The sequence below is a fragment of the Pelodiscus sinensis genome, chromosome 1 (genome assembly GCF_049634645.1).
Source record: "Pelodiscus sinensis isolate JC-2024 chromosome 1, ASM4963464v1, whole genome shotgun sequence".
NCBI lineage: Eukaryota > Metazoa > Chordata > Testudines > Trionychidae > Pelodiscus > Pelodiscus sinensis.
The window spans coordinates 85,797,153-85,909,751 of record NC_134711.1 but is presented as its reverse complement, the minus strand read 5'-3'; the positions used below and the strand labels follow the sequence as shown (position 1 = coordinate 85,909,751).

Sequence of the window (112,599 nt, the reverse complement as noted above, 5' to 3'; positions counted from 1 at the left end):
AACAAAGAAAAGAATATCTCCTGAATCTAAGCAATGCTTCTATCTTTCTTAACGTGAGTATTATATATTTGTTAACTCCATAAATTGTTTAACGGTAACTCAGGAGGGTATATCTGTAGGAGAAGTTATTATTTCTTGTTTTTTTTTTTTCAACTATACTGTTTTTCTACTTTTTCTTTGTATATTATATTGTCTTAAAAGAATCAAAAATAGTGAATTGATTTAAATGGAAAATTAATTATAAAGTAAATAGAAAAAAATGAATAATCTTTGTTTGACCCTAAAAAGAAGTATTCCTCTGTCTGTGGTTTCAAATCCTTTAAAGAACCAAACCCGGTTACCGAAACCACCAAGAGAAGTTAAGTACATTCCAGTTCCAGTCCGGGAATACAGACAAGCCTTCTGTTCAGATGTCAATGTGCACATTCTACAAGTATTGAACCATTTGTGCAAGTAAGACTCCAACCCAAGTGTGGCCCTACTCAGCTCAGCATGAGGTTTGTATCGCCCACTTCAGGACACACAAGGAGCAACATAGAAGAAATTCCAAAACTGAGCCATTTTCCACATTCAGGAATCTTTTAATGATTGTTCAGTTCAGTGAGTGACTGGTGCTCTCGCACTGGAGCCAGTCTCCGTGTCCATGAAATGCCCATCTCCCTGGAAGAATCGTGCACTGGCACTAACCAATATGCTTAAACAGGTTTTGTATGCAAGGACAGAGACAGCTCCATTTAAAACTTTTTAAGGCATAGCGTAATTAGTCAGGCATTGGCTGTAAGAGGAGAGGAGGGGGTAAGCGCCCACCTCCATTAATGCTTTGCCTTGGGGCCTCAGTTAGGGCTCAGGGGATTCTCCTTTAGATTCTCCCATTTAACAGACAGGTCTACAGCCCAGCAAAGCTGAAGTCTGCACATCATCATGCTTTGGAAACACGGCTTAGGCCAGGTCTACACTAGACCTGGAAGGTCAGCTTAAAGTACACAATTCCAGCTACATAGAATACATAGCTGTAGTCAGCTTCCAGCACCCACACAGCAGCAGGCCAAGAGGAGCAAATGCTCCAGTAGGCTTCCCTTACTCCTCGGGACTGCGAGGAATACAGGCGCCAGCTGGAGCTTCCCTCACTGTTTGACTTACAGGTCTAAATCAAACCCGCTAAATCAAACGCCAGAATATCTATCTCCAGTAGGGTGAGTGCAGACATTCTCTTAGTGTCTCATAATCATGGAGATACGGAAAACATTGGCACTGTCTTGTTTATCAATTTTTCTAGCATGATTGAGATGCTAACATAGAGGTGATTCCTTGGTGCAAAGCAAAGTCACATTAGTTAGATAGGCAAGGAGAAGTCTCTGGAGACATTCCATCAAGACAATGAAAATTAAAAATCAGAGTTCTGCAAAATCTCACATAGAAGCCCCTTCCTGCAGCTCATACCAGTGTCTGATCAGTGTGCAGTTCTCATAAGGCTTTCCAAGCACCTTTCCCTAGATGATCTATTCAATCCTTTATTGTTTTGGTTTCCTTTGAGAAGCATGGGGATAGATACTTGCCTCCTGATCACAGGTGATTGTCCTCCCTTGCTTACTGTACATTAGAATGTAAAATGGGACAAAGACTCCTCCCCTTATGCTTGAGTTAGGGGGTGCCCTAATAAAACTACATAAGTGTGCAAATCACTAACTCAAGTTTATCAGGCCTAAGCAGGGTTTCAACCTATTACCCTGCTGTGGGAAAATACCATGACTCTATATTATATTTGGTCAGGGAAGGGATACTCTTCAATGGATATCTCATTATTGCAGACCACATCTCAGAGGGACAAAGTCACAAGCAATGTCAGCACCAGACATACTGATGGACATATTGCCAGTGAATGATGGTTTCCATTTTTACTTCCAGAAATACCAGTTTCTATATTGTGCATACATTCAGTCTTCAAGGATGGCTAGTGTCCCAGTGGAGATGAGGGAGAGAACACAAACACAGGTGAAAACTCAAATAGAAAGCAATTCTGTACCAGAAGCAAGAACCCAGCCAAGGAATGTAAAAAAAAACTAGCTCCAGAACAGGATGATTAATCTAGGCACCCCTCTGCCTTGCCTAGGCAGTGAAAATCCACTTCCACCAGTGGGGAAAGTAAAGTCCCAAGGTAGCATTTGGCTTCTGATTACCACCAATCACAGGTGATATGATTCTCTAGAAATCAGTCATGAAATATACAAAATTTTACTTTTATATCCACTTCTTGTTTTTTGACTTGCTTTGTTTTTGTTGCTGCGGATTGTTTTCTCCTTCCTCCACCCTCTCTGTCCCCTTCCCACTCCCTCTCCCGCTCCCGGCTTACTTTTGAAGTTGCATCATTGTGACCTAAAAGAGTAATTTTTTTAAAGGGGGGGAGGGAGTAGAAAGAGTTGGGGACCTTATTGTGATATAACAAATATTATATAAAGAGAACCCAAGGAAAGTTGCTTGCTTGCTAGTTTTTGCGCTTTTGTTGTTGTTTTAAACCTTACTTGTTTTCTACCTTTAAAAATCTTTTTTTTTCATTTTAAAATAATGTAATATTTACAGATAATCAAAATAGTGATTTATTATTTATATAATTCCTAAGAGTTTACAGTATAAACAAAAAGTAAATATAACCACACGTGGTTAATGGTATCTCAGAATTTAAAAAAAGATGTTTGTAATATAATTTATTAGCATCACATTTTTTTTGTGCATTTTCTACTTTTTAATCTCAGCCCTTTTTTCCATGTATCAACAAAAAATGTTCACAGGATTTGTCTCAATCCTTGATTGAAGGGGCAAAAGTGTTGGCTTTTCAATAAATTATGAGGGTTTTTTATATTTCTTATTCTTATGTATCACCAAACAATGCCTTCTTCAGACATTTATTATAGATCTTTAAATTCCCTTTCAAAACAAGTCAGCAGAGTTGTTGAATCGAGTCCGACTTAAGTTGCCTAGGTGACTCGACTAGAGACTCGACTCAGATTCATTGTTTGTGACTTGAGACTCGACTTGAGACCTGCAAATTTTGTTAAATCGACTTAGTGAAAAAATTGTCCGAAAATGCTGATATTGATGGCTTGTACAAAAGTGACTTGACATTTTTTAAATTAAGACTCGAGACTTGACTTGGATTTGACAATGACAGCTTGAAGACAATACTGCAAGTCAGTAAACAAAAAGCTTTGCGGTAAATGGTATTTATGTATATGGTAATTAAGCACATGTATTTTCAGGATGTAGTTCCAGAAAATCCTAATAAACTTTGTAAGTATAAATAAAAAAAGAAAGGTGATTGAAACAGTAAACACAGTTTGTATATAAGATTCTTCACTCCATATTATATTGATAACATCACTTAAGGATTTTAGAGCAGGATTTTCCTCAAAACCATTGAGATGTGGCCTAACTGTTTCAACTGCATTAACTGGTAAAATCCTAGTTTATTTACTTCAGTTGGAACTGAGTTAGGTTATATCTGAGTTATTTTGACAAGTCCAACTTCCCCTTTCAATAATTGCATGATGAAACTGAATTACTAAAGGACTGCGTCTCGACTGGCAAGTTTTTCCGCAAAAGCATCTGCTTTTGCGGAAAAACTTGCCAGCTGTCTACACTGGCCGCTTTGAATTTGCGCAAGAACACTGACAATCTAATGTAAGATTGTCAGTGTTCTTCCGCAAATACAATGACTCTCCCATTCGGGAAAAAGCCCTCTTGAGCAAATGCTTTTGCACAAGAGGGCCAGTGTAGAGAACTGAGAACCGTTTTGTGCAAAAAAGCCCCGATGGCGAAAATGGCGATCAGGGCTTTCTTGCGCAAAACCGCGTCTAGATTGGCACGGACGCTTTTCTGCAAAAAGTGCTTTTGCGCAAAAGTGTCCGTGCCAATCTAGATGCTCTTTTCCACAAATGCCTTTAACGGAAAAACTTTTCCGTTAAAAGCATTTGCGGAAAATCATGCCAGTCTAGACGTAGCCAGGATGTATGCAATGAACATTTACTGTGGTTAAGAAAAAAGGTCAGTTTTCTAGAAAAGGTCAGTTTTCTAGGGTACAAGAAAGGAAATCACTGCATATTCTGTTTACAAAATTAAAACAAATGAATCCAACAGTGGGTTTTACTTAAAATTTATACAATTTATAATGCAGAGAAAATAGATCAAATAGACTAAACTATTGCTATAACTCTTGACTGAAAATGTAAGGGCTCTGATCTTTCGATCTGAAAGTGTAGGATAACAGGATTCAAGTATGGCTCAGTGATGACTTATTAGAAAATATATATTATCAAATCAACTCCCTACAATTCCATAATAAAAAAGTAGATGTCTACTTTGAAAAAAACTTTGATTAATGTATTAAATCGTTACATTTTCTTATCTTTAATAATATTACTATTCAGTATTGAATGTACCTACATTTATTATCATAACTACCCTGGTTAGATATCAAAAAGCAAATTTTCATCTTGATTAGTAATAGCTAGTGGTGTTGAATCTTTGTTTTATGTGACACACACAGTTCATGTAAAACAAAAGGAACTACCAAGTGTGATCTTACTAAGCCAGTATCCTGAAAGCACACATATGGGACGTATTTAATTTTAGTCACAAGAAGTCAATAGGAAAGAAGGGTGAGAGGTTAAGATCTGGTACCATTGAAGTCAAGGTCAATAAACTCATTAACTTCAATAAAGCTAGTTATTCCCTTGCTCACTAGTCCTGAAATGAGGTACACAGAGGCAGACCTCTGTGGCCCACATTATGACATCATTATGTCATTTTAATCTTCACCTATTATTCTTAAAAAGGATTTCCATATTTATTGCGTCTCAAATACTTTCACATAGAATTTGTGCAGCGTACAATTTTAACTCAGCAGCCACCACTGTAAATTCATCACTAATTCTGAAAAACTGTTATATAGTTTTGTTTTCTCTTCTCAATGATCATCAACTATAATGAATATTCCACAACTGAAATTACTTTCTTAATTGTGCTATCTCCAATTTATTATTACAGTTCAAATTTGTGTAATGTCATGAATCTACAAAGGGGATAATTGAAGCCACAGGTTTCATTTTTCATCATAAAAGATGATAGGGATGATGAACAAAGGAAAGAACTCAAGGTGGATTTTGGATCTCACTGGGAAGTGTTTTAGGTGAGAATGGGGGAAGAAAGATGGAAACAATTTCAAAAAGTAATCTGTAAACTGGATTAATTTAACCTCAGGTTTATAGATAGATAAATATGGAACTTTAATACTTTTCACAAAAGTGCTATTTAAAGTACATTTAATTTGTGTTTAAACTAATTTCTTTTTACTTTAATCTCTCTTTCAGAAATAGATCACAAAGATTCACAGGGCTCAGGCTTTGTGTCCTCCATAATATAAGCAGTTATAAACCATTATTGAATTTTAAACTAAAAGCTAGAACCATTTTTTAAGACTGTCCCTACAGTGAAACATTTGCAACTATTAGTTCTGACTATTGGTGTGTAAATTGTTTTTGATTGGTTGGAAAATATAACAGCCAATGGTGACATGGTATCTGAAGCAGACCAATTATGAAGTAGTATGTGTTGGTGCTATCATGTCTCTCTCTTGTATCAAATAGGAATTCGGATTGAAAAAGCTACTCATTTGCATACATTCCCTATAAATAAAAGTGTAGCTACAGTCTATAAGCTATGGTCCTTGAGCTACCACAAGCTACTAACATGCCAGAGCCAGCAAAATCTGCACCTGTTCCCAAAAAGGGCTCTAAGAAAGCTGTGACCAAGACTCAGAAAAAAGGGGATAAGAAAAGGAAAAAGAGCAGGAAGGAAAGCTACTCTATCTATGTGTATAAAGTGCTGAAACAAGTTCATCCAGACACCGGTATTTCTTCCAAGGCCATGGGCATCATGAACTCCTTTGTAAATGACATTTTCGAGCGCATTGCGGGGGAAGCCTCTCGCTTGGCTCATTATAATAAGCGCTCAACCATCACTTCCCGTGAGATCCAGACTGCAGTGCGTCTGCTTCTGCCGGGGGAGCTGGCCAAACATGCAGTGTCTGAGGGCACTAAGGCTGTCACCAAGTATACTAGTTCTAAGTAACTTAAACTTTTTCAGCCATAACCCAAAGGCTCTTTTCAGAGCCACCCATCCTCTCAATGAAGGAGCTTTATTACTAGTTTCTTTCTCTTTGCGGAACAATTCGTGTATAGAAAGCAGGATTTTGTTTTCAAAAGCACACTAAATACAGCTTTACTAAAAATAAAACTTTATTTACTCTTTCAGTTACTACTTTCCTGAGTGTTAGGGGGTAGCTGAGTTAGTCTGTACAGGATAAACAAAAATCAAATAGTCTGGTAGCACATTAAAGACTAACAAAACATGTAGATGGTATCATGAGCTTTTATGGGCACAACCCACTTCTTCAGATCACAAGAGTGTTGGATGTCCACAACTAAAATAAGGGGGGGGGAGAGAAAAAATGGGAGGAGGGAACAAGAAGAGGTCGTGGTTATAAAAATATCAAGGGGAAAGCCAAACTGGATGTAACAGGAAAAACAAATAGTCTATAAAAGCACCTAAAGCCTGGATGCTTATAGACTATTTGTTTTTCCTGTTACATTCCAGTTCAGCTTTCCCCTTGATATTTTTATAACCACAGCCTCTTCTTCCCTTCCCTTATTTTAGTTCTGGCCATCCAACACTGGTCATCTGAAGAAATGGTCTGTGCCCATGAAAGCTCATGATACCATCCACATGTTTTATAGAAATAGAGAGGTAGCTGTGTTAGTTTTTCCTTTTTGTTTTTGCAAGATCAGACTATGTAGCACTTTACAGACAAACAAGATGGTTTAATAGGTGATGAGCTTTCCTGGGTCTCCACTTCCTCAGCTCATATGTTTTGTTAGTCTGGTAGCACTTTAAAGACTATTTGTTGTTTTTTAAGTTTACTTTCCTGTGGTTGGTTAAACAGAGTGGTAAAATGTTAATTGATTTCTAATATATTCCACACCAAGAACAAAAGACAACCTTCTAGCACTACAGGCATCTGTTTGATCTAGTCTCCAGTGCCTATCATAGATGAAATACTATAGAGCAGGTAAGTGAGGATAAAGTCTCTGACGTTTAAACTAGCTTGATTCCTCCAGCTCCTAATTTGAGGAATGCTCCAGAGTCTTTTATTGACTACTTGGAGTTAGAACTGAGCAGTTAAAAGCCCAGGATAATTTTCAATTTCTATTGTTTTAATTACAGAGCTCCTTTTAGCATACTATTACTGTATATTCCTAATAAAACATTCTACAATTCTCAGTATCATAACTTTCTGCAAGTTACAGCTAATGCATGGAGATTGCTTTAGGGATTTTTAACCATTAGGAAAATAAGAGGGCTGCTCTTACTAGCGAAAAAGAATAATCTTGCTAGATATACTATACAACTGAAAATCCCGAATGAGAGGTTTTCAAGGTATGGAAGAGATTGAAAACTGGTTGGTGAAAAATCACATGTAGTGTGCTGAAAAATGCGTTGGAAGGCAAGGATGCCTTGTTTTCTGATCAATGGATGTGACGACTTTCGAATGAGTCAGTTATGGAGTGTTATTTCTTCCTACTTGGTGTTTACAAACCTTGGTATTCTATGGTTCCTCATCCTATATGCCCTCTTTATAAATGCTTTAAAAGTAGTAAATGGCATGATGGTTCACTACATCATTATTGGCTGGCAAACTGAAAGGAAAAAGTGACGTAAGGTGAAGTAGGCGCGCATAGGCGTTGAACGGGCGGTTGTACCTACGAGGGGTTGTGCAGGAAGATAAAAAGCTATGCACGCTGTGGATCAAGTCAAGGGTGAAGACAGAACTCGGAAACACCCCTTCAGGCTACGAGTTCAGATTTATACGTTTATAGCAGCGTAAAATGCCCGGGTGGGAAATTGACCAATCCTTGCACAGCGCGGGCTTTTCAAACTCTCCACTAGCTTTAGTTGGCTGCGGTAAGCAGTCACGTAACTGTTTGAGCCAAAACATTTATTACCCCTCCACTAGTTCTCTCCTACCCTTATCTGTTTGCAGAATAAAGGATCGGCACACCCCTTAGAAATAAACCGTGTCCGACTCCTGTCCCAGCCGAAAACCGACTCTTTGCAACATACTAACAAATGCACAGGATGGGAAGAGAGGATGCCCAAGGGGAGCAAGGTATTAGAAACAGTATCCAATAAGATTTTTTTTTTAGCCTTCAAGACAAGTTAACTTCAGTGATAGCATTAGTCGCAAAGGAGGAAAGACTTGTTGTACTGTTAGCATGAACATTTCAGCTCCTTTTGGAAAAGGTGGGTGGCTCTTAAAAGAGCCGTTGGGTTTGTTTGCACGGAGTTAGACTCTTTTTAAGTCCCTTCACTTCTTCTTGGGCGCTGCCTTCTTAGCCTTACCTGCTTTAGGCTTGGTTGGTTTGGGCTTGGCAGCCTTGGGCTTCACCGCCTTGGCCTTAGCCGGGCTCTTGGCTGCCTTCTTGGGCTTGGCAGGTTTAGCCTTTTTCGGGCTCTTGGCTACTTTCTTGGCAGCGGAAGCCGCTGGTTTCTTGGCTTTTTTCGGGCTCTTTTTCACGGCCGCAGCTTTTTTGGGTTTCTTGGCGGCGCTGGCGGGCTTCTTGGCAGCTGGCTTTTTAGGCTTTGCCGCGGGCTTCTTCTTGGGTGCCTTTTCCTTGGTCTCTCCCGGCTTCTTGTTCAGTTTGAAGGAGCCCGAGGCGCCGGTGCCTTTGGTCTGCACCAAAACGCCCTTACTCACCAAGCTCTTGAGCCCCAGCTTGATGCGGCTGTTGTTCTTCTCCACATCGTATCCGCCGGCGGCCAAAGCCTTCTTGAGAGCGGCCAAAGAGAGCCCTTTGCGCTCCTTGGAAGCGGACACCGCCTTGGTGATCAGCTCAGTCACGCTGGGACCGGAAGACTTACGGGCTTTGGAACCGCCTGCCGCTTTCTTCGGCTTTTTAGCGGAGGTTTTTGTCCCAGGAGCGGACACAGCAGGAGTGGCAACAGGCGCAGTTTCCGACATTGTAGCAGACGTTTCCTACGAATCAGAAGAAAACAATTGGGCTAGAACAGGTCAGATGCCTGGTATTTATAGAGAAGAGCCACTCTGTGATTGGTGCGTTAAAGATCCCGCCCAGCTGCAAGCCAGAAAGTGCTCTTCTTCCCGTTCAGTTTGTGTTTCTTGGGAGTCAAAAAAGTGTGTTTTTTGCAGTATATCCGCCACCGAATCACCCCCACTTTATAGCCCGGTGAAGGGGAAAGAGGGTATTTTCATTCAGTAGAGTTTCCCTCTGGAGAAACAAGAGGTGCGTTTAAAAAGAGTCAATAAACCGTGAGTCCTGGACCTGGCGAGACCTCGGGAAAGAGAAACTTTTGTTTTTCCTTCTAAATAAAAACTGCATCGTACACAATGAAATGTCCAAAGTAATGAAACATTATTCTTTAAAGGGTCTTCTCCCAAACAAGGCTCAAAGCCAGAAATTTGAATCGAAGTTTTCATAGTAAATTGATTTCAAAGAGAAGGAAGTAACACAAACTCGTCCCTGAGCGTTGAATATGGATTAGAAATTAGCTTCTTTGACCAACATCTTTTACCCTTCTTAAAACATGAAATGTTAAATTAGTGAACCCTGGAACAATGCGAGGAGCAGATTGAAGTCCCATGAGGGACTGTTGATACCCTAAAAGTCGATGACTTGTTAAAGCAGAGCCGTTTCATAGTGGGCTGCTCTGTGTACAAATACACAGCTGCTTGTTACAATCTTATTCCTGTGTTACAGGAACATTCATTATCCTAGTACACAAGCTGATAGTTTATAATAAAACCTCGCCAATAATTCTTCCACTTAAAGTTACTATTTGGGATATATTAACATTCATTACGCAACACTGTGCTTCTGAATTGATCCAGTACCAACTTTTGAAATCCTGATCCATTGTCTAAAGGGGCAAGGCTGTTGCTACGGTCTCTTCATTCTTGTATATTACAAACTTCGGCAAATTGTCACTGACATTTATGTTTGCTTTAGGACTAGATAATAGCATATTAATCACTAATTGAACGGTGTGTATTTTATATTAATTAGGAATAATAAATTATAGAAACAACCACCATACAAATCTCTCTTTACACAAAAGAAGGTTTGATGCAAATTTGGAGAACGAAACCATACAATAAAAATTTTAATACACACAAGGAAAGAAACAAAAAATCCAGAGCCCTTGCACAACGGGCAAGGACATATTCCTTTATTAAAAGGAGACTCATTTAAAATCACACATTGTTACAAGATTCAGGACAATGTAGCACTTTAAAGACTAACAAGATGCTTTATTAGATGATGAGCTTTCGTGGGCCAGACCCACTTCCTCAGATCAAATAGTGGAAGAAAATAGTCACAACCATATATACCAAAGGATACAATTAAAAAAAATGAACACATATGAAAAGGACAAATCACATTTCAGAACAGAACAGAATTGTATCCTTTGGTATATATGGTTGTGACTATTTTCTTCCACTATTTGATCTGAGGAAGTGGGTCTGGTCTGGCCCACGAAAGCTCATCATCTAATAAACCATCTTGTTAGTCTTTAAAGTGCTACATTGTCCTGCATTTTGCTTCAGCTACCCCAGACTAACACGGCTACATTTCTATCACTATTCTACATTGTTACAAGAGATTCCTAATGATACTATATTAACAGATGTTAAACCAAAGTAGTCATTTGAAAAAGTATTTTCGTATCACTGCTTTGCCTTCCATTTGTGACATTTTCGAACCGACAACCAGTGTCATATGCCCTATCTAATCATAAATGGGGATGAAATCTCTCTTGTATCAAATTAACCTATCGGTAACTGGCCATACCCTCAATCTCCCACAAACTTTAATTTATCCAAACTACAGAGGGAACAGATTAGACAGTGTAACATGCTTTACCTATTTTAAATTAAAATCTGTTAAGAACTCTTCAATGCACTTCAGGAAGAATTGAAACTTCCTTGTAAAGGTATTAGGGTTTCACTATTATTTTGGGTTCCAATGAACCAATAGATATTTGGGAGAGTTCTTCACATGTGAGTAGGAAACACGCCAGGAAGATGAAACGCAAGTGGGTAATATTGTATATATTTCTTGGTCGTAGCAAGATTTAAAAAAATCAGGGTGGATTCATTATAGACTGCACCTTAATCACTTTTTTAAAAAATTGAATGCGGGTTTCCCGTCGGTGGTTATCACACGCACACACGGTTTACAATGTTTTGCCCTGTAGACATTTATAGAACCTGGAAGAACAAACGCTTGGCGCCCGCTTTCCCCTCCCACAAAAGGGACTTATAAAAGAACAGTAATGGTGGAAGCGAAAGAGTCACTTGTAAATGCTAAAATGTTTGATATGACGCCTACTAACGGGGAAGGAGGGAGGGAAATTTTCTAAAGAACAGAACTGCTCAGTATTTTAGGGATTGTCGGCTCTTTTCACGAGTTAGTGTGTGGCTCTGAAAAGAGCCTTTGGGTTAGTTCTGAAGCTTCGTCTACTTGGCTCAGGTTTTATTTGCTCTTGGCCTTGTGACTCTCGGTTTTCTTCGGCAGCAGCACCGCCTGGATGTTGGGGAGAACACCGCCTTGAGCGATCGTGACTTTCCCCAGCAGTTTGTTGAGTTCCTCGTCGTTACGGATGGCGAGTTGCAGGTGACGGGGGATGATCCTGGTTTTCTTGTTGTCCCGAGCAGCGTTCCCAGCTAACTCGAGGATCTCAGCGGTCAGATACTCCAGCACGGCGGCCATATAGACCGGGGCTCCTGCCCCTACGCGCTCAGCATAGTTACCTTTGCGGAGCAAGCGATGCACTCGGCCTACGGGGAACTGTAGCCCAGCCCGTGAAGAGCGCGACTTCGCCTTAGCCCGCACTTTGCCGCCTTGTTTTCCCCGACCTGACATCGTAGCTTGCTTCCTAGCAACAGGGCGCAACAAGACAAACAACAAAATGAACACTAGGCACGTATTGACGACCTGCTGTCTCTCCTTTTATCCTGTCTGTGTGACTGATAGTGTCATTCGTGATTGGCTTAAAAAAAGGAACATGGATGTGTTCAACCAATAATGATGCGGATCTGAAGCTGACCAATGGGTAGGCAATAGTAAATCTAGTTTCGCCCTTGCTCTCCACCCCCTTCTCTTCCCGCATTTCTCCTCTTGCTCTACATTTCCCTCAGTAGTTTCTTTTACCCGCAGCATGTAGTTTGAGCACGTGTCTCCTAGAATCTTTTAATGCTTTTCTGCCTACATAACTAGTTCTTGCACATCGGTGTGGTGTGGGATATCTAGTTAGTTGTAAAATAGATTACTCAAGCATATCTTAAAAAAAAGAACAAAGTAGAAATTTTGCTTGCATGATTGTTGGTCATAAATGAGATACTTGTATTTAGTTTACTTAGTCCTCCCCCCCCCCCCCCACACACACACACACCAGAAGAGGATTATTAATGCCTGTAATGTTTACCAGAAAATCCAAGTGTAATTTCGCACTTGGATCCTGTCACGGGGCTGACTCACCACCCTGGTGCCTCCAGACCTCCAGCCTGGAAATTAGCTCGCCAGATCACTGGATGCCTTCCTCTAGCTGGTGTCTCCCAGTGTTCTCACTCTAACCGTTAGTCCAGACCCATATTACTCTTTAACCATGGTATCCTCTTCAGGACATCACCCTCCAGCAATGCCCACTCTAGTTTCTCTGCACCCCTTTTGGGGGAGGGGAAAAGGGAGGTACTGTTTACCCAACTGCACACTCCAGGGTCCTCCCCTGCCAAGGGGTACCCAGTTCTTCTCCCAGTGAAGACCCAGTTCCCTTGTACCCACCTTGCCTCAGTGACCCACTGTCAGTCTTCATCTAGCTCAAGCCTCAGGGGCAAAATGCAGTCTGTAATGGCCACTCATCACTGGCAAAAGGGGTGTGGACCTGCTGCCCCTTGCAGCCTCAGTAGCTTCAGGCCTTGCAGTCTGGGGTCTTGCTTGACCAGAGCTTCCCTATCCCTGCCTTCTTTCCCCAGCCCTACTCTCTAGCCAGACTAAGAGTGTATTTCCTCCTCTCCCTCAAGGAGCCCCTCTTTATATAGCCCTCAGCTGGGCCCTCATTAGCCAGAACTACCTCAGCTGGGGCTTCACTCAGCCCTCACTCAGGGCTGGGTTTTTGCCCTTAAAGGACCCTGTGACAGATACTTTCAGGCAGTAAACAATAGGATACATGCTATCCAAAATGCATACAGTCAAAATACCTGTACTCTGAGGAATGCTAGCCTTTGGAAACAGCAATAATGTATATCTTCTTAGGAATGGGAATAATTCTGAGTGAATTGTCTTTAGCTTGTCATAGATTCATTTAGAATATCCAGAAAAGTGATTACATTACCGAGAAAAGCTAGACCAGAAATTTAAATACTTTTCTTTGGGGGAAGGAAGGGACATAAATCAACAATATTTGCCACTATCACACTAACAAAATGTGGTGGGACTGGGAAAAAAAACAAGACAAGACTGTTGCTCTGGAAACAAATCCCTCAGGTTCAGAATTATACTGGTCAGGGTTAGACAACATTATCCCTTTTAAATGTTCTGGAGTCTAATAAGATTTTTCAGTCTCTGAGGAACAGTTTGTGATACCATTAGACAAAATGAAAAATACCTAACACCACCCATGGTCTAGTAGACTTCAGTCTGTCACAATCTAGCCCTGAAAAAGAACCATTCAAAAAATTGAGCACCTCAGCTGGAGCAGAGAGAGACCCTAGCCTCAGTCCAGTTGTAATGATCTGCCCATGATAAAGGTGTCATACTATACATCTCCCCCTCCCCCCCCACACACACACAAACCGCTATTCAGAAATTCCAGCCCCACTGTGAGTTTCAGTCATAAACCACCTGGAAGGAAGAGTAAGTACCTTCATTACCATGGCCTAAGAATCAGCAGCAGCACAGACAGTGAAATTACCAAGAATAGTAATGATCTTTGAAGAAAAGACTGTCATTTCCTATGTGTTTACCACAGTGGGGATACGGCTGGACTGAGATGTCTGGATCAGTGTTTCTTAAACTTGTTAAGACCGAGGAACACCAAACAATTTTTTTATGAGGAATACCAAGTTATTTAGCAAAAAAAAAAAAAAAAGTTGGGCAGCCATTTTTAATTCTGTGTTCTCCACGGCACACCTCTGACTGCCTCGAGGCACACCAGTGTACCATAGAACAGGCTGGGTCTAGACTGGCAAGTTTTTCCGCAAAAGCAGCTGCTTTTGAGGAAAAACTTGCCAGCTGTCTACACTGGCCGCTTGAATTTCTGCAAGAACACTGACTTCCTACTGTTTGAAATCAGTGCTTCTTGCAGAAATACTATGCTGTTCCCGTTCGGGCAAAAGTCCTTTTGCGCAAGGCTTTTGTGCAAAAGGGCCAGCGTAGACAGCTCAGATTTGTTTTGCGCAAAAAAAGCCCAGATCGTGAAAATGGAGATGGGGCTTTTTTGTGGAAAAGCGCGTCTAAATTGGCATGGACGCTTTTCCACAAATAGTGCTTTTGCGGAAAAGCGTCCGTGCCAATCTAGACGCTCATGCCAGTCTAGACGTAGCCAACACAGTTTAAGAAACACTGGTCTAGACACTACTGCAATTATTCAGGAGGCAGTCAGAATTTACTGACGAGGTGTCCTCACAGGACTCTGGCTCCGTTGATGATGATGACCAGAAGGCTGCTTGCGTGTGTGCTCAGTGATGTGCCATGCTGACTTGTGCACTTAGTCTCCACCTCAGACCCCCAAAAAGCCCCCAAAGACCACAAGCCAGATAAGGATCGAAGGTGCCCAGCCAGGTTTATTGTTAAGCAAAGTACAGTAAACTCTATTGAACCACTAGCACATGTACCCTGTAACAATGGAATGATTCAATCAGTGGGAAATTTCCACTGCCCCCTACATCATAGAAAGACTGTCCCCCAAGACACCACTTTATATACAGGTACATAGCTGTGAATACATAGCTGTAGTCAGCTTCCGGCATCCACCCAGCAGCAGGCCAAGAGGAGCTTTATGGGAGGAGAAAAACAAGGCTTCCAGAAAAGCGTGTCCGCTCTTCCTTCTTTTTTTTTTGTGGAAGAATAGATGCGTTCCCTGGATGCAGTGGAGTTTTTCCTGGATACCTCCGGTATCCCAGAAAAACCCCATAGTCTAGACATAGCCTTATTGATTATCTGTTCTGTTCATTCCCTCAGTGGCCAATACCTGTCAGAAGACAGGATACTAGGCTAGATGAACCTTTGCTCTGACTCAGTATAGCTGTTCTTATGTTATGTTCTATGATTTCAGAAGGGTCACAAAGTTGTAGTAATTGGTCAGCTGTCAATGTCTTTTAGAGCTAACTCTGTAGGACGTTGGGGATTTCTGCTTCTATTTTGTAGCTCTGGCCTGATGCAAATCCGAACAGCAAAAGATGAAAAATGTTCTTATGAACTATTTTTGTTTTCTTTTTCCAAAATGCAAGCTGATGGGATGATCATTTTTGCTTGTCTACTTCGTCACATCCATGAAGAGTAATTAATTTTTGTATTAGGACATCCCCCCCCATGTCTCATTTAGTTTGTAGAGACCTTCTTGATGAGCAGGAAATGATCCCTTCTGAACTGGGTTTGTGGCTTCAGAGCAAATATTTTTTACAATTACACAGTAAAAACTTAAATGATCCCTTATTGCATAGGATAAAGACATTATACGTTAAATTAATGCATACAGCAATTTATAAGCATTTCATAAAGTCTAAATACTTTACTTTAAGTCTGATACCAATCTCAACCAGACTAACAGATCCTGGTTTCCAGCAACAAGTTTATCAGTGCTCAGTTGAGGAGCACGACCTTGGCAAGAGCTGATACCTGATCTGTCAATACCACACAGACATCCTCCGTAATTCATTCCTTCTGGACTTCTTATAACTCACTATTTTCAAGGCTTTTTTTCTTATTTGCTAGTTAGTACATTTCTTTAAGACACGCAAGTTTCCTTAACCAAACTTAAAATAACCCAAGTTCTTTGATTTCATATTTACGCTGCACAGTGGGAGCTCTATTTGTATAAATCTGATCCAGTTGGGGAAAGTAAATGAATCTTTATATATAGAGATCTGTGCATCTGTCTGTGTTTCTGTCTGAGTCAGTTTGTTCAAGAACTCCTCCTAAATAGCAAGAGCTAGGGCCACCAAATTTGATACGCAACATCCTCTTACCCTAACTTAAAGCAAGGTCAGAGTTCAGTTGTGCCAGGAACATGGGAAGTTCCAGGAATAGGATTGTTTCCCATAACATGGAAAGGGAGGGGCTGTTCCGAGGGACTAGGGTTGCCAGGTTTTGAACCGGACAGTCCAATATTTGAGCTTTATGTTCGGGAAGCAAATTGAGAAAATAGAAATGTCCGGTATTTTCTAAATCAGATGTAATGTAGGTTGTGATGTCATGTCAAGTATTTTTGTTGAAACCATCTGGCAACCCTACAAGGGACACGAAACAGAGGGGTTACTGGGGGAAGTTGTAAAACCATGAGAGTGGCCAGCAGGGCTGGTGCTCCTGCTATCTTGACTGCCACCAGACTAGGTAAGTAGCTCCCCCTCCTCACCTCCTGACCTCCCCCATGCTCAGGACCCCATTTCCACCCGGGAGCTTCCCCACCAAGAGAGGCTAGGTCCAGGAACTATGGCCAGACCCTGAACCGCCTGCAAGCCACGGCGGGGGAGGGCGCTGCAGGGTAGGGAAAGCCCCTGGCTCCTGCCTTCCCTCTTGCCCCCTCCACAGAGAGGCTGCAGGCTGTGGAGAGACACTAAAGGCTGGGAGAATCCCCCAGAGCCTGCCCCTCCCCTCGCAGAAAGTCAGAGTCCCACCTACAGACTGGAGGGCATGGGGCAGCTGGAGGCAGGGGCTGGCCCTGACCCCCCCCAGGAAAAGCCTCCACCCTTGCCACCACAGGCAGCCCTAGTAAGTTCTCCCCTTCCCCCCAGCCTCCAAGCTCTCTGGCCCGAGTCCTGCACCCGACAAACCTTGTCATGAGCCCTGCCACGCCTGGCTCAAGCAAAGAGGGTTAAACAGGGCTACTTACAGTCCAAGATTGGGGGTCCTCCACTATAAGGCACATCAAACAAGTCAAAGAACACTTCAGCTGCCACACTGGCCAGCAAGATGTCATGCAAGCACCCCTAGACACTCCAGCTTTCCCAGTGCCACAACCAGTACCACACCCAACTCAAATGAGAAATTATGAAAACCGATCTCACCAGCTTCCCAAAGGACCAGCTACATTCTCAGGTCAATTTATACCTTAGATCTTACCCAGAAGAGCATGCACACTGTGCCAATCCTTTACAATCTAAAATCTAACCATTTATTAAAAAAAAAAAAACTCAAGAGTGGAATTGTTAAATAAATTACATTACATACATCAATCACAAAGTTCCCGGTACCGACTCTTAGCAGAGGTGGAATAAATGGTTATCTTAAAAGTCTCTGGAAATCAACCTAGGATGGGTCATCAGTCCTTCTGGGTCCAAGTTCATAGCAAAGGTGCTTCTAAAGCGATGAGCTGGAGTGAAGACCAATGGAGGAATTCCTAAGACCATATTTATAATCTTGTCCATGTAGAGGGAATTCCATTGTTCTTGCTGTATGAAGGTACCTCCCAAAAGGTAAAATGAGCAAGTCACATGTCCATGTCCTTTTTAGGCAAACAGCCATGGCTACCTGCTTTGCCTCAGGACAGTTTACAGGAAAATTCCTCAGATGTGTACTGGCAACACTTAAGGTCCATCATCACTGATATACTGCTATTTACTTGACCATACATCCTTTCACAAAAGGTGGGAGATGCCTGCTGATACCTCTCCAAAGCAAATACTTGAAATACCAGTACATAGCCAATACTCATAGCTTCACATACAAAAACCATAGTATAAACAGAATCAGCAAAGCGTAAGCTTTAAATAAATACATCACTTGGCCCCCTTTGTACAAAATGTGGGGCAAACGTACAACAATGTTCTGCATGTTCACATCAAAAATCCAATATCAACACCCAAAGCCCCTCACCCCCTGCAGCACCCTGCCCTCATTTCTGCACTCCCACCCTGTACCCTAACTCTGGCACCACTACCCAGTCCTGAGCGCCCCTGCCACCAAATGCTGTGCCCTCACCCTCCACCCCCTGCCCTGAGTCTCCCCAGCTTTTCCAGTTCCCTGCCCTCACTCCTAGCAAGACTAAATTGTAAACATTGTCTACCAACAATGGTAGACTATTTACATTTTTTCCTTTATTCTTGAAAAATACAGTCATTTAAGTAAAACACATACATTTTCCTTTCATTTTCCACACAAACCCAGAAGAAACATTACCTCACTTAAAGACCTGCTCAATGCCAAGTACATCTGCTAGTACATAAATATAGAACATGGACAGATTGAAGGAGATAGGAAGTCACTAAAGAAATCCATTGCTTGCAGAGATCTAGACACGTGTTCTTATTACCAGAGGGAGGGGATGGATCCTGCTGCTGTATGAATGGGCGAGGAGGAGTGTTATGCTTATATGAAGCACATGAGATCTTTTATAGGGGAAAAGGGAGTAGCCCGCATTTATTGAGAATACAACAGTTAGCATATGCTTTTCAGTCACACACACACACACACACACACACACACACACACACACACACACACCCCCACCCCATGCATACAGTCCCGCCAGTTGATGTTATAGGTCCAGAGTCAGGATCAATCTAGTGGCCATCCAGATTGATCACAGAGGGGAGCCGGGCTTTGTCAGTTGTGATCCAATGCTCCTGGAGTTGGTGGCAAGACAAACCCAAAGTTCCATGGCAAAGCACCCTGCTTTTATAATCCTTTTTCCCTGTTGGAGTCTATGGATTCTGCTGTGTCAGTCTGTGACCGGTTACTCCTTAATTAGTGTTATCTGTTGATGTTAATATTCCAAAACACCTCTGAGAGGGTCATCCTGTCCTGGATTGTTAATCAATTGTCTTTAGGGGTGCCAGCCTTCACCTTTAGAGACGTCAATCTACTGATGATTCCCTGACACTGATAAGTCTCGTCTTCACCCCACGTTTTCCTTCTTTCCAGACAATGTGGCTTTAATGACGGCCTTTAAAGACTTTAAAGACTGAGAGATGCCCCAACGGATCTGTCACCTGGGAGTGACACAATCAAAACGCCCAAGCTCTGCCTATACCTGTCCCTTATGACCGGCTGAAGTTCTTTTAAATTGTGCTTGGTTCTGTTACAGCAACTGAAGGAGTCAGGTTAAAGCTTAAACAGTTACTATTTTATTGTTACAGGGTAAACTTAGTTGTTAAATGCTACTACTGTGTTACAGATAACACAGGCACTACAAAGGACAGGACAGAAATTACACTAATAAGTCACTTACAGGTACCATGAAACCCTTTTGGTTCTCTGAGCTCTTATTAAATGCATGCAAAATAGACACATAGCAGGTATATATTCTCACCCCTGCGTTCCAGACTTGGCGTGGCCAGCGTCTTTCTCTCAATCCCTCGGGAAGAAGTAGGGCGAGGTTGGGCGTCCCACAGACCTCGGGAGACAATCAATACCTGCCAGCAGGTATAGATGATTGGAGCTCAAATGGGGTGGGCTGCTGAACCTCTTTTATACCCCTTGGGTCATGTAGGCTTCTTCCTGGTTTCAAGTGGCCAATTAGGAAAAATGGCTTTGAACACCAAGTTTCCCACGAAGGGTGCAAAGCATAATTTACACCTGGGAAAATGCAGACAATGGGCACCTCTGGTATGTGATGGGCGAAGATTCCTCTCCTGGGACAGTGCAGGCGTGTCAATTACTGGTACTAGCCATCAGGGCGACGGGAGGCCCCGGGTCGTCAGCTAGCCCATTTACTGTCTGGTTTCTGTTTAGGGTAGAGTCAGGGACAGGCAGCACACCTGCGTTCCCAGGGCATCAAAGGCTGACTGCCTTTCCCTTGCTCTCTGGGGGCGGGGAACAAGATGGGGTTCGTGGAAAAACAAGATGGGGTTTGTGTCTGGCTACAATGTTTAACTACACATTACTAAACATCCAACCTGAAATACAGATATAAATTCTACTTCTACAGGAGCCTACTGTAGAAATGCATGGGTGGCATCATCATCCTTGCTGAGGCTGGTCACATCTTTTCCATTAGTGCCTCCCACAAGCTCCAAACTGGCCTTGGGATGTAAAGCAATGGAAGTTGATGACATCTGTTCACAGTAGCCATGAAAGAGAGAGCAAAGTCTGAGGGGGGCTTTGTTTTTCCCATTTTTGTTCAGCCCAGGGCAGAAAAAAGGGTAGACATCCAGAGAGTATTTCAGGCTATAAGTGTAGATGAGAGACATCTCTAAAACATCATAGAAATCTAACCTCTGAGCCTTACCATTCAAATGAACGCCAATTACTTTAGGCTGGCTGCCAAGTCTTAGATTAACTGGAGGATTTTCAAATGCTATACAATTAGCATTGTTAAAATATCGTATCCCCCAGTATCCATTCTCTGGCATCAAATCCTGCCAGCCTTTCCTATTAGCCTTCCCATCCGTAATCCCAAGATCCCAATCTGTTTTATCTCCCACATATACTTCCCAGTAATATTCCTTCCCAGCTCGGAGGATCTCAGATCCCAGCACGGAGGCCCATCCATCGAATCTCTCTGGAATATCTTGCACGTCATGCTTCTCGTCAGTGTGGTTTACACATAGGCAATCCAATGAAATATGAAGGTTGGGATGTGCTGTGTCACAATCCAGTCTGATTTGTACTGTACAGTTAAAGGGAGAAAATTGGATGGGGGGGGGGGGGGGAAGAGAAAGAATGGGTGAGCTTTCATTTTCTACATCACTCAATTCACAGAAGTATTCTTTATATTCCCTACTTCCTAATGCCCTGAGATCCTTCTCCTGCACTGTTCCCTGTAAGCTCTGTACTGGTCCAGCCACTCAGGAGAGAGTCAAATGCTGTCCAGCTGATTAGCAGAGCACCCACAGCTAGGTGTATCATTTCTATGGGTGGTGCACATTCATACATACCTTGGTGCACATACATTTTATTCTGCACATGGATGAAAAAGATTAGAGGGAACATTGCTCTACAGACTTAAAATGTTTCTACTCTGAAAATAAGTTAAGTATGTCATCAGAAATCTGCCCAGGGGAATTCAAAATTTACTCCTGGGGGAATTCTGGTGATTAAACACCTGCAGAAAACACCCACTCATCCCCGAATTCCTGTGCTTCTCTACAGAAAATGGCAGGGAAGCTGCATGGTGAAGAAGGGGGCCAACCATTTGCTCAGTTTTTGGGATGGGGAGCACAAGGGGTTGCATGTCACTGCCTCCTCCCCACACTCATATCCATTTCTTCAAGCCCAGAGTTGCCCAGCTGAGAGAGGCTGCATGTGGGCAACCCTGATTAGTATGCAGCTGACTCTTCCTGCCTGGGTCCTAGTGCTAGTTGTGTTCCTCTTGTCTGCTAGGAGCCTTCCTGTTTTCTGCCAGAAATAGTGCCCGCAGCTGGGCTCAGTAAGACAAGAATGAGGAAACAAGGGAAGGGTATGAGATTCCAGAGGAGAAGGGGTGGGAAGAAGAGGGAGTGGGGAAAGATGGGGGTGGAATAGGGAAGGAGAATATGGCAAGGAGGAGAGATGGATTAAAAAGGGGACAGGGAAATAGCTGGGGGAAGTAGGAGCCTGGCATGCAGCATCTCCTCAGCTCCCACGTTAAGCAGCCCCTTTGAATCCTCATCCTGACAAGCTTCCTACACCTGGACCCTTCCAACAAGCCCTGCACACCCAGATCCCCATATATATTGATCCCCAACCATCTGCAACTGGATCCCCACCCCATGAAGCCCCACTCCTCCAGCAACCAAATTCCACCCCACTGAGGCCCCACACCCAGAAACACTCCCCCCACTGAGCCCCAACCACCTTCATTTCGATCCCCCCCAGAGTCCCACTGCCCCGGAACCACCCCACCCACCAATAAGCCCCTGTGCATCCAGATCTCCCACTGAGCCACCCACACCCCGACTGCTCTACACAGAAACCTCTCACCCCATACCTGGATCCCCCTCATTAAGTCCCTCCACATGTGGATCCTGCTGGGCTGAGCCTGTCCACCCACACCTGGTGCAGAGGGGCTGGGTCTCAAGGTGTTTCTGGGGCACGCCCAGCCCTTGCATTGCATCAGGCTCAGATGCAGCATCACTGCCAAGTCCCTGTACCAAGGGAGATGGGGGCTTCAGAGTGATCTCTCACCTCAATGAAGCACAGAATATTCAATTTCTTTGGTTCATAATTTTAAAAATTTTGGTGCAGAATTCCCTCAGGAGTTAAAAAAAGTACATCTGTGTAGTTTGCTGACTAAGACACTGCTTCTTGCTCCTGTGAGGAGAGCCCTGCGTGGATATAAAATATATATCCAGTCCACAACCCACGAACACGGTGGGCAGATAGAAAGTGGGTATCTGCTGATTTGCAGGGTTTCACCTGGGAGTGCTGCACAGACAAGAGAGTTAGCAGGATTCCGTTCCTTCTTGTATTTTATTAACAGAAATCTTCATTAAATCTCAATTGCACGTGGGCACATCCGCTGAATGGGGGTTGCACTGATGTCAGTGACGGCTTAAATCTGGAGACAATCAGGTTGTAGGAAAGACCTTCTGTGACTTTCAGAGTCCAGATTGTGTTTTATAATGGGTGGCTAGCAAAAGTATCTTTTTATATTCTGAAGAAATCATTAACAGATAATAACTATGGAATCACACTGGACCATTTTTACAGAGAATTTCCAGGGGAAAAAAATAAATAAATCACACTGATTGGCAGAGACTCCCTTTGGGTCACTCTGCAGGAGTAGTATCCAATGTCACACTTATTGTGAAATAAACTCTGCTTTCAATGACACCAGTGTAAATTAGAGTAACTCCAATGATTTCACAAAACTACTAACATTCATGTGGATTTATCCCTCTGCAATCAAGTCTACTCAAGTCCCCCAAAACAAGAAAAAGGAATTTGACACAATAGTGACACTGAGATTGAGACTATGAGCTACAGCTTTCAGGAAAGCTCACAAGTTCTAGAGATGTAAAATCCTATCAAACTAGTTACCCAGTTAAACATATTATTTAACCAGTTAACCCATTAAAGGGAAGACAGACAGAGGAGCTGCTCCAAACGCCTTCCTCTCCCCCCACAGGCAAGGGTTGCTCCATCCTGCCTGTGGGGCACCTGGGGCCACTGCAGACAGAGGCAGTTCCAGCTGCACTGGAGCATCGCCTACCTGTGGGGCTGAAGCCACCCCCTGCCCGTGGCAGGCGGGGAGCAGTTCCAGTCCTCACTGGTTAACTGGAACCAGTAAGCATCACCTGTTAAGGGTGATGCTTACTGGTTAACTTTTCATAACCTGTTCCTCCTTTTTATAGTTCCCTCCCACCCATTCTTTGAATACTCATTCTTCTCCAACAAGGCGGCAAGACATAGGCTTCTTCAGCTCCATTACAGAGGAAAATTCTTCATGTACAGATCTTCAGAAAATGGTACTGAACTAAAAAGGAAGTAATTTCACTGAGATACCAAAGAATAAATAAAATAACTGTTTTGGGGTTACTCACCAGCTGCGTTTCGGAACTTTGATAGCTCTGAAATGAGAAACAAGAGTAGTTAGGAAAGAATATCATGGTTAACTGAGTTTGCACTATTCATCCAATTGTGATCCTGCTATTACAATCCCCAGAAAAAGGAAGATCAGTCTTAAAAGCAGTAAGTATGTCACAGATAGAATTCCTCTGCCAGATTTGAAATTATCTGGACAAGGAATTCATTAGTTGTAACACCTTAAAAAAAAAGGCCGACTCCAAAAGTTCATATTTACACATAGAAATTGGCCTATATGCATATTTAAATACCTAAATAAATGACGTGATTTTCTAGTGTGCTGTGTACCCAGCAGCTTCAGTGAAGTCAATGGGAGCTGCTTGGCAGCCAGAACTTCTGAAAAATGTGGCCTCTTATTTTGGTATTTAAATATGGGCTTAGAAATGTTACTTGAAATAACCAATTAAAAATATTGTCCATCAGTATTTAGTTAGATACAGAAATATCTATATCCAAGTGTGTATTATCTAGCAAGAAAACAGAATGAAGCAGGGAGATAAAATATAGTTTACTGAATTCAGGTAGCTGAGATCTAGTGCACAGGACCAAAGATTACTTTAATTTGATATTTTAAATAAGTTATCCAGAACAGTATGGTCACATCTCTCAAGCTGAGAGGAAGTTCTGGAGAGCAAACCAGAGAGCAGCAGGAAGAAGGCAGCAAAGGAGTTCTTCCCTCCCCGTGTCTCCAGCATGGAAGTCAGAGACCAGGCTGGAAGAAATGCCCTTTTCAGCATGCTGCCATTCCCCCTGCCTTCAAAGTTCCCCATCCCCCATTTTTGTTGTTGCTTATCCAGCATGCACTTTGCCCAGTACTGAGCACTCTGACATGTGCCCAAAGGAAGCCACCCATTTTTGAGCAACTCCTATGGAAGTGCATGTGGGAGCACAGAGAACGGAGAAGTCAAGACAGCCTTGTATCCTCACTTCGCCCCTCTCCGTGGACTTTCTAAGCTCTGATAGAGTTCATTAAAACTAGTGCATAAAAGAAATGCACAGTTTCTAGGTCACAGTGAGCAGTGGTGCTGGAACTATTTTTGGGATGGGAGAGCTGAGGTGCATCCTCCTTTGGACTTGTTGAGGTCAGGTTGCCAACTCTCCCAGTCTGGACAGAATAGATGCCATTTGCAGCAATGGAGTCTGGTCCATCCAGTCCAGGAGAGGTGGCAACCTTCACCACGCCAGGCTCGGGCCACAGCTGGCAGCAGCTGCAGAGGGTCTGGTCTGGTGGCTGGACCGCGGGGCTGGTGGGGCCAGCGGGCTGCAGAGCCCATGACAGAGCCAGCAGGTGACAGAAACCTGGAGCGTTGGCAAAGCTCACAAGGGCTGCTCAGAGGCCAGCACCTGGAGCAACCAGCAGCAGAGCCGGCACCCAGGCATGTGGAAGCTGGGTACAAAACCTGGGAGTGCTGCAGCACCTCCCCCCTCCCACTTCCTTACTTCCCACATCTAGGATAGTGAGATCAAAAAGTTAAGATTTTTTTAATAGACCAGCAGTGATCACTCAAATCAAAGTCTTGCATTCCCCAAACAGCCTTAACCTCAAACTAGGGATATTAAATATTTGTTAACTGAATAGTTGAGTAAACTCATGAATTCTTAGTGGCTAGTCAACTATTCTATAGTCTCGGGGGACATGGTCGGCAATCAGTGCACTCCAGCCTCACTCCTGAGGAGCCCCCTGCCACTCTGCACTGCTGCCTCTGCATCAGAGGCAGCAGCATGGGGTGCCAGGCAGGAGCTGGTCCACAAGGGGAGCCAGTTTAAAAAACAATTCCCCTCACAGACTGGTGGCTTGTCACCATGTGCTGCTGCCTCTGACAAAGAGGCAGAGGCGTGGGTAGCAACAACCCTGTCTGTGAGCAGAGGGAGGGGTCTGAGATCCCAGACCCGGTGCGAGCTGGAACTGAGCTGGGCTGTTGGCCAGCTTGTTAAAAAATTTACTGGCAGGAGAGGGGGAGGAGAGCCTATAAATTTCTGTTTATCAGTTAATCTATTATTCAACTACACAATTACATCCCTACCTCAAACTGTCAAAAATAAAAATAAAAACACAAATTCATGCCTACAAGATCACGTGTGCCAAAATCCAGGAAAAAAGTAAGTTTGGGTTTTGTTTTAAGGAAGTTATACGCAAAAGGTCAAAGAAGGGCTTATAACAACAACGGCATTAGAACCTTAAGTATAGAGTCACTGAAGTAGTTCCAAAATACGACATCAGAAAGACAGGATCACAGAAATCCAGTTACAGGCAGCAATTCTCAAGACACCCAAGTCCTCAATATGTGGCTGGGCATGTGCCAACAGGGCATGTATAAAACATCAGTGGACTTGAAAATGTTACCAGCCATAACTGTTACCCAACACTGAAAAGGAGAATTACTGTCTCACTCAATGACCTGAAAGGGGAGGTTTGCACACATCAGTGAAGAGACAGAAGATGATCCTACTGAACGAATCCCCAGGCTCCCGAGACACACTAATGAACGTGACAAAAAAGCAGGGAGACAGTAATGAAAAGAAAGGAAGATGCAGAGCAAGTCCATTCCAGAAAAACAAAATGACATACCTTTTGCAACATGAAGTTTTCCTGAGGGAAGAAGAGAGAAGAGATGAGTGTGCAGAGAACAGACCATCAACTGGTATTACAACTACATTAATGTGACCACTCTCATGCAACCTGCACAATTCCCTCATCCTGCCTGATGCTACATTCCCATGATCAAAGAGTCTCCTTCCCACAGAGATCTACTTCAGCAAAAAATACCAAACACTGGCAAAAATAAGAGCATTTTGGGTGAGCCCAGGAAATGTAAATGTAACAGAGGAAATTGTCAGGACCAAGAGGCAAAACCAATCACGTACTGATGTTTCTCTTGCATCCCACATACCATGCCTAATTCTTGCTATTAATCTCTATCTCAGGATGCATTTATCTACAGAGAATATTCTATACTGGAAAAGGACCAGGAACATACCTTTGGATTTTCTCTCTGTTTTGAATATGAAGCCTGTAACTGCAATCAACATAACGAGCAATACACATAATATCACAATGTTGGCTAAATAGGACTGTTTATCATATGGGAATAAATCACCTAAAATGAAAGAGAAGTGGGATGTTAGTTCAGGAAGAAAACAACTTTAGAATTGGAAGGCATCTCTCTGACATCCCTCGATGCCACCGATCCACATCTAGGACACTCTATTCCCTCCAGAAGCAGCTCTAAAGTCCCACATCAACTATAAATCCTACTGAGCTCCCCCAAACTACAAGTATTTAATGTATATTCCTTCATCCATTATAAACTCCATTGACAGCATATTACACTATGTATTTTTAAATGCCATATACAAAAGAGATGTTTGGAGAGACTAAAAATTCCAAGACAATATATTGTGAAGCTCCTGCTTTCTGTAGCTCTGTCCCAACCTACTCTGTTATGTCCCTCTAACCACTACCCTGCTTTTCTACTACCCAGACAAACACTTTGGAATAGGATAGCCTTACTGGAAAGTTGCAACTCTGACTGTCTTGTCTGGTCCCAGAAGTTGCTTTGGAGTTGACACACCAGGATCTGGTCCTTGTTATTTTTCACGTACAGGTGACTCTGAATATTGTATAGATCTTGGTCATCTTTCAGAGAGGACATAGTTGAGTTCTGTCTTTGGCCATGCCTGTCAGTCCACAGTATTTCTGGTTCCGGATACCACCCTTCTGAATTGCAAGTGAGTGTCACAGTCTGGTCCTGAGAATGGCGCACAGAGATCGTGGGGCCTGTGCCAACAGCTGTGTCAAAGCAAACCAAGTAATATTAGCCTCCTGAACAAGAAACACCACTACTTAGTTCCCATTGGGAGGGAAAGGGCTCACCATGTTGGTATCACGATGGAGCCATGTAGATTAGGCTGATCGGCAGAGGGAAATGAAGCCGCGATTTAAATAATGACGGCTTCATTTAAATTTAAATGGCTGCCGCACTCTGCTGACCAGCTGATGATCAGCTGTTTGTCATTTCCCTCTGCCGATCAGTCTAATCTACATGGCTCCATCGATGGAGCCATATAGTTTAGACACACCCAAATAAGTGCTTAGATGCTCTGTGATAATGTGTAGCCAGCAGAACACCACCGTGATCTCTGTAGCTAATGAGAGAACTTGGTAACTGGCTGTAACTGCTGCCAGCAGCCATGGCATCTTGGTGACAAGGGGGATCTGAAATGAAACAGAATGACAGAGGAAACTGTGTTTGCATGGGGGATACATGCCAGTGAAGGACACATCACCCCACTAAAACAGAAGAGCAATTCACTGACAAGTGCCTACTTTACCTCCAACCTTTAACTCCACGGAGCTTTCCATATAATTCAATCGATTGCCAACGAAGCAGACATAATTGCCTCCATCTGCCACCTGAACCTTCTTTAAGAGTAGAGAGATATTGCCATTGGGAAGCTCCTCTTGGAACAGCTCTGTCCTTCCCCGGTAGTGTGGGTTCTGCTTCTGCAGGGAGTCACCCCCATTCACATAATGATGGGCGAGGCCAGGCATCTCACTGCTGTGCCATCTCACTTCCATCTGTTTGGCACTGGTGCTAGGAGAGAGCTTGCATGGAAGGACGACATCAATGCCAACTTTGGCAATCACAGGAGAATCTGATCCTTTCAGGGTTAAGCTTTCTGAAAGGGATATCGTGAAAGATATTAATTCCACCAGCAGTTTATTGCCTATTTAATCCCCCCCCCCACACACACACACCATTCTGCCACTTGAACCGTTACCATCTACATTTCCATCACTAGTTCTCATCATTACCATCTTCATCACCAAAAATCAAAACCCACACAGAGTGCTGGTGACAAGGAAGACTCTATGACCACCATTACATAGGGCAAATTATGCAGGGGAGCATTCTGGACAACCCAGATAAGCATCCAACAGATAAGAGAGGGAAATACTCTTTTTAAATCTGATAGCGCTGTGAAGGCCTCATAATAACCTGAAAATACTGGAATAGCTGACCACCACCATCATTCAGCAGCACTGTCAGCAGCTCATATATCACCTGTCTCAACTCTCACCATCTTTGTTACCACCACCATGGGCCAGGCAGATCTCTTGCTCACTAATGCATCTCTCCCTCCCCACTGCACTAGTCAGTATGTTCCAATCCTAAAAAGGGGAGCAAGAGCACTGGACAATCCCCCAGCAAGTGCACTCAGCTTCTCAGGATTGAAACCTATAATATCAAATATTTTCTAGAGACTCCATTCTCCAGCACCTGTCTTGATTTAGCACTGTCTTCACAGTGACAGATGAGATGGAAGGAGTACAATTATTGTCTGAACCTCTCTGTCAAATTCATTCCCACCTCCTCATCCCAAGCTAGAACAAATGTCCTAGGATTAAGAGACTGCATAGGTCAAACCCAACAATACTATAAGCCAGGTGCATTTCTGACCTATGTCCAGAAGCATGGTGAATGAGTGACTGGTAAAGAATTCAGGTACGTTCTTGATAAAGACAGACAAATATTGAGAAAATTCATTCACTAATAGTGTCAACAATAAAAGCACAGAATTCGGGCCATACATATTAATAGGGAAAAATTCAGCCACTCGCGAGTGTTCAAACAAGTGCCAGGCTTTTGCAAAAATGTTTGTGAAGCCTCAAAGCATCATGAATTTTAACATAAGCCAGAGCCCATCTGAAAAGTCATAATACAGGTGTGTTATTGGTTATTTACCAGTCACGTATTATTCTCCCAGGTAAAGGAAGTTTGTTCACATTAGTAGATGGTAACAATAGCACATGAGCTAAGCGACTAGTGACAATAAATTGTCAAAAGTTTGTTTGCATGTACATTATTTGCTTCAATCTCAATACAGAACAGAAATGTTAAAAATCATTTAATACGTAACCGTGTACCCACTAAAAATCTCAGCAGTTATACACACTGCGGGCTCTGCGGTCTAAAGCTTAGCAGAGAAGCTTCCCGAGGAGCAGAGCCACCAGCCCCTGACTGCCCAGCTCCCGGGGAGGAGTCTTCACTGCCTTACTACAGCAAAGCCTCCTCCCCAGGAGTCATCGGAGTATAACCAATATCATTAACCGATAAGCTTATCAACTAAACAGTCGGTTAAACTAACATCCCTACTACAGAACAGAATTGGTGTGTGAATCTGATCAGAAAAGGGACAAACAGTTTGATCAGTTTTAGTTCTTGATATATTACGCCACCACTTGGGCCTCAGGTAGTATGTTGTTTTATAGTTTTCATTGCTTGTTTGTTTCATCTAAATAAATAAATACACAAGGAAAATTACCACTTTCCGCTCTTATTTTAGTAAAAATACATTTTACCAACTCCCAGGCTCTTTTGTTAGACCTCTCTTCTCTTCCAGATTCTTTCTTTTTTGCTCTCAATATTCTTAAGAAATCCCTCCTTACTTCATCAACTTCTTCCTCCTTTACTTTTCCCCCTTTGGCTCTAAATTCCCTGAGCAAGTGGCTTTGATCTCCTATCTTCTGGCTCTCTTTAACCCCTTCAATTTCGCCCCAGCCAATCTCACTATAAGCCTCTTACTCAACCCAAAGGGCTCGTGCTCTATAAATATTCACTTTCATTCTTCTACTGCCCTTCGTAATACAGAACAAATTATTTTCCTCTGGTACTTTCTTCCCTGGACTTCTGCTCTTATGAAGTACTTCCATTCAAACTGTACAGCTGTGCAAGAGCTCTTCCATAAACAACCCTTCTTTCTATGTGAATTCACTCTTCTTGTTCCCTCCCACATGCATTGGTGCTGTTGGGACTTCTCTCCAAATGGTTCTTGGGCAGAAGTGATCTCTCCTCCCACAATGTGGTAAAGATCAGAGAGAAGGGTGTGACTTTGGATCCAGGTACAAATCCTGCTTACCTAAGGAGACCATAAGTGCTAGGTGGCAGAAGAAGGCAAAGGCCCAGAGCCCACTCCTGGTAGACAGTTCCATAATCCTTACAACACAAAACAGAAGAGTTCATACTAGTGTCCAGAAAATTCAGGGGAGAAAAGTCTGAAGATCATTCACAAATCAAACCACAATTTCTGTCAGATAAAAATAATATGAGGTTCATACTACATTTTTCAGGCTATAGTGGCATAATCTGGAGTTTACAGTCTCATCGTGTTTTACATATAAATTTAAGTTTTCTTCCGTAGTGTGGTCCAATGGATAGAGCTCCGGACAGGGCATCAGGAGTCCTATGTTCCATGCCTATACACTGGCATTACTGTATGGCCTCCCAAAAGTTATAACTGTTTTTTGCCTCAGTTTCCTCATCTGTAAAATAAGAACAAAGACAATTTATCTCCTATGTTATACATTTTGAGATCTACAAATGAAAAGCATTATGCAAGAGGTAGCTATAAATAATACTGTCCTAAAGAATCCCAAATCACTTCTACATAACATATATGCCAGCCATATAAAAAGGCTTGATAGGATTACATTGTTATTGGTAAATGTTGATTTCATGATGCATACTAATCCATAAAAATATATTTCCATTGATAAATGAAATTTATCAAGACAGAAAGTAAAAGAATGTTGCTTAAAAAATTCTTAGAGTTTGATTTAAGGATATTTACTTTGTATATTTTGACATTTGATGTTCACAATTTGTGCATTCACAGCTAAAGTTAAAATGTTATAGTTTTTATTTTCTGAATCTTGCGGTCTACTCTCATTGTCTGATGCGCTCTCCACCCCATGTCACACAATTTCCTGCAACTGTGAAATTTTTAAATACACAAAATGCTTTAAAATAATTAATATTTTCTGTGAGAATTGTAACAAAATAAAAAGTGAGTTCTGCTTGCACATGAAGCATTCAGAAGACAGACAGCAACAGCTCGGAATTTTAATGTTCCTTACTCGAGAATGAGCTGTGCTCATTTCACATTCCCAGCACCTTGGGGCAAGAACCATCAATAAAGAAGATGTACAGCACCTAGCACAGGGGCTCCTGGCTTAGGTGCTAGAACTGGGAGAGCACTTCTGCACCCCTGGGTTTTAAATGGCTTCCATCCTATACAGTAGTGGTCACCAATCAGTAGATTGGAATCTACTGGTAGATCTTGGAGCCTCTGACAGATGATCCTGACTAGTTTGTCCAAGAGTCTATCAAGTGCCAGCACTTCAGCTGCCCCTCCCCGCACCGCTGCTCATCTCCTGCCCTTTGCCTTGGAGCTGCCTCTCTCCCTGGGGAACCTCCTGCTTTCTGTGCAGGTGAGGGGAGGGAGAGAAAGGTTGCTGATGTCAAGGTGCCTCCTCTCCCACTTTTGTATCCTTTCTCCACAAAGCAGAGAAGGGGCACAAGATGACTTGGGAGGGAGTTTGCCAGCTGCCGTAGGGAGTGGGCCAAGGCAGGAGTGTGTCTCCCTTAGCCCCACTGCACCATCACCCAGGAGCCACAAGCAGTGCCCAGCTGAAGCCCATATCCCAAACGACTACCCTAGTCATGAACCCTCTCCTGCACCCTAAGTCCCTGCCCCAGCCCCGAGCACCCCTGCATCCAAATGCCCTCCCAGATCCTGCACCTAGAATCCCCTCCTACATTTCAACTGCAAGCCCCAAGAGCAGCTCAGAGCCCCTCTCACACTCCAGATCCCTTAATCCAAAACCAGAGCCTGCACCCCAACCCTCTGCCCCAGCCTGATGAAAGTGAGGGAGAATGGGCAAGAGAGGGAGGATAGAGTGAGCAGAGGTAGGGCCTCAGAAGGGGTGGGAAGGAGGCGGGGCAATGGTATTTATATTTAAGGTAGATCTTGGATTGCATTTAAATTCAAAAAGTGATCTCATGCTCAGAAAGGTTGGAGACCCCTGCCATACAGCTTTTGCAGGAATGGGGAACCTAAGGTTCCAGGGGCCAGATGTGGCCCCCAGCTTGCCTGGATCTGGCTCTGAAGCTCAGGGCTCCCACCCCAGCATTGGGAAGCCCATGCTGGCACTCCAGCCCTCCCTGCTGTCCCACCTTGGGGCTGGAGCACACACTGGTCCTCCTAGATTTTGGTGTGCAAAAGGAATATGGGGAGTGTCTTTCTCCCTCTAGGTTTCTTTTTCACTTCTCACTTGTTGTGCAGCGCCCAACTGATTCTCTGTGGGTCAGCGGCCCCCGACCCAAAAAAAGGTCCCCCCCCCCTTTTACAATTTGGTACAATGGCTCTCAGCGCGCGTACACCCCCCTTACAAATCACCCAGCACCCCGCTCCTGTGCCACGGTCGGACTGCAGTAAGTAACAGCCAGCCACCTCCTAAACCCCCCCAGTACAGAGACTGGGCTGCCTGCAGGGTGATCCCGAAGTCCCTTGCCACAGACACGCAGAGGATGACCCAGCAACAGGCCTGCCACGGACATGGAGGAGCCACCCACCCGCTGCTTCTCTGCCCTTCGGCTCAAACGCAGCGAGCTGCCGCCCTTGTGCGGACATTCCCCGCGGCTCGGCCCTTCCCCTCCTGGCCGGGCGACCCGCTAAGCCCCCGCGCACCTGCAGGCGCCATTCCCAGCGCCAAGCTGCAGCATCCCGCGGCTCCCGGGCCCTGGCGCCTCGGGCTGCAGCAAAGCGCCCAGGAGAGACGCGGCCCCAGATATGCGCAAGTGCGAAAGGAAACGAAACTCGCCGTAAAACGTAAAAGCAAAACACCGGGGCAAGCGCCCAGCAGCTCAGTAAGTTCCCCTGCCTCGCTAGGGCGGGGCACGATGCATGCCCAGCACAAATCCCCGACAGCTCTTCGGCTTTTCCTAAACGCAGGGAAATGTTAGGCTATTGCAGGCTCGATACACTAGGAGCCGATGAACCACCGAGCTCAAGCTACCAGGGTTCAAAACCATAACCAAGAAAGGTTGTTGTGTTATATTTTATCTACTAAAGGTTGTTATATAGACTGCGGAAGGATCCCACCCCTGTAAGCGACGGCGGGGGAGGCGAGGACGACTTAGACACGTGGGAAGCACCATGTTATATGTTGATTCTACACTTGACTTCAGGTGTGAGTTTTCTTTACCGGTCATAAACAGTCGGGTAGAAAATGACAATAAGTTGCCACCGAGACTTTACCTGGTACAGAGCAGCTGAGCAAACTTAATTGTAGCCTTTAGGAGAGTAAAAAATAAGACCAAGATTTTCTTTTTGATGTCCAACAACGTGTAAGGCACCTTAATAGGGATGATTTTTAAGAAAATGAAGAATATCAGCCCACTGAAAGCCCCAGGTAAGACATCTGAACATGGGTACACAGTAATTTGGGAATCCGTATTTATTCCCTAAAAATCTTAATCTACAAATTTAAAGCTCAGTAAGATCTGAAACAAAAAACAGGACTATGCAGCACTTTAAAGACTAACAAGATGGTTTATTAGGTGCTGCACCATCCTGCCTTTTGTTTCAGCAAGACCACACTAACGGGCTACATCTCTATTAGTAAGATCTGTTCCCTTTGAGTGACTGTGCAGAAGCAACTGTTGAAGAAAAAGAGCTTATCAAATTGAAATTTCATACTAAATTGTAAAAATTCAGTGTTTGGCATGTTAGTGTTCCCCTTCTGTAGTTTGTGTATTTTTAAAATAATTTTAATAAAGCTTTATGTAGAAAATCAATATCTTGCAAATGATCTTCTGAATTGAAACACTGTGTCTTAATTCAGTGCCCTTCAGACAAACTCTGAAATGTGATTGTTTGAAAATGTTTTCTATTAAAAGATTAATACAATATCCACACCAGCTGGAAAGCTCAAAGGGATAAATAGTGTCCCTTTGAACCCTAACCTACCCAGCCCATGCCAATTTAAGGCCTGTGTTGAGCAGAAAGAGGGGAGGGAACAGGGAAGCAGAGGAGGAGTTATATTTAAAAGAATAGAAAACTTGCCTTCTGGTAATACAATAATTCCTCATTTAACACTATAGATATGTTTCAGAAAATGATTGTGTTAAGTGAAAATGTGTTATGCGGCGTCAATTTTCCCATTGAAAATAATGGAAAAAGTGGGGGTTGTTTCAAGCGGTGATGTCTGTTGGGACCTGGACATAAGGTTGGGGGAGAAAGGGGACTGGGTTACAGCAGGGAGGGGAGGAGTTTGGCTCTGGGAAAGGGAAGGAGAGGGGAGGGGGATTGGGTTGAGAGTATGCCCCTGAGAGTAGTGTGCTGGGACCCGCACTGTGTCCGGCAGGGGGTCCTGCCAGGGAACGGCACAGTGAGCAGCAAACCCTCCGCCGCTTTGCAGGGAGGCAGGGAAGCCCCGTGCAGCCGCCAGCAATGGGCCGGCTAAGGAAATCATGTTATGCCAGGGACGGTCATGTGATTCAAAAAACATTCCCTAAAAAAATAATCGTGCTAAGCGGGCATATGTTAAACAAGGAATTACTGTACTACAGGTTGAACCTCTCTGTTCCAGAACTCTCTTGTCCTGGGGGAGTCCAGGAGGCCAGCTGCCCCTGGATCCTTGACAGCTCACAGGCAGAGAAATCTGGTTATTTACTGAAAGACCACCCAAGAGCTCGGAATCTGTCAGCAGAGGGGCTGACCTCCTCTGGTGTAGCAAACTCCTTCCTTCAGAACTCGTCAGGTCCCCATGGTGCTGAATAAGGGAGGTCCAACCTGTAGTTAACTAAGAGACTCTTCAAGGATGACTTGAACTGCTTCACAGCTTATCCCAAGCCTGGTTGAAAAAGGGTAGCAACTGACCCTAAAAATTGGCCCATGTTTTCCACGAGTCCTGTGAGCCAACTCCATATAAGTGGAACTAAAACAAGGAGAAAGATAGATTATCAGCCTACACATAATGGAGAATAAATGTTCAGTCATGAACTCTTCAACCTAGCAGAGAAAGACATCACACAATCTAATGGTTTGAAATTGAAGTTAATTCAAATCAGAAATAACATTTGAGTAGTGAAAATAACTAATCCTTCAACCAATTTACCAAGGGTCCTGGTTGAACCACTGTCACTGAATTTTTAAATCTGGATTGGATTTTTTTTCCTTCAAGATGTGCTCTGGGAATTATTTACAAGATGTTCTTTGGACTATGTTTTATAAGAGATAAACCAGAAGAGATCATTCTGATCAGCAGTGATGTCATATTTAACAGCAAACACTAGAAAGTTAAGTCAATTAGGTCCCAATCTCAATTCTGCCCTGATCTCTACTCAGCCCTTCCCTCCTGACTAAAAAACACTGAGTTGGTCAACTGAAATTTCAGTTTCTCCAACTAAGTAATAAATTATAAAACATAGTGGCCATGTCTACATTGCCTCTTGTGCAAGAAGGAGCTGTCTACACAGCTCCTTGCGCAAAAAACCCCTCTTGCGCAAGAGCCATTCTGCCACTTATTTTCAGGCAGCACAGCTCTCATGCAAAAGGGGGGTTTTGCGCAAGGAACAGTGTAGACAGCTCCTTCTTGTGCAAAAAATGGCGGCTCATTAAGTAAACAAATGAGGCACGGCACCTCATTTGCATATGTTCTTGCACAAGAGCACGCAATGTAGATGTAGCCAGAATTTTAGTTTTCTGATTTGCTCATCACCTTCCCACTTATAACCCAAAGGTGGTCTATAAATATAAGCACAAGTAAAGGGCAGATTCTTAATATTAGGATCAGAAGTCAAAAAGCCTCAGTGGAGGACATGACAGCTGAGTGCTAGTGTGTCTTAAAACTTATGCAGCATAGAACAGAGACTGAACAAGCAGGAACATACTGCATGTTTTCACCTCCTCTTTTCGTATTAGAGGAGTATTGCCTAAGAGAAGAGGAACAGGCAGTATGCAGCAGTAGGAGGATGCTTTTACTATATTAACTACAATTGGTTAATAAAATACTTGGTCAGTCCTTTCACTGTGAAAATATATATAAAATAGTAAATGAAACAATGAATTCACACTATTGTGGCTCTTTCGGGTAATGAAACGATCACTAATTTGGCTCTTGAAACAACGAGGTACAGACCATTGGACTTCCCCAAACTAAATTGAATACAATACTTGTGGCTGAATTGTAGTTAATATAGTAAAAGCATCCTGATCAATAATTACACTAGTGTTTAAATCTATTTTGCAAAGAGCAACAGGAAATGCATTTAAAGAGCCACCTGCAGCTCATAAGCCTTAGTTTGAAACTGCCCAAAATAATCACAATTGGCCATCTGGCCTTAAAAATCAATGACACACTGGGGGTTAGTCCCCATTTGGTACAGAGAAGCTAAAGTACTGGTTCTATTGAACACAAGCAGATGGAGTAGAGAAGCAGGTTTGTGTCCTGCATGTGATAGGAATATATTGGTATATATGGTGAATATGCAGATGCATGCTGGCAATGTTCTGTAATTACTATCGGAAAAGATGGAAGAGTATGGTGAATGGAACTAGCAGAGTTCTCTGGCCTATAAGTGGAAGGAGAGTTGGTGTACGAAGAAAGGTTAAATTTAGAAACTGTTCATGTTAAGTAAGAAAAGCCTAAAGTTTAACATTTTAGTACAATATTAGCACTTTACAGAATTTACTAGAATTTTTCTTGTCAGTAAAAATAGTATTCATGCTCTTAAAATTTGTAAATTGTTTTTACTTCTAGCGATGTACTCTCTCATCAGTCCCAGGAACATCCAGTGTAATTAAGTATTTTAGGCTTGAAGTAAGTTAAAGCTTTTCTGGCTTAAACAAGGAAGCTTGTTAACCATTATGAATTCCACATTTCTGGTCTCAAAATGAGATGTTCCACTAGCAGAAGTTGGTGGACAAAGAGGGATTATATACGATACAGCAAAGTACAAAAGCGGCAATAGATACAGTTTTAGTATATTTAAAAACTGCTTTGTGAAGTTGTGAGTACATGATTGTACTTAATTCAAAATCTAGCCAGGCTATTCTTTCATAAAATTAATGCAATAATCTCACCACAGGAGTTATGCAGAGTCTTTCCCCAGCTGCATTAATACAGATACCAGATTACAACAGGATACGAGTTTTAGTACATCAAACATTTATTTGTTTCAAGAGAGACACTGACATTTCCCCTGTGAGCAGGAAGCCATCACTTTGACTCTGGAGGGGACAGGGTGCAAAACTCTCATGAAGTATATGCAGCAAAAATACCTCCCTGACAGTCCCCTGCAGGAAGTGATTGATTAATCTCACTCCAACTAAAAACACAGTATTACAAAATATTTACAAAAAGACAACCAAAATGGAACATAAAAACTTAATGACTGGGTGTGTATATGAAATGTTGCCAACATATTTCCAGCACCTCAGGAGTTTATTTGGACTACCCAGAGCTGTCAGATGAAAAGATCCCAGTGGGAAGGCCAGACCCACTTGTCTTTCAGTACCAGTGTCCCACAATAGAAAAGCCAAGATAGGTTCCATCATAGTGTCACTTCTGGATTTTAGTCTCCGCCCACAAAGAGAACAGAAAGTGGCAATTCTGGCTCTGAAAGGACAATCCCCACCAGAATCTGTCTGCAATGGTCTCTAGTCTGTGCCTGTTGGTAAATTCAACTGTGGTTAGATGGAATATTCCAATCACACAACCCTCCTCCCCACACACTCAGCAGATGGAGCAAGAGGGTGGTCTCCTTCGATGACTGGGTCTGTTACAGGAAACAGAACTCCCACCACCTTACAGTAATTTGATTTGAGCTCAGAAGGTAGGAGGCCTGACTGGGATGTCACAGGAGCCCCTCCATTTCCTTCATGAAGGCTTCATACACATCATCCTTAGTCTGCACAGAGATAGGGGCAGAGGAGCCAACCTTCGGGGTTGCTTTGGTTAACTGGAGAGCTGGTTCATCATCATGTTTTCTCTGGGAGACAGCAGAAGCCCCCTTATTCTCACGTCGCACTCGCAGAGCAGTGGGCACAAAGCGGGTAATTTCTGCTTTGGGGTTGGTAATCTGTGGCTTGGCACTGATTGTGGCTGTGGCTTTCTTTTCAATGGTCGCTCCACTGGTGTCATCCGCCTTGGGGCGCTGGATCAGATTGGGTGGGGCACTCAGCACTCCTGGGTTTGGAATGGGAGCCGGCGGAAAGAGTCCTGGTGGAGGCACGAGAGGTGGCCGCAACATGCCTGGACGAGGAGGGGGGATACCTGTGGACAGGACAGAAAGTTTGAGGGAATTTTAACAGGGAGGTCCAATGCAAGAGGCAATCTAGAACAATTCTGTGACAGTACAGTAAAACTCCAATGGTCCAGCACTCCTGATGGTCCGGCACCATCAGGAACCCGAAAGTGCTCCGGGCAGCCGGACCATTGGAGTTGCTCTGCCCCCAGCTTCCCCAATTCAGCCGCTGCTGAAACTGACCAGCAGCTGACTCCAGGAAGCCCGGGGCAGAGCAGCTCTGCCTCAGGCTTCCTGGAGTCAGCCGCTGATCAGTATGAGCAGCGGCAGACTTGGGGACACCTGGGGTAGAGCAGCTGGGGTGCTGCCGGGTTGGTCCAATAGCACCGCTCCTCAGCGCTGTGGGACCAACCCAGCAGCCCCCCAGCTGCTTTGCCCCACGCGTCCTGATTCAGCCGCTGCTGAAACTGACCAGCAGCTGACTCCAGGAAGCCCGGGGCAGAGCAGCTGGGGGGCTGCCGGGTTGGTCCCACAGCGCCAAGGAGCAGCGCTGCCGGACCAACCCGGCAGCACCCCAGCTGCTCTGCCCCAGGCATCCCCAAGAGCAGCTTGGGTGCTGCCGGGTTGGTCTTGCCGCGCCAAGGGTTGACGCTACTGGACCAACCCGGCAGCACTCCAGCTGCTCTGCTGCAGGCATCCCCGATTCACCCGCTCCTGAAACTGACCAGCAGCAGCTGAATCAGGGATGCCTGGGGCAGAGCCGGACTATCGGAAGGGGGGGCTATGAGGGGTCTGTGGTGGCATCCCCCGCACCCCACCCCAGACTCCTCAGAGCCCCCCCTTCTGATAGTCCGGCATATCTGATAAACTGGCACCCCCTGGGTTCTAAAGGTGCCGGATTATCGGAAGTTTACTGTACAATGAAAACAAACATTGCCAAAATGGCAATTCAGACCTCCAGATACAAGTTTGCATAGAACAGCAGGGAATTAGTCATTGACGTTAAAGGGAAAGTAACAACTTCAAGACACCAGTGTAGTAGTATAGCCTAAATGTAGGCAATCAGGCACTGGAACGTAACAGTATACGTGGTATGGGGAAATAACTCAAGTACCAGTGGGAAGGTTTTAAATAAAATGCACAAAATAAGGAAGCAGAAAAATATACCTGGTGGTGCTGGAGGTGGCAAACGAGGTGGGGGTCCACGTGGAGGAGGGCCAGGTGGCAGTCCTGGAGGTGGGCCTGGTGGAGGACCAGGGGGCCGGCCAGGTGGAGGCCCTGGTGGTAAGAGTCGTGGTAAAGGCCCACGCAGCCCTGGTAGTCCTGGAGGTCTCAGGAATGGAGGAGCCCCTGAAAATAAGCACACACAACATAGGCAACTTAACTCAGGAGTCAAAAAAACACTGCATCACATAACAACAAGCAGCATCTGAGATTATGTGGAGTCGTCTCCAAGACGAGACGAACCTTCCAAATAATTCATCATCTAGTCTTATGGCATCTTAATCCTTTAGACAAAGGCTAAGTCGGTACTATGTGTACACTGCATGCATATAGATATTGACCCTTGCTCTAATGGAGGTAGTGAAAGTACAAATGGTAGCGTAACCACAGTAGCACGAGTAGCAAAGGCACAGTTCAGCCATGCCAAATACACATTCATCAGTTTCAGGCAGATTTGTACTCAGCATGACTCATCCCTCACTCCGCTACCTATATACCAATGCTACACTGTTTTCCACTTGCTCAAGGAGGGCTGGCACAAATACACACACATGAACAGGAGAATCACACCCCTACCTTACAGATTATGCAGAGCCCTAGATAATGTGGTGTCCTGGCTATTCAAGCCAAGTCATCCCTCTTTTTTCCACTAGGGATGTTGAAATAAATGTATTTTTATAAATGTGTAACCGCTGATAAAGAGGCAGCAATGCAGGGAAAGACAAGTGGCTACGTGGGAGCCAATGCTCATGGGGAGCCAGCTTTTCACTGTAGTATCACATTCCAGTTGTGTTAAAGTGTCCTTTCCTCTGTTGTGACAACATCACAATTTGCCCTTTATCCCCCAACATTTCTCCTATACAGGCAGTCCCCGGGTTACATACAAGATAGGGACTGTAGGTTTGTTCTTAAGTTGAATTTGTATATAAGTCAGAACTGGTACATATTGTACCCCAGGTGTCCCCGATTCAGCCGCTGCTGAAACTGACCAGCAGCAAGAAAAGCCTGGCCTGCTGGGGGGGGGGGGGGGGGGGGGGGGGGGGAGGGAGCACTAGCTGCGCCCCCCCCTCCCCTCCCCCAGCAGACCAGGGAGACGCGGGCAGCGCGGCTTTGCTCCGCGTCTCCCTGGTCTGCTGAGGGGGCACCCCCAGGAGACCAGGGAGATGCGGAGCAGCTTTTCTCGCCGCGGAGGACGCGGGCAGCGGGACCGCCACGGCACGTCTCGGCGGTCTGCTGGGGGGGTGCGGGTGTGCAGCTAGTGCGAGGTGAGTCACCCCGTTCGTAAGTAGGGATCCGACATAAGTTGGATCCATGTAACCCGGGGACTGCCTGTATAGTGTTTAATGAGATATGCAAGTGCTCAATATCACACCACATTCCCAAGACTGGAACTTCCTTTTCTGGAGAAATGTGTAGCTTTCTCCCAGTACCTGTCTGAGAGACTCTCTCCCCTACCACGTACTGCAGTGACATTTGAGAAAACAGTTAATGAGTCAACAGTGCCTACATTTAAAATCCTGACGTCCATATCTTCAGTTAAAAACCTTTCATTTTGGAATCTGCTTCCCCCACAATCCTGGCTGATGGCGGTTTCTATTTTTGTTTTGGGGAGGGTGTGGAAGCAGAACGGAGGAACATGTCTCATGTTTACTTATTAAAACCATGTTTGTTATTCATAGTGTGTATGCACATGAATAGCACTGGGCTCATTTTATATATTGTTCTAGATGTCCTAATGCTACCAAAGCCAATATTCTATTTAATTAAATTAAATGGTTCAGACAATGAGTTCGAGACTTTCACCTCTAGGCCAAGTACTGCAATCCAGTGCAGAGAGGTGGTCACCAAACCATTTTCCCCTGATCTATGTGAAATAAGTTGCTGTCTCCCTATGGTTCCTGGTGAGATAAGTACTAACACTGCAAAACCTCTATTAGAAAAGGCACAAATTGTCCATCTGACTCACTAGGGAGGCCTTCTTCTGAATAAGAATGGGATCAAATTTCCCTTTCCTAAGCAGGGTGGCTAAAAATCAAATAATAAAAAACAACAACAAAAATTGAAAGCTCTGCTTTTGAAAGTGAGATTGGAAAAAGATATGCAAATTTCTGCAGAATTTGCTTATCCTCTTTTGACACTCTAGCATAGTCTAGATGAGCCCAGAGACAGCAATGTAGGGGGGGCGAGGGGAAGGGCAGCAGCTCCCGCCATCCTCTTTGCTGCCTGATACAAAGGCAGCAGGAGGGGGGTGGGGGGTGAAATGTGTGTGGTCGACCGGATTAACCAATAAGCCCACGCTTATCTACACATTAACATCCCTATTAATGAGTATGAACCACTAAATTAATAAAAATGAAATTATCTAAAAAGTTACCCAAAGTATACCATCTAGAATGATGTAAAATGCTGAACTGTAAGTTAACATGTTTTAGTGATTAGATTTGCACTATTGTTAGAAGCAACATGTGAAGAATCAGTGGGAAACTTGATTTAAACCTGATTTGATTTTTTTGGTGATTTCAATTAATCCACCCTGTTCCTAAGTATGTTTCCCTCCCTGGTAAGGGTTAAAAACACATTAACTATGTAGCTAGCCTGGGAATAAATACTGATGGTCTGCAGGTTTGAGACTGGCACCTGATGACTTTCAGTAGAAGAAAGTTAATGTAAACAATAAGCTAAGTGTTCACCTGGTGGAGGACCAGGAGGAAGACCAGTAGGTGGTCCCGGAGGCCTCAGGGGAGGGGCAGGAGGTGGTCCCAGAGGGGGAAGTCCAGGCATGGGCGGTGCCTGTATCTGAGTTGGAGGAACAGGCTGTGGTGGTGGTTGCTGTTGCTGCTGCTGCTGAGATGGTGTAGTAGTTGATGACCCAGTATCTGTAAGAGACTCCTCCTTGTGTTGCTGCTGTGGTGTCTCTTCAGATTCAGAATCATCTTCATCCTCCTCTTCCTCTTCTTCTGAATATTCCTCCACTTCTCGGCCCTCCTCGGGGATTTCCTGACCTGAAGACAGAGAAGAATAATTTATGGTAATTTATAATCACCATAGAAAATCCTGAAATGGAGGATCATCTCTTCCCTCACAAAATGGTGATAGGGAGGAGGGGGAAAAAAAAAACCTAGCCTCATGTAGCTACTATAAGTATTAAAAAAAAAAAAAAAAAAAAAAAAAAAAAAGAGTACAGCTCTCATTTATAGCACTATCATGGATCACAGAACGGTGTACCATAACCTCTAAAATTATGGAGTGGTTAACAATTCCTTTGGGGTTGAAATTCCTCTCACAATTTGATGCTGCTACACGTTGGGGGATTTTAAGAGGAAAACTCAACCATTTGAAGCGTACAAGAATTTTAAAGAAAACCACTTTAAGAAGGTGATTTTGTATGACATAGAAGTGAAACAGCAGACACCTCTGAGCTGACAAATGCAATAAGGAAGGAAAAACAAGCTCATGTTTGGAGAAAGACATCCTAGTATTGATGAAGTTATGAGATTACCTTTATACATCTACAGAGACATCTTAATTCTGAAAGGGTTTAGAATATTGAGAACCAAGTTGCTTCAAGAGAGAAATTACTTAAAACCTGAGTTGCTGTTCAATTTCTCCCCATCTCTTCTCTTAAAAGCAGAAATGTTAACATTTCATTAATCCAAGTTACCTTCATTAAGGTTTAGAAATTAAGCAAGCAATTTTTTTAAATAAAGCTAAATATTCTGTATTCTAATTAAAGAATCTATGTTCTCACCTGCCATTCGCAGCATCATGGCCTGAAGTGGAGTCAGTTCCTTCATGTTCTTCTTCTTCTTCCGTGACTTCCCAGGCATGTCAGCAAACCGCACACTAAGTCCTGCATTGGTGGATGGGAGTGATCACATATATACATGAAAAGTTATCAAGTGATATGGATAGCAAATCAAATATCTTGAGACTCTTTTCAAAATAGAATGTTAACACTGGTGTTATTTGTCCCATTATAATTTGTTAACCTAAAATTCCAATCAGTTCCTGACTTCTACTCAAATAGTTGAACAGATGGTTGATGCTCGTTCAATGAGTGAAATAATCATGGTCTATGATTAGCAGGAAATTCAATTACATATCTTGTATAGTTCTTTTGAAAAGTCTCAAGTTATTAAAGTGTGGTTCTAATCTGACATAGAATTAAAAATTGCATTGTGGAGTTCCATGTTTCTCACTAAATGCTCCAGATTCAATGTGTATATATTTTAACGAGAGCGCTAAATTTGAATACAATTGTTCTAACCTCAGCCTGGGAGCTCAAATTCCAGGTAGAAGCTTTGATTCATTTATCAGCAGAATGAAAAATTCTGTAATAGAAACTTCAGTAATAATTTAAGGGCTTCAGGGGATAGCCGAATTAGTCTGTTACAGAAAAAACAACAAATGGTCTGGTAGCACTTTATAGACTAACAAAACATGTAGATGGTATTATGAGCTTTCGTGGGCACAGCCCACTTCTTCAGATGATCGGAGTTATGAGTAGGGGATATGAAAACTGGAAATAAATAAGAGAGGGGAAGAGAAAGGAAAGAGGAAGGGGGGCAGGAGGGAGGGTCGCAGAGAACAGGGCATCATTAAGTATCTGGAGAATGGGTAGTTAAACCTAAGCAGATATAGATCAAATTCAATAGATAGATTTAGTTAGTTAACCCAGAACAGAATTCAGTTTGTTCTCCTTTCAGCTTCATGTCTAGAGAATGAACAGAAAGAACTGTCACTTTTCAGGTTATACTGAAATGGAGCTCCCCCCACACACACCTGATTTCTTGTCTTCACCACCCTCCCTTTCATTGTCATGATGCAGGAAGTCATCAGCTTCGCTGTCTGCATCTGATCTGTCACTATCACTGTCATCACTACTGTCATCATGCCTGTCTTGATCCATATCCTCAGGATACCCTTCATCTTCACTGGTACTGGAGGCATCATCATCATGCCCTCGCAGACCTGAGAAGAAGAAAGCAGAGCATCAGGAACCAAAGCATGGAAGAATGAGAATATACATCTTAGGTTTATATCTATATAGTTAGAGAACCCCCATGCCCAACAAACTCCATTCTAGCGAGGAACAGACATTCACTGTCTAGCATTTATCCTTTTCAGATCCCCCATCACATGGAGGGTTAATCAGCTCTATCGCTGACAGCGATATGAAATTACTGTCTTCTAAGAATGGGGAGAGAGAAACAAAAGAAAGGTAAACTCTAGGAGAGAGGTGAAGGTTCTTTAGTTATTAATTCAATCAGCTATCACCCATTGCTTGTCTTTTGGCTACTAAACAATGTCTGCACTCTAAAATTCAATGAGTTTGTCTCTACCTTTTCATTTCTACCTATCTCTGGTCACCTGACTTTGTGCCTTTTTTAATCCTGCAAATCTTAATGTTATGTCTACACAGAACTTCAACAACATGCATAAGCTGATAAACTTAGCGTCACCATACAATATATGTAGATTCTGCAGGAATTAAATGAAATTTGAGGGTCTAATTAGTTTCACTTCTGGGCTACTAATTCTACAGGTGCTAATGGGAAATACTTTGGATAGAAATGGAAGCATGCCCAACTTTTCTGCTTGATGCCAATTAAGGAAGATTTTAAAATGCAAGTCCCACAATCTTGCGTCCATCAACTCTGGCATTAAACTATGCAGCATACTAGCACCGAAGGAATACAGGACAATAATCTTTTAAATGAAGACAAGTCTTGGGGGCAGCTGTATTAGTCTGTATCTGCAAAAACAAAAAGGAGTCCTTAAAGATTAACAGATTTATTTGGTCATAAGTTTTTGTGGGTAAAAATCACTTCGCTAGATATATACATGAAAACCCATGAACATTTATGCCCAGATAAATCTGTTAGAGTACATATACACTGCACCGCTATTTTGGGATATTTCCAGTATCCTGAAATAGCTATTCCGTGTCTTTTGAACAAGCCCGTTATTTTTAGCTATAACGGGCTCTCTATCCCAACATCCCTATAAACCTCATTCCACAAGGATTAAGGGATATTTCAGAATAGCACTTTATTTCAAAATTTGGCGCTAAATTACAAAATAAACTATTTGAAATTAACTTGAAATAAACTACGCAAATTTGCGTAATGCAAATTGCATATCTTATTTCGACCTAAGGGTGCAGTGTTGATGCACCCTTAGTCTTTAAGATGCCACAGGACTCCTCGGTTAACAGGGCACACATCCGAGACACAAGACTTTTGCTCACAGAAGTCTGAAATGAAAAGTTATTCCTCTCCCAGAAGGATCATTTTTTCAGATCACTGTCTCATCAAATGATGGATTTTTCTACCATTTCCCTTTTGAAATGATTCTCTGATCTATGAGATTTAACTATTAGCAGCAAAGGCTTATTGATACCCAGTCTCATTTTCCTCCTTTATTGGATTTCATTCCATTTCTCTTAGGTGTAACAATCTAGATAGTCTCAACACCTAAGAACCTTTCAAACATATGCAAATTTATCTGATTTCAGTTAACTACATAGCTTAGCCAAATGGTATTTCATTCTTTCATACAGTAAGAAAAATCTCTGTGAGCCTATAGAAGCCAGTCTCAGATAATACAACACTGCACTTTCCCTCCAAAGAGCAATACCAATGGAAGAACAGGGAGAAGTTAAGGTACATCTCCAGTACAAGGATTACATGAGAACTGGGGGAAAGGAGGAGCAGCTTTTTACCTATGTCTGGACTGTAAGAAATCTCTTCCTCTCGCCTCCAAGGGGTCATCTCTAAAGTGAAGCCCACTTTACGGCCATACATCTGTAAGACTTGAGGCGGGGGAGGTCCTGGAGGTGGCCCAGGGGGCTTCCGACCTGGGGGTAAACGTGGCACGCCAAGCCCAAGAGGTGGAAGTACAGAAATGGGCCGGACTGGAGGGCTGGAAATGAAAAAAAGAAAAAAAAAAAAAAGATACTGAAGATGATCATGAGAAACTGGGACAGGTTTTCATGTTTATCTTCACAGCAACCATTAGACAATGATCTATCTGTCCATGTCTTAAGCATAATAAAAATACATTAAATGTTTAAAAAAAAATACCTAGTACAATATGGTCCTTGCCAAAATTGTTTATGAATTGGCTCAAAAAGAGGTAAAAAATTATATGAGAGAGGACTTGAGACACTGATGATGAATATTAGAGATAAGAAAGCTTTAGGGAAGAGGTAAACGTAAAGACAGACAAAAGGAAGAGATAAGGATAAGTGGGAACTGATGCAAATATTGGGGACAAAAAATGGGAAAAAACCCATGAAACCAACAAAAATAAAAGGATGCTGAGCAATCAGTAAGATAAAGCAAGAAATAAGAGGCAGAGGCCAGATTAAGAGGTGAAATAAAACCTTAAATTTAATGCAGCAGCAGATAAGCAGCCTATAAAAGAATATAAGGCAAAAAGCGTAAAATAGTGAGAACACTGGGGGCACGTCTAGACTACATCCCCCTTTCGAAAAACCCTTTTTTGCAAGAACGCGTGGCTGCCATTATGCAAACGAAGTGCGGGAAATTCAAATCCTAGCTTCATTTGCAATTTCAATCTGCCTAATTTACATCCCTCTTTTGAAAGTGAAACCGCCATCTAGACACGGTTCTGCTAAAAAAAAACAAAAAAACAAAAAAAACCCCACACATTTTTCAAAATATCTGATAGTACAGGATCTTTCAAAAAAAGGGGTTCCCCCCCCGAAAGAACACGCGGCTGCCATTATGCAAATGAAGCGTGAGAAATTCAAATCCCAGCTTCATTTGCAATTTCAATCTGTCTAATTTACATCCCTCTTTCAAAAGGGAGGATGTAGTATAGACATTCCCGGAGGAAGAGAACTCTAGCAATGGGGCTTAAGGCAAACAAACTGGTGTGCAAAAGGAGCTAAGCAGGAATATTAGGGACATTTATCTTTCATATCGACTCTGATGACCAAAGCACAAAGGTTTTAACAGCAAAGACAGATGGGGAGGTCACTTCCAACTCCCATCTCCCAAATATCACTTCTAGAAACAGCCCCTTCCACCATTCTGCAACGAGTGTTCAGCATTTAACAACCCTCCAGGACACTCCACTCTTACCCATAGGCTGATGTCTTCTTGAGGATAGAAGGTGGTTGAGCCCCAGGTAGGGGGATGTCCTGTATCAGGATGTTGGAGGGGGCATGAGGCATGTCTGGCAAGGGTATACTCTCCACCTCAACATGCTGCGCATTCTGGAAGAAATGCAATCAAAAGGCAGGTTAATCTCTCAGTAGGTAGAGGGAAAAGCATCGTATATACACTCCTCACTTTATAGATTATAGAGGTAAGGTGTCAGTTCCTTCCCCCTCATAAAAATGGTTATTCATTAAAGATGTCTGTACAGCTGGTATGGTACACTTTGTGTTAGACATTTGGAGAAACAGATTGTAAGTATACAATAATTAAGGCTTCTTTTGTCAAAGGTGACACAGAGCTCAACTAATATACAACATTTCCCCATTCAAATAATCAAATCTGATCAAGCCTACGTTCCTGGTAAGATACTTAGTCCTAGTCTACACTACAGCTTAAGTTGACCTAACTATGCTGTGTCAGTTTAGACATTGCCTTCCTTACATGGTTGTTGGCTGTCATTGACAAGGAAGTTCCCCCTGCTCTCAGCCCAGCTGCTTGCTCGCTCGCTGCATGGGCTTCCTGCTTAGGCCTGGGCAGCTCCTAGGGTCCTGGCTTTCAGCTTCCAGCTGAGCTGCTACCTAGGCTCCCAGCTGGGCTGCTCCTGAGGTCTTAACTACCCACTCAGAGGCCAAAAGGCTACCCTGCTACCAGCAGGGAGCTGAAATCCAGAGCTTGCCAGGCTTCTAACAGGAAGTGGAGAACCAGGGAAGACAAAAATGGAACATGTGGGGAGCCTGTGGGGCAGCCAGACTCCCAGTAGGGAGCTGCAAGACGAACACAGAGCCTGGGATTTCAGCTCCCCATACTGCTCCTTTTATTGGTGAAGACAATCCTGTTGCAGAAATATCCCACTGACTGAAGGAGGTTAATGTGGTCATGACCCACTGTGTGGCTCTACATCAACCTAATATAGGTCAACTTTAAGTTTTAATATTAACATTCCCTTAGCTTCCAAACCAAGAACACCATGCCCTTGCAGAACATCTAAGAAGCACATTACAGTTGACTGGGACAGAGCTTAGGGACTCAGATACTGCGGCAAAACCACAGAAACACTTATAAATAAATGCTGAGAGCCAGCCTCATTACATGCACACAGACTGAAGCAGGTTATAAAACAAAATCAGCTTTATTCATGTTACAAAAGACATCTCACAAACCGGGATATGCAAAAATAATGAGGGCTTCCATTCCATTTTAAAATCATCCTTCCTTGTAACCCTCCGAGAAATAAAGTCTAGTACATTAAAGGACAACAAAGACATGCTAATGGAACATGCTGCCCCTGTTAAAGTACTACAACTGAAGAGGTAGCCAACATGATTCATTTGCCACTTGGTAAAAATATTCAATATGGCAGGGACTCAGAACCACATACAGAATACACCAGTCTCTTCTCGAGTTCTTTTCCTTTGCAATGGCTCTGCTTACATAAAGTACGATTACCACCATAGCAATGAACACGTTTACATGAGAGGAACAACGTTACCTTGACAGCATCGAAGTATTGGCTGAGCTGCGATCTCTTCTGCTCATACTCCACTTCAAGCTTGCGCAGTTCTTTATAGATGTCAGGGTTCTCCTTCTCATAGAGCCGCAAGATACGCTCGAAAGTCTCACGCAGCTTTTTACGCTTGTCCTTTAGCACCTTCTCATTCAGTTGTGGCTGCTGTACTGGGTTAAATTCTGATTTGGAAGAACAGAACCAGGGCAACAAATAAAACTCCAAAAAAGAAATTATCAGGAAGACTTACAAAAGAAACCATGACCACCCCGCTGCATATACTGCACAGGCTCAATACAGCAATCTCTGGAAACAATGACAGTGACTATCAGAACCAGCTTTCTATAAGGTCTCTGGAGCCTTAAGGAGATTGTCTCCTTTACCCAACCCCTTTTACCCAGCCATTAGAGAGACAATAGGCATTGCTCCTATCCTTTTGCCTTCCATAGGAACATCCAGTCATCCACAATTCTCCAAAATCCAATTGCCTTGAAAAAGGTCCCCACATCTTACCTTTCTAAGAGCCCTTTACCCAGCTTCTTTCTCCAATTCTTCCAACAAGTAAAACCCAGTATTTGGCAAAGTTTCTGCAGTTTCAATCCACACAGTCCCTCCATTAACCCATAAATCTATTTTGTCCCATCTCTCAATTCTCACCTCCCATTTTATCTGATCCTTCCATCTCTCTTCTTACCCTAAACTCATGTCCCTCCAGATGGCATCTACTCACCCATCTCATCTAATTTTTCCATGTCCCGAATGATCTGTTTGGGATCTTTCATCTTAAGTACAGCTGCTCGTACCATCATCCGCTGCTTCTTGTTCTGAGAAGGTCAAAGAATAAAGAATCAGGAAGAGTGTTGTTCTAGGATAAATGGGGGAGTAGATATCTATAATATCACATTTCTCTTTATAATTCAGGTTTCCAGGACTTCTAAACATGCTAAAAGAACTTCCTTAGGAAAGAGAAATAAATTCATCCATTCATTTCAAAGTACTTTACAAATGTTCTTCACTCCACACCACCTAGTAAGATCCATTTCAAAAGACATGGCTCTTAACCTTTCCAGACTACTGTACCCTTTCAGGAATCGTATTTGTCTTGCATACCTCCAAGCTTCACCTCACTCAAAAACTACTTGCCCAGAAAAATCAGATACAAAAATGTAAGTGTGACAGCATGCTATTACTGAAAAATTGCTTACTTTCTCATTTTTACCATATTAAAAATAAACTGGAATATAAATATTGTACTTACACTTCAGTGTATAATATACAAAGCAGTATAAACAAGTAATTGTCATGAAATTTTAGTTTGTACTGATTTTGTAGTGCATTTATGTAGTCTATTGTAAAACTAATCAATCAGCTAAATGAGTTGTGTCACCTGAAAGACCTCTGTGTATCTCCAGTTGAAAACAGGGATGTAAAAAGTTGTTTAAAAATGTAATCACATAACTGCTAAAAATCCTATACAGGCAGTCCCCAGGTTACATACAAGATAGGGACTGTAGATTTGTTCTTAAGTTGAATTTGTATGCAAGTCGGAACTGGTGCTTATTGTAGGGGAAACTCTAGCCAAACATTTCTCCAGAGCTCAGTTTTATTCTCCCACACCTCACTTCCCTCAGTCCTTTATTCTCAAGCTGAGGTGTCTACTGAGAAAAGCCGCTCTGCGTCTCCCTGGTCTGCTGGGGGGAAGCAGCTAGTGTGGGGTTGCCTCACCCCGTTTGTAAGTAGGGATCCGATGTAAGTCGGATCCATGTAACCCGGGGACTGCCTGTATATAAGCTTTACACACTGCAGAGGCTGCAGCAAAGCTGGCTCCCTGGGACCCAGCGAGTAACTGTAATGGAAGCCAATATGCTGATGCTTATCAGTTAACCATTTAGATCAAGGCTATTCAACATGTGGCCTGCGGCCCATTTGTTTGCAGCCCACAGAACGCAAGGCTCAACATGTGGCCTGTAGGTGGGATCCTTTGAACATGGCCTCCACTGGGAACATGCTCCACAATGGCAAGTCAATATAATGGGCTTCTGTTGAGATGAGTTTTAGTAGTTACATTCCTGGACTGTCATTGCTCACTAAAAGTGCTGTCATATGGGTGGAAACTGGGTCAATATTGCATTTTATTAATATCAGCAGAACTGACTTAAATGAGGCCTGTGTGTTGTGTAGTCTTGCCTTAATCTTTGTATTCATGCCCGTCAATGTGAAAGAAGCTATTTGCGCGCGCACACACACACACACACACACACACGGCTCAATAAATGCACTCGCCCGCTCGCCCTTGGCAAGTAGATTTTTCCAGCTGGCGAGTGCAGGGGTGGACTGGCCCGGTGGGCCGTTGTGACGGGCTGGCTAAAGCCCGCACTATGGGCGGCCTGGCCCCATCCAATCCGCCGGCCGGCAGAGGAGCACAGCACTGCTGGGAAGGGAAAAGTGGGGAGATTCTTCCCACCGGGCTGCCTGCGTGTAGCTCCGGCGCGAGGAGGCAGGGTGGGATGCCAGGCAGGGTGGGATGCCAGGGATGGTGTGACCTGGCCCCGCTGATTTTAAAGGGCCACGGCAGCTCGGCTCTAGCCACGTGTCCCTGGGAGCTGGCTGCGGCGCGCAGCACACCCAGGGCCTCCCCCACCAGCTCCAGTCCTGCCACAGCCCCACTTTGTCTCCGTGCCACCCATTCCCCATGCCTCCCCTTCACCCCAGACCCGCTGCTCTCCCTCTTCCCTGCGACCCTTTGGCTCTGCGCCGCCCTTACACCCCGCACCCTGCTCCCCCCGATCCCTGCCCCCGCCCAGCTCTGTGCTGCCCATTCCCTGCACTGCCCTAGATCCTGATCCCTCCGTCCCTCCTGTTCCCCGCATCCCATTCTCCGTGCCTCCACCGCACCCCCGCACTCCCCGATCCCTGCCCCCCCCAGCTCTGTGCTGCCCATTCCCTGCACTGCCTCTAGACCCCGATCCCTCTGTCCCTCCCGTTCCCCGCGTCCCATTCCCCGTGCCTCCACCCCACCTTGCTACCCCCATTCCCTGCATCCCTCTGACTCTGTGCCTTCCATTCCCTGCGCCACCCCCGTACTCCCTCACTGTTCTCTGCACCCCTCTGGCTCTGTGCTGTCCCTGCACACTGCTCCCCCTGTGAGTTGGGAGTGAAGGGTGCTGGCCCATAGCGAGGGGATGGACAGGGCAGGGAAAAGGCTGCTGTGACCCAGCAGCGAGTGAAAGGAGGAGTTCACTTGAAGCACCTTTGCCTTTATGGAAAAAAAACGAATGAAAATGCTATTTGTTATTTATAAGGCTAAAATGCCCACACACACACACACACACACACACACACACACACAATATGCAACTATACTTAAGTTGCAGCGCTCTGCATGTGCTGTATCATTGTGGCCCCTGGAGCTTCCAAAGTTCAGTAGCTCTGATTTAGATGGTTACACTCTTACATCCCTAGTTGAAAACCACCAAGTTATAGTACTTCGGGGTAATCTATGTACACCGTTTCCTGGCACTGCCATTTGTTGTAACACTGCAGTCTTTTTTCTCCTTGTGTTTAAAAATGTTTCTTGATGATCCCCAGTTATTTTGGAAAAGACCCACGCAAACAAGGGAACACAAGAAGTGCTATCAAATGCACAAAGTAAATGGGAGGAAAAAAAAGTGTGGGTTTTTTCCCCTTCAATTTTAGGCATTACAAGTTGAAGTTGCAGATTAACAAAATTCAGACAAATGTGATTTAACTTGACATTTCTTTAAATTATGTGGTCAGACAATATTTTCCACAGTATAGAACATGGATCCTGAGGCGCCAACCAGAAAGTCTGGATTCTACCCACGGTCTGAAGCCCGTAACAGTTAGGAATGTGATGCATATTGGAAGGCTATGTATTAATCAAGTGCTCTTAGGGATAGTAAGTATCTTACCTTCTTCAGCTCCCTCTTCCGGGCCTCCTTTCCTGCACAGGAGAGAAAAAACTAATTTAAAAAGAAGCAAATATAGTCATGACTCTTTTCCCTTATGACTCCTACTGGAGTTCTGTTTAATAGCTTGTGATTTGAAAGCCAATTCTACTCACTTTCACTTTAAGTCTCAGACATTTGATTAGAAACAATCATATTTTATACCCGTTATAGAAAAAGGAACGGGGCAGCTGGTCATATTGGCAATATCACCGCTCCAAAAGGAGATTTTTTTTTTTATATATACATATATATACATATACATATATACATATATATACACACACACACACACACATATACATACACACACACACACACACATACAATTAATGCAACAAAATTGGAGTAGGAAGTCTTTTTGAAACAAAACAAACAATTAACACCCTAGAAACTGAAATATTCTGTGTACACAAGACAAAACATGATTTTTTTAGAACCTGCATTGTGGACAAAACATTGCTATTCACAATCTGCAGAATTATTTGACGATGAGTTGGTCTTTTTGCTTGTTCCTACATGCTTACCTGACCATCAGAATCTTAGTAATTATACTAATGCAGAAGAAATAGCCGTGGGTAGTTATTTTCTTCTCTAAACTACACAATGCTTATGGAATCTGACCTGACTCCCAGTCAGCTCTCACTCCCATCTTTATCTCAGATGAATTAAACATGCTTACATCAAGAAATTGAGTGAATACTTACGGGCCTGATCTGTAGGATTCATGAACTTCCCACTCTTGGTGGAGGATGTTGATCTCCGCCCCATTTTGACCAATTTTTTTTGACTGCTTCAATAAAATGGGGGGAAAAAAGCACCTGAAAAAAAAGCCATGCCCACATTAGTGTTTGTTTTCTGAGAAATTTAAATGTCTATCACCTCCCTAAATCTCAGCTCTCAAAAACATGCAAAATGCCACTGCAGACTCAGGCAAATATACAAAGCTGGACAACCACTTGCCAGGGATGGGCAACCACAAATAGTGGGTGGATCACTTGAGTGGCAGCGGGCTGCAGCAGCCTGCGGCTCTCTAGGGTTCCACCTGCACCCCCTCCCCACCATACTCTCCCTCCCCCAAAGCTGATTTATGGTATTCCAGCTCTGGGAAGGAAGAGGAGAAGTGAGGACAGAGCGCAAATCAGGTGATTTGCAACTCCTCCAAAAGTGCTGGGAGGAAGGGGAGAGGCATAGGAAGTGCATGGCTCTGGTGCCCCAGTGCAAAAGAGTCACTTGGGTGAAGGGGATAGTCAGAGAGTCCACAGGGCACAGGTGGGGCCCCAGTGGGCAGCAGGTTGCCCACCCCTGCTTTATGTCATCTAATCCAGTGGTCCCCAACGCAGTGCTTGTGGGTGCCATGGTGCCTGCCAGGGCATTTATGTGCGCACGCCTAGTGACCAGGGCTGGCCCGAGCCATTCTTGCACCCCAGGTGCCCGGCGCATGCGCGGCCCCCACCCTGGGCTCACAGCACATGCACAGCGCCACCCCCAGGCACCCGGCAGCCCCAAAAGGTTGGGGACCACTGATCTAATCTCTCTATTTCAGGAACTCCCTGAAACACTCCCAACCTCATGCCAGAATCTCCAAATGCCCTCAAATCCTTCCACCAAATGGTCCCCTTTTCTCTCCCTCACAGGGCCTCAGTGTGATCTCCCATTTCACCCCCATTACAGGGGCCCTCTAATATATCCCATTATTTCTCTCTCACACACACACACACACACACACACGGTTCCCCCTTCTCTTCTACTGGGCTGCATGCCATGGCTCTGTGCCCCCAACTCTCCCACATTTCTTCTTCTGTACAAGAGAAAAGCAATTCAGGATGTCAATGTTAAACTCTACTGGGAGGATGAGCAGAGAAGAAACGGGGTATTGTTATGTTGCAAGGTGTTAGTATTGTTGGTGAGTTACTGGATCTATAAACAACTATAGCATACAGAGCTGTGGGCATGTCCACTAAACGGATGGCAGAAGATCTGCACGTCCTAGGGATGTTAGCTATTGGTTAATTGACTAGTCAACTAACCACATGAATTCTTAGGGGTTAGTCAACTACTCTGTACTCCCTGGGTACAGGGCTGACAGCCAGTGCAATCCAACCCCATTCCCAGGGAGCCCCCAGCCACCCTGCACTACTGCCTCCAAGAGTAGTGTTGGGTGCCAGGCAGGAGCCGGTACACAAGGGGAGCCAGTTTGAAATCCAGCTCCCCTCACAACTCCCCTGTGATATAGAGGCAGCAGCATGGGATGGTAGCAATCCCTGTCCATGGGGATCCAAGCTCCCTGCAGACAGAGGCTGCTATGGGGAAGTGGGAAGGCTACCCTAAAGCAGCCTCTGTCCACAGCCAGCACTGGCACTGCTGCAGGCAGAGGCTGCTTCATGGAAGCTTCCCCTCCCCTGACTCCCACCGCCTATGGTGGGAGGGAGGGCGCTTTTAAGGTGGCTTTTAAGCCATCTCCCCCCAGCACCAACTCCTGCTTCCCCAGAGTCAGCAAGGGGGGAATGCAAGTAGTCGACTAGATTAACCAATCGGTTAATCAACTAGTTGGCTACTGGTTCACATCCCTAGCATGTTCCCCATTCTCCCGTCTCAATTTCCTCAAAACAAATAGTTTTTCTATCCACTGACACCAAGAACATTACCTGAAATTTTGGAATTGTTTCAATCCAGTATTCAAAAGTTATTGATTCCAATAAACAACCATTCAAAAAGAGAAATGACATCAAGTTGAATTTAAGGTTGCACAAGCCTGATCAGAAGCTCTTTGGGCCTGTTGCAGACTCTCACATATACCTCTCTGTATACTGTTCCTACACATCCAATACCGATCATCTCTCTCACAGAGATATCTTTATGTGAGGAGTCTCAAAAATGCATTGCTCAACACCTGGATTTAGAATTATTCCTTCATAAATTGTAAGTCTAATACAAAGTGTGAAGAAGTGTCACCACACTAATCTTTCCTCTCTTTGTGCTCTAATTTAATTACCTGCCGCTAGCATATTTTAATATCTAAACTTTGTATCTTGTGTGTTATGAAACATTATTTGCCAGATGATTATTAAAATAATCATATGATTACCTTTAAAATACTAAGCAGTGCACTAATGTGGTATTAAATGCCCTCAGTCTGTGAGCAGGACTGGACCTTTACACAAGAGGTGGAAATGATTATGGTCAATACTGTTTAATCCAACATTTGCAAAATCCTTTTATCTGCACTGTCTAGCTAGAGAGCATCACTGTGTTTGCAACTAAAGCGGTATAGATTTTGCATTCACTGATAAAATAAGAGATCTCTTATGGATTGCTAAGGCAGCACGAGTTTGATTTGTGTCACGGTTATTTTCTCGAAGCAAGAACGCTCCGGGACAGGGAGTTAGCAAAGTTCTACTTCTCACCTACGGGCGCGAGAAACTCACGTCTCTAAAACTCATGTCGCCTTCCCACCATCCCGCTTGGAGGGCACCAGCCCTTCGCGCCACCAACCTGTTCGCAGCCTTAACTGCGCCGCGAGCCCCCCCCCCGTACAGACACCAGCTCTGCGGGGCAGGAGCCCGAGCCCACGAGGGGCCCGCCCCGCCCCAGAGGCGGCTGCGAACAAACCTTCGCTCTGCTGACGCCTCCAACTGGCCCGCACCGCGGCGCCGACCACCAGCCCGGCCCGCGTGCGCCGGCTGGCGGGGGAGGGGGACAGGCGAGGCCTTGGGGCCCGGAAGGCCCCTCCTGCCCGGCAGCTCCGCGGGACCCCCCCTGCCGGGCCCTGGGCTGCTCCGCTCCGCGTACCGGGCCGGGGGCGCGAAGCAGCCTCCCGCCTCTCTCCCTTCTGAAGGGCTGGGGCCGAGCAGCCTCGTGCCTCGCGCCTCGCTGCGGGGCGGCTGCTTCTAGGCTGGGCCCCCGGCTCCTCGCCTCCTAGGCCCCGCCGCCATCTTCAATGGGCCCAGGCGGGACGCGCGCCGCCGGCCATCACGTCACTTCCGCCCCGAACCGCCGGCCGGGCGCGAGCGCCTCAGCGAGACGACGGAAATCGGCAGCCAGAGCGTCGCCCGCCTCAGGCCGCTCCATCAGAGACAGGCGCCAGCGTGCGGCGGTGGAGAAGAGAGAAGCGGGCTCCGCCGCCTATTGGCCCAGTCACCACGCGGGGGGAACACGTGATGCGGCAACGGTGGCGCTGATGAACTTGGAGCGGGAAGGGGAGGGGGCGTGTCCGCCGGCTGTGGGAGCGCCACGTGGCTCAGCGGGCGGGCCGCGGCTCACGTCACAGAAGCCGCCTGACAATGGGGGCACCAGCGCGCCCGTGGCAGTGTCACCAGGCAAATCAACAGCTTCTGTGGCCAAGCGCCTCCCTGCTCCTTAGAAGCGGCCCTGGGGTGGGAGCAGAGCAGGACGCTTCCCCGCCCAGCTAGTGACGAGCCACTAAGTAGCCAGAGAGGCAACAAACACAGGGCAAGCCTCAGATTGCTTGTGGGGATATATGCTTGCAGCGGGCAGCTGAGCGCACACTGCATTGTGGAACACAAAATGCAACAAGCATTTTTCAGTCAATAAAAACACATTGTAAATAATAAAAATAATCACCCACATTATATTCTTGTTGGATTTAGGAAGACAAATCTGGTGAAAGTCTGAGCTAATTTACAGTTCGCTTTAGCCTATTTCAAGGTAAAACACAGGGGTCCTTCTGCCTGGTTTATCTGCATAAACCTCTGTGAGGTAGCTGCCTCATCTCTTGAATCATGCAGAACTGCTGACTGCCACAGGCCTCTGTGAGGTCATTGCCTTGTGCTCTGTATTCTGTGGGACAGCTGGCTTGCCACAACCTCTGATATGACTATTTGGATTTGTCTTTCCTTCTTTCCCGCTGTTGTCAAAGAAACGTAGAAAGGTGAATTTCTTTTTATCTTTTACATTTTTACAATTTTTGCTGGGAATTTCCTAATGGTTGGTGATGGATTGGCCCCTACTAAAACAGATTGCTAGGTGTGAGTCTCATCTGTAAGTGCTCCCAAATGCTCTTTTGCTGAATGGATCAGACAAGCTGAAATGTACACAACCACATTGTTTTCTAGAGGTGCAGCCTATGGAGGAACTAAGACCTAGGAAAGAGGAGAAGGGAGGGAGGAAAGATGGAAAAGGGAAGAAGGGAATAAAAAGAAGGATGGGAGATAGGAGAAGAGATTAAAAAGTGGAAAAAGAGAAAGGGAAGGATATAAAAAGAGGAAGAGCTACCTCTCTTACAACAATCCCCCAGTGTAGTAGTTTTTTACAGATACAAGCAAGTTATTACTATTGTACCATTGCTAAGTATTAGTCAATATTTCTGAATAGTTTGGTCACAATATGGTGTTTGTGAAGTATGAAAAGATGAACCTTTGTATAGCCCTAGACTCTTCTTAGCATATAAACAACATCATTCAGGGGGCATGTGATCAGGATTCATCACCAAATTTTGTCTACTGGTTGGGTCATTAGCTCTCCCAGCCTGGGCTAAGTACAGATGGGAAGTACATGAATTCAGATTCATGAATGATAATCTATACTGTGTATGCTGAGTAATTAATATACTACATTTAAGTTCCCTATAAACTGTGCAGCCACATGGCCAGCCATGCAATAGCCTCTTAAGTGCTGCACAGGCATTCATGCTGTAGTGAGGAGAGATGCCTTTCCCCCATCAGCCCTGAACCTGCTGTGGCCAAGGGAGAGGTGCCCCTAGCCCCAACCCAGATGTGCCATGGCTGGGGGAGAGGCACATCTCCACAGAACCCAGCCCTAGCCTAGACCTGCTGCAGCTGGGTGAGAAGCACCTATCCCACATTACGAACTTTAAAGCTGTCCCAGCAGGGAAAGGCACCTCTCCTCCCCAGCTCAAGTGCTGCTGCAAAGGAGAGAGCTGGGGGAAGTCTTTTCTCCTCACTGTAATCACAGGGAAGCCTTCACCTAAAACTCTTTATCTTCAGCCCTACCTCAGAACTTGCACCCCCAGCTGGAGCATTCAATGCCCCCACACCGCAATCTTCTGCCTCAGTTCTGAGCCCCCTCCCACACTCCAAACCCCTTCACCCATTTCCACCATATGAATTTTATGTGCACTAATAGGGAAGTGATTGGTACACATAACAACATTCATTCTGCACATGCATGGGAAAAAATTGAGAAAACAGAGTATGATCTGTAATATAGATTGTAATCTTTCTCTTAATAAGTGCTGTGAATAACATAGTTCTGGTTTGATTTCTGAGATAGAAAGAATAAGTAAATATGGACTAAATCAGCTACACACAGGGACGACAACTCTCAAAACCTATAATGTATATTTCTAATTCATTTTAAATTACAATTTTTCTGCAAAGAACAAAACAGAGAAACAAATCAAAGCATGGGAGAGAGAGAGTCCAATCAAACTTTTAGCTCTAGCCTTTTATTTACAAAATATGCAAATTAAGGACTTTTAATTTTGTGCTAGTCTTATAATGATGTATGAAACTCAGAATTGAACTAAACAAATCCTCACATCACTTTATCAGACTTGTCAGGCCCCTGGGCAACGGGGGCAGCTCCACACACGTGGAAGGGGCAGGGCCCCAGGCATCCAGAGCGTGCCATGATGGTCCCCCCCACCTGACTTTTACATGCTACCTAACAGGTTTGAATCAATTTACCTATTGGTATATTTCTTTGCCAGTCTCCTGATCCATTAAAGCCCCCATTTCCCTAGCTATTTTATGTGTTGCTAAAAAAGAAGTAAGAACATTCACTCTATTATAAAGAATCAGAAAAGTTAATGTAAGCGTAACTGGTGTGGATATTGTGACAGCCAGGGAGAACATTAAAAGCCATTCATTTAATTTTACATTTCACCATGGAAGTTACTTCAGTTATGGCTTGCTGATATTTCTCTGAGGCCATCTTAAATTCAGCCAGATGCTCCTCATAACTTTTAACACTTGCCAGAAGTTGATCCCTCTCAACTGCCCCCAGGATGGCCTGGAGGATCATGTCAATACCTAGCCCAAGAATGGTAATGCCAATACCTCCAAGAACCGAAGCGCCAATCTGGGCAAGCAAGGCAGCCAACTTGTTAACAGCAACAATTATAATATTTGAGCTGATTAATTTTACAGCTACCATCCCAGCAATGGAAGTGGCTTCTCCTAGAACAACTGAAAAAACTTTATGTGCTATTGCAATTTTCTCCATCTCTGGCTCTTTGATATCATAAAGCTTGTGGTACAGCATTGGCTCCAGTATTTCCTTCATTTCTTTGTCAATCTTCCATACTTCTTGTTGGACTTCACTCATGGCTCGGATCATAATGTCACAGTTTTCCTTGATGGTTCCACCCTTTTCCATCTTAATCTGGGAAATTGTGCACCCCAAATGTGTATTCAGTAGTGCAATTAATTCATCTGTGGCATGGAAATTAACTAACATGCAGTCTAGCAGCTCCTGGTGCAGACGGATCACTTCTTGACGTCTCTTGGGGTTATCTGGGTAGAGGAGGTCACTCAGAGCCATTCTTCAGAAAAGAGCTGACAAAAAAGAAAAATAAGGTTTGTTAACATCTTTAAAACCCAGAACATTGGAGGGGAACTGGATTGCATTGGGAACTGGGATATGGAGTCTCTAGGTCAATAATTCACTTTAGATACAACAAATCAAATCTAGAGGTGTGACTGTCAGCAGGTCTACACTATGGAGCAAGGTCAATCTAATTTTTGCAACTCCAGCTACATTAATATAATCAATGGAGTAGTCAAGAAAGCAATCAGTGGTTAATTTATAGCGTATTTTTTACTAGACTTGCTAAATTGATCAATTGCTGCAGCGCCAATTCCCTGGTAAGTATAGACATGCTCTCAATCTGTCTTGAAGTAGTCTTAAAATGACATAATTTACAACTTCTGTAATTGTCCAACATATACATTATAGCATTCTAGATTTTCTTAAACTTATACCTGCTTAACATTATGCAATTGATATCACCTCTGAATTTAGCCCAATGAATCTGAGACTGCTAGGGAATTTGAGCAGAAGTAAATCGCACCACTAAAGGCCTAGAAAAGAGGGGTATTGCAAGCAAAAAAACTCGTAGATCAGTGTTAGCATATGTGTAATGTATGGGCAGTAGGTCAAACTGCAGCGTGGGAAGTCCGCTGCCTGTGACTCCACCCATACTCCCTCCTGCTCCGCCCTTGCCCTGCCCCCTCTTCGCTGTTTCCCTCTTCTTTTCCCTACCCGTCTTTGCTCACCCTTTACAGCCAAATCCCTGTCCCCAAATGTAGCACTTGACATTTAAAAAAAACACTTCTAAAATTTCTTCCTAATGAAAATGGAGCACGTCCACTGTATGCCTGATTGTGAAGACTGAGGACATCCAGAAGATATCTAATTAAAAGCACTACATTTGGGAATAACAAATGTCAGTCACAGGGTTTATATATATATACCTGAAGTTTGTTAGCGTTTTATTTGCAAAAACTTTGTAGTAAGAGCAAGTCATCTGTCCTGCTAAACACAACATTAAATATTATGGAATACTGTACATGCGAGGATATTTAATATGGTACGACTTTTGGCTGTGTCTAGACTGGCCAGTTTTTCCGGAAAATCAGCTGCTTTTCCGGAAAAACTTGCCAGCTGTCTACACTGGCCGCTTGAATTTCCGCAAGAACACTGACAATCTCATGTAAGAAATCAGTGCTTCTAGCGGAAATACTATGCTGCTTCCATTCGGGCAAAAGTCCTTTTGCGCAAAAGAGCCAGAGTAGACAGCCCAGATTTGTTTTCCACAAAAAAGCCCCGATTGCGAAAATGGCGATCGGGCTTTTTTGTGGAAAAGCGCGTCTAGATTGGCACGGATGCTTTTCCGCAAAAAGTGCTTTTGCAGAAAAGCATCCATGCCAATCTAGATGCTCTGTTCCGAAAATGCTTTTAACGGAAAACTTTTCCGTTAAAAGCATTTCAGAAAAATCATGCCAGTCTAGACGACGCCTTTGTGTATAGCCAAGGTCTAACTTATGCCTAACTTATGCCACTTTACACATCACCTCCAATAACCTGTTTTTGTCCTGATATTTAATCTATATTTTTGCTTTCTTAATTTGATCTCAATATTCCTGTTTATTTCCCTATCACCATAAAAATGTTCTCCATTTGTCAAATATCTGAAGATGGGTGTTGTGTCCCAAAGAGCATGCTTTTTAGGCACTGTCCATATGAAAGGGTGATGCTTAACTGCACTGCCCCACTAGGAACACCAGGAGGCATCTAGCCTCAGAGATAAAATGTCTCTCTGAACTCTGGGGGGGGGGGGGGAATGTCTCTCTGAACTCCACTTCCACACCCCTTTGTAAGTAGTTACCTTCTCCACACTGTGTCCGTCTTGCTCCAGTGCAATGGGTGGGAGGACTAGCCAACCCCATCTTATCTTAACTGCCTTTGGGGATGCACTGTGCCTAGGGAAGTGGGAACTAACCAGCTATCTCTCCCCAGACTTCAAGCTCTTCAATTCTGCCTGAGTACACAGGTTGCTCACACAGGCCTAACCACTGAGTTCTCATGCAAAGACTAGGCAGAATCTGACTCTGGATTATTACTAAACTAAGATGTAATATATTATTTTAGCTCTTTCAATCTTTCCCTGAAGGATGCCGACCTAATAAGCTGCTACCCTCTCAAGCCTCCTAACAATTTTTGTTCTTCTTGACTGAATAGTCTCCAGTTCGACACTGTTTTTATAGAACTGAAGCACCAAGAAAGGAGTATTATTCCTCTGCCTCAGGATATGTTGCTTTTGTACATGCAACTGAGCATTGTTGGCCTTTTTCTGTATTACATTATAAATCATACCTAATGTATTATTCACCTTGCTCCTTCTGTGCATATATCTTCTGGCTTGTGTTTTTGCTTTATCCTCCTCATCTGGGTTTGTGTATTAGCATATATTTTTACAAGGTAAGTCTCATTTTGTTATCAGTGCTTAAATAACACAGTCATAAGCCCCTCAAGAATATCTAACAGATAGGGTTTCCAGATGGTTTAACCAAAAATACCGAACACCCCTCCCGCCCAAAAGAAACAGCAGGACAAAAAATCTGTTGAGGAAAAAAACAGGGGGAGACCAAAGTTGTTGAGCAGTTAAGCAAAAATAAATAAATAAATAAATAATCAGCATGGCCCCTTTAAGAAGAGGCTTTTTTTGCCAGTGGTCATTTCGTTTTTCTGTTCCAGCTACAAGACAAGCCCCTCTGGAACCAGATAAGCAGGGAGGGTGAGAGGAATCCGGGGGGAGAGCTTGGTGGAGGGTCCAGGGAGGCCCAGCGGGAGGTCTGGGGGGTAGGCCCGGTTGCTGAGTGTGTCGTAGTGTTGCCAGGTGTCCAGTATTTTCACCTCCTGGCAGGGAAAAAAACCAGAAAATACCAGACATTTTAGGTGTCCGGTATTTTGTGAATTTTTTTACGGGACAGAAGGTGAAAATACCAGACGGTCTGTGTCAATACCGGACACCTGGCAACCCTACTAACAGATGGTAGCTCATATAGCTATTTCCTACTGCTAGGCTCCTTCAGAATTCCATCTTCACTAGTTTTTGCTACACTTGCCAATTTAGAATCAGCTGTCACCCACCTGATGGTACTCTTTTCCCTTCCACAGCAGCAAGCATTGCTATACGTAATTGTTTTGATTTCTCCTCCAACCTGCCTTCAATCCAAGGGACCGTGTTCAGCCACAAGCCAATTGGAATGTATAGAATTAGTAACCTTGTGTGGAAAATTTAGAGTATGAAAATCCAAACATATTATATCCCCTGTATTTCCTTTGCACGCTTATTTTGTAATTCTCTCTCAAAAAAACTAGAGCTATCATTTCAACTCATACTTCTTTTTCTTTTGAGGATGGAGGAGATATTGGTCATGTACATGAAGAGTTTGTGATTTTGATGAAAACTCATAAACTGATCTGAAACAAAACCTTGTGAGAACAGGTATGATTTCTTATCAATTCTACCTAAGGAAAATAGAGAACAGGCTTCTTTCTGACGCCGACTGGTTATTTGGGTCCTTTCTCTCTAAGAAGTGCTCTATGGTTAGTACTGTAGTGTAGAAATTTGGAGGAAATGAATGTGCTAAATGGAGCACAACTTTTATAAATGTGATCAATAAAATAGAAATTTAAGAAATGGAAAAGGCCAATCAGCTCATATTTTTTTATTCCTAGCCAATCTAAGATTATTTCAGTTTATCCTATTACTCCTAGTTTTATCTCCTCCAGACACCATCAGCCTCATCTTCTTTGGCATTTACACTTTTCAGACATATATTATACTACTTCTAAAGTTAAATAGCCAAATTGGCCATATATATTACACTAAAATGTTGTGCACACTATAAATCAGCCCCTGCAACCCAGTATATACTTTTTAAGGAATTCTACACAGAAACTCAAAAAGGCGACTTACCTGCTTTTTGTCAGAGCTCTGTAATCAGTGGTAGGTGTGCAGGCCAGTGAATTTTCTATTCACTGGGTTTCTCTGGCTCTTTCTGGTGGAATGCGATGACCTAGGTCTGCAGGGATTGTTGCTTCAACTGGGTCCTGCTGCCTGCCTGGTTTCTAGATTATTGTAGTGGAATGCTGCTCTCTAGACTCTATACCCAGCTTTGTCTCATTGGTTCTCCATCTCCATTTCCATTTTTAAATTCTTTTGTTTAATACATGTTGATAAAGTCATTTGATTCACAACCCTAGAATCCATAGCCTTCTGTTTATGCAACAAACAGGTACCGTACAAATCTATATGCAATCTAATGCATGCACCATCTAAAACATTTCTAAAAAGACGTACTTCATAAACTTGAGTGCCCTGCAAACATAATTACAAACAGCTAAATCTTGCTGTAACTGTACATCTATGAATTCCAAAAGAATAGTCAGTGGCAGTTCAATATGAAGAGAAGAGTATATACCCAAAATATATGCCAGGTACAGGTTGAACTTCTCTAGTCCAGAACTCTCTGGTCTAAAAAAATCTGTGATCTGGCATGGTTTTAATTAGCCAGATGTCCACTATTCATGGGTGTGGCCAGGTTTCCTATGGCCCCATAAAGTTTGTTTATAGCCACCAGTCCTAGCTCTCAGCATTCTGTGCTATTATTTAGCACTAATTTATCCCTAAATGTCTTCTAACAGCCAGTAAGCAATGTAAGTGTTGGTAATGCTGCTAGATAATATTGACCTCCTGTGGTCCAGAAAATTATCTGGTTCAGAACTGGTCAATTCCCAAGGGTGCCGGAATAGAGAGGATCAAGCTGTATTACAGGTTGAAACTCTCTAATCCAGCACTCTTTGGTTTGGCAACATCCATGGTCTGGCATGATTTTAATTAGCCACTTATCATGAATGTTGCCAAGTTTTCCACGGTCCCATAAAATTTGTTTACAGCCACCAGTCCTGGCTTTCAGTGTTCTGTGCAGTTATTTAGCTCTAATTTCCCCCTAAATGTCTTCTAAAAGCCCCCTAAATGTGGAAGTGTTGGTAATGCTGCTAAGCATAAGCATGTTTTCATATTTTATCTACTTATATCCTTGTGCCAATATAGTAAAATTTTGTAACAACACTAAATTTTGTTATGAAGAGAGCAATAAGACTTGGCTAGATGTAGGCTTTGATAGGGTGTATCCAGACAGTCATACATTAATAAGCAGCATTACAAGCGTTGTTCCATTTATTCCGCTCTGTAAATTTTTTTTAAAAGAGACATGCTTACTACCATAGTGACCTCCTGTGGTGCAGCAAATTCTCTGGTTTGGCAATTTGTACCAGTAGTTCTTTAGTCAATATTAGAACCTGAAGTGCTTGTCTTAAACAAGAACATTACATATTTCAGACTTGATTCTGCTCCTACTGAAATCCATGGTAATTTTGCAACTAATTTAAAAGGACGCAGAGTTGAGTCCTTCATGAGCAGGAAATACACATCCAACCTTTCTGCCCTTTTGACATAGCTCTAAATTAGTTATGGAGAAACCTCATAAAATTGGCATTTCTCTTCAATTCAGGTGCTTATCTGAACCTTATTAGACTGAAGATCAGATTGGAAATGTGAAGAGAACAATTTTTTAGGAAATAACTGGTGGTTTCTGCTGGTCTACAGAACATTTAATTGTCTTTCTCGTGGTTTTTCAGAACCCCCTTTTACAGCCCAAACCAGGAAATTCAGGGACACCTGATTGTTTTGTTTTGTTTTGTTTTGTTTTGTTTTGTTTTGTTTTGTTTTGTTTAAAGAATGTTAATTACAATTCGTCCAAAGCTCTTGAGTTTGGGGGAAAGATTTAATCTGGTTTGCCCACCACTAATCTTTTTTGTAGACATTTCAAGTGCTAGATCCTTCTTTCTGATCCCCTAAGAAGGGGCTAAGAGAGGTGGAGAAACTCTTAACTTTCACCACCTCTGTGCAAGAAGTAGGGCAGAGTCTCTCCCTAGCAGTCAAAAAAATGATAAAATGAAAGCCCAGTCAGTGATATGCTTGTGCATCAGCCTACCAAGAGTTGTGGAATGCTGGCTGAGTGACCTGTAGGTAACTTGAGCTGGATACCAGGGTAACAGCATTCAGCAATACCTGTTTGCTGAGGAGATGCTCACTGCTCCAGAATAAGGAAGAAGCAGTCTGCCTGACTCCCAGTCCTGAGTCAATCTGCCCTATGAGCTGTGATTGAAGAATGGCCCTTATGGAATTAGTACCTTTTTGCTTCTTCCACAGAGGACCTTACTCCAATTTTATGTGGTGTACACAGTATATACATGTAGGGAAAAATGTTAAATTTAACCAAAACAATTACAACTAGTAAGGGGGAAGAAAGGTATCATATTTTCCAAAGACTTGCAGTAAATCTAGCAACAAAGGGACACATTCTCATCCCTACTCTTAATTCTTTTGTCTGCTTACACTTAAAGGGTCAGATTCATTCCAGGTGTAAGCATCAAAATCAGTGGAGTTGCACCTGCTTACCTCAGTTCTACATGTGACCCAGAGAATAGGACCTTCAGGGGGTAGCCGAGTTAGCCTGTACAGAAAAAAAACAACAAATGGTCTGGTAGCACTTGTTTTGTTAGTCTATAAAGTGCTACCAGACCATTTGTTATTTTTTTGCAGAGAATAGGGTACATCTAGACTACAAAGCTCTGCCATGTCCAAGGAATGCATCTGCTTTTCCGAAAAAAAATTCAGAAAAGCAGATGCGTTTTTTCACCTTCCCTGTAAACCTTGTTCTATGAGGAAGAAGGGATGATCCGAAAGAGGGTTTTTTTCTGACATTTGGCCCGTATAGACGAGCCAAATGTTGGAAAAGCCTCTTTCAGAAGAAAAGCAGAAAAAGATATGCAAGTTGCAGTTCGCAATTTGCTTATCTTTTCCCAACTTTTCTTTGTAGTGTAAACACAGCCTAAGACACATGAAATGTAGAAGCTTTTGGAGATACACTGTTTAGGAGTTGTACTGCAGTTCTGATTTGGAAAAAAAAAAGTACCTGGGATTATTTTTGGAGATGTATATCTCAGGATACAGGTACTATATCTCTTAGATTCCTCACTTGTGTCTTTTGGCTTGTTTTTCAGTGTCAAATCTCTTCTCTGGAAATGTTGTCCATCTTTGGTACAGAGAGAGATAAACAAAGGGTGCTTGCCGCCAGCCAGACTCTATATGATTTCATATACATATATGTCTCTTCCACTAATACAATATTCCGAATCCTCAATCAACACCTTGGCACCAACTTCCCAATCATTACAGTGAGGGAAAACTTGAGCATTAAGGAGAACCTTCAGCTCCTAATCAGTACGCTGAAAGAGATGCAGTCTGTTGTGGAAATGAAAGACAAAGACGTGCAGAAGAGCATCAGCCACTGCTTGTACACTAAGATTGCTGGACCCATCACGTCTCTGCAGGAGAAGATTACTGTCCTGAAAGATCTTTATGAAAATTATAAGGGGATCCTAGGAAGTATCATTGGCCCAGTGGCTGCCGTACTACTGAAACATAGCAATCTTCCTGAGACTATAGAGACTGCCATTCGTCATATAGCGACTTCCCCTGCCCTGTCCCTCCGAGTGGTTGACCTTCTGATGAGTCACGATGAAATTGCCAAAATATTTCCAACTACTACTGAGCACAATCCTTCCGGGAGTAAGGCTGAAGAAGCTAGACCTCGCAGTACATCAACTTCCTTCTCATTTTCCAACTTCTTGAAATCTGTCCTTTGGGGACACGCTTCTACAAACATCCTGAAAATAACCGCCGACTCTCTGGAGGAGGCTGTCAGAGTGCTGAGACCATCTTGTGAATCTTTCCAGTGCATTGTTAAACTGGCTGAGGTCTATATCTCACTGATAACAGACAAGTTGCAGTAATCCATACAGCAACTGTTTGTGAGTTAGAAATATGCCTCTTTTCTTACACCAAGAGAAGTTGCACAAAGAAACAAGAGAAGGTTGTGGCTAATTGCTGAACCCACAATAATTTCTGCAATCACCTTTGGTGTCTAGATTTGAACATTGAACTAAGGAATCAAGGTGAAGTCTTCTTGCTTTGTTAATTTAAAACCTTGATTAAAGAAAAATCAATGGGAAATAAAATGTAATAACCAAAATCTGAAACAGTTTCTATTTTAATAAGTATGTTTGAACTTTCCGAGAAAGCTTTTTAGAGTATTCTGATAGCAGCAATTCAGTTTGGCAGGTCAGGTTATAGTGGTTAGCTAACAGAAATTAAAATTGAAATAAACTATGGTATTGACAGTACCACCATGGTAAGATTTTCATCTGATTGACCAACAAAAAATAGTAAATCACTGTGATTTGAGATGAGAAGTTTCTGGATAATCTGGGGCAGAGTGAAAAATAATCTTATAGTCTGCCACAGGCTTTGTGTGCAGCTTTTGGGTAAATCATTTAATTTCTCTTTGCTTCAGGTTCTCTGTGAATCTGGCAGATTTTTCCCTATCATAAAGATGCGTTGTGAGGGTACATTTAGGAATGAATGTTCACCACTCTGAAATGCTGGAATGGAAGGAATTGTATAAGGGCAAATATTATTATGAGACTAAACTTTTGTGTTGGGGCAAGTAAACTAAAGAAACATAACTCATGAAAGGGATTTGCAGAAGCTCTTTCACACCAATGTATGATCTCAGAAACTAATGTGTTTTCTGTTACTTTCTGTCAGCCGACGGTCAGGGCAGTGTGTATCCTGGGTTTATAGGAAGAGCCTATTACATCTCAGATTTTAGCTGCTAGAATACAGGATCCCTTCACAGCGGGCAGTCCAGGAAAGACTGAGAGATGCCCCAACGGATCTGTCTGATTGACACTCAAAGTGAGTGTGCTGCTGGACCCATCTTTATACCCATGGGGTCACGTGTTTCTCTTTCTTATCTGTGATGCCAAATGGTGCTGGTCTGTCTTTTGTGAGACCAGTTCTTACAAGGGAGTTGTGAACTTAATTTACACTTGTAAGAGAGATAACTAAATTGGAAGTACTGGGGATTCTTTTCTCAGTGGGAGATTCCTCTCCCAGGGACTGTGTGTGATCGTATCAACATGGGTGCCAGCCAGGGCAGTTCTCGCAGCCTCGAGGTCAGCTTATTGCCTTAATCGCTCTCTTCTCATATCTATTTTCACCCATATGATGGCACTTTTAATGAGCATTGATAGTCCAGGAATTTAACTACTAAAACGCAAATCAATCAAAGACCATTATATTTACTACTTTTTGGTTTTGGCTCCACCAAATTGCACTGCGGGCCGCAAACAAACAGGCCCCGGGCCACATGCGGCCTGTGGGCCGCCTGTTGAGTAGCCCTGCAGTACAAGGTTTATTGTGGTTCAGGAATTCCTATTGTGTGGCTATATCCAAAGCCCTGCAGATTACATCACTAGATGACTGGCGTTGCTGCCATGCTCTTCAGTAAGCACACAGACCCATTACTTTCCTAGTCTGAATACACACTAAGTGTCCTAATTTTGCTAGGTATTAAACACTTCCTTTGAAATTCTGAGCAACTCATTGAATTCAGGAGAAGTTAGAGGTAAATTCACAGGAGGTGTTCAGCACCTTATAGTGTCAGTTATCTCTGTGGCTGGTTAGCTGTAAATCCCTCACACTCATAACTCACTCTGGTTTACACAGCACATGAATCCTTCTGTGATCAGGGAAAGAGTCATTGTCTGGTAGAGTAGAAGAAAGCACAGATCACACAAGAAAGAAAGGCAGCAATAGGAGGATTGTGGATGTAGTTCTTGCTGCTTGAAGCTGCAAAAGAATCAAAAGAGGTGTCCTTTAGAAATTCAGCCCACAGCTTTGATGCACATGGTAACATGTCTCCTCCCTAGAACAATAATTTCCTCATAAAGTATTTTAAATGAATAAAAACACTCATTCAGGTGAACAGGTTCAGATTATGAAAACCAAACAGCCACAACAACAACAAACCCAAGTATTTGCCCAGAATTCAATACATATAGTCCAAACATATTTCTTCCTGAGGTTTGACTGTATTGGTAGTTGGAATAATAGCACAACATAAACCTCAGCTCAGAATGGGCTGTTTCTAAGGTTTCCCTGCCGATACCTTTCTGAGCAAGACCCCAGTCCTGCCCAGAGAATCTCTGCCACCTGGTTTGTACCCAGATGGAGTTAATCCTCACTTGCCACAATGATTAAATAGAATTTACTCAGCAGATGTATGCAGGGTTCTATCTAGGGACGTGACGATTTAACCAGTTAACCAGTGGGGGTTTGAGCAACTCCCTACCTACCACAGGCAGAAGTTTGCTCCAGCCCAGCTAGAGTAAGTAGCCCCTGCCTCCAGCGTGAGGCAGGGCTGCTCCAGCCAGGCTAGATCAGTCCCCTCCCCCACTCACCTCCTTTATTGGTTAACTGGTTAAGCAATATGGTTACATCATTAGTTTTAATATGTTTAACAAAAATCCTACCACCTTGTTCCAGAGCCATATTAAAGTAAAACAAATCTCAGTCATCATTTCCCTAATACATTCTAACTGACAATAAGATTTAGCCTTAAAAGAGTGAAAGATTTTTGTTTGTGTTGACATTTCAATGGGAATCAAAATCAAACTTACAATGCCATGGTGAATGCAACTTTACTTTCATCTCTCCATTCCACACTACATGCACCTGCTGAGCTGGGGCTAAAATTCCGGTCCTATACCTCCAAAAACCCTAGGCCTGTATCATGGCAGCTAAACAAAGATGGGTTTTACATGCCAATTATTGAAAGAAACATACACACACAGTGCCTAGAATTAAAGATAATGGCAAATATTACCATTGACATTATGGAAGAACATCTGGGCTCAGTGCTTTCTGCAACAAAATATATATGCATGTATTTTCAGGCTCAACTCATTTTTCAAACCAGACTTACAAGAGTGTCAAAATAGATCTTTAGAATGGAAATTGATTGCAACTTGAACTATGGAAAGGTCATTCTCTGCAAATTGTTGCCTCTGTGTGTGTGTGTGTGTGTCTTCTATCAATGCTGTGAAAGGAGTTAGGAAGGAATGTTTAGCACCGTTCTTATTGACTGATATCTACACTGGAGCAACAACTTGCTACTGTGCATCAACCGTGTGAATAGAATCAGTGTGCTTTCGGGTTCCCAGATGGTTTAACCAAAAATACCAAACACCAACCCCCTCCCCCCTCCAAAAAAAAAACACACCAGGGGAAAAAATCTGTTGAGGAGAAAAAGAGGGACACCAAAGTTGTTGAGCAAAAAAAAAGGACCCCCACCGTTATTAAACAAAAAAACCAATTAAAAAAAAAAACCAGCATGGCCCCTTTAAGAAAGGCCTTTGGGGCTTTTTGCCAGTGGCCATCTTGTTTTCCTGCTGTGAGCCACAAGACAGTTCCCCTGTGAAACCAAGGTTTCTGGCTGATTGTCAATTAATGCTGTCCGGGATGTAATTCTTACAGACACCCCAAAACAAAACCTTTCACTTTTGCTCACACTATTTAATCTGCACCACTGTAAGCACATTTGGAATCCCATTGCAGATGGCTCTGCATGTCTTGCAACTCCAGCATCATGCTAGGATTTGGCTAAGGGAATCTAGGTGGGAGTAATGGAAGCATGGAGGAAGGACATCTGGTTAGACCCAGGTTCCTTTACAAGCAGCTTCTGGAAGAACTTTTAACCTGTACACACGTGCAAAAAAAAAGTCTGCTTGCTTCCACCACCTTTCACAGCAGCCAGAAAACACAGTGCACGCTCAGCAAGAGCACATTCCTGGCTTCTTCTGCCCCCAAGGGAGATACTAGGCCTGAAATATGAAATGTGGTACAGCAGGGTGAGCTCTCAAGGTGCAGCGCAAGACCCTCCTGGATCTCCACTATGAGAGTTTCTACATACCGTACCTTTCAGGAGCTGGCAATTGTACTGGCTGTAATTTCCCACAGATCGCAGATAGAGCTGGTTACCACTTGGTGTTTGGCTGAAGTTTCTGACCTGGAATATCTCATAGGGTGGGATGAGGACCTCCCTCTCAGAGAAGTAGTGGGAGAAGTCTTGCACAAGCGCCCCTGAGCAAGTCATCAGGGTGAATATTGTTTCGTTCCCAAATCTCTGGGCTTCCTTCCGGAGGAGTGAAGTGGAAGTGAAGCGGCCAAACCGCACTTTAGTGCCTATCTCCGCCTCAAAATACAGGCCTTTTACCCCCCGGTGCACCCGGTAGCACTTTCTTCTAGAGGTGCCACTTTTCCATCTCCTCACCAGTTGAACGGCTGTTGTCAAGTAAAAGTGGAGGTATTTGAAGGGGAAGCTATGATTGTAGTGCTCTGGGGATCTCCCAGCTCTGGACACAGCCCAGTTTAAATCAGAGTGCAGCGAGGTGTTCATGGTGTAAGCCGTGAGGGCTACAGCGTGATTCTCCTGCATCTCCCTTAGCAGAGCTCTTGGGTTTTTTGACCAGACCAGCTTTGCTTTCTCCCAGATGCTGGAATAGTTCTTGTTACTACCCAATTCCTTCTGAAAGTAGTCTCCTCGATCCAGTTCCTCCCTGACCTGCTCACGGCAACCCTGGTACTGGTCATCAAAGGAATCTGGTGCCATATCCATGACAATGTGGGATGTGGCCTGCAACATAAAGGTAATACCCATTTATCCTCAAGAATGTGACCGTTAGTATGTGTGTATTTGTACAGCAGAGTTCCCTACTGTTTTTGTCCTGCTACAGAGATCACAGAGTGCATGATGCAACATTAAAATTTCTCAACACAATGAGTACAGACCAATATTGCACCCATTTTGAGCTTGTCAACAGCATATATGCAACCTTAGACATTTGCACCAGTTTCCCGGTAAGAGAATATTGCCCAGGATACTGCCATCATTTCACTGAGGCAAATTCATAGGTAGGCTGGGAATGCATGCAATAGCCAGAGGAGAAGAGTTTAGGACACATTGATGGGGCTGGAGAAAGGAGCATTCACCTGGACTCAAATTTGGGATATGGTAGAACACTCACCTAGGCTCTAAACAGTTTCTCACAGACTTGAGGTGAGGGACTAGTCAGCTCAGAGCTATGGATCTGAGCAAGGACACCATTTCAAGAGGGAAGGGGGACAGCAGCTGTGCATATTGGGATGCTGCTTGCTTTTCTTCTCATTCCCCTGACTATCAGGGAGCAAGGAGAAAGTACACAGCTTCTCTGCATGCCTCTCTCTCCTGGCTGGTGAAAGGAGGGGACAGAGGAGTAATTCTGAAATCCGTGTACTTTCTCCTTCCTCCTGATAGAGAGGGGAATGTGAAGAAAAGCAAGCAGCATCCCAGTATGCACAGCTGTTGCGCATCCACCGTCTCCCCAAATTGTGCCTTGAATCTGAGGTTGCCACTGATATTTTGTTTCCTATGCTAGGTGCAGAGAAGACATTACTCATGAAGCTTTCTGCACACTACCAGGTCAAATGCACAGATATGCTGTTGGAGACCCATACCACTTCATCTCAGCTCTGACAGGTGAAAGTAACTATATCTCCAGTGTCTCCACTCCCTTATATTCCCTGCTGCACCACATAAGAAAGAAAGGTGGGTGGACAGAAATAGTTGGGTAGACCATAGGTAATCTAACTCCGCTTGGCCAGCGCTTTGGTAGAAAATAAAGGAACCTATAATGCAATATATAAATTGTGTAATGCTGTGGGAGCGCACTTGAGAGCTGAATTTCTTCCTATTGTCCTGCTTAGAGTTCATTGGATTATTTTTTTGTCAAAACAGTTGTGCATTGGAAAACATCCTCTCAACAAATCTGAATTTTTTTCATAAAATCACATTGATTCCAATGAAATGTTACCGATGGGAAAAAATGAAAAAAAAAGTTTTGAAAATGACAATTTGGAATATTTTGACATTTTCAGAATGTTATGATTTCATTTTTCATTTCAAAATTTACTTTATTTTGTATTTTAAAAGTTAAAAAGGGATAAAATTGAAACAAAATCCTTTGACAGAACTGAAACAAATTTATTTTTGTTTTGGAATTTTATAAGATAAAAAAGTATGGATTTTTGGCTTTTTGTCCTGATTCAGGACAAAAAAATCAAAATGACATGATTTTTCATGGCATAAAAAAATCAATTTTTAACCTGTTGAATTGAAGTAGATGTTTTATCTGAAGGGCTTTTTTTACATAATTTGGGATAAAAATAATCCTAAATCTCATAAATAGCCTATACTCATATCATTCATTCTAGTGGAGCCAGCTGGACGAATGCAAGTGAACACTTGACAATGGTTAGGTTGCTGGTATGCTCAGATCACTGCCTATGATGCTGATCACTACTGTCTCATTGTTTCTATTTACTCCCCTGTCTGTATCTATCTGTGGTCTCTTATCTTAGATTGTAAACTCTTCAGCCCATGGAGTGAATTTTTGTTCTATGTTCATACAGTGTCCAGCATAATGGGGTCTTGTGTGTGGCCAGATCTCTGATATATAATATTCTAAATACAATATAGCTGGGCCCCATAACAGGAAAATAATATCTAGTGTGTTCAGTTTGTGAGTTTGTGCTGCTGATTAACTATTGATATCAATTCTTTTTCTGAAAACCTTCCATGAACAAATATCATAATGCAAAAAGTCTCAGAGGAGTAGCTGTGTTAGTCTGTAACTTTAAAAAAAAACAAATAGTCCTGTGGCAGATGAGAGACCAACAAAAATATATGGAATCATGAGCTTTTGTGGCTAAACCCATTTCATTAGGCAAGTTGGAGTTCATTAGGCATAACAGAATGCAAGATATATATAACAGAAAAAGCAGGTACCTGTCAAGTGTAGCACCAGCGTTAATGAAGCTAATTAAGTAGTCTGGATGTGTCCCATTCATAGCTTTTGATGTGAAAATGCAAATGTCAAAAGCAGGGGACATAATGCATGTGACGATATCATTGATCACTTTTTTCACTGTTGGAGTTTTAAGTGGGCTTTGACTAAACATTATATCCAGTTATTTAATATTTGACTGAATATAAGCAGAGACTGAATTCACCATGAATATTCATTCTCACTTCTCACTTGAAAAAGGGCACCTAAATGAAGGCACTGACCAGGCCCATGGAATTAGTAGCGTGGACTTCACAGTTTTCAGACACAACTTCTCTACCCACAGTATCTGAAATATTTTTGGGAAGAATCCCAGATACAGTCCCATGGGATAGAAAAATTAACAAAAACATACCTGTACCATCTAAGAAAGACTGTATTGATTGGGGCATTTCCTTAGGCTCAACCACAAACATCCCCTGGAAAACATGAGACTTGAAAATGGAGGGCATTTCTCAGCAGGGTTAGAGAAAGTGAGAAATGGAACAGATCAAGTCAAAGCAAAGTAGTTCCTACATTATACTTGATTCAAAGCCCACAGAAGAGAATGGAAATACACTCATCATCCTTAGTGGTCTTTAGATCAGCCATTTTCTCTGAGGCTACATCTAGACTGCAGCTTTTTATCGGAAATGGTACACAAATTGCACTCTGCAATTTGCATACCTTTTTCCAATTGTTTTTTCGGAAAAGGCTTTTCTTTAATTTGGCCCATCTACACTGGGCCACATTTCGGAAAACCTCCTCTTTTGGAAGAGCCCTTCTTCCTTGTGAAATGAGGAAGACAGGGCTTCTGAAGGAGCACTTCTGCTCTTCTGCAAAAAATGTCAGAAGAGCAGACGCGTTCCCTAGACGTGGCGGAGTTTTTCCGGGATACCTCTGATATCCCAGAAAAACTCCATAGTCTACACATAGCCTGAGTAACTTTACAACTTCAAAGAAAACACAACCTTTTCTCCTTTTTTCAGCCCCAGCAGGGGGAAGATCAGCACCAGCAGGCAGACCAGTAGATGAATTGTCATCCCAGAATCCACAGGAGAGCTGCTATAGGACATTGAACTCCTACAGAACCAGAAGAGGGGGATTCTCTCAGTTTCTTCTTTTCTCTTTTAATGTCATAAATTGAATTCCAGCAAATCTGCAATGTGAAATTGACACTCAGATAAGAGCCAATATTCTTTCTTTTCCTTTCCCGGAGCTGGGATCATTCATCGGACTTCAGCTGTAGTTTGAAGGCTACTAACTTAGAGCCAAGGTGAGGACAAATCAGTCATAGTAGTTCCTCGTTTGAAATAAATTTGGTAAAAACGGTGTCCAAAATAAATGATCTGGGTCCTTTAAAGGACAGTTTCTCCCCCACCCCAGTTCCAGTCGGTATGTGTTCACCTGTCCTGTATCAGGTCACTTAATGCTGAGATTTCCTATCATCTTCTTTCTTTTCCTTCTGTCTCATGAAGATTCCTTATGTCAGGCCTTGTTTAAATCCCATTAATAGTCCAAAAGAAGAGGAGACTCAGACTGTTGAGGCATCCAAGACATCTTCTTCTGTTGCTTTAAATGGCAAGATGAGGTTGAGTGAAACAACCTATCTCCAGCCAAAGGCTGAATGCTCACTGAAAGGAATGCAGGGTTCTGATAAAGGCAGAACTGAGATGCCTCCCTGGTTCAAAACCCATCTGGCACCACAGATAACACAGCTGCCCAACCCCTTCTTCTCCCACCCTGCCCCAGCCTCTAAAACCATACTGCTGCCCATCCCGCTCTAATCCTTTTTCATAGATACTGTAAATTAATATATTGCTTGGGAAAGGTGCCTGACAGCCACGCAACCAAGCCTGGCTTGCCAGCTGCTCCCCACCAAACAAGAGACTGCTGTTCCCAGCCTTGTTTTCTGAGACAGCCAACAAAGGCCAAAATACTGGCCAAAGTTGAAGATGGCATGGTCCCATGTCCCATAAATGCACTGTGACTAGACTGAGACCCACCAGCTCATATTACACGTCACAGAACAGAAGCAGAAGATAGCAAATTCCAGACCCTGCTGACTGGCTGGATTCCAATGAGTGCCTGTGGTGTGAGAGGCTATATGTCCTATTTCCATTTAGCACTTCCATATGAGCTAGTTTTGAGAAGCAGTCCTGGTTTGAGGAGGGAGACTCCCTCACAGCCTGTAAAAAGCAGCTTGCACAACCCTGAAGAGGGATGACCCCAGGGTTTTGAAGACCCCTTGCAAAGTAGCACATGCTGGGCCCCACTCAGCGAGCTTCACGAATCCTCATCCATCCGCAGTTTCCCATTTCCTTATGACCTCTCCTCCAATAAGCTGTGGGAATCTCTCATTCTCCCATCCCACTCTATGGGCTTTGATGATGATTATGCATAGACACCGAGAATGTTTTGGAGCTGAGTTTTACGGTGCGATTAATTGTGGCCTTGATACACGCCACACTTTTTCTGTGGATACTCTGAATCTTTTCAGAAGTACTGAGATAACAGTGCGCTGTGTGTGGTGGCTGCTTTCAGGCCCTTCCACCTCTACCACCCAGCCACAGTCCAGTAGGTGCCTGGAATTTCGAATGGTCACAAGTGGGGAGAGAGGAAGCATTTCCATGAAGAGCTTATGGTGGACATCCCGGATGGGACCAACAAGTGGCAGCGCTGCCAAAGGGGAAAGAATCCCCGGCAGATGGAAAGGCACCAACAGATTGCAGAGCACAAGGAGAGGCTTGCAGCACAGTGTGTGGAGCAGGAACAGCGCTTGAGGGAGGAGGAGTGTTGCTGGGGAAGAGGGACAAGACATTCAATCACTAACACAGTTTGATAGCAGTGGGGGCAGATGGGATTATGGATGGAGAATCTAAGCTAAGTACGCAGTTGTGTTTGTGGTTTGATACATCTGAAAAAAGCAGGTTCTTATGCCATCACATGGATGACAGGCCTACAGTCATGACTGATGCTGAAACATAACCAGGGGCTGGCATATTGTGTCAAACCACTTCAAAATGTTCATACATTGTGCCATGATATGTCAGTGATGCAAGGGCATTTGCATTCTTGTGCTGATGTCACATTGTGCCACAGAGGCAAGGTAATAAAGGCAACCAACCTCCTCCTAATTCTTTGACTCGTTATCTCTGTCCCTATCTTTTAAAGCATGATGTCTCAGCCTTCAACTCATAACCCCTTTGGAGGGATCATAAGCATATGTCAATACCCTGGAGCTTCCCAGAGTGCTAATTTGATTAGGCTAACTAATCATGACTAAATCCTAGCTTGATTAGAAGGAGTTCTACTATAAAAATAGTTGAGAACCACTGCCACAGGATAATTGAATTTTGGCAGAGCTTGTCCATTTGGGGGCTGTAAGCAAGAATATTTCCTCCCTCCCTTTCCCCCACAACACACAGTAAAAAAGTAAATCAGGGTATGTCTACACTACCCCGCTAGTTGGAACTAGCGGGGTAATGTAGGCATACCGCACTTGCAAATGAAGCCTGGGATTTGAATTTCCCGGGCTTCATTTGCATAAGCGGGGAGCCGCCATTTTTAAAACCCCGCTGGTTCGAACCCCGTGCCGCGTGGCTACACGGGGCTCGAACTAGGTAGTTCGAACTAGGATTCCTATTCCGAACTACCGGTACACCTCATTCGGAATAGGAATCCTAGTTCGAACTACCTAGTTCGAGCCCCGTGTAGCCGCGCTGCACGGGGTTCGAACCAGCAGGGTTTTAAAAATGGCGGCTCCCCACTTATGCAAATGAAGCCCAGGAAATTCAAATCCCGGGCTTCATTTGCAAGTGCGGTATGCCTACATTACCCTCCTAGTTCGAACTAGGAGGGTAGTGTAGACATACCCTCAGATTCCCTGCCCCGGAGCCAGTCAGGGCACTAAGCAATTACTTCATCTGTTTCTACCTCATGCCAGCTCTATTTGACTAATACTGAGATAAATCCCACATGTCTCTAGAGTATAATTTCAGAGTTGGTGTTAATTCATTAATCTGTCTGTGCATATCATGTCCACTGTCCATTATCCCTCCCCACTAAACACTTAGGCCTTTGCCACTGTGTATATTTTAGTGGATGATAATGAGGATTTGCCTGAGTGTGTAGTGCAGGATCATGCCCTGTGTTCATGCAGAGCTCTGAATATGTATCAGAGGAGTAGCTGTGTTAGTCTGTAACTTTAAGTTGCCACAGGACCATTCGTTGATTTTAGAGACTAACCAAAATATACAGAATCGTGAGCTTTTGTGGGTAAGATCTAAAATGCCTTAGTAGTGCCATGAAATGGCCATAAGGTGGCAGCAGAGGATATCTTATGAGACAGGGCTGCACAACCATAAGCCTCTTGTGCTATTGGAGTCTGTGCAGACTCTACCCTCCACACTTCAGTAACACATGCCTGCCCTAAACAAAGCCCATCCCAAGCCATACAAGCTCCGCACGGTTCACACTATGACTATTTAAGCTGGTTAGGATGCCCATATCAACAGTACAGCATTAGTTCAGTATCTTACAGTTGTATCCCACAAACATATGCTGTCCTCAAATAGAGCGGGGTTCCTCCTGTAGGGGGAACAATTGGCCTTTGTCTCTGCAGGAACTCCAGTCATCCAGCTCAAATATATACCTGTTCTGTGCAGGCTGAAAGACTTAGTTCCTTCTGAGCCACATGGTACAGTACCAAGTAATTAGCTGGTGTTAGACATTCCTGTTGCCCTTCTTTTCACTGCAGAGCCAAGAAGGTCAGGCATTTTGCTCAGACCCACATCTCTTTCTGGTTACAGTCAGAGTGAGATGCCCAGAGAAGGAAAAACATTCATTTCTCAGCCCAAAAGAAGAAGTTCCTTCAGGGAAGAGTTAGGATTCCCATTGGAGTCTGTGGGGACCAAGTCTATTTGTATATGAACATGGAGACTATGTCCCTTTTTCCTCCTAAGAAGAAAGTTTCTCCAGGGGAAAGCTGAATTCCACTGATGGTATCACTTCATTTATTTCAATGTAGTTATGTCTGATTAACACTAGAATCAAGCCAATGTTGTTGTTTCCTGTTACCCATGATACAGTAAAACTCCAATTATCCGGCATCCAGTAGTCTGGCACTCCTGATAGTCCAGCACCAACTGGAACCTGGAAGTGCTCCAGCCAGCCGGACAATTGGAGCTCCTGTGAGCCCCACGCACGCTCAAAAGCCGGGAAAGGGAAGGGAAGGAGAGGAGAAGGGGATTATACCCCTGTGACGGGTCTGCCCGGACCCACACTGGGGCCGGCTGGGGGGCGGGGTCAGCGGGGAACGGCACAGCGAGGGGTGAACCCTTCACCATTTTGCAGGGAGGCGGGGGAAAGCCCCGCGCAGCCATCTGCTACAGGCCAGCTGGAGCTGCAAACAGTGGTGGAGGAGAGGGGGTGAGGTGAGGGGTGGCGCTGCAGGATCAATCTGGCAGCACCCCAGCTGCTCTGCCCGCCGCTTCCCCAAGTCCTCTGCTCATCAGTTTCAGCAGCGGCGGACTTGGGGAAGCCATGGGGCAGAGCAGCTGGGGTGCTGCCGGGTTGGTCCTGCAGCGCCGCCCCTCCTGATACTCCGGCATATCCGATAATCCGGCACCCCCTGGGTCCCAAAGGTGCCAGATTATCGGAAGTCTACTGTAGCTACAAAGAAAGAGCTTTAGCTTCCAGACGTCTCTTTCATCCCAGCTGATTGACACCACCTCTAACACCCCCACTGGATACTATGCAAATGAACAGAAAGGAGTAGAACACGAACCTGATTTATATAACTAACCTTTATTATAGCCAAAAGCTGGGCATGATTTCACCAGCCAGCACGCTAATTGAAAGATCTCCTTCACTCCCCATCTCAACTGCTGAGGAGATGCCCGCCTCTCTGGAAAAGCTGACATTTTCCTTACAGAGCAAAATATATGACAGTATAAGTGAAATTTCAGAAAGCTGATAATGTATAATATTCATTAAAAATACCTGCCTGAATTTGCAAAAAAGGAAGATACATACTGGGGATAAGGAAACCTATTCAAATAAACCAGGTACTGACCCAACTTCAACCCAAACCAACCCAATCCTGAACACACACATGCTTTTTTTGAAGATTCATAAAAGTTCAGTTAACTTTTTGGTTTATTTTTACTGTTGCCTCTGCATTTTGTTGTAGTTTTAGCCAGAACCAGAAACATAAGTGATAAACTAATCATGAGGAACAGCTTTTCTGTTTGAGTATTTTCAGCCTGACCAGAAATAGAGTGTACCAGACGCACCTGAGGCTTCCACCCAAATTTTTGCAGGTCCAAGAAGCTCAGTGAAGTATATGAAATCAAAGTGCTTAGTTGAATAGAACCACCAAACCTTTGGGGGCTCATGCATCATCACTAACACATATGTTGGCTGGTTATCCCATCCTAGGTGGCAAAATGCTGAACCTTTCCCCTCACAACAGAAAGCAGCAGGAGCAGTCCCTTTCTATTAGGGGCATGAGGATCACTGTTCTCCACAGCAAACATTACACACATACCCCGCTGCATTTCATTTATTATTCACTCCTCTCCTTGTATTTTTTTGTGGGGGGTGGAGCGGGGGGAGAGCCCAAAAGGTCTTGCTGCCACCCTTTGTCATATTTTGAGTTTCTTCAGAAGAATCTTCTCTTTTGGCTAAACTTGCTCTGGAACTTTCCTGCCAAGGAATCTCCTCACTCTCCTTTCTCTGAAAAAGCTCAGAATACTATGGTAGGCTGGAGTGGAGGAGGGTAAAAGGGTTGCAACTAGTGTTCAGCAGTCTCGTAATGGAAAATGGACACGTTGGGTTCATTTTGCTATTTTGCTCTGATCAATTCTAAGCAGAATTCAAGTGGGCCCAATTTACCTCTCTCTTTTCCTTCCTTCCCTCCTTCCCCTACCCCACTCTTTATGGAAATCAGGCTGGACCCCAGCCAAGTGAGGGAAGGGACAGTCTCTTCTTCAGAATCTCCCAAAGAAACGCTGATAAGCGACATAAAATCCCATTTGTTCTGAGAGGTAGTCACAGGGGGCGTAGTTTTCACACTGTTCCTTCCTCAGCTCCATTGGGGATTTGTGCAGTTCATAGTACCTGCAGTGGATAAAGAGAAAGGTGCTATTCATCACTCCCCAAACTCTTCTGCTGCCTGTGAGTGCTTACCCAGCATTCCCTAGAAATGGACTCCCTTATAATGAGCAACTAAAAAGGGCTAGAACTTAGGGTGTGTCTAGACTACCTAGTTTTGTCGACAAAAGTGGACTTTTGTCGACAAAACAATACCAGCGTCTACACTACCGCGGAGTTCTGTCGACATAACGTCGACAGAACTCCGCGGTTTTGTCGACGCTGGTATACCTCATTTTACGAGGCATAACACTTTCTGTCGACAGAACTCTGTCAACAGAAGGTGTTATTGCCTGTAACACTGCGTCCAGACTACGGAGTTCTGTCGACAAAGCGGCTTGCTTTGTCGACAGAACTCCATGTGTCTGGACGCAAATTGTCGACGGAAGTTTTGTCGACAGTATCTGTCGACAAAACTTCCGTCGACAAAACGCGGTAGTCTAGACGTACCCTTTGTCCCTTCGATTAATGCCCAGGGGTGGGAGAGAGCTCTTTCAGTCGTGGATGAAGCCCCTTCCCCATCTCCACAAGACTCTAAACCAGGAGTCAGAAACATACGGCACATGTGCCATAAGTGACATGCAAGATGATTTTGAGTGGCACCGGCCGCCTCCCAGGTGGTCCGTGGCTTGAGTGCATACCCCCCACCCACACACAGTGGGGAGCCTGCACTGCAGTTCGAGCTTCATGTTCGCCACGCAGCATGGCATAGGCACCAGGCAAGCAGAGCGGGTGGCATGACCCTGCTCTGGGTTCTGCATTCCTAGAGCGGCCCCGACCAGGCTGGGCGTGCAGCTTCCTGGAGCTAAGGGGTTAACATCCACTCCTCCCCCCACTACAGGCTCTGCCTCCTGTTCCAGGAGGAGGCAGGGCTGGGGCTGCTCCGTAGATCGGGTGGCATGGCCAGTCACACTCTGCTGCCACCTTCATGGGGCACTGGGGCCTCTTCCCCAGCACCCTGCTGTGCCCAGCTGGAGGCTGGAGCCAACTCTGGGCAGCCCCAGGCTCTGAGGGGGTGAGCCCTGGGCAAAAGGCTGGGCTGGACAGGGAAGTGACTCTGTACCCCCACAGCCCTCCTGGCCCCAGTGCTGCTCCTGAGGGGGCTGCGAGTCTCAGTGCTGCTGCCCTGCTAGTGTGTGCGCTGGGGGCACAGGGATGTGGGGGCAGAAAGAGGGTAAAGGAGGATGCAGCACACACTTGAGGCCACTGAGAGAGATTAATGAAGCTGCTAAAATGTAAGTAGGACTATTATTGACTTTAAAAAGTATCAGTGGCATACAGATACATACATAGAAGTGAATAAGTGAAATCTCGGCACACCACTTCTGAAAGTTTGCCAATCCCTGCTCTAAACAGTGGTGTCCGAAATGCTAGCCACTAGCCATATGTGACTATGACCAGTTGAGTGTGGCTAGTTGGCTTGAACAATGTGGTTATTTGGCCGGTTGACTGTGGCAAGTTCGCTATAGCAGTAGCCTCTCTAGTGGCTACTGCTTCAGAACTGGCTGGACACCACTGCTGAATATAGAATCTCAGCTCCTGGCTTATTGTTCCAAGGGAAAGAGTCTATAAAATGGGGTTCAACCCAGGAACCTTAGTTACCTCAGAAGCTTTATGAGCTACGTATTAAAGCCAGGCTTTTAACTCCTGCCCAAGGATGCTCCACTAGAAATGTTTTATCTCTCAGGGCCTCTGTGAGACGTAGCATCATGACCTCTCCCCAGAGGTGCATGAAGCACGCTCTTGTGTCAATCTGTCAGCACAAGTTCTGCGTCCCTATCTCCAGGAGTGTTGTAAAATAAGCACTTAATGTAGTATTTGAACCTAGCAGACCCAGTCTGGTCTGACCTCATCTCTGCATTACAGCTGAGCTTGGTGCAAGAACTGAAGGCAAAGATTAAACCACCTCACTGCATCCTGTGCTGCAGATTCTTTCAGTCCCTGATACAGATTAGAGCATCCTCAAACTTGCACCCCACTCTCCCTGGCTCCTGTGTCAATAGGCAGCATTAACCAGGAGCTTAGGAACACTGGCCAAGTTCCCTGCTTCCGGAAATACCTCCAGAATGCATCTGACATGCCCCTGTGCTGGGGGCTCCTATAGAAGGTGATGTAAAGTTGACTATGCTCACTCAATACCTAACAGACATTCCTTAGAGGATTTGTATGACTCAGTAAGGAAGAATAGGCCATTTGTCTCCAGGATCTCCTGCATCTTCTTTTTTTCTGTTTCTGTATGTGGGGTGCTATCCCAGACATAAATCAAATTCCTTGCCACATCACACTGCCTTTCTATCTCCCTCTTAAATAATCAGTTCTCTCCTGAGCCCCACTGGTGAGGCAGGGAAGATTTTACCTTTCATAATAGGGGTAGGACCTCTTCTGCCTCTTCATAAAGGCATTGGCAGTTTCTCTTTTTACCTTGATACCTGCCGTGGGAGAATAGAAGAGTGGGTTAGAGCCCCAGGGTTGCCCTCCTATAGTCCAAATACTAGAGTGTCCTCTGGGGATGGAACATCTGCTGTCCCTCATCACAGACCCTTTTCCTCTACTTCCAAGGATGTATATACCCAACCCAGTCTCCACAGTTCTGCCTCCCTAGCTTTCACAGCTGCAGAGACTTGACTCCTCCTTCTCTACTCCATCATGCTTTGTCTCAGGTGCTAAGTTCCTCCTTAGTCATGAACTCCATGAGCATGAGTCCCTTGTCATTTACCCTGTCAATCAGGAGCAAAGCTATCGAAGTCAATGGAGTCACCACAGTATGAGAAGAGACTCAAGCTCCAAATATGCAGGGATACAAACATGCTTTCCAATCCTGATGACCTTAAATCTTGTCACCTTCTATACAGTCTGAGCCAACCTAACATGGACTGTCCCACTGATCACTGCACAGTAAAGCCTTGGTACTAGTGTCCGCAGAGCACCCCAAAGTAACCAAAAGCAATGGGTGTTGTGTCACTGACTGTCGCCTGGTGAGATGCTGGTGACCATGCAGCCAGAATACCGCTGAGGGACTGTAAGAAGCCTGTGCTTAGAGTATCAGTACCGGTGTGTACAGAGTGCTAGGGAAGATTGGGAAATACACCAGTAATCTCTGCACAGAGATCCTGGTGCTCATGGGTAGAGAGTCTAGAGAAAGCAGAGGACTCTGCACTCTTTGCCCTAGCACACTGAGCACTGCATAGAGAGTTTTGGTTACCTGTGTTTGGGGAGTGCTCAGAGAGGGCGGCCAGTTGCTTCCCACAGAGAGCTTTTACCATTCCCAGCTCAGCTCCCTAACCCAGGCTTTCAACTGCCAGCAAAGTATTTTTTTCTGATGCCAAGTTACTTGGCCAGTGAGAAAGCCCAGCTATTTATCTCATGGGCAGGGAAGGGGTTATCTCAGGGGATCAATTGGTAAATGGATCTCAGTCAGATCTGAAATACCACTACAAATAAATCTTTAAGAAGTGCCAGACATTGCAACCTCCCATGTAAAGGTCTCTCTCTCTCTCTCTCTCTCTCTGTTTTCATTGGTTCTCTGGGGAAATTCCAGTTTTAATGAACCCTAGTAGCAATTTATTCTTCAGCCTATGGGAGAAGAGAAAGGACAAGGGAGCCAGGAGATAGCTTTCCTAATGGAGTTCTGTTGTGAGACAGGCTGCAGAGCAGAATGAGGGACATGGAGAACATTCAGATCCTAAACTCAGCTGAACAGAATATGCACAGTCAATACCTAGATCAAACTTACCTTTTTCCTGGCAGTAAAAATTGCAGCGATACAACATAAAGCTCAGCCTAAACTTTTTCTCAACACTTGGCTAGTCTTAGGTTTTCCTTGAAGGAACCTCTTTGTCCCAAACCCTACCTCTCTGTCCCTACACCTCACTTACATCCTAGTGGACCTAATAAGCCTCTCTTGCCCCTGCAAGTCAGCAGAACTCACTAAGCAGCTCATGCAGGTTTCTAACTCCAACTCTGAGGAACCAACAGAGCAGTGGTTTTCAATCTTTTTTTCCTGCAACCCAGTTGAAGAAAACTGTTGATTGCTTGTGACCCAACATAATTATATCTTTTGACTAGAGTGCAGGCTCTAGGGGGACAGAGTGCAAGTCTGGGGTGCAGGAGGGGGCTCTGGGTTGGGGGGGCTCACGGCTGAACAAGGGGTTTGGTGCTCATGGTTGGGCACAAGCTTACTTCCAGCAGCTCCTGGTCAGCAGTGCAGTGGGGGTGCACTGTGGATCACTCTGTGCTCCAGATGCAGCCAACAACAGATCTGGCTCCTAGGTGGAGGCATACAAGCAGCTCTGCATGCTTCTCTTGCCTGCAGGTACAAATCCTCCCCACTAGCTCCCATGGGCTGGGAACTGGCCAATGGGCATGTGGAGCCGGTGCTCAGAGTAGAGACAGCACATGGAGCCCTGTGCCCCCTCCCCCACCTAGGAGCCAGACCAAATACAGCATGGTCCATAGGGCCAGGACAGGCTGCCTGCCTTAACACCCCCCACTAGTCACTGTGTCACCCTACAGCAAAGTGACCCGGTGCCTGACATTGTGCGAACCAGTGCTAGGTCATGACCCATAGTTTGAAAACCTTTGCAATAGAGGAGCCCTGCCATTCTGTGATGCCCATTATAGGTACCCCTCTGTTTGGCTACGTGCTCAGCTAGCTCATAGCCTAAATCCCCTGTGGCTCCCAGGGCAACATGATTGTTGACTGGGCCAGCTGCCTCATATCCTGGTTTGTTTGAGAGCTGAAAAACGCAGCCTGCTCATGTCCGTGCTGTCTGCTTCCTACTGTTTGCAGAGTCTACACTTCTGGGTCATGTGAAAATTGGATCTTTGGTTGTCACAGCTGGTCTGTTGAGAGGAGAGGACTCATGATGACACCTGCTGCAGATCCCAGTGTAGGTGAAGGAAAGAGAAAGAAATTAGAGGATTCCGCAAGCGTCTCACTCATTCCCTAATCCTGATAAAGAGAAAGATGAAGGCAGATGCAGGGCTTGAGACAAGTACAGAGAAAGTCATGGCAAGATGCTCACCTGCTGCATCATGTGATTTCAGGGAGTCCTTTGAATCTGGAAAACAATGAATAGAAGGAATCAGGGAACACCACATAGGAACCAAACATGTGACTTCAGTCTTTGGCCCCATTGAGTGACTGTATCTCCCTTCCTTACTGGGCAACACCATTTCCTTTCCCACATGTGAAAATTTTTTCTCTCTACTCCCATTAGGACCTTGGCTGCACTGGAAGTTTGGGGCAAAATTTACCCACCGTTGCTAACACTAGCTCAGCTCTGTCAATAGTCATCAAGGGATCCATCCTCCTCATTCCTAGGCTGCAGGGCTTGAGCCAAGGCCTGAGTGTACTATGGCTGTAGGAAAACAGCCAGCATAAGCAAGGCAGCAGGTCCACTCCCACCCCTTGCCAAGGACGAGTGACCATTTCAGGCTGCAGTTTGCCCCTGATAAGCGACATAAAATCCCATTTGTTCGGAGAGGTAGTCACAGGGGGCGTAGTGCAGTGGGTTACTGAGGCAAGGTGAATTGGGTTCCCTGAGAGGGGAGGACGCTAGAATGCAGGGGCACCGACCTAGGATGCTACCAGCAGACATGACACCAGCTGAAAGGGGGCACTCCAGGGCTGAAGAGCTAATTCCCAAAGCAACCAGCTGGAGACATTGGGGCGGGGGGGGGGAGGGGAGACGTGCTCACCCCCATGACACTCTGACACCCATTCCTAGCTTCTGGAAAACAGTGGCTAGGGACATAAAAACATAAGATCCCACTGTATGCAACAAGGTCACTCTTAATTCTAACCTTTGATGGTCCCTGCAGTCTTTCAAGGGGAATTCCCTCTGATCTTATGGAGGCTCATGGAACCCATACTCATCTAGCCACTCAGACCATGGGGTTCTGCTCTAGTTCTTCGCTTATCACTCCTCCACCCTGGCCAATCCCAGCTGCTGTTGTATTAGAAGTATATTTCATGGGATAAAGAAGAAAAGAAATGGCTAGATTGTAAACTCTCTGATGGGAGGATTGTGTTCTTTTGTGTTGTTTTTTTTCCAATGCATTATGTGCATTTACAGCAGCAGGACACATTTGTGTCCAGACTCTAGACTATCTGTGGAGAAAGGTGCTATTCAGTAGGAGTCAAGGTACCCGAGTTTGACCCTAAGTCACCTAGGATCAGCTTGTGACCCTCAGGTCCATGTTAAATACACCTTAATTGAGTAGTACCATTGATTTCAATGGGCCTGATTTGCCAAGTAAGGTCTTACTCAACTTGAGCAAAGGCATCAGAATTGCCCGTTTCCTTGCAGCTTCTGGGAGCTAATCAGAAGTTTTGCTGTGTCACAGCAAGAGAGAGGGGAAACTGGTAGATGTCTGGTTCACTATCTTCCAAGTGAACTCTGTCCCCAAGCAGCCCCCTGTTCCTGTTCTCAGCCATGCAAACAACCTGCCACCAGAGGCAGGAGGAAGAAGCTAACCTGACAGACTTTATTTTGCCCCATCCCCTTCCCTCTGCCCTGAGAGGATATGGGCTGTCTTCACACCTGCCCCCTGACCCACCATCCCCATCTTTACTGACGGCTGCCCACGCAGCTTCTTCACCGTCATCCTGCTCCATTACACTCCATTCATCTGGCCCACAGTGCTGCTGCTCCTTTGAAATTCATCTTCTCCTGAGTGCTGACTGCCACAGTGCCCTGAGTCCCCCAGCCCTTAGCTACAAAGAGCCCAGAAGAGCAGCAGCTTCATCACAGAAACCTTCAGCACCTTAGTAATCATGTAATGTAATTACAGCTCCAGTGTTTTTCACCTGAGGATCTCTCGCTGCCCCTGTGAGTTAGGCAAATGCAATAATCCCCATATTGCAGCTGGAAGAACTGAGGCACAGGGAGGTAAATGAGTTCCCTGAGGTAACACGGTGGAGAATAGACACTAGGACATTTGACCCCTTCCCACAGCTTCCTTGTTCTACACATTAGCAGCAGGTGAGGTAGGCAGATCCTACAGAAGGATTGTAGTAAGGGAGGCAGAAAGCAGTGACCAAGGGGATACCTCTTTCACCTGCTCCTCTGAAAACGTTGCAGATGAGAGGCAATGGGGAGTCTTTAACCTAATGCTTTTTAACCTTAGAAAGATTCAGTTCAACTCTGAACTATGGCAAAGGTACTGGCCAACTCCTGTTTTATCCAAATGCCAGGAGACATTGGTGCCTTACGAAATGTCAGAGGACAACATGCTGCCTGCAGCAGAATGGAGCCTTCTGGATATCTCTAGGCTTTTGGAGTCAATCTGCATTTTTCTCTCCACGTGGAAACTGATATAAGATTAGACCAAGGCAACTGGACAAGCTGGAATACAATAGTTGCTTGAGAGCAGGCTGACCAGGAATGAGAGAGAGAAGCTGTCCGAGAGGAAAACAATTAAAGATTAAAAACTAAATTGCAAAATATTAACTAATTTCTAATTTATTCCAAATCTGATGCCAGGGAGAGTGAGGAATTTAACACTGACAAGAATTGCCAAATACAGGACAAGCTTTCTGCTCTTCCTCTCTCAGCATCCCCGTCCATTCTGCCAAAGCAGAGAAAAGTTGAACACTGGCTATTTCAGATCTGGGTCTCCTGTCCCTGCCTGCTCCAACTACGTGGCTGTCTCCTGATCACAGCGCTCTGGCTATTTCAGCTATTTCCTAGTTTAGAGGGATGACTCTGTACATCCCAGTCCAACATATTTCAATGGAATTGAAACATGTAGCTCTATTTTTCTCCTGACATGTCTCTAGGTACTGTATAACTTTCTAGTATTGGCAGATATAATGGTCCCTTACCCATGGTCCAAGCAGTTTAGCTCAGCAGTTCCCAACCTTTTTTATACTGCGGACTGGCAAACCCAGTCACAAACATTTGGTGGATTGGTAGAATCCTATTTTCATATTTGCATATTCATTGTGCAAATAATTAATATGCAAGTACGTAAATACATTATACTGGTCCATCAAAAGTCCTGGACCCCCAGAGCGGCCACAAACAGCCAGCTTCAGCTCCAGCAGTCGCCACGTGGCAGACAGCTGCTGCAGTTCAAGCCAGCTGTTAATGGCAGCTCTGGGAGCCAGGGCTGGGGTACACCCTGGCCCCAGAGCCCCTCAGTGCCAGCCCCCCAACCCAAAAGCCTTAGAGACCCCCACCACAAGACCCCCAAGCCTCCCTTTTTTGGAGCCCCACTGCACCTCTCCCCCCTCCCCTGAGCCTTCCCCAGTGCCAGCTCCCAGTCCCAAATATTAGCCCCATCTCCAGAGCCCCCCAGTGACAGCCCCCTGCCTCTTAGAGCCCCCACTTCCACAGCCCCCCAGCACTAGCCCCACCCCCTCACCTAGCCCTGTGCTGCCTCCCAGCTGCCAGCTGAGCACTGCTTCCCAGGTCACAGCTGCTCTAAGGCTGCCATGCCAAGCTCCGTGCAGCCCTCCCATCACGCAGTGAACCGCTCTTCCGCAGCTAGGAGGAGACCCCACTCCTGTCCAGCGCTGGTTGGCTGAGAGGTGGGGCAGGACACACCTCTCCCAACAGCCACAGTAGGAGGGGAGGCGCTGGGTGGGGTACTGCAGCCCCAGGCCCCAGAGCCGCTGCAGCCCGGCTACAGACCAGCAGTTAGGAACTGCTGGTTTAGCTAATTTCCCTGAATTCAGACTTGCAGCCAAAGTTCCCTCCCAATTGTTTCCATCCATGTGCAGAATAAATTTTGTTATGTGCACCAAGGTATGTGTGTATGTGCATCTCCAGTAGAAACATATGCTGCTGACTATGGGCAGCTGTGGGCACTCTGCCAATCAGCTGGGTAGTATGTGAATCTCTCCTGGGCAGCTGCCCAAGCACTCAGCTTACAGGGAACACTGCAGCCCAGTCCATTTGTCCAAAACTGGGGACCTAACTTTGCTAATTCACCTTAATCCTAAATTGGATTTCTGAAATTGCCAGTCATGCCCAACTGTGCAATAGTGTATGTCCTGGTGCTGGCAAAGATCTATCAGGGTTAGGCTAGAGACTCCAGACCCATTCTTCTTTGTGACCTGTCTAATACCTTGCCAGTGCAGTAGCCCAGTGAATACTGCCTGGCCCCAGAGCAGGTCTTATCCCAGGCATGCAGCCTTCTTGGGTTTCCAGTGTTCAGTAAGACACTCACGCTATATCTACACTGCACGCTTATTTTGAAATAACTCATGTTGTTTCAAAATAACAGAGCGTACATCTTCAAAATAATTTTGAAATAACAGGCTTCTTACTCTGACTTTTGTAACCCTCATTTCAGGAGGAGTAAGGGAAATCGAAGGAAGAGTGTTCTTCCTTCAACTTCCTTCAGTGTAGACAGTGCCAAAAGTCAAGTTAATTAATGCAATTAACGTAGCTGACGTTGCGTAGCTTAACTTGACATTAGCCCGTCAGGGAACACTCGGGTGAGATAAATGCTGTGTCTCCTTACCTCTTTCACAAGAGCAGAAAGCTGCCAGGGCCAGAGTCAGGAGTAGTAGCACCAGAAGTGTCCTCATTGCCTCCTTTTTGTCTAATACTATTCTACAGCCGCAGCGCTTCTCTTGCAGGAGGGTTCTGGAGCTTGTCTCCCAGCTGCAGTTTATATCCTGTGACCAGCAGAAGAGATCAGGACTCTGGCCAAAGTGTCTCAAACTTCAGCATTCCTATGTCCCAGCTCCAACACAAAGCTTCGTCTCTGGGCCAGTAAACATCTGGTCCTGGCAATCATGTGCACATCCATCTCAGCCCACAGGCTCACAACACTTCCAAATGACTCCGTGGAGTGCCAAATGGGAAAATACAGCTTAATTACAAACATCCCGGAGTTCAGTGTTAAGTGAGAAACTGATTTGCCACTGCTTCTAAGAAGGGCAATTGGAGAGAACCATTGTGTCATGAAGTGGTGTGGCCGATGAAGGGGGTTTCATGTGACCCATTTTGCTAATCAAACAATCTTAACACCTTCGACAATATGGGTTTAATCAAATCCTGCTTCAGTTCAGATAGGATGAGCTCCGTCTAGTCTGGCATGCTGAGGTCACCACAGAGGCTGTTTTCTTTCTGTGCTATAAGTGGCTTGCCTGGAAGGAACACACCACATCACTTTTCACCTCAGACCCCTTTCAGGAGCTCCTTCCAGACCAAATCATATGGAAGGATCCACTGTGCAGTGCAGGGACGGGGGAGCTGAGCAGAAAAGGCAGACCCGTGAAATATAGGTAGTAATTTGATCTGTTCCAGTCTCAAAGCTAAGCAGCGCTCTTGTTTCAGGCTACGGGTTTGGTGACCTATTAGGGGATTGTTTTCCTCTAAGTCAAGACTGATCTAAACTAATGCTCCAGAAGGAACCTTAGGGCACTTTGCTGCAGGAGGTGGCATCGTACAGGTAAGATATAAAATCAAAGCTAAATTTCTGGGGCCAGATCCTCGGCTGATGTAAACTGGCTCCACCAATACCAAGACAACAAGGCCTATACATACCACCTGAAGATCCCATGCTTTCTGAAAGAGAATAAATGTTAGTTCCAGTGTCTTGGCCAAATTGCAATTTAAGTGGTTACATTCTGTCAATTCCCCTTGTAGTGTCAACTAGAGACAGAGTGTTTCCTGTCCTAAGATGTTGTGCAGTGTTGTGTTAAATTAAATGTCTGCCAAAGAGACAGCTACATGGCAAGGGAATGAGGAAGTGATCTTGCTAGAGCCTGGTTTTCAAAAATGGGCTCTTCACTCTGATGATTTTGGAAGCCCTAGAGCATGCTTATATTATGCTGACAGACCCTGGTCGTCTGCAGGCCAAGTTGAGCCTCAGACCTCTGGAGCTTAGTGCATGAGCCTCTACCACGCGAGCTAAAATCCAGTTGGCTGTGAGCAAGGGTGGTATAGCAGACTCATTATTCTCTCTGTGAGCAGTCTTGGGGTACGTCTAGACTACCGCGTTTTGTCGACGGAAGTTTTGTCGACAGATACTGTCGACAAAACTTCCGTCGACAAAGAGCCTCCAGACACATTGAGTTCTGTCGACAAAGCAAGCTGCTTTGTCGACAGAACTCTGTAGTCTAGACGCAATGTTACAGGCAATAACACCTTCTGTCAACAGAGTTCTGTCAACAGAAGGTGTTATGCCTCGTAAAATGAGGTATACCAGCGTCGACAAAACTGCTGAGTTCTGTCGACGTTATGTCGACAGAACTCAGCGGTAGTGTAGACGCTGGTATAGTTTTGTCGACAAAAGTCCACTTTTGTCGACAAAACTAGGTAGTCTACACACACCCTTGGTGCCACTTGATGGGACAGCTCACCACACCCATGAAGTGTGTGGGTTACATACTTCCCCTAGCTGAGGAAGCACATCCCAAGCTTTAGAGACTTCCCAGTTTAAATTCTGGTTGGCCTCCCACATGTACTACTGAGAGACCCCAGTTGTCTATGGGCAGAATCAAACCTGGGATCCTCTATCCCATGAGCTAAAAGCCAGCTAACACTGTAGAGCAGACACATTTTTCTCTTTGTAAGTGGTCTCAGGTCCACTTGATAGGACAATGGACCAAACCCAAGAGGTGTGTGGGTTACAATTATACACAGGAAATAAGGAGGATGTAGCAGCACGGGGGCGAGAAGGATCAATGAGTTGAAGATTAGGAAGACAGAACAAGGGATAACTATGTAGGTTTGGCCAGGATGAAGAAAGGAGTAGATACACAGCATTAAAGGATAAAAGGGAAATGGACAAAAAGATGATCCTAGTGAGACCAAGTGCATGAAGTAATGTCTTTTATTGGACCAACAGAATTCAATATCCTGAGTTATCTAATGTCCTGGGACTGATACAGCTTCAACAACACTGTGTATGAAAGATGACCCTGTAAGACAAGACAGTGAGGTAATTAGAACAACTTCCACTAAAAGATATTACCTCACCGACCTTGTCTCTCTGTACTATCCTGGGACCGACACAGCTACAACAACATTGAAAATCACCCTGTAAGAATCAGAAGAGTATTGAAGATGGAGTCCCACCCCCCTAGGCTGTGTCAAGACTCAAGGGTTTTTTCGAAAAAAATAGCCTTTTTTTGAAAAAACTTCACTTGCGTCTAGACTACAGCCGCGTTCTTTCGAAATTAAATCGAAAGAACACGGCTTTTCTTTCGACGGCGGTAAACCTAATTTCACGAGGAAGAACGCCTTTTTTCGAAAGAGCACTTTCGAAAAAAGGCGTTCTTGAATGCAAACAGGGCATTTTCGAAAGAGAGCATCCAGACTGCCTGCATGCTTTCTTTCAAAAAAGCGGCTTGCTTTTTCGAAAGTACTGGTTGCAGTCCAGACACTCTTTTTCGAAAGAGGCTTGCAGTCTAGACGTAGCCCTAGGAAGTCTAGGTGAAATGAAAATGCTCTCAAGAGGTGTCTGGAGCACCGGGTAGAACGGCAGCTGAGTATTAAGGTTGGGCTGAGGCACAGAAAGGCACTAAATGTAAGGGAGGAAAGGAAGGAGAAAGAGAAATGAAGAGAAACAGAAGAAATAAAGACTAAAAACACAAAGGACAGGAGCAGAAGCAATTTCATTGGTGAAGAGGAAGGCAGAAGATAGGAAACACATTACATGGAATTAATTTAAGGATAGTAGTTAAGTAAAATAAAGAGGAGGAGAGAAGATGGAGATCTGCTTATTGGATAAACCCCGTGATTTACTGGGCTTAAATTAAAGTTAAAGATAAATAAATGGAAATCTAGGCAGTACAGTAAAACAAATAAATAATAACAATTATCCCTAACTTCCTGGAAACACACCAGCAGCCAGCCAGCAGCCATAGAAACTGCCATTTGACAACATCAGGCAGCCCTCGATATCTTCAACATGATACAAGACTTTGTTTTGGGGGAATTTAACATTCATTCTCCTGAACTTTTGGGTGTTGGACCCTCTCCTGGTACAGAACTGAACTGTATATTATCTTGGCTGCCAGGAGATGCAGTCAGGACCAGAGGCAGAAACAAAATAAAACAAAAAATCCAAGCCTGTTTTGAATTCATTTGGGCATAGGCTGGATGGTGACATCAAATCCCAAGCTGCCTGCAGCTACTCTGGAGATGAGAGCACATTAACTAGTTCTTAGAGGCTGACTGTGTAGGTGTTCTCAGTTGTAAATAATGGTGTTTATGGAGACAGAGTCTTGTTTGGTCCTGGCTTCTCCCACCAGTTAATCTTTCCCTGTGCATGAATGGTGGGATTGGCATACTTCTCCATCATTCCTCCAGCTATCGCTCCGTTATCCAAGGGTCCATTATATATCCCTCTATGTGTGTGCACTATATAGCTAGCTCTTTGTGTATGGGTTTGAGAAAGTACATGGTATATATGTGTAGAACATTTATTAAATCTTTTAACTCTGCCAAATGTGAATTTCACTGGACCACGTCTGCAATCTAGGGACCATGTTTCTGCCAAATTTTAAGATTCCAGCAACTCTAGAGCACAGCGATAAAAGGCATAGTGTTTTTCTTAGCAGAAAATGGCTCACTTGATTTGGAAGGAACATTTTGAAAAAAAATTGTGTCCCTTGACTGAGAGCAAACATCAAATTTCAGCTGAAAATAAAAAAGCATTGAAAAAAACATGGAAAAATGCCCTTTAAAATGAAACCCTTAGGCAGCCTTAAGTATAGACCTTGCTATGATTCCTAGCTATAATATCTACGTGTGTATGTGTTTAATAATATATGTTCTTGGAGAACATTATTCAGCCACTAAATTCCTCGGTGCTCTGCATAAATTTCCAGAAAGTGTATGCTTCCCGGTAAATAAAGGAGACATAGTTGAAACTCAAGCTGTGTGAGAGCCTGTTTGTTTGTGTCTTTAGTTTATATTTATTTAGCTTAATAAATGCCTCCATCTTAAGATGAAATGTGATTCCATATACCATGGCAATCTGCATTTAGGGAATGCATGAATGTGTGAGGTGCTCATGTATGGGACATGAGGTATAGATGGCTTCATTGCTCATAATTAATGGGTAAAATATGCAAATGATTCCAAATGAGTACAGCTAAACCCTTTATACCACACCACAGTATGTTTTATTTGCTGCATGCCATATATTGTACATGTAGGGAGAAATCAACAAACATATAACAGAATCTTTTTAGTGCATTGTGACGGCATTAGAATCAGTCCCAGAAGACATGGGTTTCATGGCAGAATTCAAGTGAGGTGCTTATGGGTCAACAAACCCTCAGCAATATGTGCTTCTGCTTTCCGCCCATGGATGTTGTAAGAATGCCTCATGAGTAATTTCATTTGCTCCTGTGCCCAGTTTACAGGTGCTCCTCTCCTGGCCTTGTCATTCCTCAGTAGGATTTGTGATTGGCCTATAAAAAAATAAAAATCCACTTTTATTTTTTTTTTCAGCCTCTGAAACTCTGTTGCACCTTTTGAATGTGGCCCAGTTTCCCTAGGCTACACTGCATAGGTGATTTCAGCTTGCTGAGAAAAGCATAATGGATAGTCTAGGTAGGGTTGCCAGGTGTCCGGTTTTCTACTGGACAGTCTGGTTTTTGGGCCCTTTGTCCAGTAAAAAAATCCAGAAAATACCAGACATGTGCAATGTCCGGTATTTCCTGGATTTCTGACTGAGCACCGGATGGAAGCCTGGCGGGGGCTGGGGGAGTGGCTGGGAGGTGGGGCGCAATTGGCGCTGGGAGCCCTGGCTGCATCTGACGCCTTGGGGAGGAGGAGAAGCCCTGTCCCTGCTCCTGAGCGTGTGGTGGAGCCGCAGCCGGACTCACTCTCGCTTCTCCGGACCATGCGCGGGACTGACAGTGCCCTGGGATCTGCATGTGCCTGGGTCAGTCCCACCCCCGTCCTCCCGCTCCCGCTTCCCCCGACCCCGTCCCAGCCACCCCTGCTTCCTGCCGGCCAGTTCTTCTCCTTCCTATCTCCCCGGGGCCAGCCACACTGCCCCCGACCCCTCCCCCAACTCCCTGGGCCAGCCACGCTGCCCCCGCCCCCATCCACTTGCCCAGTCCCCTTCCCCCTTCCTGGCCGGTCTCCCCCCCCCCCCCCCCCCCACCCCCATCAAGTGTGTCCAGTATTTTTTCTAAACCTACCTGGTAACCCTAAGCCTGAGGGGTAGGAGTTAAGAATAAGTTTTATGGAGCCTTTTATAAATCTCCAGACAGGTCAAACTAAAAGCAACTGAACCACTGCCATGTACAGTAGCTGCACTGCAACAGGAATCCCTAGTGATGGCCACCCCTCCTCACTCCCTGCCCCAACAATACACACCTACTCTACACATCCAATGCCACCATAGAACAGGAACCATCAGTAATGCCTGTGTCTCTCTTCTCTGCTCCTCTGTCTCTACAACAGGAGCCATCAGCGAAAAAGTACCAAGTACAGGTGTGAGTGGATATGTAACAGAAAACTGAAAATCCAGTTGATATAACTAGCATGATTTTTCTACAGCACGGCTACTCAACATGTGGCCCATGGGCCGCATGTGGCCTGTGGCCCATTTATTTGTGGCCCACAGTGCAGTTTGGGTTTATGTGGGGCTCAACATGTGCCCTGCGGGTGGTATCCTTTGAACATGATCTCCACTTGGAACACACTCCACAACCGTGAGGCCTCTGCCAGGTGGGGTGAGTATTAAAAGATGCAAAGAGACTGGCTGGCTGGAACAGATGGGTACAGGGTGTCGGCGTTTCTAGACGCCAGAGAGGAGGTGCTGGGAGCACCAGGGCATTGTAGGATGCTTTGTATTCATGCCCGTCAATGTGAAAGAAGCTTTTTGCATATATATTTGCATGTATATGCAACCACACTTAAGTTGCGGCCCTCGGCATGTGCTGCATGTGCTGTGGCCCCTGGGGCTTCCAAAGTTGCGTAGCCCTGCTCTTCAGTGTCTGCTTGCTTTCTTTCAGCAAACTTAACTCACCTCCTCCTTTTGATCTGGGAATCACTGGGCTTGTGTGAGTATGTATATCAGCCCCACCAGTACTTTTAATATTTTTATTCCAAATTCGCTTTTGCCTGAGAAGCACTTGAATTTTCTTTCACTGAATTTGTATTGGTTTAAGTCCATTGACTTGGCTGGAAGTCCTCTTAAGTATGTAAATGGGATAAGAACTAACCCAAGAACATTAAATTAAGCTGGAACAGATTCTCAACTGGTATAAATCAATTTTAGTTAATGAAGTTTGGCTGTGCCACTTTCCATCAGCTGGGAATCTGACTGTCTCTGGGAGGTTTCTTTCTGTGTGATTGTATACGTACTCGTGCTTTATTCATGTGGTTTACATTTTTGTTTGTTTCCCTGACTGCTTGAGGCAGATAGAGAGATTTGTTCCTTCTTTCTTTGCATTTTTCCCTATATTGTTACATTCTTTTCTGTAAGTTAGTAAGTTTAAGGGAACAATAGAACCTTGCTTATTTTAGGCTCCTGAATTTTCAAAACCCCCAACATTCTACAGCTTTATAAAAACCACTCTTTTGGTGGGGGCAGTGATCATCCAGGCTATGTCTACACTGGCAGCTTCTTGCGCAAGAACAGCCATTCTTGAGCAAAAACTACACTGCACGTGCGTTCTTGCGCAAGTAAATTTACAGTCTGGCGTTGTAAAACAGGGATTCTTCCGGAAGAGTTATTCCTCTTCCCATGAGGAATAAGCTCTCTTGCGCAAGAACTCTTCCACAAGAGGGCAGTGTAGACAGGCATCATGAATTTCTTGCGCAAGAAGCCCCTCTGGTTAAAATGGCCATCAGAGCTTTCTTGCGCAAGAGAGCGTCCACACTGCCATGGCTGCTCTTGCGCAAAAGCACATCTCTTGCGCAAAAGCACATGCCAGTGTAGACGCTCTCTTGTGGAAGACTTTTTGCGCAAGAACTCTTCCACAAAACAGTTCATGCGCAAGAAGCTGCCAATGTAAACGTAGCCCCACTGTTTATAACATACAATACTGCACTTCTACATAGTGATCTAATCCTAACAGTTGAATAAGGCATATGCTGCTTGCCCAGGGTTAAGTCTTTATTTTGGGGTTGTGGTAGACACTCCAAAAGAGGAGATTGAAGACCGATAAAGAACTTGATATTAACCACTGTCCTGCTGAAATAAACCAGCAACCCATCTGAGATGCTTCATGTGGGAAGTTATCGCAGAGTAAATTTTGTTGATGAAAGTCCAAGGCAAATTAGACAAGGCACTTTGGTGCAATTAGTGTTTTTAAGAAATGAGGTTTTGGTGGTGGTGATGGTGGTGGTTTTTATTTTTGGTTTTGGTTTTTGAGGGTTTTTTTTTTCTTTCTGGAAAGTTTCCTAATTTAGATTCCACATTTGTTTTATGCTATTGGGTTCAAAAACTGTTAGTTGCTTTGGCTAGTTTAGAAGAGTTACGAATTTAGGATTTGTTGGAGTGCGTCTACACTGCACCTCTATTTCAAGATAACTAGCATTATTTTGAAAAGATAATGTGAGCTTCTACACAGACATTCTGTTATTTTAAAATCATTTCAAAATAATAGACAGCTTATTCCAAAATCTGTAAACCTCATTCTACGAGGAATAACGCCTATTCCAAAACAGTTATTTCAAAATAAGGCATGTGTGGACACTCCACTGCTGCTATTTTGAAATAGCCCCTTACCAAGGCCATTCTAAGTTATTCCTCCCCAGTGTTTCTGGGGCTCCAACTCAAGATAGCATGTCTACATTAAGTAAGCCTGCCTCAAACTAATTTTGAGGCTTTCCTGCGGTGTTGACGTGCTATTTTGAAATAAGCTATTTAGGAATAACTATTCACAGGAAGTGCCTATGTAGTAAGGACAGTAGAATGTCCACATGGACTTTCTGTACATCATATAGAGGCAGGGGCAGATGACGATTTTGCGGGGCCCAGGGCAGCACAATTTTGTGGGGCCCCCCTTTGACATGGCACATGCGCAGTGGCGCCACAACGTATGTGCGGGGCTTCTTGAAGCGCGGAGCCCGGGGCGACCGCCCCGCTTGCCCTGCCCTATATCTACCCTGCATAGAGACTTAATGTGGGAACATTCACTGCCCATGGTTTTCTGTCAGAAATCAATTCTGAGAAACATTGACTTTTAATGTAATAAATTTTAAAAATATCATTAAACTTGAGCAAAGATTGAATATGCATATAACTTCAGGGGAAAGTGCCTTCAAAACACAATGATATATGTAAAAAGATTGAAAATATATTAATGCAAAATTCAGGGAACCCAAATAACCATATAATCTAAGACATAAACACTGGAGTGTCATTTGCAGTGAGGCAAATCCAGAGTAACTCCCGTGAAATCTGTAGCAATACTCTGGATTTACACCAGTGAAATTGAAATTTGACCAGAAGGACACTGCAAGGACACTACATAGCTGCAGTCTGGCATCGCTGGCCAGTAATCTTGGGCTACATCCTGGGGTGGCGGGGAGGAGAACTGCCCTGCCCCTGGGCCAGGTGGGAGGGTGCGTATGTCCCGAGTTTGCCTGTGTATTTGACAAAAGCTGAAGGCTGTTTATGGAAGATACATGTTTATAATATGTAAAGTAGATGTGGGTTTATGCTTAATCTCACAATATATCCACAAAATTGGCATCTTATAGCTCATAACTCTAGGTGGTTTCCACTTCTATATTTGAGTATTTGCATATGAACCTGAGGAAGCCTGGAGCCTTGAATACTGAAGCAAGGTATATTTAGCAGGTAGAGAAGACTTTATGTGTTTCAAGAGCCCCAACACTGCAGAGATTCAAAAAGTTCTGGTTGCTAATGGACTTGAGGGGTATTTACATTCTTGTCTATGGCAACACTGGGTTCTATTAAGAATGTGAGAAGGGCTTTGCCCATTTCTTTGGTGTTGATACAAGTTATAATGTGTCAGATGTTTGTGTTCTTCCCCTGTGACTGAGACATGAATCCTTGGTTGTTCTGTGCACAGTGTTCAGGAATCAGGCTGGGTCTTCATTTCAGATATGGTATGGACAGAGATGGGGTCAGAGTTAAATCTGTCTAGGTGAATTTAATTGGTCATTTCCAAACGTTGGAGGTTTTAAGCATAACCTTAACTTTAAATTTCCTGGCTTTCTAAAAATTAGAGTAATTTTTATTTATATATTTTAGTTACCATGCTCTTTTCCCCTGGCACTCATCATTTTTCAATCTTAACAAATTATTTTGTTTTAAAATTAATATACAAGCTCTTTATCAAACTATATAATGGATTTTTTGCCAATTATACACATAAATTCTATGACACAAGATGTACTTGGTACATATCTACTGTTGAAATAATTTCTGAGGACACACAGTTTACAGAAAGACCTTGTCATTCTGTCTGCTGCTGTCTCCTAAAATAGCAGCTCTCAAGCTTTCCAGACTACTGTACCCCTTTCAGGAGTCTGATCTGTTTTGTACACATCTAACTTTCACCTAATTTAAAAACTATTTGCTTACCAAATCAGACATATTAATATATAAGTATCCCTGCATACTATTGCTGAAAATTGCTCACTTTCTCTTTTTTGCTATATAATTATAAAATAAATCAATTGGAATATTTTACTTCCATCTCAATGTATAGTATGTTGAGTAGTATGAAAAAGTCATTGTCTGTATGGAATTTTAGCAATTTTAGCACTAGCAAACTCATTGTACTGAGTTTGCTAGTGCTTTTTATGCAGGCAGTTGTCAAACTAGGCAAATGTCTAGATGATTTGATGTACCACATGAAAGACCTCTGCGTAACCTCAGGGGTATGTGTACCGCTGGTTGAGAACCACTGCCCTAGTACAGTCAAGAATACAGTACCTGTACCTTTACTCCTAAGCATTTACCACAATATACCTGCACATATGTGCCAAATGTGTACACTATGCCCTGAAGCTCAGGTCCTCTTCTGTGCCTGGGGGGCCTACAGATTGCAGAGGAGGCAGCAAGAGAAATGTATCTCTTGTACTGTTGTGGAGTATAGTGAGAAAAACTAACCCTTCCTGTAGAGCCGTGGTCACCAACCAGTAGATCGCAATCTACCGGTAGATCTCAGAGGCTCTAAGAGTAGCTCTTGAGCCCTGTCTGAACTGCGTGCCTGCACAGTACATTTACGTTAGATGTCCTCATTTGAGGAGCAGCTACTCACCGAGCAACAACACAGGTGAGTAGCTGCGAGGAATGGTGGGAGCTGGGAGGTCAGGAGGGCTGAAATACCCCAGCAAGCTGACTTTGGCTTTCAGCTGAAAGAGGCTGCCCCCGCTCCAGCTGATCGGAGGCTTCTCCTCTGCGCCTGCCCACGTGGAGCTTAGTGCACCCAGGCTGAGCACCATGGCCAGCTGGCCAGGCAGCCACTTCTCTTCCATCCAGCCTGGCTGCCCTGCGCTCAGCCCAGGGAGGCTGCATCTTGCTCCAGCTGTGCTGGAGCAAGCTTCCCAGGCTGAGCGCAGGATCACAGATGCCCATCTGATGGACTGTATAAGACTAGCAATCTCAGACTACAACCCAGACTTCAAGACACTGGCAAATACTGTTCAGTCACAGGTGTCACACTGAGACTTTGTTATTGGAAGAAAAAATATATAATTCTCAATACTTGATTTATTGATTTTAGATTTACAAAATAGCAGAGAACAAAATGTATCATTGTAAATGCTTCATTTGACATTTAAATAGCATGAATTAAAAACAGACCATTTATTTCATAACTATAAACATGTTATTTTAATTTTATATATTGCATAATTTAAAAATAAACTGTTTAACAGAGTGTATAAGGGCTGGGGATAGCAAGTGATGGACAGGAGAATAGAGAGGGCAGGGCTTCAAGGAAGGGGCGGGGCTTCAAGGAAGGGGTGGGGTGGTAGATCTTCACCTGTTCTGAGACTTAAAAAGTGATCTTGGGTGTAAAAACGTTGGAGACATCTCCAAAGAAAAACTCAGGAGTCACAAAGAAACAGTATCAAACTGGCAGTTTATTGTGTAATAAACACCCACATCCTGGCGCCTGTCCAACCTCATCTACATCGCCATTAGACTAATTAACACAAAATCTAGGAATCCTCAGCTACAGGGGAGTGAAGCAGTGGGCAGGATAACATACAGTGAACAAGCAACTTAATAAGTTTCAGAGACTTTGCTCCATCTAGGTACAGAACCCGGGCTCCAGGCTCCGGGAATGGGAACTTGTCACTCAAATTTGCTCCTCCGCTGCCCAAAGAAGCGCTTGTAGGCAGCAGGGTAGCCATAGAACATGGCGTAGCGCTCACAGGGGTTATAGTCCTCGCAGATCTCTCGCTGGCGTTCCTGGGGGCTCTTGTTACGTTCTCTGATCCTGTATATGCAAGGAAGGTGAAGGGGACAAGAGAGAGAGTTATTATTTTAAACTCTGCTGTTGGTAGCCAGGTCCTCTTGCCCCACCTCTTCCCCTCCCCTCCCCCCTTGCCTCTGTAGTTCTTTCAGCTCTCCTTGGTTCTGCCAAGGCAATAACTCTGCACCTAGCCCTTTCCCAAGTGCCATTCACCGCAAATGGAAACTGTACATTCTTTTGTTGGAGGAGTGGGTCTTACTTCCCCAGTAGCTCAAACTGCTGCCTTCAGATCTTTCATGTTGCCTGGGATAGGGAAAGAAGTGGGAACATCCCACAAAGCGATCATCTAGCCCTCTCATTGGGGGACATGTGAACTCATCACCTTCTTTAGAAAAATAAGCTCAGAGGGCTAACCTTTTTACAATGAACTTTGTTTATGTTATTTATTTGAGATAACAACATAGAAATCTCATTACAAGGGTGCCTCCTTCCTGTCTGATCCAGGGGCAGACACATCCAGAGTCAGGAAAACTATTCCCATTTCTGATGCCAACACAAACCATTGGGGAAAAAGGCTTGCCTTGGGAAAATCCTGCAGCTGATGCTGATCTCTGCTCACTCCAGAGTAGCTACACTGAAATCAGTGGAGTTATTCTAGGCTGACTGCCATGTAAAAGGTCTGAGCTAAGGCCTTCGAGTCTCTATTATACAGAACAGTGCTCTTCAGCTCTGGGTTTCTCTCTTCTTCTCTTTCAGGACTCACCCTCAACCCATTTCTGTCAGTTTTAGGAATTACTATGCCCACCTCTCCATCACTGTAGTATCTGGGCACCTCATACTCTTATCCTCTCCACACTTCCATGAGGTAGGGAAGTGTTGTTATGGGAATTTGAGGCACAGAGAGGCTCACTGAATTTACACAAGTCTGTGGTGGATCATGGAATGAGCCTGTGTCTCCCCAAGGACTAGACTGGTATCTAACTGTTGGGTCATCCTTCCTGTCAGGATTTACACTAGTGATTTCCCCACTGTTCTCTAGCACTCAGGCTGACTAGTTTATGCCCAATGGGCACAGAGAAGAGCTCCCATGCTAAGAACACTCCTTATTAATCTCCCTCTTTCTTCAATTAGTTTTGGATTCCCCACGGGGATCCTCAATCTGAGAGAGGAACTCCACGTCCAAGCCAATAGCATGGGTCTCCCTCAATGGCATCAAAACTTGAACTTGCTTAGGAGAGATCTTTATCTCCCCCCATTTCCCTCTATCTGTGTCCTAAGACCCTATGAAAACATACCTCTCCTGCACAAAGTTTCGTCTCTGCTGAGCGTTCATGAAGTTGTTGGCATTTCGTCTGTTAATGAAGGGATCTGATGAGGTGAGAGAGTATTTATTTATTTGTCATGAATGTGTAGTTGAAATGAAGCTCACCAACTGCTTACAACAAACCCTGGACCCCATTAACCTCCTATTTCTACTAGCTGCCTGTATGACAAAGTCCAGAACACGACCAGCCTCTCATTGTCATGGGTGTCCCCTGTTCCACTAGCCTGGCATTCTCACCAGTCTCCTACTCTTCATGACTTCATGCTCTCTGAAGCCTGCTACTCGCATTCCATACATTCAGGATGGAAAAGGTCATGCTGCTCAGCCAGGCTCCACTGCTTGTTTCTTCCACTGCATTCTCCAGATCAACTTTAAATAACCCATCAATGAGGCTTCCCTCATTTCTCTAGTGAGATCATTCCGCACTCTAACAGATCCATAACCTGATCTTTTTCCTTAATATTCAGCTTAAATTGCTCACGGTCTGCTATCATCTCATTGAGCCACACTAAATGGCTTCTCCTCATCTCTCTTTATGGTGTTTACATTTGTCAGATACTGATCCGTGATTATCCTGTTTCCCTGGGCTGTCAGGATATAGATTAACTACATGTCTCAAGGACTCTCTAGTGCTGTGGTGTCCAACATGCTAGCTAGTAGCCACTTGTGGCTATTTGGCCTGTTGAGTGTGGCTAGTTGGCTTGAATAATGTGGCTAGTTCACTATAGCATATTCAGAATAATGTGGCTAGTTTGTTAAGTGGCTACTCCTTCAGAACTGGTTGGACACCACGAGCCCTGATGCCAAGAAAACAAATCCTGTTGCTGTTTGATGCCTCTGTAGATATAGCCCAGTTATAGAAACTCTTTTCAATTTTTTTGCTGCCATTTAATATTACAGGATTATATTCCGTTTTTGGATCCCTCTGACCTAAACTCTCCTTTGTAATGTCCTGCTTTTTACATGTCTCCCTGCTACTGATAATCTATATTTTGAATTATTTTTCCCCAAAATGTACTAACTTGTATTTGTCCAAGTTATATTTCTTTAAAAAATAAAAATGTTACCCATCTATATTTTGAACTTGCTCAGATTGCTCTTTATTATTATTCCTTCCTCAAATTTATCATCCTCTTTAAATTGAGCCAACATGCTGTTTACTTCTTTTTCCAGATGAGTAATAGCTCCACATGCCTGCCAATCTCAGCTGCTTCTTGTACTGAAGAGGGAAAGGCAGCAGGGCATGAGTTCTCTTACAGCAAGCATCTCATTAGTGGTTTAATACCAGATGTGGCGTATCTCTGCAGCACCTCTTAGGCAGCTCTTCCCAAAGCACTTTGCTGTTTATCAGTAGCATTTTCTGAGACCCTTTCCTGGGCATGTCAGTGATCAAAGCTAGTCTCAGTTAGCTTTCAGGTAAGATTCTGTAAGACATTCTGTCAAATGCTTTCCTGGAGTCAATGTGCATTTTATCTTTTTTTGCTCCCCCTTTCAGTCATCCTGAAATTCCGTCGCTACAGAAATCCAATTTGTCTGGAGGGATTTATTCTCCCTTTTCCAATTTCCACCAATCCCCCCACTCTCATGCAGCCCAGTCTCAGCTGAACCCCTAGCAGAGGGTAAAGACAATTGAGTACAGGGATCCCTCAGTTCCCCCTCTAATTTAAATAAATGAGTAAAATTGTCTCTTACCAAAAATCTCATGGGATTCCATACTCTCGTGGGATTCTGGAGAAAGAAGAGGAAAACGTTGAGTGAGGCACTACAGTTTAGGAATCTCAGAATTTTTCACTCATCATTAATAAATGGCAGGGAAGAGAGACTGAGTTGTCTTATTTAAAAAACAAAGCAAGGAAGGGAATATGCCATCTAGAGGAGGATTGCACCAGTGGGTTCTATCCAGGGCTGTGCCATCTGCTCCTTTATGTATCCCTCTGTATATGGGTATAACACCACTTCACAGTGGGGCAGCCTGCTTCATTAGTGAATTTGCATTTGTAAAGCCCTTTGAGATCCTTCCATGAAAAATGCTATAGAAGTCAACAATATCACCGTGTGTGCATGTTTCAATGCAAGGTCAGATCCCTCCATTAGTATGAATGTACTATTAGAGAAAACAGGAGAGCTATTACATAAGGAGACAGGAAAGTTTGGAGGAGATATCTCGCTCACCATTAACAAATACAACAGGATGACAACCCAGGGATAGTTCAGAGAGTCACCTTCTTATAGGAAATAAGGCGTGGGATCTATACGAGGAATGCCCCTTACCAGATCTTGCATCACTTAGCTATGCAAGCAGCACCTAGGATCTCCCCTCCAGTGCATCCACAAGTTGTGTTGATCAAGGAAGGCCTAATCAGATCCCTTCCATCTCCTCTGCCTATGATCCACACAGACTGGGATTGCCAGAGATGTGGGGATAGTTTGCAATCATGAGGGACTGGGTAAAGAGGAAGGATCCAAAGTGCAGGCATCTCTAGACTAGAGGCAGATTAGGTGACTGAGCTCTGGAGGAGAGGCAGAGTGGTCTGACACTTTGGTAGAGGGAGTTCTGGGGTAGAGGATGGGCAAAAAGACAGCAACAGAGAAGAGGAGATAAACATCAAAGTAAAACATCTCGACAGACCAGGGGGTATCAGTGACCAGCGGCCACTCCAAACAAGTTCCAAGAAAAGAGGTCACCTACCATAGCAGAAAGCTGCAGCCATCAAAACAGCCAGGAGCGCGAGAAGGATGAGGGTCCGCATTGTGAGGGAGTTGTTCTCTCTTGCACTTTCTCACTCTCTGACTGTCTTTCCACTCAGGGCAGAGGGAAATTCTGGGCAGGCTGCAAAGTTAGCAGTGGAGTGTTTATTATGAAAGCAGCAGCTGGGAGGAGAGGAATCAGAGGAAGCCTGGGGAAAGTAGAGCCTGGCTGCTTCTTGCCTTCTATGGAACTGTTACAAAACACCCTCTATAAACAGGTCTAATCTGCCTTTGACGGTAAGGCAGGCACGCTCCCTTTCCCACCCTTGCTTAGGGGGAGGGTGCTGGAGTTCAAAGGGAGGTGAGCTGTTAACACTGCATGTCCAGAAATGCTGAGCTATCTGAGTGTAATTCCAGACATGGAGGGGGACCACACATGTTTGTCTCCCTAATTCCTTCACTGATCTCCCCGCTTTGCCATCACCACCCTTGGTCTTGACACACCAAGCCTGTACTGTCTGTCAGCTCCATAGCTGGAAGGAATGGGACCAACCCCCTGCTTCCTGGTGAGATGGGGAAACTTGAGCTCAAATGCTCCATCCTTGGCTTCCTCTCAGTCTGATCCCTAATATGCCCCAGTTCGGCTCTGGTTGCCTCCATCTGCCAGGGATAAGAGAGGTGTTCAGCCTGGTTATTTCCCTGTTCTCACCCTACTGTGCCCTGTCTTCATGGCACTCAGAGTCTTGACAGGATCCCATCTGCTGGGATCACTGTTAGTTCACATTTATGCTGCAGTAGCCCCAGAAACCTACCTCTATGTTTCTTCTCTGAGACCTCAGGCAAATGCTGCTCCCTAAGTAGAATGAGGCCAGGCCACCTCTTCTTGGGCGAATGATGAATCCTTCACTCTGAGCGGCTGACTCTTGGAACAAGATCTGGTGCTAACACTCTCCCCTGACATACAGGGACCCAAGTTCAGCCAAAATCCATTGCTCTGCAGGCCAGCAGGAGCCAGAAGACCTGCAGAGTCTGCCCCAGTGATCTAGCCAAAGTACTCTGGCTTGCTATGTGGGAAACTCTAGTCCAGCTTCTGACACCGGTTTCTCAGGCTGGTTGGCCCGGGGGAGGGGGGAGATGTGAACTGTTGTCTCTAGCCTCCTAGCTGCCAGCTCAAAGAAAAGCGATCTAGGATCAATGGTTTCACTTACACCACATGTGAAGCCACAGCCAAAGCAGCGTGTGTGAGTGCAGGGCACACTGAGCAGTGTCTGTGTCTGAGTGGTAAGAGGCTGTTCCAGCCAAATGAAGTTCACTGAGGACGGGTGACATAGCGCCCCATGCCAGCCAGTGGCATGCAGATTTTTCCAGCAGTCTGGAGCTGTCACACAGCCTGGGCACAGATCCAGCTCAGTTCATGCCCTGAGGCCAGCGAGACAGATGCTCTGTAGCCAGCGTTATACTTTGCCATTGTGGTTACACGTGTACAATCATCTCCTGGAGGATTCACACTCTGCAGGGACCCTAGAATGCACCAGAATTTTGTCCGGAACCAAATGATTCCCTCCCAGGCTGAGCCTTGAACCTGTGAAAGGACCAGATTATCCTGGGCTTTGCCAGTATCTCTACCAATGCCAGGAAATAGTTGACTCCAAACTCACAGTTCCTCCCTGCCTCACACACACTCCTCCTGCTCCTCCCAGCACCTCCTGGATTTGAGAGCAGTGGTCTGCTTTTTTTAAGGGAGCTTATAGGCCTGGGTAAGGAACTGTTGCATTCCATGCAGTTCAAGGGCTTTTACAGAATGTGGACTTTATGGGCTTAAACCGTGGTTGCTCCAGCAGCTTGTGGGAAGGCTGCCGTGAGAGAGATAAGGAGTGAGCCTGGAGAGGCAGAGATTGGAACACAGAGAGGGAGATGCTGGAAAGATATACAGAGAAATGTACTGGTGATGGGGGTCGCACAGTGCTAACCAACTCCTCTCCATGTACCTGTCCTGTCCTCCAGCGCTGAGTCCTCATGGTCACTGTTCCAGCCCCCAGAATGCCTGTGGCATCACACACTGCCACCACAGAAGTGAGGCCATGTCATGAACAGGCCTTAGCCCAAACACTTCACTTTTACCCACAAGCAGACATTGTTGGAAGGCAAATTAACCACCCTTCTACGCTGTCCTCAGGGGACTGCCTGTGCTGTTGCTGTGGGAACTTCATTGCAGAGTCCCTGGCTACCTACCACCAGGCTCCTAACACACTCACATCCCTCCCTGGGGGGTACGGACCACCCTGCCAGGGGAAGCCAGCAAGACTCACACCGCATGGAGCACACCCAGATCAACACTTGACTCCCAGCCCTTGTCAACTAACAGTATCTTCTGGTGTGCAGTAGTCACAGAAAAGGAGCTAAGATTAACTGCCTGCAAACTACGGAAATTTCTGCAGTCCCTGGGAACAGGGTATCGCAGCACAGGCAGCCCTGGCGCCCTTGTCACGGTGGATGAAATAATAATAATACATTCCACAGCGTCTCTCTAACATTTTACTGCTGCACAGCACTGCACAGACATTAATAACTAACTCCAGGGAGATCTCTGCATACTCACTCTGGACTTGCTTCCTCTTCAGTCTGCAGCTCTTGTCTCAGGGGGAGTTCTCCCAGTGTCCTGTAGCATTAACTGGAGACAAGGGGGCCTTTTTATTTATTATCAGTGATCAGTGACTCCTCCTCTCTTCTGTCGCCCCCGCTGGATCCACCCTCCACCCCCAGGCTCCCACTTTCTCTGCCAAAACACCTTCTGCCCTCACTCAGGAAACCAGAAACCTCAGGAAATTGAGCCAGGAGAGAGTGGGGGAGCCAGAGTGGATGCCAGTGGCTAATGGGGTCAAGGCTGCGTCTAGAGCAAGCTATCTGGGTCCAAGCCATTAACCAGCCGTGGGCAGAAGGACCCTAAATGGAGGTCTAGTCCCTTTCCTTGAAGGCTGAAATCATGTCCTCCTCACTAAGTCTTCCCATAATCATGCACTGAGTCAGAACCACTCTCAGCAGAGCTGGTCAACAGGAACACCTGCAATGCATTGTGGGTTAAGGTCAGAGGCTCCCCTCTCCCACGTCTGATCCCCTCGCACCTCCTTCACTATTGGCTGGAGTCCCTTCTAAGTGGCACATTAAAGTGAGAGAAAAAAGATTAGGTGATTTGAGCTCTCTGCCTTGGAGGGGCCTCAAACAATTATTTTCTTTTTCCTCCAATAGCAAATAGATGTCTCAGATGAAGTGAGAAGCACAGCATTGACAGAGCCAGCTCAGAAAAGCTGGAACTGTCTGGGAGCTGGTCGCGGCTGAAGGTGGCAGCTTCTAAATGAGCTATTAGTGGGATTAAAGAAAATCTATTACATGCACTAAGGAAACAGCTAAAAACCTTTTAACTTCCCATTTACAAAGAAAGATCAAACTTAGTCCAATCTGTAAAGTCTCAGAGGGGTAGCCATGTTAGTCTGTAAGGGTATGTCTACACTACAGTGTTATTTTGAAATATCAAATTTCAAAATAGTTATTTTGAAATATCTTACACAAAATGCATTTCAAAATAGCTTTTTGCTATTTCAAAATAGTGCATCCACACTGATTGGATGCTGAATCGCATTTAAGGCCAGCCGGAAGTGGTTCCGGCAGGGCATCAGGTCAGAAGTCACATTGTGGCCAGAGTGGCACCTGGGAAAGGCTGGAGGCCCCCTATTTCAAAATAAGAATCTACACAGTGCTTATTTCGAAATAGCAATTTCAAAATTGGCGCTATTCCTCGTGGATTGAGGTTTACCAATTTTGAAATAAGCCCTCCGCTATTTTGAATTAATTTTGAAATAGCAGTTGGCTCGTGTAGATGCTAGGAAAGTTATTTCGAAGTAATGGCTGTTATTTCTAAATAACTTTGCTGTGTAGACATACTCTAACT

At 44.4% G+C, this 112,599-nt stretch overlaps 10 protein-coding genes and 1 long non-coding RNA gene across 15 annotated transcripts; 3 read left to right on the top strand and 8 right to left on the bottom strand.

Annotated features, from left to right (window-relative positions):
- The first annotated feature begins 2,454 nt into the window (after positions 1-2,454).
- On the top strand, positions 2,455-6,474 carry LOC102445822 (histone H2B 1/2/3/4/6-like). The gene has a single exon (XM_006125890.4). It carries the CDS (start codon positions 5,713-5,715, stop codon positions 6,121-6,123), a length of 411 nt encoding a protein of 136 aa, XP_006125952.1. The 5' UTR covers positions 2,455-5,712; the 3' UTR covers positions 6,124-6,474.
- A 1,886-nt stretch (positions 6,475-8,360) lies between these two features.
- On the bottom strand, positions 8,361-9,121 carry LOC102445576 (histone H1). The gene has a single exon (XM_006125889.4). The coding sequence runs from the start codon at positions 9,068-9,070 to the stop codon at positions 8,417-8,419; it is 654 nt and encodes a 217-aa protein (XP_006125951.2). The 5' UTR covers positions 9,071-9,121; the 3' UTR covers positions 8,361-8,416.
- A 2,335-nt stretch (positions 9,122-11,456) lies between these two features.
- On the bottom strand, positions 11,457-12,074 carry LOC102445328 (histone H2A.J). Its single transcript, XM_006125888.4, has one exon. The coding sequence runs from the start codon at positions 11,991-11,993 to the stop codon at positions 11,604-11,606; it is 390 nt and encodes a 129-aa protein (XP_006125950.2). The 5' UTR covers positions 11,994-12,074; the 3' UTR covers positions 11,457-11,603.
- A 6,200-nt stretch (positions 12,075-18,274) lies between these two features.
- On the bottom strand, positions 18,275-33,481 carry LOC102445078 (butyrophilin subfamily 1 member A1-like). 2 transcript variants are annotated; one of them, XM_006125887.4, is made up of 8 exons: positions 33,324-33,481; positions 30,714-31,116; positions 28,125-28,472; positions 27,304-27,582; positions 26,771-26,890; positions 26,362-26,382; positions 23,750-23,776; positions 18,275-20,895 (listed from the first exon to the last, which is right to left on the bottom strand). In XM_006125887.4, the coding sequence occupies exons 2-8, from the start codon at positions 30,784-30,786 to the stop codon at positions 20,219-20,221; spliced, it is 1,545 nt and encodes a 514-aa protein (XP_006125949.1). In that variant the 5' UTR covers positions 30,787-31,116; positions 33,324-33,481; the 3' UTR covers positions 18,275-20,218. The 2 variants fall into 2 exon arrangements, with proteins under 2 accessions (XP_006125949.1, XP_075790776.1); XM_075934661.1 differs by having other exon boundaries at positions 33,209-33,358.
- A 4,302-nt stretch (positions 33,482-37,783) lies between these two features.
- WBP11 (WW domain binding protein 11) lies at positions 37,784-57,856 on the bottom strand. 3 transcript variants are annotated; one of them, XM_075934584.1, is made up of 12 exons: positions 57,562-57,856; positions 54,477-54,590; positions 53,734-53,765; positions 50,532-50,625; positions 49,787-49,983; positions 48,220-48,353; positions 46,833-47,032; positions 44,891-45,079; positions 43,857-43,958; positions 42,799-43,110; positions 40,052-40,234; positions 37,784-38,913 (listed from the first exon to the last, which is right to left on the bottom strand). In XM_075934584.1, the coding sequence occupies exons 2-12, from the start codon at positions 54,538-54,540 to the stop codon at positions 38,495-38,497; spliced, it is 1,926 nt and encodes a 641-aa protein (XP_075790699.1). In that variant the 5' UTR covers positions 54,541-54,590; positions 57,562-57,856; the 3' UTR covers positions 37,784-38,494. The 3 variants fall into 3 exon arrangements, with proteins under 3 accessions (XP_075790699.1, XP_075790693.1, XP_075790709.1); XM_075934578.1 differs by having other exon boundaries at positions 57,382-57,855; XM_075934594.1 differs by lacking the exon at positions 57,562-57,856 and adding an exon at positions 56,858-56,877.
- Positions 57,857-58,504: 648 nt separating this feature from the next.
- Positions 58,505-68,525, top strand: LOC102454470 (uncharacterized). The gene is made up of 3 exons (XR_012905520.1): positions 58,505-58,660; positions 64,673-64,762; positions 68,389-68,525. It is a non-coding gene; the product is annotated as an uncharacterized LOC102454470 (long non-coding RNA).
- Positions 60,047-61,293, bottom strand: SMCO3 (single-pass membrane protein with coiled-coil domains 3). Its single transcript, XM_006125884.4, has one exon. The coding sequence runs from the start codon at positions 61,291-61,293 to the stop codon at positions 60,616-60,618; it is 678 nt and encodes a 225-aa protein (XP_006125946.2). The 3' UTR covers positions 60,047-60,615.
- A 97-nt stretch (positions 68,526-68,622) lies between the features above and the next one.
- C1H12orf60 (chromosome 1 C12orf60 homolog) lies at positions 68,623-69,180 on the top strand. The gene has a single exon (XM_075927578.1). The coding sequence runs from the start codon at positions 68,623-68,625 to the stop codon at positions 69,178-69,180; it is 558 nt and encodes a 185-aa protein (XP_075783693.1).
- Positions 69,181-70,944: 1,764 nt separating this feature from the next.
- ART4 (ADP-ribosyltransferase 4 (inactive) (Dombrock blood group)) lies at positions 70,945-82,082 on the bottom strand. Of its 2 annotated transcripts, none has more exons than XM_075934618.1 (3): positions 81,959-82,082; positions 73,208-73,925; positions 70,945-71,080 (listed from the first exon to the last, which is right to left on the bottom strand). In XM_075934618.1, the coding sequence occupies exons 2-3, from the start codon at positions 73,905-73,907 to the stop codon at positions 70,989-70,991; spliced, it is 792 nt and encodes a 263-aa protein (XP_075790733.1). In that variant the 5' UTR covers positions 73,908-73,925; positions 81,959-82,082; the 3' UTR covers positions 70,945-70,988. The 2 variants fall into 2 exon arrangements, with proteins under 2 accessions (XP_075790733.1, XP_075790722.1); XM_075934607.1 differs by lacking the exon at positions 81,959-82,082 and adding an exon at positions 77,124-79,614.
- Positions 82,083-82,701: 619 nt separating this feature from the next.
- On the bottom strand, positions 82,702-92,951 carry LOC102443906 (osteocalcin-like). Its single transcript, XM_014574980.3, has 4 exons — positions 92,782-92,951; positions 88,332-88,367; positions 85,664-85,736; positions 82,702-83,274 (listed from the first exon to the last, which is right to left on the bottom strand). Exons 1-4 carry the CDS (start codon positions 92,846-92,848, stop codon positions 83,145-83,147), a joined length of 306 nt encoding a protein of 101 aa, XP_014430466.2. The 5' UTR covers positions 92,849-92,951; the 3' UTR covers positions 82,702-83,144.
- Positions 92,952-104,286: 11,335 nt separating this feature from the next.
- MGP (matrix Gla protein) lies at positions 104,287-111,330 on the bottom strand. The gene is made up of 5 exons (XM_006125880.4): positions 111,253-111,330; positions 108,655-108,795; positions 107,658-107,693; positions 105,937-106,009; positions 104,287-104,665 (listed from the first exon to the last, which is right to left on the bottom strand). The coding sequence occupies exons 2-5, from the start codon at positions 108,713-108,715 to the stop codon at positions 104,521-104,523; spliced, it is 315 nt and encodes a 104-aa protein (XP_006125942.1). The 5' UTR covers positions 108,716-108,795; positions 111,253-111,330; the 3' UTR covers positions 104,287-104,520.
- Between the last annotated feature and the right edge of the window lie 1,269 nt (positions 111,331-112,599).

What these genes read in the sequence shown, in the direction of transcription:
- LOC102445576 (XM_006125889.4), bottom strand. Translation starts at nt 9,070, where the DNA reads ATGTCGGAAACTGCGCCTGTTGCCACTCCTGCTGTGTCCGCTCCTGGG.
- LOC102445822 (XM_006125890.4), top strand. Translation starts at nt 5,713, where the DNA reads ATGGTCCTTGAGCTACCACAAGCTACTAACATGCCAGAGCCAGCAAAA.
- LOC102443906 (XM_014574980.3), bottom strand. Translation starts at nt 92,848, where the DNA reads ATGAGGACACTTCTGGTGCTACTACTCCTGACTCTGGCCCTGGCAGCT. An exon ending in GAAATCACATGATGCAGCAG is followed by an intron (nt 85,737 to 88,331) that starts GTGAGCATCTTG and finishes CTCCCACGGCAG; the next exon opens with GTATCAAGGTAAAAAGAGAA. An exon ending in TCCTACCCCTATTATGAAAG is followed by an intron (nt 83,275 to 85,663) that starts GTAAAATCTTCC and finishes TATCCACTGCAG; the next exon opens with GTACTATGAACTGCACAAAT.
- C1H12orf60 (XM_075927578.1), top strand. Translation starts at nt 68,623, where the DNA reads ATGCAGTCTGTTGTGGAAATGAAAGACAAAGACGTGCAGAAGAGCATC.
- SMCO3 (XM_006125884.4), bottom strand. Translation starts at nt 61,293, where the DNA reads ATGGCTCTGAGTGACCTCCTCTACCCAGATAACCCCAAGAGACGTCAA.
- MGP (XM_006125880.4), bottom strand. Translation starts at nt 108,715, where the DNA reads ATGCGGACCCTCATCCTTCTCGCGCTCCTGGCTGTTTTGATGGCTGCA. An exon ending in GGAATCCCATGAGATTTTTG is followed by an intron (nt 106,010 to 107,657) that starts GTAAGAGACAAT and finishes TCACCTCATCAG; the next exon opens with ATCCCTTCATTAACAGACGA. An exon ending in CGAAACTTTGTGCAGGAGAG is followed by an intron (nt 104,666 to 105,936) that starts GTATGTTTTCAT and finishes TTGCATATACAG; the next exon opens with GATCAGAGAACGTAACAAGA.
- LOC102445078 (XM_006125887.4), bottom strand. Translation starts at nt 30,786, where the DNA reads ATGGAACTGTCTACCAGGAGTGGGCTCTGGGCCTTTGCCTTCTTCTGC. An exon ending in AGCACTTATGGTCTCCTTAG is followed by an intron (nt 28,473 to 30,713) that starts GTAAGCAGGATT and finishes TATCCCTTTCAG; the next exon opens with AAAGCTTAACCCTGAAAGGA. An exon ending in AAAGTTCCGAAACGCAGCTG is followed by an intron (nt 20,896 to 23,749) that starts GTGAGTAACCCC and finishes TTAACTGTACAG; the next exon opens with TACAAATCAGACTGGATTGT.
- ART4 (XM_075934607.1), bottom strand. Translation starts at nt 77,228, where the DNA reads ATGTCCTATAGCAGCTCTCCTGTGGATTCTGGGATGACAATTCATCTA. An exon ending in GGCTGAAAAAAGGAGAAAAG is followed by an intron (nt 73,926 to 77,123) that starts GTTGTGTTTTCT and finishes TTTATGTTGCAG; the next exon opens with GCCACATCCCACATTGTCAT. An exon ending in CAATTGCCAGCTCCTGAAAG is followed by an intron (nt 71,081 to 73,207) that starts GTACGGTATGTA and finishes ATTCTTTTGCAG; the next exon opens with CTTCAAGCAGCAAGAACTAC.
- LOC102445328 (XM_006125888.4), bottom strand. Translation starts at nt 11,993, where the DNA reads ATGTCAGGTCGGGGAAAACAAGGCGGCAAAGTGCGGGCTAAGGCGAAG.
- WBP11 (XM_075934584.1), bottom strand. Translation starts at nt 54,540, where the DNA reads ATGGGGCGGAGATCAACATCCTCCACCAAGAGTGGGAAGTTCATGAAT. An exon ending in CATGATGCTGCGAATGGCAG is followed by an intron (nt 43,111 to 43,856) that starts GTGAGAACATAG and finishes CTCTGTCTTCAG; the next exon opens with GTCAGGAAATCCCCGAGGAG. An exon ending in GCCACCTCCAGCACCACCAG is followed by an intron (nt 38,914 to 40,051) that starts GTATATTTTTCT and finishes TCCTGTCCACAG; the next exon opens with GTATCCCCCCTCCTCGTCCA.